This window comes from Crotalus tigris, unplaced genomic scaffold, assembly GCF_016545835.1.
Source record: "Crotalus tigris isolate CLP2741 ecotype Arizona unplaced genomic scaffold, ASM1654583v1 scf7180000023617.9722795, whole genome shotgun sequence".
NCBI lineage: Eukaryota > Metazoa > Chordata > Lepidosauria > Squamata > Viperidae > Crotalus > Crotalus tigris.
In genome coordinates, this window is record NW_024100081.1 from 2,775,255 (window position 1) to 2,919,433 (window position 144,179).

Consider the following 144,179-nt stretch of genomic DNA (forward strand, 5'->3'; position numbering starts at 1 on the left):
TCCACCTTAGGACTGTTTTGAACTGCAGATCTTAGCATATGAAAATTGGTTCTTTACCAACAGCAAAAGCACTTAGACATATACCACTTCACAGTGCTTTACAGCCCTCTCTAAGCCATTTATAACTTATATTTACCCCAACAATCTGGGTCCACATTACTGATCTTAGAAGGATGGAAGTCTGTATCAACCTTGAGCCCATCAGGATCGAACTGCTGGCAGTCAGCAGAATTAGCCTGCAATACTGCATTCTAACCACTGTGCCATGACAGTTCTAGCATTTCTTTAGACCAGACATGTCAAACACAAGATGCAGATGCAGATGCAGCCTGCAAAGTGGTTTCATGTGGCCCGCAAAGCCATCCTGGAAACAGCGAGGGAACGGCCCCCGCTGCCTTGTCCCTGGCCCACGCCGGCCAGGAGCCAATGTACAATTTTGTCGTGGCCATCTATGCTGAAATGCATTCAGTCTTAGCTCCACAAGGCCGTCTGGAAACAGTGAGGAACCAGCCCCTGCCGCATCAGCCCCACCCCCTGGGTGCATGCTGGGAAGGTGTCACCTTTATGTGGAATGAAGAAATGCACCATCGCCTGGAAGTGGCCAGCAAATGGCCCTTGCCTATTTCACATATCCAGCTTGATGGGCTCTGCCCTGGTCCCACCCATTTCTGCCAGAGACCCTCAGATATGTCCCACTCCTGCCCAGGCCCCCACAGGCACCCTTGATGTGAATGATGTAGAGCTGGCCATGCCCATTCAGTAGGCCACACCCACTCCATCCACGCCCACCCAGTAGGCTGCACCCCCACCCCCACCCCAAGGGCAACCGCAATGCTGATGCGGCCCTCAATGAAATTGAGTTTGACACCCCTGCTTTAGACAAAAACCTTTGAAGATTCCTGATTTATGCTGCAGTCCAATTTATGCCTTCAGATAGCTAAAGCTCCTTCAAACTGAGCCTGACTTATAATATCCATGTTGTCTTCCTAGCCACATGATAGAAGTGATTGATTTTTCTTCTTCCAGAGTATTTTTACTTCCTAGTCTACCTTACAGTTCCAATTTTTCCTAGTGGTCTTTCAGTCTAAGTGCTAAGCAGATCCACCCTGTTTATCTCTTTGAGATCTATTTGTAGTAAATTCTGAGTTGAAGCTATTCTAATAGTAATGAATACTATTACAGTTTCCATTATTTAGAAGATTACAGGTTATTAATGTGGAAAAGGAGCTAAGATGCAGAACAGGGATAGAGAAACTGCAGCCCCCACAGATAGAACTACACTACCCAGTAGCCAAAATGTCCATTAATTAGGAGTGCTAAGAGTTCAGTAACATCCGAATGGCCACAACTTCTTACGTGGGTTAAAAGCCAATTAAGAACCTCTCTCTCTCTCTCTGTTTGAATGAGGTAGCTATTATTATCCCAAAGAGGGAATGAATATACCATTGTGCAGAAAAGATACATTTTGTACTACCTAAAAAAACAAATGTAAAAAGAAACTTGTATTTGGTTGACAATTTAGAGATTTTGTTGTCCAAGGCTTCTGTTTAGATCTTTAGTATGTGGAATATTATTTTGCTTCCATTTATATTCTCTAACAATTGTATTTTTTTAAAAAATGTCATCATTCTCCAATGACTCCTTCTCCAAGAAAATCACACCCAGACAGCTGGAACTTTTCACCGTGTCAGGAAACAGAGAACCGTGTCAAGGAACTCCACCATCACATGCCTTAAATTAGAATGTATTCATGAAGACAATGATGATTGTATACATTTTAATTTTATTCAAATGGCAAACTATCTTGTGCATGTCAACTCAAAAGAAAATCCCAGTGATTTTCATTCTAGTATCAGAAAATGGCAATTGCAGCATAAATATAAAAATGTCTGGCGCAAAAGATCCCATGGCTAGCAAAAATGGTACTAACTATCTTCTCTTGGTCTGACCTGAGGTGAAAAAAATTATCACTTATTACACTTTTAAACTATCCCCATTTGTATTTAATTATATACATAAACACGGAAAACATCAACATAAGAAATATATTTCAAATGCAAGTTACAGCTTCTTGAATATGGAAAACATCCTTCCCCATAAATAATGTGTATATCAGCTATTCAGCACAAAAACTATTATTATCATTTTTAAGTTTATATGCCACCCCTCTACCCAATAAGGCTACTCTGGCAATTTATGCAGAGTAAGCTATGCAGGCACACCAAGATCAAAAGCATATGCTGGGTTATCTCACCTCTATCACCTTCATCTTTGTGTGTGTGTGTGTGTCACTCTCCAAATTAAATTAAATATCCAACAGTAATTCATACCGTATAATTTCCAAAAGTCCTATTTAATTCAAAAAGCCATTTTCAGCTGGAATCAAAGAAGTGCTACTATTTGTGTGAGTTTGTGACAAAGAGAATGTGTACTACGTGCATGCACACAGGCTTAATTCTTTCTTTGTCAGTTTTATTTATTATATTACTGCATTTATACTTCATCTTATATCTCATATATTTTTATCTTATGTACATAATAGAATTCCAGCAAATATGGAAGATCTCAAGAACACATTAACTAAGATCCAAACTGCATTACAATATAGGAACACATATGTATATCTTCAGTCCAGCCTCCCTAAATTTGATGCCTGTCACTTGTTTTAGACTTCAGCTTTCGTAGTCTCCCTCTGTGATTCTTTCTAATTCTCTGTCCTCTGCCAGCAGCCAGCATCTTGGGACAATTTTTCGTGGCCAAGTTAATCTTCTACCTAACAGTTTTTGAGCTGGCAGGAAACGATGGCCATGAAATTTGCTCTTGTCGTTGGCAATACCTACCCTAATACAAACTGGTTATTAGAAAATTGTGTTGTCCTTATTTATACCACATCAAGGACAATGATGGATGGATGACTCAGCCTTCTTACCCTCTTGTCTGCCCCCATTTCCAAAAGCTCTAGCAGAAAACCTCCACCAATCTCTCTCCTTAATATGGGGTGGCAAACAGAAGGAGGCAGAGATTCACAGGCAGCTAGGTTGGCTGGTTTAGCCATCTGCCCAAACCGACTTCTATACAAGTATTTTGTACTGGTGCTTCCACAAAAAAGGCAGAGTCCCTTGACTCTCCTTGTTACTTGACATGAAGGCAATGAGAAAATGACGCTTGCAAAAAAAAATTGCAAAATGTGAATATTTCAGTCTACTAACCCAGTACCGTATTTTCCGGCATATAGGACGACTCGGCGTATAAGACGACCCCCCGACTTCGGCGCCGATTTCCATGCGTAGCAAGTCGTCTTATACGCCGGAAACTACCGTAATTTCCGGCATATAAGACTCAGCGTCTTAGCTGATACTTCAGGAAAAACATTAAATTAGCTAAGCTATCTTATGATGGCGTAAAGGGCAAAGCTGACTTTCCCTGGAATGTTGTTTCCATCTTATTCAGTGCTTCACTGGATCTCTCCGTGGAATGTCTTGTGTCCAGTCTTCAGATGTTGCCTGGCAAGAGGGCTATTGGGATAAAGGTGGGTAAAACGAGCCAATGCAAAGATCAGGAAAGATGTTGCGGTAGGCTGAGTAATGGAGAGTGCCAGCTTTGTAGAATCCAGTAGCAATATCACCCTAAAAAGAGGTAAGAAAGGAATGCTTATGCTTTAATGCTTTCACATTAAAGATAAAAACCGAAACAGCATAGGATGTTTTTGAGCTGGCAGGAAACGATGGCCATGAAATTTGCTCTTGTCGTTGGCAATACCTACCCTAATACAAACTGGTTATTAGAAAATTGTGTTGTCCTTATTTATACCACATCAAGGACAATGATGGATGGATGACTCAGCCTTCTTACCCTCTTGTCTGCCCCCATTTCCAAAAGCTCTAGCAGAAAACCTCCACCAATCTCTCTCCTTAATATGGGGTGGCAAACAGAAGGAGGCAGAGATTCACAGGCAGCTAGGTTGGCTGGTTTAGCCATCTGCCCAAACCGACTTCTATACAAGTATTTTGTACTGGTGCTTCCACAAAAAAGGCAGAGTCCCTTGACTCTCCTTGTTACTTGACATGAAGGCAATGAGAAAATGACGCTTGCAAAAAAAAATTGCAAAATGTGAATATTTCAGTCTACTAACCCAGTACCGTATTTTCCGGCATATAGGACGACTCGGCGTATAAGACGACCCCCCGACTAGCCGATTTCCATGCGTAGCAAGTCGTCTTATACGCCGGAAACTACCGTAATTTCCGGCATATAAGACTCAGCGTCTTAGCTGATACTTCAGGAAAAACATTAAAAGCTAAGCATCTTATGATGGCGTAAAGGGCAAAGCTGACTTTCCCTGGAATGTTGTTTCATCTTATTCAGTGCTTCACTGTCTGGATCTCCGTGGAATGTCTTGGTCCAGTCTTCAGATGTTGCCTGGCAAGAGGGCTATTGGGATAAAGGTGGGTAAAACGAGCCAATGCAAAGATAGGAAAGATGTTGCGGTAGGCTGAGTAATGGAGAGTGCCAGCTTTGTAGAATCCAGTAGCAATATCACCCTAAAAAGAGGTAAGAAAGGAATGCTTATGCTTTAATGCTTTCACATTAAAGATAAAAACCGAAACAATAGGATGTGATAGTTACTCATACAAAGAACAAACCTCTTTCATAAATTGCCCAGAACTTAGTTGGTAAATAAGGTGGAAGAATCAGCTCTCTAACTCTTTAAAAGATAGTCTTCCTATTAGACTAGGTAGGATAATCTATGGCAGCAGAGAGCAAGAGACACCAGGGAGGTGTTGGGGGGAAAAAAACCTTTCTTAATCAGTACAGCTGATTTTTTTCCCCACAACAATAGTGCCAAAATTTATTTCCCCATGTTTTAGAACTGTAATATGTAACTCGGTCCTCTGAAAAATATTTTGGCATCTGAGAGCAAATATCCAAATTCTGTATGGCGAAACCAGATCTACCTGCCAAATCAAACCAATCCTTGTCTCAGGCTTACGTGTTGTGCTAAGAATGTGAATGTTTCCATGTTTTAATTTAGATGGGTATCTCCCAAGGAAGCTTTTGGGGAAATGGCTAGTCCAGTGCAAAGGAGAGAACAGCAAACATTTTGGCAGCTTTTTTCTTATGGTCATATTGGTGTCATTTTCGTGCATTACAGTAACAGTGGGGGAAACCAGCAATGGGGGAAACATTTTTCTAGCAGCAACTACATCGAAAAGAGAACATGTTAACTATCTCTATCTCCTAATACTTGTATCTGTATTTGGAGGACCTGATTGGATCCCGTCCTGTTCTTGTCAAAGACACTTTTTTTTAAGGTGCTTCCAGGTTGAAAGAATTAGCCAGTGACGTCACTATTGTCTAGGGGATGCCCGTGGGGGGCTCCTTTCATATCCCTGTCAAGGAGCTGGAGCAAATGATGGAAGCTCACCTAGCCATGCAGCCACACTTGGGTCTCTAATGTGGGCTTGGTAACCTCCAACCCAGTGTCCTAACCACATGAGCTACCATGCTCTACCTGATTGGATTAAAACAACAGCTATTCACACACCTGAGGCCAGTCTCCAATGGCTCTCTGTTTGTCAATCAAAACTTGGATCCCCCTTTCTAGAACACGAACATCGGGATACCTGCAAAACAAATGGAACAATGGTCATTAGTCAGAGACTCAGTCAGAAAGTCCTGTTTGGTTTTCTAGAACGAGAATGATTTGTATTTTTTACTAAGATAAGTTAGTAAGATCAGGATGAAAGTTATTTGTAACTCTGTTCTCCACTATGTATTGGAGACCAGAGATTATACAGAATTTCTAATGTGAGGCCAGTAACATTCCAGCACAAGAGAAAATGTGAAGATTTCATGTATTTTTTCAGAAATTGGTGGGCAAAGTTAAAACATTCAAAAGAATTATTGCCTAGAGTCAATTTGTGTTAATATATTAGCTTTTCCTCCAGATCAGGGTTTCCTGAAAGAAACATTGTTAGGTCTTTACACTTACCTAACAGCCATCAGCCCCAACAGAGCCCATGCAGTTTGGTGGATCTGGGAAATGGTGTGTTGAATATATTTGCGAAACTTGTAGGATTCAAATTCTTCTCCCCAGCCACCATCTTTCATTTGCCTGGAAACCAGGAATGCACAGCCCTTGGTCACCTCATTGCATGCCGCTCTGGAAAATATGACACATAATGGATTAATATTTTTTTAAAAAAGTGAGAATAGTTGATAATTGTCTTGGGCAGGGGTTGGATTAGAAGACCTTCAAAGTCCCTTCCAATCCTATGATGCTATGATTCTGTGATTTGGTCTGTTCCATTATGGGACTGGGCTGCATCCAAGTGAATTTCAAGCCACACAACATTTAGGATATGGATGAAAACCAGCAGGGGAAACTACCAATGAAAGGTCTTTTTTTTTAATTTATACATAACGAGAAAGAAAGTGGCTGGAAATCAGAAATATATAACACTCAGAAATAGCTTTATCTTTTACATGATTATTTCCTATCTCACTGTTTCATACTTTCAAACTTTTACAACATTCTCTCCAAATTCGGAAACTAAATGAAAGAATGTAATTATAGAATAACATGCTTTTAAAGGTGCTATTTCTTAAACAGTTCTTCCTCACCATACCAAAGTATTATACTGTTGTGTTTTTTTTTGTTGGTTTATTTATTTTGTATTTGCTGTCTGGTACAGTTATCTATATTAAAAAAACCATATATTTATAAAACTTATAAAAAATATGAAATATGGGAAGGGCCATGAGCTATCCCGGTTATTTTAGGGAGTTAACACTGAGTTTGCAATAAAGCAGAATAAAGTTATATCGCCTGTCTCTGAAAACCATTCCAAAGTAAAAAATTGAAGAGCTGTCAATCAATGGTGAAAAAAGTAAGGTTCTACATTTAGGCAAGAAAAACCAAATGCACAGATATAGTATAGGTGGGTATGTCTAGTCTAATGAAGAGAAGGACGAGGGGGGACATGATAGCAGTGTTCCAATATCTCAGAAGCTGCCACAAAGAAGAGGGAGTCAAGCTATTTTCCAAAGCGCCTGAAGGCAGGACAAGAAGCAACGGATGGAAACTAATCAAGGAGAGAAGCAACCTAGAACTAAGGAGAAATTCCTGACAGTTAAAACAATTCATCAATGGAACAACCTGCCTCCAGAAGCTATGAATGCTCCAACATTGGAAATTTTTAAGAAGAGACTGGACAGCCATTTGTCTGAAATGGTATAGGGTCTCCTGCCTGAGCAGGGGGTTGGACTAGATGACCTCCAAGATCCCTTCCAACTTTATTATTGTTATAATCATTGACTCCAATATTTTGCCAGAAAAGCAACTTACTTACCCATTATGGTAGGAGTATCCTAAACACGCAAATGCTTCCAGTGCAAACCAGGTGCCATACGTGAAACATACACCCCATCTCCTGCAAGGAAGAGAGACCCATGAACCATTGAAAAACAAGTATTGAACTATATTAAGATCAATGTGTGATGGGTACAACTCCCTCTCTGGAAGCTTTCATACCTTTAAACCCACCAACTCCTACAAAGTTTTCATCCAAAATGGGCCCTGGTCCCCTGCTGCAACCCTCTCCACTTGATTCAAGTTGCAGAGCACTATAATTGAACATAATCCATTGTGTCTTAATGTAGGATATTTTTAAAGGGTTGTGTCACTTGTGCAAAGCGCTGGATAAATACAAACTAAATAAAATGCCTTCTGTTGAATCCTTTGTTCGCATGCGAATGATGAAGACACATGGTAACTGTTAACTACTCTTTATTCTCCTTCTCCAACAACCAAGCAAAATACAAAAGGCACGCAGGCCTTTTTATATGGCCAGAAACCCGGACAGTGTCAACCAATAGGAACAGAGCGTTTTCGCGCCTTGCGCATGCACACAAGGCTGGCGCCGCTCTGTCTGGTCCCGGGCAGCTTTTGGAATGCCTGGGACCAATGCAACGTCCCGAGCCTGCTTTTGCAGGCTCAGGACACAACACCTTCCTTTTGTGAAAGTAATCTTTTCAAGTTTTATCAGCATGGTCCAGCTAAATTCACTGAGCAGCAATGAGAAACAACTCACCCTACCCAGGATCCATCTGCTTTCTGTGTATTACGACAATATTGCAAAGCCTTATGGATAGTATCACTGAAGAGAAAGAAACAAAAGGGTTTTTATTAAGACAGAACTGAAAAACTTCGGGATGGAATTTTAATCAAGGTGGATCAACAGAAAGAGTGACATTCAGTGACCAAGACTTCAAAACCTGGATACCCAGGTTAAAGGGGGGGGAGGGGGGAATTTGACATTCATTTGTTAATTATTTAAATGAATAGTGACAGAATTTGTGTAGTGGTGATTTATATCATAGCAGGTCAAGCTACCCACCTTGAAGGCACAGGAACTTGAATACTGTCCATCTCTTTTTAAGGCACTAAAAGTATTGACTTTGAAGGATGTGGAGGATGAGAGAGCCGGAGTTTATATGAACTTTCAAGTCCTAAATGCTATTATATTTATCCTCTTTTGGAGCATAATCTCTAAAGCAAACTATTTATGAAACTTTATCCTGGGTTGCTCAGAGGGAGGATAGAGTAAAAGAAATAGAAAACCTTGTAAATGTATCTGAAACCCTAGAAAATAAACCTAGATAAAGCATGAGTATACCTGAAGATTGTACCAAAATGTATGGGCATTTGAAGATTACAAATGAACATAAAATAATTGGAAGGTTGTGAAATTTGCTATCTAAACTAGACAGAGCTCCAGGTATATTCCAGAGTCACCTTGCAAAGTAAACAGCAAATTAATTAATTAAGCAAACAAATAAATGAAAGAATAAATAACTATTATAAAGAGAGAAATTGCATTTTCAAACTATGCTCTTAAAGTAACAGTTCCCTCTTTTCTCTTGAACCTACTCCAAAATAAGTAATAGAATGGCACCTTTGATCTTTTCAATAATGGGATTTCACTTTCCTATGTTAAATCATTAGTGAACTATCCAATCTCTAAATCTCTTTTCTGATGGGGAAAGTATTTGTATCTTAAATATTTAGGGAGATTTCACAATTACTAACTTTTGGGGCACTCTTGGGCAGTATTAAAGTGTAATCTACTAGTCTTTGAAATGGCAAAAAGGTATAGCAGAACACAATGTTTTGCCCTCTTTCCTCATTCCTTTTTACCTCTGTAATAAGAGGTTCTATCTTTGCTATTTTAATGAGTGACAAGTTAAGGAAAGTGATTGATGGATTCCTTGTTTGTCTCACTGAGAAGCACCTGCCAGGAGGGAAAGCAATTCTCCTAATGTCTGTTGGTGAAGTGAAAGTGTAGGCAAGTATTTGGAACAGCCGTTTTAGTCATTTTTTAAGTTGCCTGGGTGTCAGTCAACCTATTGGCTAATACAGGTCTAGTGTTCTTTTCTGAAAGAATGCTATCAAAGTATTAAAAAATAGCTAGGCTGAGACATCAAAGCCTTCAGAACAGTTCCTGGGATAATTATGGGTTGTGAAAATGAACCTTAATAAAATTCACATTGAAATTTGCCGGTGATTGCAGAATGTGAGGGCAGAGAGTTGCAAGATTCACCTAAAAAGTAGTATGGATCAGATTTAGAATTACTAAATTCTAAACTTTACTAAATTACTAAACTCTAAGCAAAGTCTATTTCAATTTACAACAGCGATTTCTTTCTCGGCTTCAGGGAATCTTCTCTGTTTCAGCTACCTGATTTCCTCTCTCCGGTGATCTGGGAATCTCTTCTGGAAATATTTCAGTCCTTGCATTACTGATGAGGTACATTCAATATAGGTGTGATCTACCATACAGTCAGCTGGAAAACATAAACAATGTGGTTTTTTAAATATAGGCATCCTATCATTTTTATTAATGTCTCTAGGTTACAATAGTAACACTAATTAACTAAAAAAATATCTACTGAAAAACAGGAAATCTAGTGATGAAAAGAAGGACAGAACAATAATTATCTTTTCCTCTTAAAGCACCACAAGTCTGCAGGAAGATAGACCATAGATTTTATGTATTCATTTATTTTGCAAGGAGCTACCAAGTAATATGCCCATGTAAAGGTTCTATTTCAGAAAAGACTCCACTTTTCTAGTTCAAAATCATAATATTTATGCATGAGATTAATATTCAGAGAGATGGTGCCAGGTGCAATAAATCAGAAAACAAGGCTGTTCAAATAACTACAGATTTATTGTGGGTGCAAAGAAATTCAAGACTGATGATGCATTTAACTCTTCCGTCGGGTTCAGTCTGGTCATCTCCTACTAGTATGTTCTGAAACCTGAATCTATAAACTCTAGTCTAGTCACTATATTGTGATCTCACTATAATTTCTGGACCATCTTCAAGGCAAGATTCACATGTGTAAGTAGCTGTAGGAAGCTAGCAAACTCAAACAGAACACTCTGGCAGCAATGTTCCAGTATAACAATTAGACTGCCAATATAACAACTAGATACTGTGATTCCTCAGCTCGATTATATTAAATGACATGAACATTTAAGAGCATGCAGGTAGCCCTCATTTAGTAACCACAACTTGGACCAGCAACTCATTAAGCAAAGTGGTCACTGAGTGAAACCACAATTGAACTTATGATCTTATTTCAACATTCCTTGGCTTTGCACACCTGCAATGATCATAAATGTGAGAACTGGTTAATTTTTATCACAATTGCAATTGTAAATGGTTGCTGCATGTATCAATTATTAAATGATGATTGCCTGTAGCTGATTTTAAATGCTGTTCGAGTCTTTGGTTTAAAGAACCTTTTTGCTCAATGCTAAGAGATTTCCTTACATCATCTCATCTTTAAATCAGTTACTATTTTGGACTAGATCAGGGTCTCCCAACCTCCAGTCTGTGGACCAGTACCGGGTCACGGCACGCCAGCAACCAGTCCGCACAAACAAGTAAAACCCCATTCGTGGGATACAGGCAACACATAAAAGCACACATCCAACCTCTCTCCACGGAACCAGTCCCTGGTGCACAAAAGATTGGGGACCTCTGGACTAGATAGTCTATTTAGTTCTTCAGACACAGTTCCTTTTTGTTTTGTTTTGTTTTGGTTGGCTTGTGCCTGTTAGTACACTACTGAGTACTGACAATCTCTCAATCCAGAAGGAAACTAGCAGGATTTGCTGAATTCCTGAACATGTACCTATGCCCTCAAAACTAGCTACATTCCAGTGATGGTCTCCATTCTGAATTTTGCACATAACACCTGATAATTTCTTCTTACCATAGGTTTCTGCACAGTTTATGTTCTCTAGTAGCCAGCTTCCACGTCTGGTTTCATAAGAGGAAAATCCACCATCGGAATTTCTCATGTTCAGTAACTGCATATTTATAGAAATAGATTAGGGGAAAAACAGGTGACATTAGAAGTCATCTTATTAGACTCCTCCCACAAAAATTAGGCACAAATTCATGCTGATCCTATCAATAGACAGCTGATTTGAACAGAAAATACACAAGGATAATAGCAAGTTTTTGGCAGGTCCAGTTGTGTGTACTGTAAATCAGATACAATGGTGGATGTTATTCCATTGTCAATATCAGGGTATCATTAAAGTTTGTTTTTGAAAGAAGGCACCATCTTCTCCTTTATATTAAGCAACAAAATATTTTGGCCAATCTTTGTACATGTAGATGTCCTAAAGCTCAGTGTATGTAGACCGCCATTCTTTTTGTTTATACATTGCCTATTTTTCCATTCAATATTTGTAGTTGCATATGGATATTTGCTGTGGAGGAAAGCAGAAGGCAGACTAGCACATAATCATGTAGTTCTAAATATTAAATCATTTGGCCTTCCCTTTATTTAAAAAAAAATCCTTTCATTTTATTAAGACTGACACCCATTATTCCATGCCAATCAGTTTTACAAACACCTGAAAAAACAAAGCCAGTATTTATACTGAACCTCTTGTACCACTAAAGATCTATCTCAATTGAAATGAATGCTATGTCCAATAGAAAAATAAGCTATGATATTCAGAAAACAATTCACACAAATATTGCATTCATGGCTACCAAATTTTATTTTTCACAGCACTTCTAATCTTAATAGTATGCCACAAGCACCAATTTAGTTCTGCTTTCCCTGCTATTTTTCCTCTATTCTCTATATTATGTGTTCTTGACCATTATTTCAATTGCTTTGCTTCAGGCAGAAAAGAACAATATACCATAATATATCCTAATCATACCCTCATTTTATCTCAAAACCATGTCAGATAAATGAAGATAGCAGTAGATGTTGAATTTCTGTTCTCCTGAAATAGTATCAGATTAATTGTTCTCTTGTTATTTACTAATGCCAATGGAGTTCAGAACAGAATCTGCTTCATTTTTATAAAGCATTATTTAATCACTAGTTTATTAAAATTTATCTTCACTATATAAATTAGCATATTGAGGATATAAAGCAATTGAATGAGATCAGAATCAGACTAAACTATTATTGACTGTACTTTTTATCAATACATATTCAACTTGTCTTCTTCTGGGAGATTAGAACTTTTTCAGACTGACTGTAGCTTTGATCCTTTAACTTTGAGACAACTGAACCTGTTGGATTTGGTTCATTTTCTCAGTTTTCCAAACCTCTATGTTTATATTTTTACACACTTTTTCACCTCTATATCCGTTTTTGTGCATGCTCTTTCAAAAGGCTGCATTTTTTTCCCAAGCAATTTTCTCTATAGACTCTTTGAATGCACTTTTATATGAGGTACATTTTAAGGCTTCAAGCCTGCTTTGCAAAATTTAGCAAACATGGAAAAAGCATTTTACAAATTGTGTACAAATTTAGGAAAATGTGTGGGGATTGGAATTGGTTAAGAACCAAACTTTTTTTCCCCATCCCTTCTTGGACAAAAAAACTCCTCAGACTTTAAAGTTATTATCAAAAGAGAAAGTTGCCACCAATTCTACAAAAGCAACACACCCCTAAGCACCGCCAACCAGCCCTCAGAAACCTCATCAACCCTAATCCCCATGTTCTCTCCTTGGTGTTCTCTGGACTCACCATATTGACAGCATCAAAGAGACGCTGTGGAGCTATGTGATCGTCTATAAAAGGACATTGCTCTTCAAGTAACATCAATGCCTTCAGTGCTTCAGCAGTGCAGTCGCTGACGATCCAGTCATTGTCCCGATTGCTGAAGGGGAATCCTCCCTGGTGATTTTAAAAAAGGCATTAAGAAAACTGTTTCTTTTTAGATTGCTTGCTCCATAAAATATTTCATTAAATTTATTATCATTTAATAAAATCCAATTATTCTTAATTTAGGCATCAGGGATCATTATTTTAATGTTTCTGAACCTTTTAAATGCTATATGCTTTACTGTATAGTTGCTTCTTAAACTCTCTCCGAATGCAGCTTAAAGGAAACCAATGAAAGCAAGCAAAACATTGGGACATGGTTTTGCTTCTTCCTCAAGAATATTGATAAAGTTGATAAAAATCACCAAAGAAATTAATTTTTCCCTTTCCACTAGCATTAATAAAGAAAGGTTGTTAGGAAGAGCATTTCTGGACCATAAATAATATCTATTTAAGGGACAATGTGAAAAGTTACTAAGTGTCAAATATTTCTTTTTCTCTTTTGTATAACTTTTATTAGTTGGAAATTAGCTTCCAACATAACCGTTAGAAAGGAGCTGCCTTACATAAGATCAGATTTTGAAAGTACCTTGTTCATTTGACGATAGTATCTCTGGTAGTTGGGTGGATTATCTACAATCTAAAGAAGACATTAATAGCATTTTAATCCAAGACAATTTCTAAAGACAAGAAACATATTTTTTGTCCATACATCATTTTTGTTCATATGTCATCATGTACAAGTAAACAAGTGAAGCCTGTTTACTCAGTGCCAATCCCCAATCCTACCCACAGGTTAGTGATGCATATTGCCTTAAGGACTACTTTTTTCTGCATTCAAGTCAGCCTTGATTCTCATTGAGTCAAGTTCTTGTGGTTTCCTTGGCAACATTTTTGGAAATGGTTTGCCACTGACTTCTTCCTAATTTGAGACTGACTAGACCCAAGTCACCTATCTGGTTTCATGCCTAAGGCAGGACTAGAACTCATGGTCTCCTGGTTTCTAGCCTGGTGCCTTAACTATAATACCACACTGACTTTCTAAGAGTTGCATATATAGCATATATAAATTTGCTTTGGTGATGTTCAAGTTAAGGTTTCTGAATTGTAAGGAAAGGATCTCTGGGTATAGAAATGTGTAGTTTCAATCAAGGAGAAAATGTTATGGATGGCACAAATACTGTATTTCCAATAGTACAGTTTTAATGTACCTAACAAAACTGTAAATTATGATCAGAAGCTATCAAGATAACTCAAAGGAGCAATTGGCCATTCATAAACAGTTTTAAAACTGGATCTGAGATTAGCAGATGTCTTACCTCAAAACATATTATGTATGACATGCTGCAATTACTAGACCCTGCCCTTGTGGAATCAAATTGATGGCACTCCTTTAAAATCAATATTAATGTCTAACATACGTTATTCCAACCCAGCTTCTTACCTGAGAACATTTCAAAAATGAATGGGCTTTTTTCAGACAAGTATGGTACTCAGGGTCATTTTGGATACCAGCCTAGAAAATGAAAAAAAAAAAAAGATTATAAAATAGATAAATGTCAATAGATTTTAAAAAATTCCAGGCGTTAATAATGCTTAAATAAAAAAACACTTGGGGCACCTGAATAGTAAATGAATATGTTATTATTTAATTTTAAGATTAAATATTTGCAAAATTAAGAAAGCATGATACAGGATCTTTGGGATGGATAATGAGTTTGTAAATTTTTATTGATTAATGAAATTTACATAGAGTGATATATTCAGTGAAAATCGGTTTTAGAAATGTTTTAATGAGCTTATAACAATATAAATAGATAGAGAATGTTAGGTTATTTTTAATTATATAACTTGGATGAAATGTTATATTAGTGAATGAATTGGTTTTAGAAAGATATTGACTTGATTATAATGTTTTTAAATCAATGGAGAGTTCTTTAAGCTTAAGTTTAAAGGTGTGAAGAAATATAGGTTTTTATAGATTAAAATTTTTTTATTGATTAATGCAGTTGATGGTTAGACATAGTAATGAATAAATTCATCTGAAAATGTATTAATCTGATTATAATATTCTATATAGATAGAGAGGTAATTTTTAAAGAAATATTTACTATGTTATTGTTTGTTTTTTTAAAAAATTGATCACCATGTTTCCACTTGGGTTCTTAAGCTGTGTTGGTGTAAAATGAAAAACTAATAAAAATTGTTTTTTTAAAAATAAAAAAATAAAAAAATTCCAGGCCTCTTTTTAAAAAGCAAAACTTTATACAGCTACTTAATGAAATGCATGTTTTTCAATAATAAGAGAAGTGAGTAGCAATCATGAATGGAACTTTTCTTTATTAATGGTCTATTTACTGAAAATGATGCTCAGAAATATTTCTACATCAATAAGATTCCTGTTTGTTAGATATTATGTGAAAGTGGTATGACTATCATGAATTGGGCCAATTCAAGGGTAGCTTGCAAATATTTGCACTGTATGTATCTCCCAACCAGGTGCCTCCAGATATTGTTTAGACTGCAACCCTCACAAAATCAATCCACTTGATCAATGATCAAAAATCTGAAAGTCCCAAATAGATGGAAGCCATCGGAGTATCTCTTCCTGGGGTAAAATAACCTTCCATTAATGCAATCTGGTCTATCCTTTTGACATTGTCTCCTAAGACCAGAAACTTTCAAATATCCTGTTAGTCTCTTTAAACACTTCTAACTTTGAAGATGAGATTGAGATATATTATTACATATGTTAATGGCAGAAACTTTGAAAAGCTGTCTTTTTAAAATCATGTTAAGTCTTCCTAGCACCACAATTAAACAAGATTATAATACAAAAACATACCTCTAGAAAACCCAGAATTGTAAATGTAGCATCCCAGGTTTGAGATCCCATCACCTTAGGTAAGAAAAATAGACCTAGTTTTATTTTTTAAATTTTTTTTAAAGGCAAATTTCTCTTTTTATCCATTGACATCATCAAGCCCAACCAGTCTATTCAATGCAAGAATCCATATTAAAGCATCACTTACAAATTCTATCTTCTGATTAAATACGTCCAGTGAAGAGTAGCCCACCATCTTTCTTAAATAATTAATGTACAGTCCTGCAGAAAATGTTCATAGCACTCAGCCAAATCTGCCCCCTAGGAGCTCATGTTTTAAATTAGGGCATATGTCAAAATTTACAGTGCTTCCACATTAATACTGAGTCAGACATCAATGTTATTCCCCACCCCCTCAAAAAAGTGACTGCAGATGTTTGAATCAACATGAGTTTTGTTCCTCCATCTTATCTTCCTAGTTAGGAAATGATCATAACATTGCATGGACAGTGATAGTTTTCTAACAAAGGAGAGAATAAAGGGAATAGCCATTCTTGCAGACAGCCCAACAAGCAAACCTAGCAAATGGCAGATGGAAATTTCTCTTCCAGAATGATTTGGAAAAAACAGTAAATACTGCAAATAGAGGAGATCTATGCCTAGACAGCCACAGAGTTTTAACATACAGATAGTTCTTGACAACCACAATTGAATCCAACATTTCAGTTGCTAAACAAGACAGTTGTTAAGTCAGTTTTGTCTCATTTTACAACCTTTCTTGTCATCGTTGCTAAGTTAGTAACACGGTTGTTAAGTGAATCTAGCTTCCCCATTGACTTTGCTTGTCAGAAGGCCACGAAAGGTGATCACATGACCCCGGGACACTGCAGCCATCGGACATATGAACCAGTTGTCAAGCATTTGAATTTTGATCACGGGACCATGGGGATACTATAACAGTTGTGTGAAAAACGGTCATAAGTCACTTTTTTCAATGCTGTTGTCACTTCAGTCACTAAACAAACTATTATAAGTTGAGGATGACCTATACACAATTAACACACTAAATCAGAGGAAGCCTGTTGCAGCCACTTAGCCCATCTAGCCTGAATCTTTGTGTAGGCAGGCAGCAACTTTCTTAAGCCTTGTCCTGGATTCTCATATGGAAACTAGAATTCTGTTTTGCCAGTACTTGAGCCTAAACTGCGGACGAGCCCAGATCAGTGGGGAAGTGAGACTTTTTCTAAATGAAGCTTTTCCCAGCTCTCTTGAGTGCTTCTAACATCACCACAGTAATTCAGATAAATGCAAATGACAAAAGAAAAGGCATAAGGAAAACAAATGTACCACTAGCCACTCTCTTGATCACATAACTTCGGGGATGCTGCAATGGTTGTCAGTGTGAAAAACAGTCATAAGTCATTTTTTCAGAGCTGAATGGTTGCTAAATGAATGGTTGTTACATCGAGGATTACCTGTACTCCCGTATTTTGACCTCTCTCTTTCCCCTGTTCTGCTGCTCCAGGTATCTACTGCAGGGCCTCAGACTGTTTCTTCCTTCCATTATCAGTAATAACTGCTATTGTAAACAGTCACTCTTCTTGCTTTACATAGACTTAGGCTTCTTTCCCCTCTCCCTCTCCTGATTCACACAATCTAACTAAAGCCGATGACAACATTTTACATGTTTAATGGAGTAGACTAGTGTTCACGGAAGCCACAATAAAGAGTTAGTCCTTCAGAGGCCTCAAGGTTATTTATACTTCCACCTGAAGCAAATTTACCTTCTGATCCAAAATCGGGGATCAGGCTATATATTGGTTGAGTTCTTAACAATACCCTAAAATAATTGCCTTGTTTTAACTATACCATGCAAATAAACCATTATGGCTGGGCTTATAGAACATCCTAGACCACATACAAATGATATTATGGTTTAGATCACTTATTAACATGATCATGGTAAAAGAGGTGTATGGGGGATCATCAAACAATCTCTCTCTTTTTGTTTTGTTGTCAAAAAAACATTGACTCCAGCCTGCAAAGCAATAAAAGGGCATAGGCTTTAACAATAACCAACCTCCTTTCCACAATCTTACCTTCATCATTATACCCTCATCTCCAAGCCTGCATAGAGATATACAAAAACACAGATTACAACATGTGCAATTAAGAGTAAGGTGCTACTCTTAATTTCAGAGCATAGTCTGAGAGTATGATGGCATGCAAAATAGGAAACAGAAGATAATATCTTTCTAAAGTCTCTTTTCCTGAATGAAAATTCCCTGGAATTAAGAAGTAGACATTGGCAATTATGGTCTCTTGGGAAAAGGGAAAGCAGATCTCTGCAGAACCTAAAATCTGGGCAGCTTTCCCTAATCTTATGTCTCTGTGATAGATTACAAATCCTAGATTTCCCATCAACCAAGGCTGTTCATAATGGTAAATGGGGTTCTCAAGTGTTGCAGCTAGAGGGCATTAAATAGGGGGAGGGTGGATTAGACAGGACAGGACACTGTCCTTTAATTGTCATCAGATCTTCCATTGTTCTTATGATCCACAAACACCACTACTATATTTCACATGTGGTGAGGAAGGGTTTTGAAAGGATTTGGCATGAGCAATATTACCAAAGGTAATCGTAGATTCTGGAGACGTGCTCTTGAAAGGCTGCAGAATTGGGACCATCCACATGCCATGAGATCAATACATGGAAAGGTTTACAAATCTACAGAATGAAAAAGTTCCGTCAGGCATTTTGCAACCCCCTCAGTCCCAGAGCAACCTTTAGGACACCAGCCACACCCAGATGTTCCTTCAGAGAACAGAACAAGTAAGTTCCAAGCAAAGCTCTCTGTTTGAAAGGAAACTAAGCCAAGGACTAACATGTGGAGACCACTGGCTCCATCCAAAGGAAGTTTATTCCAGAAACAGTCATTTCTGTGTGGTATTTTCAAAAGACCTACCGGGCTAGAATTAGTAGAGTTTGAGAATATATCATCTGCCTTGATTAGCTCATAGATCTCAGCTGTGGCTTTCTTTCTGAGACTGGTGAGGTGGTATCTGTCGTACAAATTGAAGAGGGCTGCAAAAAGGAGCAAAGAAGCAGAGCCATTAGGTTTACAATTCTGAGTTCATGATATTGGTTCAGGCTAGGTTTGATTGACTGATGATTGTGTGCCATCAAGTTTTGTCAACTCACCATCTGGGGCAATTGGCATTTACAAAGAGCACTAAGAATCCTACTGCAGCTGGTCTGTTTCTAACGAATCAAAGAAGTTTCAACTAGAAACACAAGCCCTTAGAAGTTGCTCCATTTACCAAAAAGAACATCCAAGACCAATGTATGTGGGGCCTGTAAATCAGCCTCAGAAATATATTTCTTCTGGGCTGGCCAATCAATGCTTGAATAATCCTCCACGTAAAGTTCCTAAAATAAAAGAATAAAAAGACATAAGTTCTTTAGTAAATAGGACACGAGACTGGTCCACTTGCTAAAAGATCTTTAACATGTGTGCGACTGTGTTCTACATACACACACACACACACACACACACACACACACACATGCACACACAAACACACACAATCAATGATAACCCTTCAAAAATGCTTAAGTGTGATTGAAACAACCTCGGGCTTTCCCCTACCAATTCTGATTCTCCAGCCCTGTAATTATTAATGTAATGTTTTAATGCAGTGGTTCTCAACCTTTTTAATGCCGCGAGCCCCAACCTGTCGTAAGTTGAGGACTACTCAACCGGTCGTAAGTCGAGGACTACTCAACTGGTGCAGCAACGTTTACAGAATGGGACTTTTGGCGGGCTCAGCAGGGCAGAGACAGCCTGGACAATTCCTATTGGCTTTTGAAAGCTAATAGAATTAGACTCTATTCAAGAGAGTCTATTCTATTGGCTTTCAAAAGCCAATAGAATAAAAGGGAGTAGTACAGCTAAGGAAAGGGGGGAAAAAATGGCGGACTGCGTTGTTTGGCGACCCCCGTGAAATGATTGTTCGACCCCAAATGGGGTCCCGACTCACAGGTTGATAACCACTGTTTTAATGTATCCTGTAATTATTACTTTGTTGTTCTACATCAGGCATGTCAAACTGCCGGCCCGCGGGCCAGATTCGACATGCCGAAACTGCACCCACCCCATTGCCAGCAATGGGGAAAAAATCCCGATAGGTCGCGAGTTTGACACGCCTGCTCTACATGCACACTGAGAACTTAAGCACCAGAGACGAATTCCTTGTGTGTCTAATCACACTTAGTCAAATAAAGTATTCTATTTTGTCCTGTCCTGTCCTGTCCTATCTCTAAAAAAATAATGACATTTGAATGCATAGTCATTTGGATGTGTTTGTTTCCACATATCAGATCCACTGAGGACCCAACTATTAGAACTACAATATCAAAACTACAATAGCTTTCGCTAAGAGGACGAAGGTTCATTCTCCGAACTTGTGGGTTGGTTTCCAAACGTTTCAATACTAGGCTAGATAACATCTTCAGCAGCGTTTAGGGGATGTCTGTGTGTCAGTGCTCTTCTGTTTATCAGCGTTTCAGGTGTGGGTATGTAAAGTGAGGGTCTTGTGATGGGTCAGGTGTGAGTCATTAGAAAGAGGTTTGTGATGGGCCTTGTGATGGGGAGGTTATTTCAAGTCAGGGTCACTCACACCTGACCCATCACAAGACCCTCACTTGAAACACCCACATCTAAAGCCCTTATAAGCAGAAGACCATGGACAGAGACATGCCGTAAACGCCACTGAAGATGTTACCTGCTAACGAAACGTTGGGAAACCAACCCACAAGCTCAGAGAATGAACTTCCACCCTCATCCTACAACTGAGCTACAGATATTTGCCATTATTGCAAGCTTTTGCTAAGGCCTAGGACAGGGGTAGGCAACCTTGACTCTTTTATGACTCGTGGACTTCAACTCCCAGAATTCCTGAGCCAACCATGCTGGCTCAGGAATTCTGGGAGTTGAAGTCCACGAGTCATAAAAGAGCCAAGATTGCCTACCCCTGGCCTAGGGTAACATTTGTATTAATGATCTGTTCTTTCTTTCACATGACAGTCCATGGAGGAAAGAATCAAGCATTTTTACCGCAAAAGGAAATAGCAGAGCAGCGACAAACTGGAAATGATGAGATTAACCAGATTATGTTTTCCTGCATGAAGCAGGTTATGATTTGTGAAAGCTCCAGTTTTAAAATGCCGTAAAACTGAAAAAAGAGATTTATTGGAATGTGCAAGAGGCAAAGAGAAATCTAAAGTTGTGGAGATTAGTGTCCTTTATAGGTTTACACAAATTAGAATATGCATTTAATTTGCAAGCTTCCAGAAACTGACATTCCAGCCCACTGAATTCAATTCTGCAGTTATTATACTGTTGCATAAAGCTATTTTCATATCCCTATAACCTGTTTGTAGACCTGAATGGTTATTGCTTCATTGCAAGCAATGAAGTCGAACAAGTCTTTAAGTGCGGTTGTATTCAAGTAACAAAATAAAACTTTTTGTCCCAGAAAGTAAGTGCTGCTTTTATTGGGATGGATGGAGACAACATCTCTTAGCTCCCCCTGCTGGTTGAAAGGTTATTTTTAGTTGAAGGGATTTTTTTTTTATAGGAATTCGGTAAGAAATTGACAAGGACGCATTGGCTGTGAATTTACTGTGGTAACAGCTTTCTTGGACTAGCAAATGTGGGGAAAACAAACAAACAGAAATAATCCATAAAGCAACATCTACCTAAGTTAATTATATCTAGCTAGCTCTGGAGGTTAAGAAAGCTCTCTCAAATTATGAGGTATGGGAAATATTTGCTTTTCTGGAAGTATAAAAGAGGAAAAGGAATCAAGATGCAATTCAAATTATATGTTTCATTTGTTGAAGAAACCAAGAGTTTCCTAGGACCACACAATATAGTGTCTTCACCGAAATCAAGTAGGCACGCAAAGAAGCAACCTTTGAAAAATCTTCTCACATCAAAAGACCTATTCTTGGAAATGCTAGCACACTGTGGAATAATATTTCCAATTTGCTTTTTCATGCCTTAGGAGTCTTCCATATAAAAATCTTCTTGCATTTGCTTAAACCAAAAGTCAGTATACTCTCATTAGGCCACCGATTATGCGGTATCTTAAGTAATGTTATGTCCTGTTTGGATACGGAGTAAGTGAGAGAATATGTGAATATTGTTCTTTTTTTACCTGCCTGAGACTCCTGATCAGTTCATCTTCTTCTGCACTCAGGCGGCTGAGCTGGCAGTAGGTCGTCGCAAGCAAGATATGACGGGCATGGCACCAATAAGTGGAGGGATGGCCTGGCACCCAGGTAGGTAACAGCCTGCCTCAGAATGAGGGAAGCAAGAGGATCATAAAGAGATAGGCAGAAATCTTAAACATAGTAGGTAAAACTGTTGCCTGGTTTGCATATCTCAGAACATTTGATTTCTCCTTGTAAGTCACTATAAAGATGTTCCAACAATTTTGAAAAACATTAAACTAAGGTGACCAACTTTTTTACAATGAAAAGGAGGACACAAATAAATTGAAGAAAAAAATATCATAAATAAAAGAAACATTTTATTCATTGCAACAATAATATAGACAACTTGCATGTGCAAAGTTTGCCAACCGGATGTTTCGGCGCGCTCAGCAGCAATTCCTATTGGCTTTCCAAAGCCAATAGCGGAAGTAGCACAGCTCAAGCAAAAGTTGAAAAAAACCCATCAAAAAAAGGTGCCGGAGACCGTTCTGAGCATTCTATGAGGGGAAAAAAGCTCTGCAGATTAGTATTCAAATATCGAAAAGGAGGACATGTAGGAGGACACTTTTCGAGGGAGGACAGAACCTACAAAAGGAGGACTCTCCCCCCTAAAGGAGGACGGTTGGTCACCTTAATTAAACAAGAGCAGTCTCTAAAACTAATTTGAAGGTTGGGCTTCATTCATCTATGGATATTGAGGCCTTTGCAGGCCTTCAACTTTGCTGAAGATGGAATCAGTAGGTTTAGAATTGTGTTGAATTCAGACCCTGATTCCCCCATCCATACAGTATTCTCGACAGAAGTATAGAATTCTTAGACAATATTTGTCTGAAATGGTATAAGTTTTCCTGTCTGGGCAGGCGGTTGGATTAGAAGACCTTCAAGGTCCCTTCCAACTCTGCTATTCTATTCTATTCTATTCTATTCTATTCTATTCTATTCTATTCTATTCTATTCTATTCTATTCTATTCTATTCTATTATTTTTTTAGCACGTATGCCTTAAACTATCCAAGTGAAATCTTGTTTAGCTTCTGATAGAAACTAAAGTCAGCTAGGTATTGCAGCCGCTGAGATGACAGATAATAAAAGTAGCCTAATAAGTTTCAGTCTCTTTCAGCAAGACCATCATAGCATATCAACTCTACAAATGGAAGATCCTGTGAAATATTCATATGTACAATGCAATACAATTTGAATTTAAAGATGACTAAATATTCATGTTATTAAAATCAAATCCCATTTCCATCCAATGGCTGAATTGACTTTTCTATTAATTCATTCGACTTCAGTTCTGGATAACTCCCTGAATTACTCATCTGTTAGTTTATAGTAATCTTTTGTAAAATAGTTCAAAATTGGGCATTTTACTTATCACTTCTCAATCTTATTGGCTAGCATTAGAGGACTATTTGCTGACACTAGGTGCCAGAACTCTGTTCTGGGCGTTCTATGAGAAAAAAAGCACTGGCTGTAAGTATGCTAAGTTCTTCTAAATGTATGCTAAGTTCTTCTAAATTTCTAAGTTCTTCTAAATTTCTAGTCTACTGCAGTTTGACTTCTGAATTTATTTATTTATTTATTCATTCATTCATTCATTTACATTTAATATTTCTGAACTGTTCTGAAATAAATTTATTTATTCATTCATTCATTCATTTATATTTAATATTTCTGAACTGTCCAATATTTTTGCATGCCCCTCAAAGAGGCGTGCAAAAAAGTTAACATTTATAAATTGAAAAACTTGTAAACATATCCCAGGATAATCAAAACTGAGTTAGAAGCCAATATAGCTGCAAATATAATTCAAATATCTGCATCTGCAATTTGGGAAAGATTGCAGCTGTGTAGAAAATAGGTCCGTGACTGTCCAGATAACAGTATTCCCATTGCTTTCAGGCAATTCCACTATAAAATCCATGGCTATTTCCCTCCAGGGGGCTGAGGGACTTGCCACTGGTTGTAACAGCCCTGGCGATTTCCCTTGCAACCTCTTTGCTGATGCACAGGTTGGGCAGCTGGCAACATAACTTTCTATGTCCTTTTTTATTGATGGCCACCAAAATTGCCGTTTAATTAAGTGTAAAGTTTTTACAAATCCAAAATGCCCTGCTGATTTTGTGTCATGGCAAAGTTGCATGAAAGTTAGTCTTTGAGTTGTTGGTATATATAACTTTTCCCCTACCCAAGGCAATCCGTCTCTCATTGTGCACACATGTTTGTTTTTCTGGAACCAATCATCTGTTTCCAAACTTTTTCTGAATTCAATCCCAGTTTGGCTGTCCAGTTGTGGTTTTATTTTGGCTTGGGTTCTTGTGGTTACTGGCGCTGCCAGTTGTGATTCTGCCATTATTGGTCTAGAGTCTGTGGTTCGTGCGCTGTTATATTGGGGCATGCGAGATAGTGCATCTGCCAGGAAGTTCTTTCTTCCTGGTAAATGTTTGAGCTTAAATTGGAATTGGTGAAAATGCTGGGACCAGCGGGCTTGTTTGGGATTGAGTTTCCTGGAAGTTTTCAGGGCTTCCCAGTCTGGAAGGGGATTTTGTTGCCTTCCAGGAACTGTCGCCACCCAACGTATCCCATAAGCCTCCTTCTCCCATACGGGCCAGCGCTGTTCTGTTTCCGTGAGTTTCTTAGATGTATATGCACAGGGTTGCAATACTGCATCATCATTTTCTTGTAATAGCACAGCCCCCACTGCCACATCACTTGCATCTGCCTGTATTATGAAGGGCTTGTCCATATCTGGGTGCCTTAGTACTGGTTCGGCAGAAAAAAGTCTCTTTAGTCTCTCAAACGCTGCTTGGCACTCCATTGTCCATGTTAGTGGCTGGCTAGGTTTTACTGAGGATGTTCCCTTCGTTTTTAGTAAGTTGGTGAGGGGCAAGGCTATCTGTGCAAATGAGGGGATGAATTGGCGGTAAAAATTTGCAAAGCCCAGGAAACTTTGCTTTCTTGTGCGGGGTGGTGCCCAGCTCTGACCTTCTCTGGGTCCATTTCAATGCCCTGTGGGGATATGCGATAGCCTAGGTAGTCTATCCTTTCCTGGTGGAATTCGCATTTTGAGAGTTTGGCATATAGAGCTTCTTTACCGCTCTGACAAGTTTGACGTGTTCTTCTTTTGTTTCACGTCCAAGTAAACAAGGACCCCCTTAAACAGGTGCTCCCTTAGAACGTCATTGATTAATTGCATAAAGACTGCAGGGCCCCCTTGTAATCCAAATGGCAAGACTTTGAATTGATAGCACCCCATGGGGCAGTTAAATGCAGTCTGATAGTAAGCTGCTAGTTTAGAAAAAATTTTCCCTTTCGATAGGTGTGACAGCATGTCTTTCATGAGGGGCAGCGGGTATAGGTTGCTTTCACTGATTGTTTCAGGGCCCTATAATCCACGCATAAACGTAAAGAGCCATCCTTCTTCTCTCTAAAAAGGACCGGGGCAGCCACTTTAAATGAAACCTCTCTCCAGGTTTTTTTTATAAATCTTTCCAGGGCTCATGGAGTATAATCTAGTTTTGCCCCAGGCTTGAATTCAATGGTACAGTCTGTGGGTCGGTACTCATTTCTCCTCACTGAAGACTTCAGCAAGGTGGTATTTCACCCTCTCCTATGGATGCTTTTTCTATTCTTGATTCTGGTAAAGTCCATAGGGTCAGATTTCTGTCGTCCTCCAATTTACTTTATGCATTCCATCCCTAGAATCATTGGGCATTCCATAGGGGTCAGTTAAGGGTTGCCCATGTATTGGCATGGCTAGGGTAGCTTATGGATCCATCTAGCTGGCCAAATGAGATTGGTTGTTCCAGTCTCCTGGATGGGATGCCCAGATTCCCCACTAGCTAATGAGGCAGCGGGTGCAGCCAGAGTCTATTAAGGCTTTCACCTTCACAGCTTCGGGCATGGGGGGGATTAATATAGTCACTGTTTTGAAGATGGGTGTGATGCGTCCACTTACCAGGGGTTCGCCTTCCGAAGAGGCATCCACCGTCCCTGTGGTGTAGGCTGGAGTTCTTTCCCCTTGGTGAGCAGAGGTGGGGTTTTCTGCAATTTCCATCATTTTCATGGCTGTTTCTTTTGGCTTAGCTGAATACCCTCTGGGTTTGTTGATTGGGGATCTGTCTGGGTTGTGCTGGGGGGCCTTTGAGCGGCATTCTACAGCTCGATGCCCTTCTCTTCCGCACTTGAAACACCCCATGCTTCTTGGCTGTATCCGATGATTTCACCGGTTGGTGTGTCAGCTCAGAAGCCTCTTCAATACGATCTCTGCTTCCTCTGCCAAGACGTACCATTCCTCAAGTCGATGTGGGTCTCCTCGGGGCAGGCAAGCATCATATAGATCATAGTTTAGTCCGTCTTTGAAACGGCCAAGGAGGATGTCTTCTGGCCATGTTTGCTGGCAGGCTCGGAATTCTTGTGTATACTCAGCCACTGGGCGTTTGCCCTGCCTCATCGTTGTTATTCTTTCACGGGCTTTGCGATCAGCCAGGGGGTCTTCAAATCGTCTTCTCAGGACATGAAACGGTTGAAGTTACTGAGTTCTGGGGCATTGGAGTCATGCATTCAGCAGCTGGTCCATCCACAGATTGCACGATCCGGATGCGGGCTTTAAATTCCTCCATGTAGCTGAGGACTTGGGTTAGGAAAAACCCCAAGCGTGTAATGGTGGACGTAATGGATCGGTGCCTCCATTGTGGGTGGTAGTGTCTTCCGTCCAGATTTCCAAGGGGGTGGGAGCTCCTGGATCTTGTCCCTGGGGTTGCAGGTTCCACGTCCCCCTCGGTGTCAAACTGGGGCGGGCGTAGGGCTCAGGAATCTCCTCTCCTAGGGAGCTCTCTTCATCAGGTCAATAGAGGATCCAGTCTGGAACAGCTTCCTCCCTCTTCACTTGCGTGCAGGGATTTCTCCATCTCCTGCTTCCATTCAGGGTCACTTTTCTTGATTCCTTTCCCCACTCGCTTTTCTTTCCAACGCCCATCGGCGAGGCTTGTGGTCCTGTGTCTCCACCACTTCTTCTTCTGATCTGGCCTCTCGGATCCCAACATCTGGCAAGGTTCCAACTGGGTCAGCGGCTCTGGGATTTTCTCCCTCTCTTGCTTCGTTGTCTGACATGGTAAATTTTTGCAAAATCCCCCGGCAAGGGTCTACCTTCCAGGTGGATTAATTTTGCAAGTCCTGTCTAATGTAAGGACCCACCCCACTTTGCAGAAGACAGAACTCTCTTCCAACAGGAATCCTTTATTAAGAGAAAATGGTTGCAGGCATGCTAGATTGGGGTTCAAGCTCTCCCATTCAAGGTTTTAAGGGGTTCCCCAGTAGTCCCACCCAATCAACCCCCCTTCCAGTGATAGTTTCAAGTATCACAATTCCATCCCCTTTCTTCTTCCGTCTGGATGGATTCAGATAACTACATGAAAGGCAATTACTCTTCTTTGATATGTTAAAGCTTAGAGGCCACAATAAACACACATTCAGTCCTTTGAAGTGTGCTGAAGGAAGTGAGGGCCATAAAGCCCCTTTGCTCTCCCCCTTTTCTCCCTCTTATGGCAGAATCCAGAGAAGGCAGAATTGGGAGTTTCTATGTTTGATAATTAAAGATGAAATATAATTGGATTCTGACACAGGGTTTTTCAGATTAGATAGTATAATACTGCATTGGTTAATTTTATTCAGTGGCTCCTTGAAAGCAAAAGAAAATGCAACACAACTTTAGAGTGCCTACCACAATTCAGGAAACGGTGCATTCATTCCCTCCCAGCTGTACACGTTCATAATAGCCAGCCAGACTTTTCCCAAATGTGGGGCTCCAAGAGCACCACCTGAAAAGAGAGTTGTCAGTGGAGGTGAGAGGGAAGCAGCACCCACTCTAAGTAGAAGCAACACAAGAACCACAAATCTTCACAAACCTACAGATCTATATAATGCTGGTATATTCCTTGATTTGCTTTGATAATTGTGCAGCTGGTTACTATCCTATGAATAATAAACCTTGATTTAGATTTTGATTATTAGACTAGTTTTGTACATTTAAAGACAATGCACCCTCTTTTAGACACTTAAAGACAGTTACTCTTTATGCTAGAGGAAAGAGAAGGATTAATAAGCTTATAATGACCAGCAGATTTAGCATTTAACTGGCCATGTCTCTACACCCAAGAAAATTATCTTTAGAAAAGTTGCTCAACTCCATGACCTGATTGGCCTGAAGCAAACTCAGTTACTCAGTGACTAACACATTGCCATGAGATAAAGGGGAAGCAAACATCTCAGGCTTCAGTCAGAATATAGGAACAGCAATCATGTTTAAAACTGCCGTTATGATAAAAAGTAAAAATGCTTACATGTTCAAAGGCATAAAAGTCACATAGACGGGAAGACTTTGACAACATGTGGGGAGGAATATTTCTGGATATCTCTGACTTGATTCTCACCTTTTTTATGGAGACAAATTCGAGCTCTCACTATATCTGGATGATCAGGTCCATATCCAAGGATTCGCATAGCTATATAGTTGAGGGCTGTGCCAAAGATGGTTGGTTGTTGCTCCCTGAGATGGCTACCACATAGAGATTTAGAAAAAAAAATATTAAAAAAAGATAAATGTCCTGGATAGCTAAGTCTCCTATCCACAAGCCAATTTACAAATTATCTTCTTTGGTCACTTCTTATCATTCTGAGAGTACCTGCTAGTATTATTTGATTAATGAACTACAATACTCTCTCTAGAATATGGATGGAATTGGAAATAAAACTTTAGAATTCAAGATGCTTTTAAAACTTTAACTGCTGTTTTATTTGACAGTGTAAAATAAAGTTTTACCGCATAAATCTCTAGTATGAAAACCACAAGGTCTCTCTCAGAATGTCTAAATAGCTAATAAATATTTAATTTTTTATGAAAATAATACAGCATGCAAGTTTGGAAAATGCTGGTCTATTTGGAAACATTTTAAAACTTTAAAGCCTTTTAGAGTATGTAGGTCACCACTGAAGCAACCTGTAAGTATAAGAAAAACAAAGAACTAAAATGGAAACTTGTAGGTGCTGAGATAAGTATGTCAGTAAGTAAGCAGAAAGGGGTATAGAAATGTGTGAGCTATTATTCCACAGCTAATGTTGTATTTAGGTTAATCTACCATTATCTTGATCTGGATTTTTAAAAACAAAACAAAATGAAATAATTCAAGAACTAACATGGAAAATTGTAGGTGCTGATGTAAGAAAGTAAGTACTTTGCATTGTATTGTAGGTGCTGCTGTAAGCAGTGCTTTTTTTCTAAAAAAAAAAAAAAAAAAAAAAGGTGCCGGAACTCACACACGTCATACAACCTGCCTTGCCTACCCTACAAGGTTCCAACCAAAAAAGGTGCCAGAACTCCATTCTGGGCGTTCTATGAGAAAAAAAGCCCTGGCTGTAAGTATAAGCAAGGGAGCAGAAAAGGGTATAGAAAGTTGTCAGCTAACCTTCTGCCATTATTTGGAATTTATCAGAAATTATCTTTAAAAAAATAAAAAAAATCAATCTTTCACTTCACTCACAGACCCCAGCCGCCATCTGGAAGTTGTCTTGAACGTATATATCGCCCTATTTCTTTCTTTACCTCTTCTGGGAGGGAAATCTTAGCAACATAGCATGCAATCAAAAGACCTGTTTGATGAAAAAGACTATTGAGTAACATCTGAGTTTGGATTATTTTTTTTTTTGTGCACCAAAAGTCACCTTGTTTGATAATCTAAGGGTAAATTTGTATGTTTGTTTCCCTTCTTAAAAGACCATTAAAAAAAAGAAATCAATATACCAAGACTGTATTTATCAAGATCAAGCAAAGAATCTCTGCGCTTTCTTAGTAGTAATTTCTCTGATATTTCTGGAATCTATGACTTTTAAATAAACACACAAAAGTCTAAAGATAAATAACCATTATTTCAGGAAGAAAAAAAACAGACTGCCTATCTAATTCTTCCTTAAATGTCTGGCAACCTGCCAGAGACTGGAAGGAAGAATATTTTCTGCTTCTCAGAAGCTATCAACAACCTCTTATTCTGGAATATCCTTTCCCTCTTCCCTTCATATATGAAAGAATCCAAATTCAAGATCCCAGTTCAACCTTTGGAATCTCCAGAATGAGTAAAATGAGAAAGGCTGAAAACCTTACGACAGCCTTTCTCAACAGGTAATCTCCAGGTGGGGATTGTAACTCTGTGCATAGACAGAAAATAATGTTATGCTGGGTGGAAATTATGGGGATGAATTCCAACACATCTGGAGAGTACCAAATTGGGAAAGAGGGTCAACACCAGGAGTCGTGGCCTATTTGGCCATATAAAGCTGAGGAGATTTTTCCCATTTTTCCAGTTCTTTGTGCCTATTTCACAGGTGAGAAGAGAGCTTAATTCACAGCACAGACATAATTTTAACTGGTTGATTTACACAGAGTGAATTTACTAGTGACCACCATACCTGGAGTAAGGGTGAGTACTCCAGAGCATTCTGCAGGCCAATGGCCATCTTCAGCTTGTACACCTGAAAAAAACTTAATTGCTTTCAGCACTGCTTCCTGGGCTGTGCTGGCTTTGGGCAACTCTGGGAAAAATTTACTCTGTAAATTGAAATAATGGAGATAAGATAAATATATTCCTGTAGGGTCACATTTTTCAATATATTCACTATATTTCTTTTGAGGACATTTTATCTAAGTTAACAGAGAAGGCAATGAGGTCAGGAAACTTGGTAATGAGGAAGAGAAAATTACCCTTTCCATTCTGGTTACATTCCCATTCAAAAACATTGGAGAAAAGTTTTTTACTCATTTTTCGGTTTAAAATTCTTTAGGGAAAATTTCTACAGCTAGATGGAAAATATTTACAGTGTCAGCAACACCAATACAGCCTCAAGTTGAAAGGAGTCTTCATGATCTAGCTTTTTTAAAAGTACGTCACTTCAGATGCAAACATTCTTTTAACCTCATCTATATCTATAAACATTAGACAGACTGACAGACAGACAGATAATATGAATTTACAACATAAAGGCAACATAAAATATTACTACTATTAATAATATAGTATGTCCCTAAGAATCGCTTTTCAAATTATGATTTATGGATCTGATTTGTGAATCTAATGAATCACACAATTATTTAGAAATTCAGTTGCTAGTTAAGAAACCTTCTGTCAGCAGATTATCTGCATGAACGACATATTTTATACCCATCAAAATGATTCCAGGCACGCATTGCTCATGAGTCACAGAAATGACTAGGGTTATCAGGAATGTTGCACCAGTAATAATTCTAGTTCATGTACAAGAATGTACAGATATTGGCGGGGTAGATACACAAGACCGTGTTCCAAGGGCCAGAAACCCCTTTCTCACCATAAGGAACCCTAAACTACATGTCAGAATGGAAACCACAAGGGGGGGAAAGACTATCAGTACTTGCTAAATTGCAGCAGAGACACCCTGCATTGGTAGCATTCGTGCTTTTCTCTGCCACTGTGGACCTTATTTCTGTACTTGCAATGATCATCAACTACTTACAGTGTTTAGCCCTAAACTATATGCCTCAAGTGCATTCTGTTCTCTGGCACATTCCTCATTTTCGGGCACATAATACCACTTCTGTCGCCCTTCCACTGTGCTCAGTCGCCAGCGAGTCAGGTCTGTCTCTGGTTCAATTTTATTTTCACATTCTCCTTTGTACAGTGGTCTGCCAGAAAGCCTGCTAGGACAGGAGAAGGTTTAAACAGTCACACCCTATCATCATGTTATTATTCAGATTCTAAACTTACTTAAGACAGCAAGATGCAAAATATATTAAACAGTAGAGCAAGTAAGGTGAAAAGCTTTTTGGGTGAAGAGGGTTAGGGAAACCTGGCTTCCAGGTTTAAATATTTCTAAAACTATATTTTATATATTTAATTAATTTACTTTAATTTATAGATTTATCAACCATCGTAATATTACAAAAGCTATCATAATTATCAATATAATAAAACTGTTCAATGATATGTACAGGATTATGCATAGTGGTGCAGTGGTTAGAATGAAGTATTACAGGCTAATACTGCCCATAGCCAGGACCCAGATTGAAGGGGGCAACAAGCTGATGCTGTAAATCATTTAGAGAGGGTTGTAAAGCACTATGGAGCTGTATATAAGTATAAGTGCTATTGCTATAGTTATTGCTATTTAGTATAAACATGTAAGAACAAAATGCATTACAATTAATATTGTATAATATTTATTTGTATTTAAATAATTAAAAAAATTATTTAATATGTACTATATCCAGCTCATTGGTTCTTTAAATATTCATAGCAAACTATCAAGAATAGTGTACAATTACATAACTACAGATATCTGATTTTCATGTTATGCTAAACCACTATTTGTTTAACTGTAATTTCATGACTAATCCACTATGTAACTTAGTTAATGTTATAAACAAAAGCAAAACAAAAGCAAACTAATCCCATCCAGGCTTAGGATGATATGTGAAGCCATTCACATAGCCCTCATTAGCACACGTATAAGAATTGGGATTTTAAGCACAATGTTTATATAGCCATTCATTTCCTAAAGAATTGCAAAGAATTGCCATCCATTCTTCCCAACTGTTACAATCTTCGACATCGAGAAATTGCTTCCTTTGCACTATTCCTCCTTTTTGAGAATACATTTATTCATTAGGGTTGATAGTTTTCAAAATACATTCTTTGATTAAGCTTGTTTAGTTCACCCTCTTGTATAACACTTAGGATCTTTTACATTTTAGCCACTCCGGAAACACCTGTGTTCTTCTAGTCATCATAAGCAGAGAAATTGCACTTACATGTTATCTGACATCTCTCTTGCTCGATGTCTGAAATCACCTGTTTTGAATGATCCAAAGATGTTTCTTTGCAGTGGTCAGGGTTGTCAAGCAAGGTGCTGGTGATTTCTAAAAGCTAAAGTTGAGATGATGTTTCTGAACCATCATACCTGCAGAGAAATATGGTGCACAAATGCTGGAATAAACCTGATATCCTTGGTATGCAGGAAGAGGGCGTTTAATGACAAATGTAAGGAACCAGTACAACACGATTTATGCAGAGCAGTCCCTTTACTGTTGTTTACCCATAGAAAGAATCTTGCCAGACTAAAGCACAATCTCCATAATTGTCAGATATACCCAGTGAACAGTTAGGGAGGATCTATTCTGGAGGTCTTCCTGCATACCACGGATTCCAGACTAATTTGCCTCTTAGCTCCTCCTGGAAGACTCTCCTCCCTCCAGCAACACTGCACCAGATTCCACTACAACAACCCCTAAAATAGTTAAGTTCTTTTCTATCAAAAAGAATTAACGTTCACTTGAGCAGATCTGTGGTACCAGACCAGTCACAACAAGAGCACCAATCAGGCTCGGTTAAGGGTAGGCTAGAATTAGGAATGGGTGGAGTTGCAGTTGTGCGCTATCATACTGTACAAGGAAACTGTAAACTTGCTTCTTTCACAGGGATTATCTTTTTCTGGAATCCACCATGAATTTCCTCCTCTGATCAACCTGAACATGTTTTTATTGTGGTGGTCTCCCATGGAGAATGAGACACGCACGCAGGTATCTCGGGATGGGAGCCCAGAGCTGACTCCAACACCCTATTTTATTGTTACTATAGTTTTTACATCACACAGCGTAATCAAAAGGCGTATTTAGGGGTGGTTACAATGTATCACATAACAGACGCTCTCCAGATGCAAGGCTATGCAGGTGGGTGATGATTCATGCATCCTGTTTCCCGTGTTCTTATCAGAGCCTGTCCAAATGGCTGATGAATGTGTTCCGTGTCTGGAGCAGTCCCTTTTGGTATGTCAAGGACTTTGTGGGAGCATGTCTATAGGCATATTTATGCAATTAATCCCACAATTTATCTGTCATTCCACCAAAATTTACATTGTAGGAAGTGTCCAAGGTCAAAAAAAAAACACAACCCCAACCTGATAAAACCAGCCCAGCAGCACATGCTAATAACAGGTTATGTGGCCCTGTTTGACCTGTGCAGATCAGCTTTCCAGGAAATGCAAAAAGACAAGCAAAATTGCCCAAGAACCGGGTTCCTCTTAATTGCACAAATTATTTAATTATTTAGTGTTTCTCCCCTATCTCCTACCCAAAAGCCTGCTTACACACTGAAAAATATGCAGCGTAGAAAAAAAGGGGGGTCACAATGGGAAAAGGAAAACAAAGTAACTCCAGCACCAGTTCTTCAGTTTTTATGAAGCTTAATAATGGGCAGCTGTAGGCTGTCTGAGGAATTCTAGAAGTTATCATTATCTCAGAACCAACTAGAGCAGTGGTTCTCAACCTTTTTAATGCTGCGACCTCCCAACCGGTCGTAAGTTGAGGACTACTCAACCGGTCGTAAGTCGAGGACTACTCAACTGGTGCAGCATCGTTTGCAGAATGGGACTTTTGGCGGGTTCAGCAGGGCAGAGACAGCCTGGACAATTCCTATTGGCTTTTGAAAGGCAATAGAATTAGACACTATTCAAGAGAGTCTATTCTATTGGCTTTCAAAAGCCAATAGAATAAAAGGAAGTAGCACAGCTAAGGAAAAGGGGGGGAAAATGGCAGACTGCGTTGTTTGGCGACCCCCATGAAATGGTCGTTCGACCCCAAATGGGGTCCCGACCCACAGGTTGAGAACCACTGAACTAGAACTAAGGAGAAATTGCCTAACAGTGAGAACAATTAATCAGTGGAACAACCTGTCTCCAGAAGTTGTGAATGCTCCAACACTGGAGGTTTTTAAGAAGAGACTGGACAACCATTTGTCTGAAATGGTATACTATAGGGTTTCCTGCCTGAACAGGGTTTGGATTAGAAGATCTCCAAGATCCCTCCCAACTCTGTTATTCTGTTATTCAGGGAAGGTGGCCCTTTTGTTATTCCTCACAGGTAATAGTGGTAGCAAGCAACTGTCAACCCGAACTTGGACTTAGACCAAACTTGGAAACCAAAGACATGCAAGCTAATACAACTTGTATTATAAGAATCTTGCAAGTATGTGAATATACTTCCCCCCTTCCTTCCTTTTTGTAATGAAAACTAGGGAGGGTCATGTTTGAGACACTCTCTCATGTGGGAAGAAGTATAATAATTGTAAAAAGAATTTTTCATTCAAAATTAAATTTATTCTTTGGAACCTACCTCCTTTTAATCATTAACAAGACCCACCAGTAGCCCAAACCTGAAAACCATGTTGCAAAAATAACCAATCCATTACTCCTGTAGTAGCTAGTGACCAGGCTAAACTAATTAACCATCACAATTAATAACAAACAGGGAAAATCCTTTACATATATTGCCTTCAAAAGTTAATTAAAATATTTTTCCCACCAGAGTTGCATGTGCATCAAGTTAAACATCACCGGAGGCACATATATACTCATGCCCTACACCCCCTCACAAAGACTAGTTTCCCTATTAAATTACCTGATCTTTTATACCCCATTTTGTAGCTACCTTCAAGTTCTGTTTATGCTTTCAAATAAACCTACCTGTCTCCTTTCCAACTGTGTGTCCATTATCATTCTTATGCAACCAAGCTTGAAACTGGACCAGAACATTCTTTGGACACTCAAATTATAGATAGTCCTCGACTTACAACAGTTCATTTAGTGACTGTTCAAAGTTACAACGGCACTGAAAAACGTGACTTATGACTGTTTTTCACATTTACATCAGTTGCAGCATCTTCAAGTTCACATAATCAAAATTCAGATGCCTAGCAACTGGTTCATATTTATGACGGTTCAGTGTTTCGGGATCATGTGATCGCCTTTTGTGACCTTCTGACACGCAAAGTCAATCGGGAAGCCAGATTCACTTAACAACTGTGTTGCTAAGTTAAAAATTGCAGTGATTCACTTAACAACTGTGGCAAGAAAGCTTGTAAAATGGGGCAAAACTCACTTAACAAATGTCCCACTTAGCAACAGGAATTTTGGCTCAATTGTGGTTGTAAGCCGAGGATCTACCTGTACATTTCTGTCCCAGAGTCTGATTTCTGTTATTTCACCTTTGCCTTGGTTATGGCATTTTCACTGATTACAATCCAGTCGAATTTCCATCTGAACTTATGGCATTAAAAAGACGATCTCTTGACGCTATTTATTAATCTTATTTTTTAAGAACAACATTTAAAGATTTTACAATTCACTGGAAAACAAATCCCAGAGCAGGAAAAAAAACCCATTAGAATCCCCATATCATATGCTACATAAATCAATTACAGAACTTTGAATGCAATTTAAAAAGGCCGACTCTGAATCTGAAAGCACCCATGACAAGCTATGTTAAACTGGAGGAGCCAAATCCAGACCTGCCTTTATGCAGAATTGACTTGGGTGTGCATGTATAAGGAATGAGGGGATAAGTGATGGAAAGAGTTGTTGTTGTTGTTAATTGCGAAGTCGTGTCCGACCCATCGCGACCCCATGGACAATGTTCCTCCAGGTCTTCCTGTCCTCTACCATCTTCTGGAGTCCATTTAAGTTCACACCTACTGCTTCAGTGACTCCATCCAGCCATCTCATTCTCTGTTGTCCCCTTCTTCTATTGCCCTCAATCTTTCCCAGCATTAGGCCCTTCTCCAGTGAGTCCTTCCTTCTCATTAGGTGGCCAAAGTATTTGAGTTTCAACTTCAGTGGAAAGAGTAGCAATCTGTATTTTCATGATACGTGGACAGACTTAACAGTAGTTTCATCTAGAAAAACTGTGAGCAACTAGACTACAAGGGAGATGGGCAGTTAAGAAGTTAGATAAATAAATAAATCCAAAAATGCTAGGAAATTCCTGGAAGTCTGGCACTCAGACAAATTGGCCATCAACAGGCACACACAGATAAAAGCATTTACACACTAGAAGCAGTAAAGAAACAATCAAAAGAAACAAATAGAAGAAACAATAAAAGCAATGAAAAAGCTAAAAGGGAAACAAAAAGATCAAAACACCTCCTTTCCAGCAATCAACTGCTAGATAAGCAAGGATTAATATCAGGAGAAGACCAAACAACATCCTAATTAAAAAAAAAACTACCAAGGAAAAAATAGCATGTCCACCAATACTGGTAGAACAAGTTACTGTATATAGAGAGCAAACCCCACTCCCTTCTGGCATTGAAGATGTCATCTAATTTGGTAATGAAGTGTGTGCAAGAAAACAACCAAGTTCAGAAAGCACTACGGACTCCACAGAGTAGCAATCTCCTAAATTTTTCCTACACCCCCAACCATTTCTCTATGTCAGATGTAGGGCTGTGGATGTCATGGATTTGCCCTCCACTGGAAAAGATTTCCATGAGGATAATTTAAAATTACATATTTAAAGCAGACCATACATCACTCTTTCTCTCACCCAGTTTAGATGTGCATTCATTCCCCTATTTCAACGCACTTGCTCTTGTCACTACAGGTAGGTTGAGATAATTCAACATATTCTTCTTTAATGTAACTTTTATAACAGTCTTCAGACAGACATCATAAACCCTTTTTTACTAAGGGACCCTGGGAGAACAATTTTTATACCCATTTTTAACTTTCAGATTCATACTAAAACAACTACACAATAGCCAAATTTACTGTTGTATTAACACTTGACATCAAACATCAATCTATTCTCTTTCCTTTTCTTTTAACTGATTGATTTTATTTGGTTTTTTTCTATTGCTGACCTCTGAGAGTAAATAAAATAATTTGAATTAGATGAATATTTATGTTTTTAGACTAGATTCTCACAACTTGCAGTTATTATTACTTAAACTATAGTTAGCAGAACTAATCATTGCTAAGACATGATTCTCACAACTTGCAGTTATTATTACTTAAACTACAATTAGCAGGACTAATCATTGTTAAGACATAACACCTTTTACAAAATACATTGGCTTACCGTTATATCAGAAATCTAATATTCAGTACTATCTTTGATAACTGAAGCATTATTAGAGGCACAGATTTTATTCCACTTACACAGTTTAAACAAAATTGCCTAAAACAGAAAACAAGAAGGAAATATACCAATCCCATATTACTTAACTTTATGGTATCCTATTGCTGCAGGCTTCTGTAACTTGAAAAAAAATCTCTAAAATAGATATCTAACTTTGTTGATCAGGTTCTAAAAACTGAATATTATGCAAATAATAGCAAAGCAGGATTTACAAGAAAATTAATAACCTATAGGATAAATGTCAGTTATCTATGTAATAGTTCAAAATCAGAAAATTTAACTGAGAAAGTCCTTGATAACAAAAATTAGAGATAAAGACTCACTCAAGTTGTGCTCAGCATCTAGTAGCTATCTAAATATCTCCACATGTTCATATGGAGATGGATGGATGGATGGATAGACAGACAGACACTATAGATATAGTTTGCCTACATCCAGGATGTTTTTTTCTCTCTCTCCTTGGTCTAATGTATAGCTCTGAGATCTTCCAGTGGTCTTCCATTCTGCACCAATTGAAGTTTCTGGACACTCTTCAAGGGCAGCCCCATATAAAGCACATTGCAATAGTCCAATGCGGAGGTGACTAGGACATAAGTGACTGAGCAGATGCTCCCAATCCAGTTGAACTGGCACCTAAGACAAAGCTGTGCAAAGACCCTCCTAGACACAACTGCCACTTATTTGTTGAGCAGGAGTTGTGAATGCAAGAAGACCTCCATATTGCACACCAGATCTGTTTGAGGTAATATCACCCCATCCAGGATCAAAGGTGGCATAGTTCTACAGCCAATAGGTCCCAAAACCCAAAGCTATTCAGTGTTGCCAGAGTTCAGCTGAAGCCTGGTTCCCCCTATCCAGATCTGCACAGACTACAGACCCTAGGATAAAATATGCATCATCATCTGAGAAAGACAAACAAAACTTTTTTAAAAATAGAGATTCCTTTTGCTTTTCTCTGTCAGCTCTGCTGTAGCTGGCATAAAATTTCCTGCCACAAGCAGGCATCTACCCAATAGCACAGCACAACATCCTTCATGATGAAAGCAATAGCCAGGCAATAAAGCTAAGTCTATCAAAATAACACTGCAGCACAGAATTTGTTCAGCGTAACTGCTTTAATTCGTACCAGTTTTATTGCAAGATTGAAATAGTAAGAATGTAATGACAGGACCAATCCTGATCTCTGTTACCTCCTAAACCTAAAGGGAGGGGACATTGAAGAATTTGAACGTCAGCTCTTGGTGCCTGTATAACGGAAAATATGGGGAGAGAAGTTCTAAATACTGAACGTGATTCTTTTCTCTTCAATCTCTCTCTTTTTTTTTTTTTTTTTTGCTATCCTCTGTCCCAGTTAGCAGGAATGGGGCAGAGGATAAGGGGCGCAAGGAGTCTAGAAATGGATGGACACAGCCTTGCAGTTAGACCTGCCCCATTTCTGATGTGATCTGACAGGGAATTTTTTTTTTTTCTTCCCACCAGCTGGAAAAGTAGGGAAGAGGAAAATCAGCAAAGCCAAAATAATCAGCTATTCTCTTTGCCCATTACGTCCATATGTCATCTGGACGGCACTGTTAACGATCCAGTTCGATATAGGCTGGATACTTACTGGCAACGTGGTTAGGAAATTTCACGCTGCAATATTTTTCTGCTGATTCATAGTTGAGTGCTTGCCCTTCAATAATAGTTGTTAAAATTAAAGAACATTAGAATTTGCCACCTAACAGGCATAAAAACGAAGCACCTTATAACCCTGAAACATGGGCACGGGTATAACTGAATGTCGTGCTTATAGCCAGTGCTTTGACCACGCATATCGAGCATTGTCTCTCCAATAAAATTAAAAACCAGGCGAATGTGCGTATGCTTGTTGACAAAATGTTTTTTAAAAAAAGTTTTCCACTGATTCCTTGTATGTCACATGACGGAATTTGGACCAGAAGCATTTGCTTATTCCTCCACGCGTCTTAGACGCGGGAGAAAATAAACCCCCCTTGCTAAACTGCCTAGGCCCGGAAGCGTTTCGAAATAAAAAGGAAAGTATGTCTGCGCACGCGCGTAGATGCAATCGAAGTTCTCGCAGGTCTTGCACAAGAGCTGGAAGGAAGGTCACGCTCCGGATTGAATGGCATCGGTGAGTTTTGCAACGAGGAAAGTGATTCTAGCGATGGTGCCGTAAGTGAACGCAAGAGGGAAGTGGGAGGGATGGTTCTCGAGCTGTTCGTGGCGAGTTTGCTCACGGAACTGTTGTTTTGTAGACACCGAGCCGTATATCTGCAACTGGGGCAGCGCTGCAGTTTTAAATACGTTGATTTTCCCTGCCCGTTGCGTGCTGTGCGTCTTATTTCCCAGAATTTCTCCCTTTGGACGCTTGTCGGTGATAGATCTTCACAAAAACGTCAGGAAGCATTTTATTTAACAAAATACGCATTGGACTAGCCCTCTGTACATGTACTGCGCTCCCATACTTTTCCAGAAAACTGGAAGGCGCCGGCTTGGGAACGGCTGTAATAAAGCAAAGGTAGAAAATTTGCATTATTCCAGATATAGCTAAAGTAAAGTTCTCATTAGTCGTCACCACTGGCCATGTGGGCCGTGAGTTACAATTGGTCAACAAGACTGCAGTGCTTCATATTCAATGCCCAAAAAAGTGCTTGAAATACATAGGAGCATGAATGTAATATCTGCCTGTGACTCTTTAAAGCTGCCCTGTCTTTTCCCTTGAATCATGCAACAGCTGTGGGAAGATTGGGTTGTTCTGAGATAAAATGTAACTGCTTTAAAAAGTTACAGACAGGGATTACATCCATGATGTCATTATTCCAAGCACTTTGGGGGCATTGAATTCCTTGTTCAGCAAATCAATCTGTCTGTCTATATTTAAAATGCCAATCTCACTCTGAAAAATAACTCTGGGTGGTATGGCTGAATGGAGAGCCTTTATTCCCCATTTGCATTTTATACAGATGATTGATTCATTATGTTCCATCAAGTCACTGTTGATTCTTAGCGACTACATAAACCAATGCTTCTCAACTTCAGCAATTTTAACATGTGTGGACATAGTGGATGGAAAATTTTGAGAGTTGAAGTGCGCTTATTTTACAGTATATTTACTGAGGTTGAAAGACACTAATGTAGACTTCTCTGGGATATCTGTCACCAGTTGACTCTTCAGGTCTTCCAAAAGTGTACCCATCATCACTGTAATCAAGTCCATCCATATTGCTACTGGTTGTCCTCCTACCTTTTCCCCCATTATGGTCTTCCAAATGGAGCTGGGTCTTTGCCCAAAATATGATAATCTTTGCCTTGAGTTAGAATTCTGAATTCTTGTACACAATTATCTCATCATTAATAATGCTTATTTGTTTCCTTTGTTGTCCTATAGGATAACACGGTAAACAGAATGAGTGGTATTAAATAACTCATTGTTTCTTTCTGCATCAAAATTCTGCAAGATCTATGTTATAAGAAATTTGTGCAATGTAGCAACAATGTCTATACAAAGCAGTAAGGTAATGAAAACTTAGCCAACTTTTAGGTACATTGAATGGAGTAATGTTTAAATAGGAGTTAGGATGTTTAATATTAAATGTATTCTATTTGGGTGCTTACTAAGGAAAGGGTTGCTTTTTTTTTAGAAGAAATTAAAAATAAAGCAATAGTGAAAGAGAAAGCAAAAGAGAAAAGGAAGCAACATATCAACCCAGAAATATACACAATGAATGCATACATTGTTTTGTCCAGTTCTAATGAAGGATTGTCATATTTTATTATGCCCTTCAAAGTATAATCTATATTTGTTCTAGCTGCAAGTAATATCAATCCACTGAGTAATTTGGGTCATTAATGCTCTTTCTAATTTTGAAGGATTCTTGGCAATGAGAAAGACAGACATAATCCATGTCTGTTGTCCAGCCATCAATTTTCATGTAATAGTTATGCAGTTTAAAAAATGGATATCCAAAAATATTAAAACTTTACTCAAAGTCAAATTGATGTATGTAATTTCTCGGATCCTTTTGAAGTTATTTTTTTTTTCTGCTCACTTCAGCAGCTACAAAGCGGTTGATTCTTACATTATATTTCCTTGTAATTGTTACGCAATTTACAACAGCAAAGTGTGTTTTAAGAGATTTCTGTCTGTGTGCTCAATTGGAATTCAGAATGGATCCAGTTAAATTGCCAGCTACGTTTTTTAAAGACCAAACTACAATTTAGCTAAATACTGTAAGCAGAAGTTGTTGTAACAAGTTTATAACATAAAATACAAAAGGAAAATTCCACTCCTCTTTACCCACTTTCTTTCATGTCCCTGAAGAGATTTAGAAAAGAAAAATGTTTAAGATTTTTTTTGTTTGTTTAGCTAAGAAGAAGGTTAAGGATATACTTGGATTTCTTTCCATTCTTCCTATTCTGACACCAATTGCCTGGGGGTCTGGAGAAAATTAACATTTATAAATATACTGTATTTTCCGGCGTATAAGACGACTTTCTAAACCATGCAAATCTTCTCCGAAGTCGGGGGGATTGTCTTATACACCAGAAAATACCGTATTTTCCGGCATATAAGACAACTTTCTAACCATGCAAATCTTCTCCGAAGTCGGGGGTTTTCTTATACGCCGAGTCGTCTTATACGCCGGAAAATACGGTATTTAAATTTATATGAAGATTTAAGATGTCTATTTTGTTTATCGTACATGTATTTAGAAGCTGGTGGGACACCTTTTAATGGCTCTTTGGGACAGTCTCTGCAAACAAGCTTTTCAAGTTTTTGTTTTCTAGAAATGCCTTATTTTCATACTGTTTTACATCCAAAATAGTTCTTATTTACTTGTCAATCAATGCAGTGTGGATTGTTTTGTCATACAAGCTACAGCACAGTGTAGCTTATAAGCTTAATTATGTGAAATTGGTTTTTGTTATTTTCTCTTTTCCTGCAGATTTGGAACTGAAGCTTCCTCTATGAATATTAAAATGAATCTTAAAGTGGATCAACTTTTTAAAACAGGAAAAATGGCACTGCCTTGTTTGGCTAATTGGGTCCTATGGTGTCAAAGACAGAATTACAGGTCTTACTGTAATTTTCATAAAAAACAAAAACTTTTTCCACAAATGAACCTGCGGGATGACACTGAAACATTCCAGGAGAGCAAATCCGGAGAACCAATGTGTAAAAGCCAAACGTTGATGTTACAAACTGGATTGATTTGTCCTGCCAACCCTGGATGCTATTACTATATGCCTTATACTGTCCGAGCGATGGAGAAGCTTATCAAAGTTTTAGACGAAGAAATGCAAGCCATAGGTGGCCAAAAGTTGAACATGCCCACATTATGCTCAGGAAAGCTCTGGAAAGCCAGTGGAAGATGGGAACTGATGGGCAAAGAGCTTCTGCGAGTGACAGACAGGCATAGTCAAGAATATTGTTTAGGGCCTACCCATGAAGAGGCCATCACAGACCTAGTAGCTTCTCAAGGCTCCTTGTCCTACAAACAGCTTCCTCTTCTGTTGTATCAGGTGACACGGAAGTTTCGAGATGAGCCGAGACCTCGTTTTGGGTTACTCCGTGGCCGAGAGTTCTACATGAAGGATATGTATAGTTTTGATGTCTCAGAGGAGGCCGCTCTCCAGACCTATTCCCTTGTGTGTAAGGCTTACAGCAACATATTTAGCCGGTTGGGGCTTCGGTTTCTGAAAGTCCAAGGAGCAACTGGAAGCATCGGAGGGACATTGTCTCATGAATTCCAGCTTCCTTCTGATGTCGGTGAGGACCGATTGGCGATGTGTACCAATTGTGACTTTTCAGCCAATCTAGAGATAGTAAAGTCAGATGAGATGCGTTGCCCTGTTTGCAAAGGAGGACTGGTTGAGAAGAAAGGGATTGAAGTGGGCCACACATTCTTCTTGGGAACTAAATATTCTTCTGTTTTTAAAGCTACTGTCCAAACTGCTGACAATGTGCCCGTTCTAGCTGAAATGGGATGCTATGGGTTGGGTGTCACCCGCATCCTTGCGGCCTCCATTGAGTTGCTTTCAACAGAGAATGCCATTCGTTGGCCAAACCTCATAGCACCGTATCAAGTTTGCCTTATTCCTCCCAAAAGTGGCAGTAAGGCACACAAAACAACAGAACTTATTGAGGATTTACACAGGTGTGTTGCTGAAGCCATACCCCAACTTAAAGAAGAACTTGTGCTGGATGACCGGACTCAGTTCACCATTGGAAAAAGGTTAAAAGATGCTGACAAACTTGGCTATCCCTTTGTTATAGTATGTGGGAAGAAGGCTTTAGATGACCCTCCTCTCTTTGAAGTTTGCAACCAAAACACGGGTGAAACCCTATACCTTACCAAAGAGGCCACAATTGACTTGTTACGTAAAATCCAAACTCCCTGAAAACTAGATTGGGATGGTGGTGATTCTAAAATATTAAAACTTTGTCATATCAAAACACACAATAATTTTGGCATATTGGATTTTTTTGTTATTTTAATTTCTAGTCTGTAACCCAAGCATTACAATGAAGCAGAATGATGATGCCTCTCTTTCTGTAGCTCTGTGTCTGTTACCCTTACTAGGTAGGCCAGCTAGGAAACATGTCAGATAAGCTATTGTGAGGTTTTATGAACAGTGTCCTGCAAGTCTGGGCACTTCTCCCCACATCTCCTTTACAGCCCCAAAACTAAGGGGTGGGGGTCTCTTCTGAGCCTCTTGCCCCGCCTACATTCTTATGAGCTAAGCTGCTTTTTTATTTACTGATTATTTTATATCCCACCTTTATTATTTTTAGAAATAAGGCAGCGAACATATCCAATACACCTTCCTCCTTCTATTTTTCCCAAAACAACAACCCTGCGAGGTGAGAGTGACTGGCCCCAAATCACCCAGCCAGTTTTCATGGCCAAGGCAGGATTTGAACTCATGGTCTCCTGCTTTCTAGCTTGGTGCCCTAATCACTAGACCAGTGATAGGCAACCTTGGCTCTTTTATGACTTGTGGACTTCAATACCCAGAATTCCTGAACCAGCCATGCTGACTCAGGAATTCTGGGAGTTGAAATCCACAAGTCATAAAAGAGCCAAGGTTGCTTACTCTTGCACTAGACCAAACTGGCTATCTCTTTGAAGCTAGGTGTACATTTCAGGTACAGAAACAGCAGGCCAACCTACACAGATTCTTTTACCAGTTTTTTTTTCCCTACAATGAGTAAATTCACTATAAAAAAGGGCTTCCATAGCATTCCTAAGTATTTTTTTTAAAAAAGCTACTCCCTTTCTTGAATGAGTAGATTACCTGTTTGCGTAGGCTACCACATTGCTTTGAGTTCCATTTTTATTTTGGGAATTTAAACCAGTATTTCTCAGCCTCAGCATCTTTTAAGAAATGTGGACCTGAACACCTTATGATAATTGGGGAATTCTGGAACTTAAAGTTCACATTTCTTAAGATTACTGAAATCAAGGAATACTTATTTAAAACATCAAAAGGCACAAACCTGTAAAAGGGATGCTAGGCTACTATCTGCGGAGTGTGCAAGTCCCTAAAAGTCTTTTGTGGTTCAAATTGCATATTTGATCAAACTTTCTATGAGAGCTTTGGCCTTGTATCTTTGATCATCAGGTTCTGCCTGCTTCAGAATTTATCTTAGGCTGACTTCATCAGGCAGTGGGCCTTATTTTAAGTTATTGTAAATGGCTTATGCTATTAGTAGTTAAAATAAGGGTGGGAAAGAGCCTCCAAATATCTGGAACTGTCCATTCTTTTCTATCCACTCTGATTTAGCTTTATTCCACTTTCTCCTCTTTTCTTCCTTCTCATACGATCTATGGACTTCAACCCCCAGAATTGACTAGCTCAGGAATTCTGGGAGTTGAAGTCCACAGGTTGTAAAGTTGCCACAGTTGCTCCACCCCTGTCATATAGAAAGCAGGAACTATTTGATCATTCCATAAATCCAGACTAGCCATTTCTAGAAAATTTGTCTGGAGGCCAAGGGAAATTAGTTTGAAGTCTTTGTGGCACTAAGACTATCTTTTACTAGAACATTCCTATTCTAGAATGATGTCAAGATTCTCAGTCATCCAGGTCATGGTTGTCTCAAAAGTGTTTTTTCAAGAGGAAACTGGACTTTCTTTGAAAGTCCAGTTGCCTCTTGAAAAAGCATCTTTGTGAAAACCTATTCTAGAACCTGCCCATAAAGTTGCAGTCTTAAATATGCACCCTTCAAAATGCCACCAAACTCATTAGGCCTATTTTCCAAAACATACTCTTAGATGTACTCTGAGAGTAAAGTTGCAGAGGCCCTTCAGTATATTCATACTATATATTAAGTTCAGTTATCTTTGAGGTTGAGTCTTTTTGTGGCTTCAGGCTCAGGTGCAAACCTAGACCTTTTTCGTGAGCTGATAATTCAATGTATTCTAGGAATTCAGATAATAAACTTAGTAATAGAGCCGAATGTGTTCTGCATATCCTGTACTTCTATCTGGATAAGTGTTGCTGGAGAGAGCGCGAAAAATCTCCTTTGAGTTAAATTCAATGGCTGGTAACTATGGGCATACCAGTGGTGTCTTCTGGGACATTGTTTGGTATTGTCATCTGTGATTTTTAAATTTTAATTTCATCTACAGTCCTGGGGTTTTCTGCTAATGGCCCATCCTAGCACTAGCCAAAGTGATCCTGCTTAGTTTTATGAAGTTAGCCAAGGTCAAGGCTGCCACCATGCTGTGGAGCAGAGTGAAAGCAGTCAACACTGAAAAAAATCTCCCAGCCTTTGAACAGATTCAGGATTTTAAACTTTCAAGAGTATGAACAGTGAGGCTGGCCAGAGTTGTAATCTACGACTACCAGCAATTCTGCAGTTTGATTCTCACTGGCTGAAGGTTGACTCAGCCTTCCATCTTTCCGAGGTCGGTAAAATGAGGACCCAGATTGTTGGAGGCACTATGCCGACTGTGTAAACTGCTTAGAGGACTGTAAAGCGCTATGAAGCGGTATGTAACTACGTGCTATTGCTAAATGGCAGTCATTGGGTTGATGGACAAATGTGAACACATTTAAGCGGGGGGGGGGTAGTTATAATTGTTTTCTCTAGCCAAGTTTTCTAACTAGAGCAGGGATGGGCAAGCAGGGCAACTTTATACCCCATGGACTTCAACTCCCAGAATTCCTGAGCCACCCCCCCCCCCCGTACTGAGCATCCCTACTAAGCATCCAAATAAGGATAAAGGGAGTTGTAGTCCAGCGGCCCTTGTTAGCCACAGACAGAAAAGGCGGGGAGTGAAATCACGGTCTTGCATGACCATCTTCATTGCAAGCCCCGCTCGCCTTTCTCACCGCTTTCGGCTGCAAGAGCCGCCTCCGGAAGGGCGGAGCGGCGCGACGCTTTCACACATGGCGGAAAACGAAGAGGGGGATTGGGATGCCTTCCTCGACAAATTTCAGGGCCCGCAGCGGTACGAGGGGGCCTTCAATCCCACGACATGGGAGCAGGTGCGGCTGCGGAGCTGGGGGGCAACTGCCAGGCGGGAGGCTCTGCTTTTCTCCGGGGAGGCGCGTTTCGGGTTTGGGTTGGAAGGAGCGGGAGAGGCGAAGCAAAGCTGCAGGGTTGATCCAGGGACGAGATCGTCTCTCTTTCTTAGAGATTTTTATACAGTTCTTCCTCCAGAGGTCCCGAGGGATTCTTTGGATTCTTCCGAACAGCCCTGTAAGGTGGGCTGAGAGACGTGGAAGGGGATGACCCCGGTAAGGGCACCACGACGGGATGCAGTTCTCCAGCGATCCTTCCTGGCAATACAGATAATCCTGGACTTGCAACCATTTGTTTAGTGACTTTTCAAAGCTACAACTGCATTGCAAAAGTGACTTATGACGGTTGCAGCATCCGTGTGATCAAGGAATCACAATTTGGATACTTGGCAATAGGCATGTATTTCTGAGGGTTGTCAATGAGGAAACCAGATTCGTGTAACAGCTGTGTTGCTAACTAAATGATCCACTTAACAACTGTGGCAAGAAAAGTTGTAATATGGGATAAAATTCAACTGTCTTGCTTAGCAATGGAAATGTTGGGCTCAATTGTGGTCATAAGTCAAGGACTACCAGTACTGCAAATTGAACCTGTGAACGGCCTGTGCTCTGCTGTGCCAGTCAACAGGAAGCCTAAGTAGGGATTTAAATCCCTCTTTCCAGGGATTACATCCTTTTGCATACAGTGTCAGACTAGTCTGATCACAGATCTGCTTCTTTTGATGGTTTACTGATTATCTGCCCTCTAACCAGTGTTGACACTTAACAACCACGTAGATAGCTTTTCTTAGTGACAGTTGTTTTAGGGAAGGTTAAATGCTGTATTTCTTAACAATAGCTACTAATTTAGAAAGTTGACAGCTGAAAACTTAAGGCTTCTTTAAAAAAATTAAAAGCACAATTAAATTTTCAGGCCAGGTGTAAAGAACATATTCTCCAAATGTGCTTAATTGAAATTCACAGTATTGGCCCTGCTGGCGAAATGAATTGCAACATCTGGAGGCTCCTAAATTTTCAGCATAAGCAGAATTTTCTTTCTTCTAGATATTTCAAATATCAGGTATTTTCAAAGTCAAAAGTTTTGAATTATTTTCTTCCGTTCCTGCTATCTTAAATTACCTGTATGTGTTCATAGGAATTTGATCAGATTCCAATGTTCATGAAGAATCCTCCCTCTGAAATAAATCCAAAGCAAAATCCTGATCTGGCATGTCTTCAGTCTATCGTTTTTGATGAAGAGCAGAGTTCTGAAGGTACCCTTTTATACTATGTATAATATTTTAATATTATACGTGTTCTAATATCTCTCTTTGGAACCATATTGGTGGCTGAAACAATTCATATCAGACGCTTTCTAAAAATGGTGATGTCTGCTGTGTTTACTTTCCTCACCAGAGCAAGCTAAGACTTATAAGAACGAAGGTAATGATTATTTCAAAGAAAAGGATTATAAGAAGTCTGTGATATCTTATACAGAAGGACTGAAAAAAAAATGTAGCGACCTGGAATTGAATACAGTACTTCATACAAACAGAGCGGCAGCCCACTTTTATCTGGGTAATGTGATGCATTCAAAGTTATACATTAGAGTCTGTATTTTTTTTTAAAATATCTTTCATTTGTTCTAATACTCGTTTATCTCTTCAGAGGATTCATTTTAATACAGTTAGCTTTGGTAAAGTAGTTCATAGTGTTAAGAGTGGAAAATCAAAGCGTCAGAAACTGCCCTGTACTACAGAATCAAAGCTACAGTTACAAAAAAATATAATTCTCACAACATTAACATTAGGGAGGAGAGGTTGCATCATATTTTGCTCTTCCAGTGTTTTTCAACCTTGACAATTTTAAGGCATGTGGACTTCAGCTCCCAGAATTCCACAGCCAGCATTGCTGGCTGTGGAATTCTGGGAATTGAAGTCCACATGCTTTAAAATTGTCAAGGTTGAGAAACACTGCATCTAATCCATTCAGCATTCCAATACTGAATCAGTCTTATAGCAGAATGCTTCGATTTTTCCTAATGAAGATCTCATCATAGAGACTTTGCATAGGTGTAACTTTTAAATTCAGGTTATATTTGTTTAGGCAACTATCGCTCAGCTCTAAATGATGCTGTTGCAGCAAGAAAACTGAAACCCAGCCACCTCAAAGCAATAATAAGGGGTAAGAAACTCCACTCTTGTTTTTATATCCAATTCTCTCTTATGAAATATGTAGGGATATTTAGACTGAAGATTTTGTACCCATTATCAGTTTTTAATGAATATTAGCTTCCATGTAATTAAGGAAGCTCTGTTTATCAAAATAAAAGATACAGAGCAATACATTCGTAAGTATTGCAAAATGTTATTTTGTGGAGAGTTAGAAACATTCCGATATTAATAATGTAGTTTTAAGGGTTGCTTGCATTTTTTCATCAGCAAGAGACAAAATAAAAGTAGCTGAATAGAAGTACCTGAAATGATAATCTCTGATAGGTTAATGATGAAAAATAGTCTCTCTGGCTTGGATAAATTGTTCAGTCCTTCAATCATTGAGGGTTTACATCCCATCATTTCTTTTTCTAGTACTTTTCTGCACTTTTGGTATTAAAAAAACGCAACCAACATTACTACATTGGCCTGCTGAAAGTATACTGTTTGCTATGGAATACAAGTATAAAAAAAAATGTTGTACTTTTATAGGAGCACTGTGCCATATGGAACTCAAGCATTTCTCTGAAGCTATGGCATGGTGTGAGGAGGGTCTGAAATTAGATCCGCAGGAAAAAAAACTTCTGGAAATAAGAACAAAAGCAGACAGACTTAAGGTTAGAAAGGATTAAAAATAAAAACATGGAGTCCCTCTGATACAGAGTTTGGTGAAGGCTTGGCTGCTCTTACGCTATCGTTACATAACTTTACTTGTCTTGCAGCGAACTGAAGAGCGAGATTTGAGAAAAGCAAGGTTTCAGGAGAAGAAGGAACAATGTCAGAAAGAGGCCTTACTTAAAGCTATTAAGGTAGCTGTGAAAAGAAGGCAACACTTGAAATGTGAACTTATCAATATGTGCTTTAGATCAATGCCTCAAGCTGGGTTGTTTTACTTTTCTGACTTAGGATCGAAACATCAAATTATCTCCGGTGCCCTCAGCAGATGAGATGGCCATATCAAAAGACCTCGGGGAGATATCTTTAGATGGACTCAGCTCTGAAAATGGCACCGGGGCCAAAGTCTGCCTGGAAGACAATGGCAGCCTTACTTGGCCAGTGCTCTTCCTGTACCCTGAGCATGGACAAACTGACTTCATTTCTGCTTTTCATGAAGAATCCAGGTTAATGTTTCTCAAAGCACAAAATAGCATATTAAATTGCAGGTCTAGTTTGTATGATTTATTCACGGTATTTTCCAGTCCAATGCTTGAAGGGTTTATGCCAAGTGATGTATGAGGAATGAGTTTATGCCTGCTGGCTTGACCTGTTGTATATGTTGAAGTGAAATACCAAATGTATCCTGTTCTACGTATTTCACCCACAATACTGTAGAAATAAGAGAGGCTCTGATGAGCAGAGCACCCCTGTCATTCTTGAGGAACTGTGCTGTTCTCTCTTCTCTTGTTGAAAGGGAAAATGGAATGTTTTCTTGGATTGTTTTCAGCCAGACTTTGTTTTGGTTGGTTGTTTTGTCTTTTTATAGTTGCATTTAGAGCAAGATAAAATCATACCACTTGAGGCACTTGTTGTTATTAGTTGCAAACGTCCATCACGACCCCATGGACAACGTTCCTCCCTCTACCATCTTCTGGAGGTACTAGGAAGGGAAAAACTCTAGGGCTGGTTTTTATCTTACATTCTGGGGAATATCAGGGAAGCTGTTTTAAACCTGTAAGTCTCTCTTGTTCTACCCCAAGAATATTTTAAGGCCCTTTTCTATCAGATAATACCAAAACAGGAGCTTTTCCACCATACAGCATAAGCTAGCAAGGTGAAACCTCATTTCCATGGTGAAGCAGGGTTCTGCTATTTCTTTGATACATAAGACACTTTTGACTTTAGAAACACAGCCTTAAATCAAAGACAATGAGATTCTGATCTTTCTTTGAAATAACAGAGTTGGGATATAAGATTTTGTTACCCATTATCAGCTTTTAATGAAACCACGTTGCTTTGAAATAACAAAGCAAAACACTGCTCAAGTTGAACTGGAGAACACTGGGTGGCAAAAACACTATTTTCATTTAATTCATTTTGTGTTTCAGATTTTCTGACCATTTAATTGTCATGTTTGAAGAATCACCTGCCTGGGATACAGAAAGAAAATATGTTCCTAAAAAACTAGAGGTACAAAAGCACAGTCAGTACTTGAACTTCTTTTTTAAAAAGGATACATATATTCTAATAATAGTCTTCTTTAAATATTAATTGGGTTAGGATATTTTTTTTATTAATTTACCATGGTGTTAGAATTGCTTTGCATATGTATGTATGTATGCATGTATTACATTGGATTCCTTGCTTAGTATTGTTTGAGCTTTTTGGAGATGGGATATTTTAAATTCTAGATTTATATTGCATAATAGATCCTAAGGAGCAATTTAAAAAAAAAAAAAAAAACGATAAGATGGTATCTTAATTAAGTTTGCACATCTAGGCCAGTTTCATAATATGATCAGTTATTAAATCTTAGACAAACCAATATGGTGGATAGAATCTTTCTAAAAGAATTCCTTCTTGCTTGTCAATAAAATATCTTTTATTTCCCCAAAAAAAAGATTAAGCTTAGAACAGTGGTTCTCAACCTGTGGGTCGGGACCCCATTTGGGGTCAAATGACCATTTCACGGGGGTCACCAAACCATGCTGTCCGCCATTTTTTTCCCTTTTCCCTAGCTGTCCTACTCCCTCTTATTGGTGGCCACACCCACTTGGGGGTCACCACAACATGGGGAACTGTATTATGGGGTCACGGCATTAGAAAGGTTGAGCATTACTGGCTTAGAACAAATAACTGATTTTGAATCTGATGCATTTCAGTAGTAAAAGTTCCAGGAAATAAAATGAGTGGGTGGAATTGTCAGCCCTCAGATGTATGATTGCTACAAATTTAAAGGGAGTCTGGACAACTTTGTGGAAAAATGAACTTTCAAAGGCTCTTTTTGTGGCTGTGTCTTACCTCCTAACTCATTGGTGATCTATCCTCAATACCAGCTATTAGGGACCAACAACAGTGAAAAGGATCTGTTACCCACTATCCCTGTTTCCGAGTTTCCTAAAAACATCTCACTGATCACATGTGGCACAATGCTAGACTAGATAGTCCCTTGATCTTGTCCAATAAAGTTTTTCTTCAATTCATTCTCTTTAGTAGATCTCAAATTACTAAAAGCTTCAGACTCCTCACCCTCCTCTAAGTAACCAAAACAAAATATTTAAGTCTTCTGTTTCTCATCAGCTAATTAATTGCTTGTTAGCTTTTTAAGTAAGATCTGCCTCATCTGTATAATATGTTAATCATTTTGTTCATGTGTTAATTTTTTTTTTTTTTTGGTTTCTCCTATTGCAATGCACAGCTTTATTTTGAGGATGAAGAAAGAGGAGATATATACCAGATAAACCGAGAAACCACATTGTTAGAGGTGCTGCAGCACGAAAGGTGAGATGTTGACTTGGGTGTTGGGTGGTGTTGCTGCTATTTTTATTTATTTTTTAAAATGTATTGGCCACCCAACTCCAATGGGCTCTGGGCAACATACAAAACTAGAAACACACATAAAAACAGCTAAAAACGTGTTATTAATCCTGACTCTCAAAGTGCAAGGTACTGGTATTGAATGAATAAGGTCATTACTTCAAAAGAAAAATAATCAAAATTTATCCAGGTAAGAGAACTTGCTTATTTTTTTGATTACAGAAAAGACATTACCTGTATTTATTGGTGATTAGAAGCTTCGAATGGACTTTGTGCATGAAAATTAAACTGAACTTTTGATTCATGGTTGTGTTGATTAGACAAGATAGCTTATGGAATGAAGTGATATATCTGATGTAACTTTATAGAGATAGGTTGAAACACATCTGTACTTGTAACTGTTTTAAAGAGTATCAGAAGCCACTTCCTTGTATCCTTTTTATTTATTTTCTATTTCTCTTTTTTCTTGTCTTTTTTTAATAAAAATTATATACAAAAATAACACCCTACTGTTGAGAAGCATAGGATTATCAACAATATGTTATTAAAAAAAAAGAAGTGGTACAGAACTTAGCCTGTGTTGTCCACTTAGAATAGACACTATCTACCAGCTCCAGTTAGCTAATGTATTTCATTGAAGTTTTCTGGACATAGTTTTAATATTTCCGGACATTGGTTTAATGGTTCCGTACCACAGCTCTATAATGGCTGGCTGGTCTCCCAACAAGCCTTTAGTTGCAAAACAGTTGCATACGTTTTAAAAAAAAAGATGGAGAGAGTCCTATAGTTTTGTCTACGTATATTTCTGTAGGTAGACCTTGCCACACAAGGAATGGCATTGTGATGTCTAATACAGCTCTGTAGTGAAATTTAGCTAAAGGGCTATACATGCAAATGCTTCCCCATGATCTTCATTTTTACTGAAGACATTTATGCTGTATTTATGGATGACTGATATGCCAATGTGGCTTGTCAGGGGTAATCTCTTCACTCTTTACATCTCTACCTGAGTGAAGCTGTTGGGCCCCCCAGTTACACTGGACTACAACTCCCATCATTCTGCTCGCTGAGGATTATAAGATATGCAAACCTATAATTCACCCACTAGATGACTTGTCTATAGAGAATCTCTGTAGTTGAAACATCTCTATATACTGGGATAGCGTATAGGTTTCCTTCAAAAATTGGAGTCCCTTGCTTATATTCTGAACTAGTTTTTCCCATGCTAAATCACCTCAGAAGTGTTGTAATTAGGATCCCATTATCCTGAACTCAAACAAGCATGTATTTTTGGGATGGGAGTTTATGGCAGCTGAAATTCTACATTATCTGGAGACCATATCCTTTGGGAAAAGTTGACCTAATCTGTGGGATCGTAGTAGTAGCTACCAATTTTGGAATTATAGAAGCAGTCATATAAAGCAAACATTTTCAAACACCAATCTAGATTATTCTTAAATATAGTTAAATATATGGTAGCTAAGACCAGAACATGACTTTCTAAATAATATTTTTCAGGTACTTTGTAAAAGGTGGAACTCCTGCCTTTTTAGTCCTGGCAAAAGATGCTGCTTTCTCCAAGAACTATTTATCTGGGAAGACAGTTCATCAATTAAAGTGAATTGAGATGACCTCAGCAAGAAAGCAAAGATCAGCAATGACTCTCTTTCTACCATTTATGCAACATCCTAGATTGGAATGTTTCTGGAGTATATATTTTATGATTAAGAGAAGATACGCATATATCAGGCTACTATACTTTTAACTTCCCCTCTGTATTTGAATATCTAAGCTCCCTTAGTCCTCCCTCTCTTTTCAATAAATAAAAACAGTGAAACAAAATAAATATGGTGTTTAAACACCCATGGTGTTTAAAGTATCAGACTGTTTTGCAAGAGAGAAGCGGCTTTTTGGATATTAACTAACCTGTTAAAAATTCTCAGTATCCAAATATCCATTTGGGTTTGGGTGAGCATTTTTCATACTTATGTTCAGTCTGCATCACTGGATTTAATAGATCCAGAAAAGTTTTCAGCTTTTCACCTGTTACTATCTAGCAGATTCATGCTGATCAACAAATAGTTCAAGAAATAGTTTCTTGGGACAATAGAGATTAAGGTACAATTTATCCATGTCTGTCTTTTAAAAAGAAAACAAAGGAATGCAGAGCTGAGAAGTCTACAATTTTATTGGATTTTTGCTCCGCTAAGAATGAATGAATATACTGGGGAAAATACAGGTTAAAAAAAAAAAAAAAACAGGATGGAGCATGATAATTTATATGTAGCCTGGCCCTTCTTGTGATTTTAGGTGGACTCAGAAATAATAATAAAATTCAAAGGAACAAATTACTAACGTTTGTCCGAGAAACTTAAACTGTAAAGATTAAAGAGTTTTTTAAATCTCCTCCTAAACTGCAAGAAGGAAGGTAAGTCTCAGTTCCAAAAGCAAACTATTCCATAACCTTGGAATTTTGTATTCTGCAGGAAGTCTTGTTAGAGGATGTGCTCCTGAACATTATACTGAAAGAATCCCAAGTGAACAAACAGTAGAACCTCATATTGAAAAAGTAAAATAATATAGTTGTCTTGGATACAGATTATTGGTTTGACTCAGCCATTGAAATATGCTAACAAATATTCATTATATCTGAAAGAAAGGATTAAGCCTTGTTATAAAGAAGGGACTAAGAGAGGAAGGCCCAGAAGTTTTTGTTGTCTCTTAAACCCCAAGATTTATTTAATTATCAGGCCAAATGTTGGTCCATCAGGATAGACCAAACTCAGAAACCAATGTTGTATAGGTCAGGACTAGTTTTTATGGTCTATATACTGTATTAACAGAGTCTTGCAAGTCTGTATTATTTACTCATTTGTATCCCACCTTTATTATTTTTACTGAACATATCCAATGCACTTCCTCCTATTTTTCCCATTTTGTGAGGAGGGTTGGGCTGAGAACGACTGGCCCAAAGTCACCTAGCTGGCTTTCATAGCTAAAGTGGGATTTGAACTCACAATCTCCCACGTTCTAATCTGGTACCTTAAACACTAGACCAAACTTGCGCTTTGGATGTTCTTCGTTTTCCCTTTATATTTGTGTGAGAATTAGGGAGAGATTCTGGCATTAGATGCTATGATGTCCTAAACCAGTGTTTCCCAAACTTGACAATTTTAAGGCATGTGGACTTCAACTCCCAGAATTCCACAGCCAGCGTTGCTGGCTGTGGAATTCTGGGAGTTGAAGTCCTCATGCCTTAAAATTGTCAAGTTTGGGAAACACTGTCCTAAACTGACATGAGTGTGTGTGTGGGGGGGGAATTGTCTTCCTGTAAGTGTAGCTTTTCAACACACACCTCAATTGCAAGCAGTGTGTGAGAGAAAAATATATTAGAATTTGCATTTTCTAGAAAGCTAAAGGGAAAAATAGGCTGGGGCATTTTTCTTAAGAAAGAGGAATCTTATCTGTAGGAATTGTGCTTCAGTGTGCATAACCATGTGCAGTACCCTTTAGTCTGCCTTCATCCTAGGAAACTCCTTCAACTGTTCAGAGCCGTCAGTAAGAAAGACTTTACCTGATATATTCTGTGCGCTGAAGCAACGTTCTCCAGAATTCAGGTGACTGCTGGAAAAAAAAACATATTAATGGCAACATATTCTTTGAGGTACATGTTCTTTAAGAATCTGCAAATCCCTTGCTGGATGCTGAGCAGGAATCAAATTCAAATGAATCAGCTAATGGTGCCTAAGAAGGTTCAAGCACACAGCTCCCAAGAGAAGCCCATTCTGAGCCAGCTGTGGACAGCCACACCAACCTCTTCTCCCGAGTGAATTGATACAAAGATGGTTACAGCAACTCGCCATATGCCACCATTAAGACAAGTTCCAAGTTTTAGTGGTGGCGGGCAACATCTGGAGCGATTAACCTCAATGAAAATTTAACCACCGGTTGCAACAGGATAAGAATTGTACTCTTAGAACTTACAATATGAATTGTACTCTTAGAACTTACAAAATGGGGGGGGGTTCCTTGTGGTATGTATCCTATAGCATTTAAATTTACAATAAATGGACAACTATTATATCTCCCCACTACCTCCCTCTACTTCTACCATCATCCAGTTCTTATCCTTAAGGGAAAACAGGATTATATCTATCCATAATTCAAATAGCTATTACCCCATTTTATGTATCACCAACTTCCAACAAGCATCAAATGAACTGTGCAGCCTTTTGGCTTGTGGGGGTATTAATGTAGCACCAGACTCCTTAAAACAGCTGTGACTTTTCCTGGGATAAGGGGAAAATGTGACTTTCATGCAGGGGAATGGATGGGAAATGTGTAGTTCTTGAGATGCCATTGAACTATAATTCCCATTCTCATCATGACTGACTGGAGCTCCTGGGAATGTCAATTCAGCAATATCTGGACAGTCATAGATTCTCTATCCCTTCCAAGGAAAATTGATCAAGCAGGGTCAAATGTTCTGCTATGACTTTTAATTTTGGATGAGAAGCTGGAAATGATAAGCAGAAACCCTGTCCCTGCCAGGCATGTACAGGAATGAAACAAACATTCCAGAATTGCACTGCAAACAACAGTAGCTTTTACAGTCTCTACCTCATCCACTTCCAAACAGTTAAAAAAAGAATATTTACACAATTGACAAACTCGCAGACAATCCGAAGTTACCTTTTCCCTCTTTCTTTCTCTCTCTCCCTCTCTCTCAATCTCTTTCATTCTCTCTCTGTCTCTTTCTCTCTCTCTTTATAGACACACACATCACATGGTTAGAATTTACGTTTCCATTAAGGTTACCATTCCTGGCCTGCAGATATTTGGACAATCACCAGCAAAAAAATTGTATCACTAATAAGTCTCTTATAACGTGGTTAGAAGATGCGTGGATTTTTGCACTCCCAGACTTAGATCCTGTGTCCCATGAACCCAGGAAACTGAATTAACAGGATGCTTTAACTATGGGTAAAGCCATCATACAAACACAGCTTTTTATAGTTTTTCTAATTGAAAATCTCATGTCCTTTCCACATCTGGCAATAATAATTTCAACCTATTGCAAAGGTGGATGATCTTTCAGTGGCCAGGGGCCCCTCAATTTTTCCGAACACAGACTACAACTTCATGTATCTTCCATTCAAATCGCTTCATTGGATTTCTATTAGCTATCCTGATAAGAGTACAATTTATATCCTATTGCAACCAGTGGTTAAATTTTCATTGATGTTAATCGCTCCAGATGTTGCCTGGTGCCACTAAAACTTGATAGATAGCTCATTGGCTACAAAAAGGGCCTTGGGGAGCAAGGTGCCCACTACCTACCAATTGCAGGAAAGAAGAATAGGGTGCAATTACAGCCTTACAAAAGGAAATGCTTCTGGTCCTCAAAACCTATTGGGAAAATATTTCTACCAAGGATACTGTGATCCTTGGAGGTTTCAAAAAATGCAACATCCTGATCTGAAGAGAACTCAGTCAATTGGAATGTAGGCTGGAAGCATCTTTCCAAGTTTTAACATCAGAATGCCCCCCACCCCCACCCCCAGGGATATTTTGTCTTTACCCTGGAACACAAAGTAAGCTCTGATGCAATTTCATATCCACTTTCCTGTCAGTCCTGCACAGGATTGTACTCTGAGAGATGAGCAAGAGAAGATAGACAGAGCCTCCCTAAGGATTTTTCAGAAAATAAGCACATCCTGTTTGACAATTAGGAGGACATGAACACTGCTGTGGTTTTTTCTTTTTCTTTTTTCTGGAAAAGTTAATTCAGAAGGACTGTAGTTCCTGTTCTGATAATAATAAAAAAAAGTGAAACATTCTAGTTTAATAAAAATGAACAGAGAGAAATAAGACCATGTCCAAAACCATTAATCTTTTTTTACGACAAATGCTCAAAGTAGGAATGGAATCCAGCAGTGCACCCAAATAGGTTTAAAAATAAAAAGACTTCAGGGACTGACAAGGAAGTAGTCTAGCTTCACAGCATTTCACCATTACCAGGGGGAAAAAAGGTTGTACAGGTCGTCCTCGACTTACGACCACAATTGCGCCTAAAAGGTTTGTTATTGAGACATTTGTTAAGTGAATTTTGCCCCATTTTATGACCTTTCTTGCCACAATTGTTAAGTGAAACATTGCAGTGGTTAAGTTAGTAAGGCAGTTGTTAAGAGAATCTGGCTTCCCCATTGCCTTTGTTTGTCAGAAGGTCACAAAAAGTGATCACATGACCTTGAGATACTGCAACCGTCATAAATATGAACCAGTTGCCAAGCATCTGAATTTTGATCACGTGACCATGAGGATGCTGCAAAGGTCGCAACTTTGAAAAATGGTCATAAGTCACATTTTTCAGTGCCGTTGTAACTTTGAACAGTCACTAAACAAACTGTTCTAAGTCAAGGACTACCTGTATAGTACATTTAACATACATGTATTTTTCAGGGTGTAACTCAAAAACTTTCCAACTCAATACTGTATTATAATTTGGAAAACCATAAAAATGCCAACAATATGCTTGTAATTATAAAATTATAAAATTTAATGTCCAAATAAGGATAAGCTGCACTGTATTCACTAAGTAAGTACATTCAAAGAATTTATTCAAGAAATACACATTCAAGTAGCCAAATATATATGTTAATCCAGGGCTTTTCAAAGGGCTTGGCAACTTGAAGATGTGTGAGCTTTAACTCTCAGAATCCCCTAGCATGTTTGCAGGGGAAGTCTGGGAGTTGCCAAGTTTGAAAATTTACAGTATATCATTAGCCGTACAGAAGAAAAATAGAGAAAAACACACTGGGTCCCAATTACTCCGTCCATGCTGGGTGGAAAATGCAAGCTTTTCTCCAATGCATTGAAAAGTTGCTTGCTTGAGGAACAACCCCTATGCTAGCCTGCTTTAACTGATTCAAATGAGATCCTTTGGGATCTCATGTGCATCTCTCTTAAGTAGCCAGTTTCCTATAGAATAGGTACTTTTGGGGCAATGGAATTTACAGAGGCAAATATTAACCCAACTTTGGCCTATGAATTGAATGGGAAGTGCGCGCGCGCACACACACACACACACACACACACACCAACCTACAGGAGAAAAGACCAGATATAAAGGTAAACAGTAAGAGTAATACTGTACATAAGAATATTGGGGAGTTAACCTTCAGAAACGCTACCAATCAAAATGATTATGCAGAGATTCCATCTTGCTCTTCTTCATAATTTTGTTTCTGGTTAAAAAAAGGATATGCTGCGAAAACTCAAGAGGGTTGCAAATGGATGAGGATACCTGGGCCATCTCTAAAATTCCATGAAAGTTGGAAACCGTGTCTAGAAGCATCATTAAACCCATAAATGCTGAGTCTGTGCCCTGGTAAGTAGCTATGCTGTAGTAGTAGCACATTAGTATGCTATGGCACACTGGCAAAGATTATATTACGCAAGTCCCCTTCAGCAGTAAATGGAAAGCTATAGGTTAACCATGTTTGGAGGGCGTTGCGGTTTTCTCCAGATCTGGAGAACAAGATGGCCACAAAGCAGTTTTCTGTACAGGTAATCCTTGACTTACAATTATTTGTTTAGTGACCATTCAAAGTTACAATGGCACTGAAAAAGTGACTTATGGCTGTTTTCACACAACCATTACAGCCACCCCGTGATCACATGATCAAAATTCAAATGCTTGGCAACTGGCTTATATTGATGATGGTTGTAGTGTTCCGGGGTCATGTGATCACCTTTTACAACCTTCTGACAAGCAAAGTCAATGGGGAAGCCAGATTCACTTAAACCAGGGGTCCCTAACACCCGGTCCGTGGCTGCGGCCTGCCAGCAACCAGTCTGCACAAACAAGTAAAATCTCATCCGGGGGATGCAGGCAGCACACAAAACCATGCACTCTCCGGTCCGCGGAAAAACCTCTCTCCACATAACTGGTCCCTGGTGCCCAAAAGGTTGGGGACCGATGACTTAAACAACTGTGTTACTAACTGCAGTGATTCACTTCACAACTGTGGCAATGAAAGACATAAAATGGAGCAAAACTCAGTTAACAATTGTCCTTCTTAGTAACAGAAATTTTGGGCTTGGCTGTAATCATAAGTCAAGGACTATCTGTATGTTTGCAGCACTGCTGATGGGGGTCATTCATAAGAGGCAGGTCACATGGTAGGAACCCAGTCCAATAATGTTAATATTTCTCAGTTACTAGGAACGTTCATGTTTCAAATACGATTTGAAGGAAATGCTCCAACCTTATGTGAAAGAAAACATCTTTCTTCTATTTGTCAAGGAGGCCCAATTTTTTTTCAGATGCTTTAATCAGGGGTCTTCAAACTTGGCAACTTTAAGACTTGTGGACTTCAACTCAGCAAGCTAGCTGAGGAATTCTGGGAGTTGAAGTCCACAAGTCTTAAAGTTGCCAAGTTTGAAGACCCCTGCTTTAAATCATTGCAGCTAGTTCAAGGGCAGGATTCTTTGGAGAGCTTCCAAGAACAGAATCTGGAAACTTCTGCCTGGAGAACTTTATCGCAGACCTGTGACCATTTGCAGTCATTCTTTTCTGGAAATTAGGAAGAAATGCAACCAAGTTTAACCCTTTGGCAGAACTCTTTGCTTCGAAGCTTGAAAAGAAACTGATCTGAAGGATTTTTCGAAAGAACAAAATGCAGTAGAGCTTGTCCCAATATGATAGCCAGAAGATGGCAGCATAAGGGAGCTTTTGAATGCCTGGCAGTGTTGATGCATGGAGGTCTAAGGAAATAAATTAAAACCAACCTGCTCAGGAGCTACCCCTGCAGCCCATCAATCATGGATCAAGCTTTTTTTTTCCCCCATTCCGTTTGATTGGGTGAAATGATGTCATTCCTCACCAGATGCAGATACTGTACAGTTCTGGTATAAATTAAGGGACTAGGTGACAGCACAGGAAAAAATGTGTTGCAGTTTGCACCTCCCTCCTTTAGCTTGTGTGCATTAGCAAAACTCTCAATTCCTGGAATAACAGCAATATTAGAAGAGCAAAGAAGACTGGGTCAATCAAGCAGAAGACTAATTATTGGATTGGTAATGGATATTAATATGGTCTCCAACAATGAGCTGCTATTTGTATTTAGACCCTAGTTCTATTGGCGTGAAAATAATCAACTCGTTCTTTGTTCAAAAGCCCTGCTTGATACCTACATTCACAAATTAGCTCTGATAGAGTAGAGGGAGGAAATGGAAGCAATGAAAGCTATTTCATCTTCCTTGCTGGGAGATGAAGGGTTATCAAGTAAAAGCTCTGTTTTTTAGGCTTATTTACATTATTGTTTTTTATAAATAACTCAAGATGGCGAACATGTTTCTCTGAAAATAAGACCTGGTCTTATTATTATTATTATTTTGCCTCCAAAAGAGGCAGCAGGTCTTACTTTCAGAGGATGTCTTAATTTTTTCCCCAACATTTGCCTTGCCTCGCCTCGCCACAACGGCACTGACAGCCCCATCCAGCAGGAACCTGCATGTCCACTGGCCCACTTCTGTGGCTGCTCGCAGCCGCTCACAGCAGGAGGCCAAGTAGCCCGCTGCACTGTGCCACTGCCATGAAGTCAGGCAGGTGGGGGAGGGGGTGCAGCTGCCCCAAGTGCCCCATGGACACCAAGACACTTTTTGCCCGGATGGAGAAATGACGGAGACTGGAAGCTTCATCTGCTTTAAAATGGGGTGATTGAAAACAGAACTGCCCCATTTGCAATCAGACAAAAGTTCCAGTCCCCCTCTGGGTGAAAAGTGTGCAGTGCATCTGGATTGCCTGCCTCCCCCTTGCCTCTGACCTTTGCGCTGGACTTATTTGCGCTGCTCCAAGGGACCGGCGGGTTGCGGCTGCTACGGGACATTGTCGGCCGCCACGCACTTGCCACTTTATGCTGGCCATGCCCACCCCCAGGGTTATTTTGGGGGTAGGTCTTATATTAGGCCCACCCGAAAAAATCAGGCTAGGGCTTATTTTCGGGGTGGGTCTTATTTTCGGGAAAACATGGTAATATTCTTTCCTCCTCCTATTTTCCCCTTAACAACAACCCTAGGGGGGGGGGTTGGGCTGAGAGAGATTTGTCCAAAATCATCCAGCCGGCTTTCCTGCCTAACACAGCACTAAAACTTAAGTCTCCTGGCACTTTAACCAAGACTAGACCAAACTGGCTCCTTCTGAATTGTTTCTCCTAACAAGACCTTCTGAGTTTTAAGAGGGGAGCCAGGATTGGCATTTAATAGTCTTTTCCCCTATTTTTTCTCTCATTGTGAGTCATATTTGTCATGTTACAGGCTTAAGAGAAGGGTTTGCTAGGCTATACACTTGCTCTGGAATCCTCTGACTAAAGAAAGGATGAGATGATGATGATGACGATGATAGCCACATGGAAAATCTATTATCTTAGGATAAAATTGTGTCAGGAAAAACAGTGCACTGTAAATTGAAAACAAATCTAGTTAACAGAAGTGTGGTCAGATCTGGAGAACAGTGCAGAAATGTTCAGGAAGTACAAAATAAGATACTTAATGAGAAATTAGAGATGGACAAGCTGATCACACCAAGCATGAACTGAATCATATTCCATGGCTCTCCGTTCATTTTGGAGTCCAGTTCAAGTGCCTCTTTTACATTTCTACCCAAGTCTTGTGGTCATCAATAAAAACCCAACTTAAATGTCGAAGTGGGCCATGAGTGGATCTTTTCAGTTCTGACTCAATGGCTGTGCTGTCATCCAAAATTTGGTTCAGCCTGGCACAGAAGCCAATCAGAGTCAGACATGAGAGACGGACTTTTGCAAAAGTATTATTTAAGCGCTTCAGCAAAAGGGTCCTGGTCCAATTTGGGAGCTGAGACCCTGAACAACAGCATAGCACGATCTTTTATACCAGTGGTTCTCAACCTGTGGGTCGGGACCCCATTTGGGGTCGAATGAACATTTCACGGGGGTCGCCAAACAACGCAGTCTGCCATTTTTTCCCCCTTTTCCTTAGCTGTTCTACTCCCTTTTATTCTATTGGCTTTTGAAAGCCAATAGAATAGACTCTCTTGAATAGAGTCTAATTCTATTGGCTTTCAAAAGCCAATAGGCATTGTCCAGGCTGTCTCTGCCCTGCTGAGCCCGCCAAAAGTCCCATTCTGCAAACGGTGCTGCACCAGTTGAGTAGTCCTCGACTTACGACCGGTTGAGTAGTCCTCGACTTACGACCAGTTGGGGGTCACGGCATTAAAAAGATTGAGAACCACTGTTTTATACAGTTGATTTCCAGAAGTAAGGAAGTAACATTTCACAAAGCTAAAAACCAAAAAAGGTTTTTTTGGAAGTTCTACCTTGCTTTTAGTCTACATGTCCATTTGTCTATGGAGTTGCACCTCGCCTGAGCTTATATGTCATTTTGCCCGTATAGAGTTATATCTTGCTTAAACTTTACGTGTCCTTCATCCCTACTTGGGCTTCTGCAGCTTATGTTCTTGTTGCCAAGTCTTGTAACTACCTATCTATTTCTAAGTACGTGTTGTTATGTTTCCTTCATCTCTAACTGACACATTGGACAGTTGCATTCTTCTAAATTTTTATTCCTTCCTGAGATGGAGGTGTATGGTTTCTTAATGAGTGATCCATCAATGCAAGGCATACTCATTCGCCAGCCCTTACATACCCTGACCTTGCGCTGCATGTGCTGTTTTAAGTCAGTTTACTGTTTTAGCTGCTCTTGTATTCACAATTTTGCTGTTTTTTATTATTTGCTTTTGCAGCATCACACCCTGACAACAATTCTTATACAGCGGCTAACACATTTTGGGGAGGGGACAATAAAATAATTACAGAATCTACTTCACAGAACATAATGTGTATCCATAGCAGAGCAAAACCTGTTCTGATCTTCTTGGATATAACTGTAGTGCCATGGGTTTAATAATGGATCGTGTTAGTTTTCAGACCAGTTCAAAATAAATATCATAGAATTCAGCTCCCCCTGACTGAAAGGGAAGCAGCCAGGAACGTATGGAAGGGGAAACTGAGGAAACTTTGTGATCTTTAAGAGTTGACACCAACTTGATGGCAACTAGTCAATGCAGCAAATGAAATTTGTGGAATCTCTCAAGATGCTCCTTTTTTCTTGCAACCCCTCTTTGTGCCTGCAGCCTAATAGCTGGGCTACAGATTTAGTGCTTTTATTTATTTATTTATTTATTTATTTATTTATTTATTTATGAGACTTATATACCGCTTTAAGTACAAGCACTCTCTAAGCGGTGTACACCAGTAAGCAATGTATATATATATTTACATTGCCCCCCACAATCTGGGTCCTCATTTTACCTATCCCAGAAGGATGGAAGGCTGAGTCAACCTTGAGCCGGTGAGATTTGAATCGCTTATTAGAATGCTAGACCTGATTTCAAAAACAGCTAATAGGTCATAGGCATGGAGCACTTCTGTGCCAGCAAAGTAGCTTAACCCATCTTTTATAAGGACATAACCACACACTAGATATTAAGAAAAGGGGTGTTTTCTTCTGCTGGCATGTGAGGCTTGGTGGAAGGAGTAATGCCAAAGGGAGCCACCAGCTGCTTAACTTGTTCCATATTAACTTTATAAAGATAGGCACCAGTCACTGGCCTCATTTCTGTGTCAGAATAGGGATTAGCAGCAATAAGGGCAGCACAGTTTATGCTGGCATACTTTTCTGCCAACTCATTGATTGGAGGATAGCAATTTAATATTGTCACCTGGCTGTGCTCTAAAACACTTCCTTCTCCATGACGCTCTTGTACGATCGCAATCTGGATCAGCTTGAGCTGGTTGCCATGGTTCTAACTTAACAAAAATGAGAGTAGATTCAGGAGTTAGTCCTGTATATCAATTGTAAGCCCATTTTCACCTTGGGATATGCAAAGCCAGACAGATTCTTAAAGGCTTTATAGAGATTTGCTAGGGTTTGTCTCCAGTCTCCCGTATGTACAGTGGGATAAGTTCAGTCGTTATGAGATCTTCAACCTCTGCATCTCCCAGGATACATATAGCTGTAGATTAATATGTTTTTTTTTAAAAAAGAAATCTGGCAAGGATAAGAAAAATGAAGATGTGATCGTATCAGCGTGATTTCTACCCTGCTAATTTAAAACTGGCAAGATTTTCTTTCTGCAAGATGTTTTGAAAAGCTTTCTGAAGAAAACTCTCAACCCTAACTTTCACATCCATGGCTCCAGTGCCACAAATATCTGACAGGAAAAATCTTCTTTCCATTTGCAGTTGTTGGAAAAATGGACTTTAAACTCAAAGTGCTGTTGTGCTGATCGACACGGAACGAAGGAGGGACACAAATTCCATCTATAATAGGCATAACCCGAGAGACTTTTTGTGGAGTTCTTCATGAGCTCAACAAATCATTTTTGTTTGGAGTTTCCTTATGAGAACCTGTTCTGTGGTGATGCCTTCATTTTTAATTCCAGCATGACAGCCTTTAATTATTAGGAAGCACATTCTGCAAGGAACGGAGTATCTGTTAAAAAGGTTTTTTGCTTTGTGTTTTTTTTTTTTGTGACAGTACCAGATGATCAGAAGTTTTTCAGCCATGTTATAATTCTTCAAGAAAGAATAGAAAAACGGATTGCATAGTGAAGTCGTATGCCAATAGTAGGACAGTACAGGAAATTTGTTCAAGAGAAAGCTCTGCCATTCGCATTGCTCAGATAACTAAGAAAAAAACTGTAGATTTTAAAGAAGAGTTTCTATCAAGAAAATACTTGGATGTGTACCCTGTTCAATTTGTTTTGAATCCTGGTTTCATCAACCAGGGCTTCTTGCTGGAATGAAATTCTTCAGAATTTGTTTCAACTTCCTTTGATTTTCTTGCCTTCCACTGCAAAAGAAGGTGTCATTGTTGAAACACAGACGCCAGGAAACTTTTGCACATCAAAAATACGATGATTTCCAGGATGGGCTGTTCTTCTGGAAGAAAAGGAAGAGTTGTTGCTTTGATCAGTGCTGGGGCAGTGATTTCTGGTTGCATAGCTCTCTTAGTGTGGCTCGCAGTCAGAAAACAATTTCTGGAAGGTACAAACGCCAAGCCAAACAAAGCGCTTTTGAATTGGGAGCCAGTGTTTTCCGCGAGGGTGCAATTGCAGGGTTAGGATTTCATATTATTATTCATATTTGGATTATATTGGTAATTGACAGCTGTGCTGGAGTTTGGTTTATTTTAAACATTACCTGACTTTTACTTTAATTCTTTAGGTTCTTTACAGTATTACTGTATGCACGGTGTTTTTTGTTATTGCAAATTGCCAGAGTCAAACCCGTTTTTTCAGCAGGTTATAAAAGACATTTTTAAAAATTACATTTTTTTTAACATGTCAACCCTACAAAAACAATGTCAGGGAACCATTCCAAGTTTTTTCCTGACAAAATCTTGGCACATAAGAATCAGTTGTGCCAATAAAGAGCAATGAAATACATACCTGTAATAATTTTTACATTCTTCATTCTGTAACAAATTATGTATAGATAGGAATACAGATAAAATAACTGTACAATGTTAACTTTGTGAAGATTTGTTTTCAAAGACTCAGTTCGGGTGTTGGGGATTCTCCCCCCCCCCCACCCCCATTTACTCTCTTACGCATTTCATTTATTTTTTTTCTAATGCTGGTATTAGAGATTTATACTTTTACTTTGAATCCCACCATTTTTATTAACTGTTGAATTGTTTTAATTTGCATCTTGTTCAGAGCCTGTGTGTCAAGTTTTCTATTTCACAAAACATTTTGGTTAGCAGATGATTCTAAGAAAGAATTCTGTATGCTATGAATGCTTGCCCATTGTGTACTGGACTGAGCTATTGCTATAATGAAAGATGCCATTTAACTTTAGATCTGTCGTAAAATATTCCTACAAGGTATCGTTTAAAAGTATGTCCCACTGTGAAAGGAGGCTTATTTCAGTTTAATGGTAAAGCCTCATAGAGTTTCTCCTGGAGCTGAATTCATGAAGAAAATAACCTATAACTGTAGAAAGTGCTTGTTGGTAGGATATACAGACAGACTCAGATATCAGCCATGGAGAACGATACACAATGAAAGTGATTCCAGATGGAGGGGTCCCCTCAGAAAATATGTGAACAATTCCATCTTTTCCTCCTTAAAATATTTTATCTGGAAACCAAAATAAGGGGGGGGGGGAGAAACTGTAGGTAAAGATTGGAGGATTTCACATGAAGGACATAACCATCTGGATCTGATAACATTTGGCAAATATAGCAAAGTGATTGCATGCAAACATCATACTAACTTACAATGCTCCATCTGAGTTCCTTCTTTTCTTTCTCAGTCAGTTCAGTTTGCATTGCACTTTGGGCAATCTTTGCAGTCTGAGTATAGAAGAAACTAAACCCAAGCTAACATTAGAATTCAAACATAAGTCCACTTAAGCCAGGTAATATTTCCGTTGTTAGTCCAGCTTTGTAATTTCTTCATGCATTTGAAATACATAAGACTAAATGTAGGCTTGTTTCCAGAAATATATCTTACATGGGAAGAAAAAGTGTCTTCTTACCTGACTGAAGAGAACTAAATGTGTTCCTATAACAAAGATAAGAAACTTCAGGTAGTCCTCAACTTACAATTGAGCCCAAAATTTATGTTGTTAAGTGAGACAGTTGTTAAGTGAGTTTTTCCCCATTTTATGACCTTTCTTGCCACAGTTATTAAGTGAATCACTGCCGTTGTTAAGTTAGTGACACAGTTGTTTAAGTGAATCTGGCTTTCCCTTTGACTTTACTTGTTAGAAGATCACAAAAGGTGATCACATGACCCCAGAACACTGCAACTGTCATAAATACCAAGAGTCCAAATTTTGATCATGGGACCACGGGGATACTGCAATGGTCATAAGTGTGGAAAATGGTCATAAGTCACTTTTTTCAGAATTGTTATAACTTTGAATGGTCACTAAACAATAGGTTGTAAATCAAGGACTATCTGTATGTGTTAATAGATCCCAAATATTGATGATACCCCAGAGATGGTAGTATTCCTTAAATCTTCCTCATCTTGGTCTAGACATTAGTATGAATTGCACATATTTATTTCTTGTACAATGTCCTGATTGAATCTTTCAGACACGGAACCAAGGCCATCCTTTCATTCAGGTGGAGATGTATTAGATTATTTGCTTAATCTGAAGAGAATAGATAAAAAAGATGGATTGTTGGTCACCTGGTATCATGCTGCAAATAGTAAGAAAGACATGGAAGAGGCCTTAAAAGGTAAGATCTGTGTTTTCTTTCTAGATTGGACATACATAGCAAAGAGCATCATGATCAAAAGTAAATCCCACTTAACGAAATACATACTCTATGGGTACAAATTTGCAGCCTAGATGTATTAGAGTAAGATGTATTAGAATAACCTTGAATTTCTTTTAAAAACAAGGACCACCACACAAAAAAGTCTCAGTACAGAAAAATAAATCTTGTGACCAGAAAAAAAAATCCTGTAAAGTTTGTTCATTTTTTTTTTCATTTTACATTATAATTGGCCAAGTTTTGTTCATGGGTGTATTGGTTGTTTTCACTGCATTTAAAGTGATTGCTATCCCAACAATGCTGCCAGAGTTGAGCAGACAAGATGCCACAATTAGAAACTCCTTGTTGGCCCCCCAATTTCTATCTCTAGTTTGCTGTCTGTCTGTTTCCCAGTCACTCCACTCCCAGTTCTTCCCCAAATACAATGATCTTCCCAGTCTTCCCATTAATTCTACCCACCCAACATTTTCCTAGCAATTCCACTTTTTCCCATAGCCACCTACTCCAGTTCTTGTTTTTGTTTCCTTTATTCTTAACTACTCTTTTCCCAGCCACTCCCGATGTAACATTTCCCTTTGCCTAGCAAGCAATCTAACATTTGGTGTCTCCTCTCTTAATCTGTTCTTTGCTGGGTTCTAATGGAAGTGGTGAGGAGACCCATATGTACACAGCAACTGGAATATATTCCAGGATGTAGTGTACTGTAGCGATTAAGGTGTTAGGAGCTGGAAATCTAGGTTCTAGTCTTCTCTTAGATACACAAAACAGATAGGTGACCTTGAGTGATTTTTTTTTAGCCCTAATCAGTGTTGGGCTCTATGCCAAGTGCCAAGCCATAAGATAAACAAACCTTCTTATTATATCATTCATTACATTTCATTGTAAGAATTAATGAGGGCGGTACAAAAATAAGTATCGTAGACCCTCAACCATTGAGTTAAATGCTAAGAAAAACAATAGTAGCAACAACTTATTGTAAATCAAAGGGTAGACTGAGCTGGCAATCTTGCTTGTTCCACCCCTCCTTTAAGCAAGCTGTCCAATTTTGTTTCTCTCCTAAAAGTGAAGTGATACATGGTCCAATTATTTCTGTGTAATAAATTTTTTGCAAAATTGTTCCAGGGATGAGAAGAAGACTAGCAAGTGAGGTCACTTATACTTGAACATTTCCAAAAGTTACAACATTTTTTTATAGAAGGGTAGGCGCACAATTAGGATTGTGAAGATGTTGCCAAACCTGTATCACTGCTCTGCAGTTAGATTTGTCTTTGTCCTTCCTGATTTACAGAGCTGTTGAATGTAGCTGAAACCACCACTTCTATACTGAATCTTTGCTTTTAAACTTAGATTAAGGAATCAAAATGAAGAAGCCCACACAAAGTGTAAAGAGACATTGTACTGAAGCCTCTAAACATTAGTATGAAAGAGTAATAGCAGAATAGCTATAATTGCTTCCAATTGTAGTGGAAATAGATTATAAAAGAACGGAGAGTGCCTTCCTCACCATCAGGTAATCACAACTGGGTGAACAGGTTAGTACAGTGGTTCTCAACCTGTGGGTCGGGACCCCATTTGGGGTCGAATGATCATTTCACGGGGGTCGCCAAACAACGCAGTCTGTTTTGGTCTAATTTTAGTTTTAAAGATAAAGACAAAACATTTCTTTAAATAACCAAGAAGTGGATTATAAATTTTAAATTCAGGTAAACTTTAACACATGAATCACATCATTCTTTATGGTGAGATACAAATATCTAGCATGTAAAACACCATCTTTTACATGGATTAGTCTGAAATGACTTACCACCTTGTCATAGTTATAGTTGGGGAGATGATGGTAGAATGTGATGAATTATTGGACAAAATTGTAACTTAAGTAAGTACAGAATTATCAGACATCATCTATGAGAATTTTACTGAGATTTTTCTCCTCCTTTGGAAAAAAAAAATCTCAGAGCAAATGCTCTTTCAGGGAATCCCATAGAGCAGTGGTTCTCAACCTTTTTAATGCTGCGACCCCCCAACCGGTCGTAAGTCGAGGACTACTCAACCGGTTGTAAGTCGAGGACTACTCAACTGGTGCAGCACCGTTTGCAGAATGGGACTTTTGGCAGGCTCAGCAGGGCAGAGACAGCCTGGACAATTCCTATTGGCTTTTGAAAGCCAATAGAATTAGACTCTATTCAAGAGAGTCTATTCTATTGGCTTTCAAAAGCCAATAGAATAAAAGGGAGTAGCACAGCTAAGGAAAAGGGGAGAAAAAATAGCAGACTGCGTTGTTTGGCGACCCCCGTGAAATGGTCGTTCGACCCCAAATGGGGTCCTGACCCACAGGTTGAGAACCACTGCCATAGAAGTTCTGAGCTGTATGTTAACAAAAATTACAGATGATTTTCTGAATAGCATGACTTTAATCTTTCTTCCCATTCTTTCCCAGTTCCTCAAATCTGAAATAAATCCTTGGTAAATTTTTATGCATATAAGTTGCTCCGGTGGGCCTACGGCGCTTCATTGACAGGCCTCCCGCCATTTTCAATGTTCTCTCTTTCTCCTTCTCTCTGAGGGCAGCTGATGTCATGGCACTGGAATCTGATGTCACCCTTGAAGGATACAATACGCCCAATGAGACGGAGAAACCCATTATGGCCCACCCCCCTGACGTCTACAGTGACAATACGCTTCAGAATTGGCTGGCGACAGTGCTCAGGTTATCCGATAAAGGCATAATAATTACAAAAGAGACATCCATTGTAATGAATGGGGAAGAGAAATAAAGCTTTCTCAAGAATTTCTTGTTCTTCCCAATAGTGATCAAGCTGGATTTCAAAAACATCAAGACAGTGGGACCATCTCTGGATATCTTAGTAAACACATCTTCTGGGTTGAATATCGACCGACCTATTTGGCTAAATGCAGATATTCTGAAAGGCCCAAATGTTCCTATTGATATTGCAGTTAAATGAACTTCTCTTATATTTGTGTAAAAGTATATTTTACATATTTATTTCCAAGGACCACAGAAAACTGCTTGAAGCCAAGACAAACTACTGGTTCATAGACCTCAGTTCTGTCTATAGTAGCCTTTTTCAATCTGGTGCCTTTTAGAATCTTTAGCTGGGGATAATAAAAGGCATAATCCAAATATCTGGCACCATGTTAAAAAAAAAAGGATTGCTAGTATAGCTTTGAATGGCAATAACTTCTTCAGTATATCATTATATAATGGGATTGAATCTAGGGTTCCTTATCCCTGAGCTATGACGCCTCCTTTCCTGGCACTATATATTAAAGAAAATATTCTTTTATAGAAGGCATTTACTTTTATTGTTGTAGTCCTTGTTAAGATAAGAAACAGAATATTGTGTTTACAGCTGATGAGTAACAAGATAACAAACCTAATCTATGATGAGGTTGTACTAAAGAGCTGAGGAGATTAGCAGATTTAATTAGAAGTTTACATGTGCCAGCATGTACCAGATACTTGGCTGCAACTATCAGAAAGTCACATGAAATTCTCATAAAGCATATGCCAAGTCTGTCTTCCCCAAGTGAAGTGAAGTGTCCCTGCATACTGATAGACTTTTCTATAGTGCTTTCTAGATTTTGGCTAGGAAGATGTCACTTCAAGTCTACACCTTGCCAATAGAAAGTCACTTGGAGCCAAACTGAGTCTCTGGGTATCAATTTCTATTTCAACGGACATATATCAAATTATATCTAGTTCGATATGGAGAAGACTTGTAATGTCTTCTTTTAATGTGTATGGAACTGTGACTATATGGTTGTTACTGATTGCTCCTTAGATTCCTGACTCTCATTCAGGAGAAGTTTCCAAACTGCACTCTTTCCCCGGGATGGACAACCCTCTATTTATCTCACTTTCCAAACAAGACTTATACGCAGAGTATGGTGGAAGAAATGCATTCTCTTGTGGGAAACCTATCTCAGCAAGTCACCTTCCCTGTAAGAGCTGTCATGGTTAAACCAGCCTGGACTCATCTGAGTTGGCTTCTGAGTCAATCGAAAAGGTGAGAGGTTGACAGTACACCCCTATCTTGATGTACTCAAACCAGCCTCCCTCAATCATACGTCATGGGTGTCAAACTCGATTGTGTCACGTAACATATCGTGATGTAATGCAACATTTTTTGCCTTTGCGGAGCTGGAGTAGGCATGTCCTGTGCATGATGCATCCGGCCCATGGGGTGTCAGTTTGACACCCCTGATGTATGTGCTTTATGAGTTATGAAAGAACGGTTCCAAGAATTCTTAGCCAAGGGACCAGGCTGGCTGAGAGTTTTGGAATTGGTGATTCCATCACATCTGGTTTGATAAGTCTCATTCAGAATTGGTTTCTCCCGGATACTTGGAGAAGAATAAAGAATAAATCAGAATTGGCAGAACAAGTCATTATTGCTTTCTCATCTGACTGTAGTTTCCTCATTAAATTATGAGAGAGAGAGAGAGAGAGAGAGAGAGAGAGAGAGAGAGAGAGAGAGAGAGAGAGAGAGAGAGAGAGAGAGAGAGAGAGAGAGATAGAGATAACTATGTAAATTCTGTCTTTGATATCACAGTGTGAGAATCTGTCAAGGCCCAAATACAGTATCTTCTTTTCTAGATATAGTTTGACTTTGTGGCAAGGGAAGACTGATCCAGTCACAGTGGAAGATCTCCTGTTTATTCGAAACAACAGCAAACCTGAACAAATCTATTATGACCTTTATGAACCTATTTTGTCTCAATTCAAAAAATTGGCATGTGAGTATAACAATTGCACTTTATGTGTGTGTGTACATATATATATATATATATATATATATATATATATATATATATATATATATATGCTGGAAAATTTGCATAAAATACGACTCCTGGGCATGTCTATGATACAAATAAAATACGAACACCAGGAGAGTATAAATATAAAAATATACTTTACTAAAAGCTGCCAAGCTTTCGTTTGGAAACTCCAAACATCATCAGGGCTAAGGAGCCAGTAAACAATGATGACTTAAATGGGTTTTGCCTGCATCTGCACCCGGCTCATGGACCGCGTCACCGTCCCGGCCGGTTAATTAGTTTCCAGATGTTTCTTTATTACTCTCCTTACGCTTCCTTCTATGGTTCTTCCGGATCATTCCTTCCACTATCTCATTACTGGTATTCATCTCCTCCACCACCCCTTTATCCTTATTTCCTTCCATAGCACTGACCCTCCTCCCCTTTTTGTTTTCATTCTCCACCCTGGGGGCATCTGTTTCTCCTCTATCAGTGTTACAAGCTTCCCTGGGCTCACCGACGCTCCCCCACACACACGCTTTTCCCAATCCCTGCTCCAGACCCTGTCTTCTCACTCTTCCACTGTCATGAGTAACTTTCATACGGGTGTTACATATTTGGGGGTCTATGCCCTCCTCCTCCGTCCTGGCAATCTTCGTGTCAACAGTTCTCCACCGTTCCATTGTTTGCTGCGTGATCGGGTGCTTACCCCGTCTCTCAATTCATCCCTCCTCCCTATCGCACGCTCTTCCCCATTGCTGATAAGAACGGTATTCAGGCGGACACCAGGTCTCCAGATCTCTGCATTCTGAGTCCCCGCATTCTCACTCCCCTCTTCTGTGCTCGTCTTTGGGGGGACTTCAAAGTGTTCGTCCCGGGAGGGGGAACGCTGCAAGCGTTTAAGATCTCGCTTGCATGAACATCAGTTAGCTATAAGAAGGGGCGAGCAGCATTCTCAATTGTGGATGCATATGGCACAACATGGCCACCAGTTTGACTTTGTGAATGTTTGCATTATGACTGAGGATGCCACTAAGGGAGGCCGGCTATTGAAAGAGGCGTGGTATTCCAACAAAGATGCGGTTAATCGTCACATTGACTTACATCCAGCTCAACAAGCATTGAGGAAATGGGATTTTAAACACCATGCCAATTATTATAAGCGGCCTGAACAATGCTTGCACAGCTGTAAACGTGACGGGATACCTGGCCTCCATCCTGAACAGATAGATGGAACTTTGGCCAACCCTCTACACTCCAGGGACACCCCCGTTTTGCCCGATCAACACCAATACCACTCTAATGAACATCTGAGGAGGCTACCACTGTCAAACACACGTAATCATCCACCGATGGAAGACCTCCCCCTTCCCCAATATCATCATGATAGACCCCCACCCCCAGAACTTAACAACAACTGTGGAGAGTGTGGAAGATCCAGCATGAGGAGCCTGCAGCCTGACGCTGTGGGTAGGGGGGAGAAGAAGAACGAAAGCATGGCTCGAGTGCCTAGGCATACGGTGAAAGGGAGAGACACGGAATTCTGCCTGGATTCCCTGCAGACAAGGAATACCCCCACCAACAATACAGCCCCCTCCCGGGACGAACACTTGAAGTCCCCCCAAAGACGAGCACAGAAGAGGGGAGTGAGAACGCAGGGAATCAGAATGCAGAGATCTGGAGACCTGGTGTCCGCCTGAATACCGTTCCTATCAGCAATGGGGAAGAGCGTGCGATAGGGAGGAGGGATGAATTGAGAGACGGGGTAAGCACCTGATCACGCAGCAAACAAATGGAACGGTGGAGAACTGTTGACACGAAGATTGCCAGGACAGAGGAGGAGGGCATAGACCCCCAAATATGTAACACCCGTATGAAAGTTACTCATGACAGTGGAAGAGTGAGAAGAAAGGGTGTGGAGCAGGGATTGAGAAAAGCGTGTGTGGGGGGGAGCGTCTGTGAGCCCAGGGAAGCTTGTAACACTGATAGAGGAGAAACAGATGCCCCCAGGGTGGAGAATGAAAACAAAAAGGGGAGGAGGGTCAGTGCTATGGAAGGAAATAAGGATAAAGGGGTGGTGGAGGAGATGAATACCAGTAATGAGATAGTGGAAGGAATGATCCGGAAGAACCATAGAAGGAAGCGTAAGGAGAGTAATAAAGAAACATCTGGAACACTAATTAACCGGCCGGGACCGGTGACGCGGTCCATGAGCCGGGTGCAGATGACGGCAAAACCCATTTAAGTCATCATTGTTTACTGGCTCCTTAGCCCTGATGATGTTTGGAGTTTCCAAACGAAAGCTTGGCAGCTTTTAGTAAAGTATAGTTTTATATTTATAGTCTCCTGGTGTTCGTATTTTATTTGTACCATAGACATGCCCAGGAGTCGTATTTTTATGCAAATTTATATATATGAAGCACCAGCCTGAAGATGACGAATGAGACTTCGTCGAAACGTCGCCAAGACACTTCCAATTTTACGTGGGGGAAAACCCGAATAACCAAAGACCTACATACAAACACCTGCAAAAACCTCAGAAAACATATATATATATATATATATATATATATATATATATATATATATATATATATATATATATATATATATATCTGTGTGTGTGTGTGTGTGTGTGTGTATTTCCAGGAATCAAATAAGTGTTTCAAAATATTATTTTTTTACTTTAAGTAATAAGTGATGAAATCAGAATATTTGGGATGACTTCCATGGGCTAATGATTCAGTTACAGAGAAATCGCTTTAACAGGTATGGTTAATTTATTTTGATTTATTTTGGTGTGGTTGGTTTATTTTTCTTTTCTTTTTCTTTTTTACTATAACCTTAAAAGTCTCTCAAACAGAGTCAAGTGCAAAAAGAGGATGGAGAAGCTAAATGAAAAACGTTGGGGGAAAAAATGGAGCCAATTATTAATGTACTGCCAATTTACAACACAGGGAATATTTGACAATTTAAAGTGGACTTTTCAGATTTTGGAAGATCCGGACTGTGTAGAGAACTTTATTATATGGATTCAATTGATACATATCTCACAAATTGTACAAATAAATATGAAGCCTTTGTGAAAAACAGAAAACAGAAACACAGAAAGGAATGAGTCACTTTTTGCATAATTATTCATTCTGGCTCTTGACATTTTCAATACAGCCAAAAGGCAAGATGACAAAATTGTTGGAGTGAAAGTTAAAAAAAAAAAAAAAGGATTTTATAAATTAAAGACATTTGCTGAAAACTTGGCTTTTGAAGAACCCCTTAAAAGGGATTGATGTATTAATGAAAAAATCTTGGATTTTGATGCATTGACTGGACTTAAAGTTAATAAGGAAAAAATAAAGAATATAAAGATGGAAGAGCAAAAAGAATTATCTGTAAAAGCTAGATTTCAGATTCGGGGGAAAAGTGAAGTATTTGGCTATTACTATTACTACCATGACTTTATTTCAAAATAATTATCTTAAGGTATGGAATGAAATTAAATAGAATTTATTAATGTGAGGAAAATGACAATTATTACTGTTGGGAAGAACTTCTGAGGTAAAAATGAACGTGTTAGCTAGAATGTTATTCTTATTTCATACAATTCCTGTTTGAGAACTGATGTGCCATTTGAACAGTGCAAAAGACATATCCAGATTTAGAAGGCAGGATAAAAAACCCAAAGGTTAAATATAAGTTTCTTCAACATACAAAGAAAAGAGGACTAGATTACCGGATTTAAATGGTATTTTCCTGCCTGCAGTTTGGTTTGTATGAAGAGGCTGTTGTTAAGAAAAAAAGAGATTCAGATTTAGAAGATCATGGTCTGAAGTTTGGGTGGCATTATTACTTATGGTGTTGTTGTTATTAATGTAGATTTTAAAAAATCATTATATTAGGGATATAATATTAGGAATATGGAATAGATACAAACCTGGGCTATTCCAGAAAATATCTTTATTGGCCTCAACTCAATAAGTGTTTTATAGATAAGAAACACCTGGCAAAGATAAATGGTTAACATATAAAGACTTCCTAGGACAGGAGAATAGGGAGCTTAAGTTGGAACCAAGAAAACAACTGACTGCACAAGAATTTAGTTTTCAATGGTTCTTATATGCAAATTAAGAGAAAGCTTTAACATAGATAAAAAGACTACCAGTAATATGATGTGATGCAATGGAATTTGAAAATGAATTACATACAAAGGATGAACATGTGATTACTAAAATGTATGCACTTTTGTTGAGATTTGAAAAAGAAGAACAGTAAATTAAAAGAATGTATGTTATAAATGGGCCAAGAATTTTGGTGATAATATTCAGATGGATCAATGGGATAAAGTGTGGTTAAAAGACCTGAAGTTCACATTGTCTTACAACTCGGAACAACACTTTTTAAAAATGGTATATTGTAGGTGCATGATATCAGAGAAATTGTCTAACATGCATAAAAGTGCATCTAATTATTGTTGGAAATGTGAAAAACATAAGGAGCATTTTTATCATACATGATGGACTTGTGAAAAAGCAAAAACTTGATATCCCAAACGGTGCTTTTTTCACGAGGCAATTGGACTTTCTTGTTTTTCTTTGAAGACGTTTCCCTTCTCATCCAAAAAGCTGCTTCAGCTCTGTCTGGATGGTGTCAGAGCTGAAGAAGCTTCTTGGATGAGAAGTGAAACATCTTCAAAGAAAAACAAGAAAATCCAGTTGCCTTGTGAAAAAAGCGCCTTTGGGACAGCTGTGTCTTAGATGACTAAGAATCTCCACAGACAAAAACTTGGTGCAAATATATAAGATAATGCAGAAAGTTCTCAAAATTAACTTTCAGATAAAAGCAGAACTTTTCTGACTAAGATTTATGGACAATCAACTAAAAAAGCTCATGAACAATTGGTTTCATATATAACTGCAATGAGGTTATTATAGGTACAAAGATGGAAGTCTATGGAAACACCAGCAGAGGAGGAATGGAAGGCTGAGTTTGCAGAAATGGCTAAATTGATTTATTTTGATTAAAGAGGGAACTAGAACTACTTTTATAAAAATAATTGGAAAACCTGTATGGATTTTTGGCTGAAGTTGAATAAAAATCTAGTGGTGATTTTGGGATTTATTGATTAAAAAGTATTAAAAAGATTTGTGTTTATAACTGCTAAAAAAAAGATCATAAGTCACTTCTTTAAATGCCTTTTTCTTTCCTTCTCGTTTTCATTCACTTTTTCCTATTACCCTTTCCTTTTTTCTTTTTCTACCTCATCTTTTATGTTTCTGCAGTTTTTAAAATCTTTATAAGATATTCTTTCAATAAAAATAGTTTTGCAGATGATTTGGTATTCATTCTAGAGGAACCTTTAGAGACGATTCCTAAACTGCTAGAAAAGATAGAACAATTTGGAGAGATAGCAGGATTAAAGATAAATAGAGAAAAAACTAAAGTGATAGTTAAAAATTTTACAGATAACCCCAAAAAAAAATTATCAGAAAAAATAGAATTGCAAATAGTCAAAAAGATCAAATATTTGGGAATATATTTGACAGCAAGATGTTCAACAGTAAAAGAAGATAATTACATTAAATTGTTAAACCAAATAAAGCTTAATTTGGAAAAATGGAAGAATCTTCAACTGTCAGTGTTAGGAAGAATTGCTATGGTGAAAATGAATATATTACCAAAAATATTATTTTTATTTCAAGCAATATCTATACAACTGGAGAAAAAATTCTTTGAAGATTTAAACTCTCTAATTCAAAAATTTATCTGGCAAGGAAAGAAGGCTAGAATTAAATTGAAAATGATACAAGAAGCCAAGGGAAATGGAGGCTTTGGCTTGCCAGATTGGGTTTTATATTACCAAGCATCAGTGTTAACATGAATAAAAGAATGAATAACTTTTAAAAATAAAAGATTGCTGTATCTGGAGGGTCATGACCTGCAACTTGGTTGGCATGCTTTTCTATGGTACAGAAAAAATAAAATACATAAATACTTCCAAAACCACTACATTAGAAATGCATTATTATTAACTTGGGAAAAAATAAAATATAAAATTTATTTGAAAATTCCAGGATGGCTTTCAACAAACATTCGTACATCCAAATCTAGTCAGTCTTGATAAAATATAGACATACAAAGATATTCTAAATTCTGAAGGGAACTTAAAATCCAGGCAAGAGATGGAAAATCAGGGCATCGATTTAACATGGTGGTCACATTTACAAATGCAAGTTAGATATGATAAAGTAAAAATATTAAACAGTATGGATTTTACAAAGAACAGACTATGTTTGATCAGACATTATTAACTTCTGATGAAAAGTTAATCAAAAAAATGTACAATTTCTTATTAAATTTCAAAATGAAAGATGAACAAGTAAAAGAGACAATGATAGTATGGGCAAAGAATTTTGGATATAATATAGACTTAGAAAAGTGGCAAAGTTTGTGGGAAAGAAACTATAAACTGACAATGTCAGCTTCATATAAAGAAAACTTATATAAAATGTTTTATAGATGGCATTTGCAAAAATGTTTAAAAACATGTCAGAGAAATGTTGGAAATGTAAACATAAACCAGGTACTTATTATCATATGTGGTGAACATGTGTTAAAGCAAGGAGATATTGGACAATAATCCACATTTGGTTAGAAAAAATGTTAGAGAAACACATAGATTATAAACCTGATTTTTTTTTACTACATATAATGCCAGAAAAACTTGATAAGCAAAGTACATATTTGATCCTACATGTGATAACAGTAGCAAGAATTATATTTGCACAATATTGGAAGAATGAAGAAATACCACCAGAAGAAGAAATAATCAAAAAAATATTAGACTGTACAGAAATGGACACACTTACTTTAAGGTTGAAAGAAAAAGAAGAAACAGAATATTTTCAAACTTGGGACCTATTTTATCAATGGTTAGAGAAAAGATTTAGGGATTAGGAATTTACCATGTATTCCGGTGTATAGGGCGACACGCCGTATAAGATGAGCCCCAACTTCGACGCTGAGTCGCAAGACGATCAACGCCGAGTCGCATGCCTAGAAAGTCGTCTTATACACCGGAAACTACTGTTATTTCCGGCGTATAAGACAACTCGGCATATAAGACGACCCCCGAGTTCGGCTCCTATTTCAACGCTCTCAAAAGTTGTCTTATACGCCGGAAAGTACGGTAATTTGTATTAGTGAATAAGATACTCAGATAACACATTTTGGTTGAATAATTATTATTGAACTTTGTTAAAATAATAATAATAAAACTTAAATATATATATAAAAGGGTGGGGAAAAAACCTCACATGGAATGGGAAATTGTAGAGATTTTTAGTATTTTAGTTACCAAAGATTAGAAGACCATGCCACACTTTAAACCTGGTTACACAAAGACCCGGTGAAAGGTAATACACTTCTAAGTAGCAGCTTTGCCATTTCGGTAGTGTAGTGCAAATCTATCAGCAGACTGCAATTTATTTTCTGACTACAAGTTTTACATAAGCATTCTGTTAGTTTCCAATTGTTAAGTAGGATAACACTACACGTAAAGAGGACATAAAGAACTTAAGCAGTGCTGGTGAATGTTTAAACTTCCCATTAAGAGTTCTTAAGAGTAATTTTTAGGAGAGTAGATTTGTTCACCCAGTCAACATCAGAACAAAAAGCCCATCTGACTTTTGTTTAGAAACTCATTCATACCCCTAGTGACTCTAGAAACATCCAGATCTGTTTAAAATTACACAGGATGATGTAATCTGATAGTTAAGAGCAACAGCCCAAAAAATCCACTTCAAGACATGACTTAGCTATGACCTTATTATACAGCCATAAGCCAAAGAGTCATAAGATCAGTATTCATTTACAAGATGGGAAAAATACCAGCACTATTTCTGAGTCTCCCTAACGTCACCTATGCAACCACTGTGATGGGTTTTATAAAAAGTACTAACAGTGCATCTTGGAACTGGGCAGATAATTTTGGGCATGCCGATTCAGATTTTTCAAGACTATTGAACCGAACGGCATCAAGGCTGAGTCATCCAACCGACTAGAGAGGTGGAAATGAAGTTCAGATTCTAAAGCCTCAGAGACTGTTTCTTATTTTCAAGCTCTTGTAATATCAGAGCAAGTGAGCTAATGGCAAGCAAAGGGATTTGGAAGCATTTTGAAAGCTTGGGCATTCTCAAACACAAGTGGATGTTCGGAGCCCACTCCTATCCAATTTGCCGTATGTTTAAGAAAACTTTGGAGATTCACAAGAAACCCATCCTGCAAGCAGTTGGGTTGTGTATACATATATGTAAATATGAGTTGATACAGAAGGCAGCAGATCATCTGAGCTGCTTCACCCAATTGCACTGGTTGGTGGTAGGCTTCACAGTGCAGAGAGAAGTGCTGCTATTAATCTTTACAGTCATATGTGGAATAAGTCCAGGAAACTCTCTTTGAGGGAGACGGAAAATCCAGAAATGTGAAAAACAAACAAACAAATAAACACACACACACACATACATACATACATACACACACACACATACTTCCTCTAAAGAGACAAGCACCATCTTGTTTGTGCAGCTTTGGAGGGGATGTCATAGGTCTCTCATCTTTGAAAGTTTAAGAAAATGAAAAGTCAGAAGCAGAATAGCCATAGCAATAGCACTTAGAGTTATATACTGCTGCAGTGCTTTACAGCACTCTCTGAGCAGTTTAAAATGTCAGCATATTGACCCCAATGGGTCCCCATTTTACCGACCTCAAAAGGAGGGAAGGCTGAATCGCTCAGAATTGAACTCCTGACTGTGGGCAGAGTTTTTTTGCAATACTGCATTCTAACCAATGTCCCACCTTAAAGGATGGTCCTAGTCCTCTGGAATAATTGTACTCACAAGATGGCCCCTGCTGTTAGCATTTCAGAATGTGGTGAAGCATTGACCAGCTTTTATAGCTTGAACTATCTGGAGTATAAAGTTATTTTAAAACTAAGTTTTAAACTATGATTTATGTTTTTAGACAGTAATGTAAGAGGCAGAGCTTGTTGTAAGTGATAGAAATGAATAAATAAAAATTTAAAATAATTGCTAGATTTTAGTTAAATTTAATAAAAGCCAGCCAATTATCTGCACAAATTATCTATAATAAATTTTTATATCACTTTACAGCTCCAAAGATGTAGAAAAAAGCAGAGAAAATAGGGTCTGTCTTTGCAACACAGCCCTAATAGTGGTAATTTTTCTTGTCTATTACCCAAATCTCAATGACTCTGTGGACGGTCCAGAATAATTAGCCACTTTATTGATTACCCAGTTCATTAATCAAATCACTCCATAAATTAAATGTAAAAATAAAGTGTAAAATTCCATTGTTTTGAGGAAGACCATGATTCTTCCCCCTCGCTTCTACACACACACACACACACACACACACACACACACACAGAGTAGGTTTGTTAAACACTATCTCTAAAAGATGCTTTAAAGCACACAGAAGCATGAAGGTAACACCTCTTTGTAACACCTTCATCACATCATTTTTTCATACTTTCCATTAGAGTAACTCCACACCTCCCTGTGGCTGTCTGCAACATGATTCTTCTCACTGTATTTCAAAATGCCTCCATATCTTCTTTCTTTACATCCACTTTGCATTAATTATCTTGGAGGATTAATTTATCTTGCAGTAGTTTTTCATACACGGCTTCTATTTCCATTTTAGTTTCTCTCACATATTTCTTTTTCTTACCTACTCATTTTTCCCCACAAAACTATCCTGGATTCCTGGAACTATCCGATTATAACTTCTCCCACATTCAGAGCTTATCATACTTTTAAACCTTCACTGATTCTTTTACTATTTCATTATAGATAAGTTATCAATTCTGCCTTTTGATTAATTTCTTCTTCAGGTGCACATATGAAAAGAGTGTACCTAGGCTTAAGCCATGTTTTAGAAATGTCAAAAATAGTCACCATTCACATTCATCCATCTCCAAATAACTGAACTGTTTCTTCTGTGCTTTCTCAACAAGTTCCTCTTTATTCCCCCTAACACAGTGATGGCGAACCTTTTAGAGACCGAGTGCCCCAAAAGTGGCCCCACCCCTGCCCCTGCCCCACCCTGCCTGCCTGCCCGCAGGGCCACTCACCGCCTCCAAGGCCCGCTGCAGATTGCCCAGGCAGCCCAGCAGTGCCACAGCGGCCACGTCCTCTGCCAACGCCCTGCAGCATCAACTATGCCCGTTGCGGCGTGAGGGCAGAGTCTTGTCTACGCTGCCTGGTTGCCATGTCCTTGGCTGCGCTGCTCCACGTGGGCCACCCTCAGGGGCGACTCTCCTCCAGGGAGGCTGCTGGTGAGGAGGGGGTCGCAGTGGAGGCAAGGCTGGGGCAACAGCATGTATGCCCACAGAGAGGGCTCCGAGTGCCACCTCTGGCACCCGTGCCCTAGGTTCACCACTGCCCTAACAGAATGATGTTCCCTTGAGCATGTTAATTCAGAATGTTGCATTTTTCCAACGTTCATCCTTAATTCTTCCATTATGTTCTCTGTGCAGCAAAGCACAACTTTTACCAATCTGTGGATTCGTATTTTCATACGTGCTCCGAAGCACCTAAATGATACAATTTCATACCTTACATACATTTAAGTCCTTGCTTTTAAAATTAAACCTTCACTTCTTTACATGTATTCACTTTATAAGGTTAGGCTAGCTTCATTTACGTCTATAAACTTTCTCCTCTCACTTAGTGTCAGACACTAATACCCTTTTGTCATGCCATTTATTCCTCTTATATTTGAAATTGCAGTCTTCCATATGCCATGGTCATTTTGTTTTTATTTAATACAATAAGGTACAAAGCACAAAGGAACCCACTTTTTTCCCCAGCATGCTCATATTATTCTACACAAGCTAAAATCTCTAACTTGGCAATTACTTGCAAGACAACTACCATTGTCCATTTCCCACTAATTAGGCAGAGCATGCAGTATACAAACACGGACTTGGGATGCATTGATTTATTATAGTAACTTTTGAATCATTTTAATTTAAAGTCACCTTAGATACCTTTCTCTGTTGTTGGCTGACTTAAAATTAATTATATAAAGAAAGAAAATTAGGAATAAGTTTAGCCATTTAGCTTCCTGACTTATATGGACACCAATCTTTGGTTTTTATCTCTTGATTGATACTTATTATAACCTAGCCTGAATCTAGTCTTCAGTAGTTGTTCTCCACCAATTTATGCTTTCAGACTGAGTCTTTAAAATGCCAATCTGTTTCTTTGAAACTCTGAAGATAAAACCTTGATATATGGAATACATAGCATAGCAAAAAAAAAAAAAAAAAGTTGGCAAAGGAGCCAGAATTCACTTTCAGTCCTCATCCACTCTGGCTGGATTTACAAATAGCACTAAACAATAATTTAGCACAGGGGTCCCCAACCCCCGGTCTGTGGACCAGTACTGGTCCATGGCATGCCAGCAACTGGTCTGCATAAACAAGCAAACCCCCATCCGTGGGATGCAGGCAGCACAGAAAACCACATACTCTCCAGTCTGTAGGAAAACCTTTCTCCACAGAATCGGTCCCTGGTGCCCGAAAGGTTGAGGACCTCTGTTTTAGCAAATCATAGTGGTGGATTTGCACATAATGTTAAGCCTTAATACTAAGTAAAAACAACCTACATGGTAACCCTAGTTTAATACTAGAGCTAAGTCAATAGGTTATATGAATACCATAGATCCAGCCAATAGATCTTCCATTGGAATTTATTCTATTAATAGGTATGTCCCTATCAAAATTATTAGCTAGTTTCATTGATATACCACTGTTAATGGGACTAGAATACAATAATATGTGCATGAATATAAGCCAGGGATGAGGAACTTACATTCTTGAGAGGTTGTTGAACTTTGACAGGCTAAAAAGTCAAGATCCATTGTCCTTTTTGATTAATCTGTATTTATTCTAGTGTTTCTTAATCTGGGAACTTTAAGATGTGTGGACTTCAACTCCCAGAATTCCCTAGCCAGTCATGCTGGCTGGAGAATTCTGGGAGTTGTAGTCCATGCATCTTAAAAGTTTCCAAGGTTAAGAAACACTGATTTATACTAAAAAAGGGAAATGAATACTTGCTATATTTTCCAGAACAAAAATAGGAGATAACAAGATTCTTCTTCCTTTCACATAACTTTTATTGTCATTAATTTCAATAACCTTCCACCGCCTTAGAAGCCTTTAAAAAATTTGGGAAGCTTGGCATGGCAAAAATTTGCGCAAAACCTTAGGGGAAAAGAACCATCTACCAAAATAGATAATGAGGTATTCTGTTATCAAAGAATAAAATTTCTTCCAAAATACCAAAAATAAAACTGAGGAATAATTTCTTGGTGGTAAAATAATCAAACCTTGATAAAACATATCAGCAATTTCCTAACATTCAGGAGAAACTATGCATAAGGAATGTTTAAATTTTTTGTTTACATGTGACATGATTTCAGTAATTTGCTGTGTTTGTACAATATGCTTTGAAGTTTCATACATATTTAGTGGTATGATAACCCACCACCATCCCCAACATTACGTTGTAGATTCTCCTGTTAAAAAAAAATCTTCCCATGACTTTTCACTTTCGAATCTTATTCCCTTGATTAAAAGGTACTTTAAAATACATTTCAATTTGACAGCTTGCTTAAGTTGAATTTAATACAAAATTGCAATCTGTGCTTTAATTCCTAGTGTCCTGAACAAGGCAAAAATGGTGATAGAAGACCCTCACCAAAAAGTATCAAGTTTGAAGTTCTACTCTTCATCAGATTTTTCTGATCATCATATAGGACTTCAACAGAAGCCAACAAGGAGGCAAGTAAGGACTTGCAAAATCCTGGAAGAATCTTCCCATTTTGCTCACTTATACCCTGTTTACTAAAGCTCTGATCATTAAGTTGACCTGGATAGAAAATTTTGATTTAGCTCAGAAGTCTCCCTAAATGGGGTTTCCCCTAAGACTGGCTATATAAATTGATGCATTTGAACAGGTCTGTTTCCTCTCTTCTTCACATACTCAGTGGAGTGATTTCTAATTGTATTTACAACAAAGTTCATCATGGGACAGATGGAAAAATCTTTGTGCAGCTAAAGATTCTGAAGCCCAATGGAGACATTGTCTTTGTTCTTCAGGAGGAATTGCTCGCAGTCTTGAAAAGTGCGATAGAAACTTGAAGACAGGCCAGTTACATTTGTTGTGATATAGGAGAGCACACCTGATGTAGCCTGATGATAATATGACACCTAGAAACAAACAAACCTTATCAGCTGATTCTTTGGAACTCCTGGGACCATATAAAGTCTATCAATTTCCTCTTCTAACATAAGCATCAAATGGAATGTCAGATCGCTCATTTTCAGGCTTAAACACAAGAACATGCTTGGCTGTCTCTGGAAATTGCAAATGTACTGAAATGCATGAGCTCAAGAGTGAGCCATTATATGGCAATGTGATGGTGATCAAGAAAACAACCCATGTAAGCATCCTGTTATGTATGAAACTCAGCTTGTAATCTATTTTAACTATATATCCTAAATGCATAAATTAACTCTTGCAGTTAAGGATTTCATAGTGGGTGTTAAGTCATAATTAGGCTGAAATGTTTTTGACTGGATATAATATCAAGCAATATGAGACCAATGAATAAATCATGGCATGTTTAAGACAATAAAAGTTTGTTGTTGGCTTCTCCATCTCTTAACAGTGTCACTACAGCTTACTAATAGTCATTATTGTTGGTTTAAAATATTTGTAAAGCCTCATGTTGCTCATCTGTAACTTGGAATGATATATACCCATACCAAATGAAGGCTGATTTATTGATATTATATATTTTCTACATTAGCTTACAGAGAAAAACATGAATTAATAGCATATAGATAACAATAGATCCTAACAATGTCCACATTAAGAATTCATCCCATTAAGAGTGCTGAGAAAGTGTCATGGAATCTGAACAGAATATTTTTTTTACTAAAGAAATATGGAAGGACTACAATGTCTAGCCAATCCTATACTGGATAGCAGAAGAATAAAAATAAAAATTGGAAGAGGTAAAACACACAAATAGAAAGGAAATCCCAAAGTAGTTCATTATTTAAGAGAATTCACTCTATGAAAAAATATGCTAGGGAGTTGAACAGAAATTCTTACACAAGTTGCAATTCAGAGCAGAGACATGAGTTCAGAGATTTGTTGGCTCAGAGCCTCCATCAACTCCTCACCAAAAATTTCACGTCCAGATACCTTACAACTCCCGCTATAAATAATAAAAAAATTATGATTTCCAAACAGCAATTTGGAGGTTAGCACAAACTGTAGTTGGTGTGAATTTGATGTTGTAGAAAGCCAGAATTAGACCAACTGGGAGTGTGAAAGGGAACTCTTTTGCAAGTATGAATAATTTCACAATGTTTGTCTGCTTCTAAGGCAAATGTTTACCTTGGTAAGTTCGTCTATTTCTTGCCAAAAACAGAAGCCAGAACATAAAGTCTCCGCACGGGTATACTCTGGCTTTGCAGGGTGTGTTGGCAATGTGACTGATCTGAATGCTAAAACATAGGGATCTCTGAAAAAAAGAAAAAAGAAAAGAAAATGTGGTCAGAGCAAGCAAGGACTATTAATGCAACCTTATTCCACTTATCAAGTACTCTGGAACCTGACACTTAAAAAAAAGGTTTCTAGCAGGTATTAAAACTTTAGCTTGGAACTAGCGTAACTTCTATAGGTGTGTGGGCACAAAATTTGATTTGGAGAATTCCTGGCAATTCAACTGAATCTCAGAATTGAAAAAAATATTTGGCAATGTAGACTAAACTATTGAGCAGAATAAAACTTGGGATGGAATTTTGCACATGAGTGACAGTCTTTGTTTTCCCGCTACTAAAAGTGAAAGGGACCATTCAAACTGCAATGTCCAGGAATCCAATTGCTTCTCCATTGATTTTTAAAAATTCAAATCAAATTGGAGCTAATTCATAGACTTCAATATGTATGATATTGAAGCAAAAGGTAATTCCAGCCTTCCCAGCCTGGTGCCCCCAGATGAATTTGGGACAATACCCAATTGCAAATTCTGAAAGCTTTCGTCCAAATTCGTTTTAAAAAATGCCATTAAAAACTGGACTTTTGAGGAATGCCTAGCTAACATACCCTGTGCTGCAAGGTTTTCTCTGCGATACCAGGACAACAAAGTCCAAAGGTTTGTTTTCCTCACTGACAGTATGACTAATTACATGATAAATCATGTCATCCTTGTCAACTTGCTGGACAAGTTCACAGCTCCTGCAAAAACAATGCAGACATATGAAATGTACATATTAACTCCAGGTACAATGTTTCTACTTTTTGTTCCTTTGAAGGTTGAAAAATATGGGTGTTTATTAAGCTGTAACCACTATCAGGAAGACAGTAATAATTTTTATTCTTGCCTTCTAATGACTAAAAACTACTAGTCTAACCCCAAAGGGGGAAAAAAAAGTTGCCCATCTCTGTTTTAGAATTACTGGTGCAATAATCATCAACTTAAGACCTGATTTTTGGACTGGCACAAAACATTAAGTCAGAAATTAATTAAATGGCCTGTGTTCACACAACATGCCCATTCACAACAAAGCAATATTTCAGCTAAACAAACTTGACACGCTGCATAAATGCAACCAGTAGGTTTGTAATTGGCTTCATTTAGTATGTGGTATAAATACAGCTGGTATGAATGGGATGTGACCTGTGTTAGGATTCTGCCAAATGCAAAAAACTACTAGAACTAATCAAGATTTTTGCTGCTATTATTAATTGTCATTTCTATGCATCTGTGCAGAAATTTCCAAAATAAAAAAATGAAGTCATAATCTCTAATTTAAAAAAAAGAAAGAAAGATTTTCCAAAGTACTTACGCACAATGTCTGTCCCACTCGGGTCTATTTCGTAGATTGGACAGCAACAAGAAGGCTTGCAGCACATTAAAGCGGATGGTCATCTCAATTCGGACAGAGAGAAACTTGTCCTCTTCTAGAACGTACATCTTGAACTTAAAACGACCGAGTTCAACATGTTACCACAGAGTGTATTGCGAGTGTGAAAATATGCAATCATTGTTTTATGAAATGGATAAAATAAGTGACAAAAACAAAAGCATCATATGAATTTAATGAAGACCAGCATTATTTCTCAAATAATGTCCCCTTCAAGGAATTCATCTCATCAGTATAAGATGCATTAGAGGAAGAACATTTGGGAATCATTAGAATATCCTCAACAGCTACATATTGTCATGATGATTATTTAAAATACTCAGCCTCAAAGCACTGCTGCCTGGCCAGTTGCTGTCAGTGCACCTCCATAATATCACCCCCATCCACCACTATTTGTCCTTTTTCTCTGTCACTATTTAAATCAAGATATACACCTATAGGGATTTGAATCATTGCCTGAACACAGTCCTGAAGTGGAATGCAGTTAGAAATGTTAGCAACTACTGCTAGAAATGTGCAGCTGATATTTCTCTACCTTATTGAAAATTAATGGTTTGCATTGTTAAGGACATCACTTCTACTCAACATGAATTTGGTTTTTAAAAATAAAAAGAGGATTGGCTGTAGATACCCTGAGGCATCTTACACACGCAAGCACCACTCAGAACCTTTTAGAGTCAAGGATGTCCTTGTGTCTCTGGAAAGGAAAGTTCATTTGGGGCCTTTCCTTGTAGCTGTGCTGATGTGCGATCCACCCATCCGTCACTTGGCAGAGAAGTGTTATACAGCTAAGATGGGGAACAATCTCAAAGGAGTGGTCAAAGCACTAAAAAGAGTAAAGTTCTTCTATCTCCTCTTCTGCCATTCAGCAATCCCTAGGCGTTAGCGTCATGAAATGGTATCCCCAACAATAAAAGGGGATGACGATGATCTTACTGATGAAAATAATCCTACGTTCTGATCGATTATTGGGAGATACTAAAGCAAAGCTAACTGCTATATGTAGTAGTGGGATATGAGCATCAAAAATCAGCCTGAAATACCAAAACAATAAACAGAAAAACTGCAATACTAGAATGTTTCATAATGTTATCCAGGAGGATCAGTAATGTTAACATTCTATTATTTTCAGCTACTCAAAGATCACAGTATACCAGTTAATTCAATTTAGCAATCAAAATTTTTAGAAGGCATTATCTCCCACAATGGTGTTGTCATCTGGGCAATGGTCAACTAGGGTGGGAGGGGGACAAGGAACCCGCTGCTTTATAGGTGTTTTGATTTTAATTCCAATCAGGTTTTGCCAATACAGTCCATAGCAAGAGTGGGCAGAAGTGGTGATCCAAACAATCTAGAGCAGGGGTGCCAACCTCCGATCCATGGACTGGCACCTGGCCCCAGCCTGCCAAAAACCGGGCCGTGCAAACAAGTGAAACCCCATCCACGGGATATAGGCAGTATGCGAAACCACGCCCCCTCCGGTCCATGGAAAAAACTTTCTCCATGGAACCGGTCCCTGGTGCCCAAAAGGTTGGGGGCCACTGATCTAGAGGGATCAGATTGCCTTTCCTTAAAGGTGGATAACTTTCCTCAGCCTGATATCTTCAATCCTCAAAATACAATCAAAATGAGAATTTGGGTGGCTGTAATTTCAAGACACCTGAAAGACACCCAATTGGGGAAAGGTGATCCATGATGATATTCTGTGCAGGGGAAGTACTGCTTGGACCTGGACACTTGGTCATAAATTGGGCCACTTGGGCTGGAGATGCGTTAGTTACCTTGTCTCTTTCAGATGCAAGTACCCAGTTGGCTTTAGCTACCAATGTCTTCAGTGCAGTAACGTTGTTATAACTCAGATAAACCTGCATTGGGTATATATATTTAAAAAAATACAATGAAGTCGAGTTTTCTGCTGGCTTTTCTTTAATATATTGAGCAATGCTATAACCTTCTCCAATGTCTTCCACTCATCAGTGCTTTGACCTGTATGAAATCAGTGGACCATGGGCGTAACTATGCAGCTTAATGAAAGCACTAAATACCTGTCAAGTGCTCTAGAAATAAGATATGACTGCATTTTTTTGGAACAGCTGCCTGGGAGTTTTGCGGTTCTAAAAATCACAGAAAGCATCAGTGGAAATTTGCCAGTGTCCTAAGTTTCTAAAAGCAAGGTGTAAAACTAAAGTTATCTCTGCAATAATAAACTAGTGGAAAATAAGTAAACTCTTTACTTCTGAATGTTTGGTTTTTCAGACATACAAACAAAGTTGGGCCTGAAGAGATGCTCCATTCAGTTTCATTCTGCATACCGTAATGCCATTTCTGAGATAGCAGAAAAGACATTTATTTATCTTGGTTGATAAATAACAATATCTATGCCAGATAACTGTTGAATGGAGCTTATTCTTCTGGACTTGAACATTTTATTGTCCATAGTGCAAGAGTTATCTTGAGACCCCCTACAAAAACATGCTGTCTCAAGAGTGTTTTGAAGAGGTCATCCCATCAGCTCCAAGTCCCATCAGCTTTGCACACAAAAGAGGCTAAGCAACAAAATATCCAGAAGAATTTGAAGTTGAGGCTTCAAAGGGAGAAGAAGAGATGTTTGGATCACTGTAGTGTTTGAAAGGAATGGATTGGAATCCCCGAGTCTAAAACTTTTAAAAACATTTGGCAGGTCAGAGAAGCAGATGGAAACTTACCTTATTACTCTGGTCCCAAGGCACAGATAAAGGTACTTCAGTATATTTGCAGGACACAACATATTTTCTGTAGAAAGCAAATGTAACGTATTAATCTAACATGAGTAGGACAAAACATATTAAGAACAGTTTCTCTTACACATGGAAAACAGCAAACATGTTTTGAATATCACTTTCCCCAAAACAATATGTAAGAAATGACGTATTTCTTTTAGGGAACATGGCAAGTTAAGCAAGCCACACTGGTATACTGGTTAAAGAAACCAAGCTAGAAACTGGCAGACCATGAGTTCTAGTTTCGCCTTAGGAACAAAGGTGACTGTGGGCCAGTCACTTTCTCTCAGCCCTAGAAAGGAGGCAACTGCAAACCACTTCTGAAAACCTTGCCAAGAAAACTGAAGGACATATCTAGGTAGTCTATAGGAGTCAAGACTGACTCAAAGAAACACAAACACATCCATCCACACACATACATACACACACAGAGACAAGTTAAGACCTCGTATGGCAAAAAGACACCCACTTTTAACTCTAACACAGAGGTCCAATGCAGAAGGGAAATATTGTATTGTCTAATTAAATATACTCCTTCACTGTGCTAGAATGTACATGGTCTATAAAGTTTTTGGTAGATTCTTCAAAGCAGTTAGATATAGGCAGAGACCTAGGCAGAACCACAGGTCACTCTGGTTCAGCTTACTCTAGCCTACTGCCATAAATTCTACTGCCTTTTCTCATGAATTATCAAAAGACCCACCACACTTGCACGAGAGATTATAGATTCTGTCATCTCTCCCGTCTATTGCATATTTTGGCACTAAAGATACATCACTCTAGAATCCTCCCCAAGAAGCAATCTTGCAGTTTATACACTGGTTTCCAAAGAAAGCTGACACCAGTTTAAACTCAACTCTGTCAGCTGGGAAAGCAATCCTGGAGATTTTCCAGCCTTCTGAGCAACTGTGCTCATAGATATATGCAAATATATGCATCAGCCAGAGGCCAGGTGCCAGACAAATCTGAGGCCAGGAGAAAAAGTTAAATTAGTAAATGATGATTATTGATTAAATACAATGACACCCATTCGTAGAATTCATATCCATCTGTGTACATGTACACAAACTATTAGCTAACAGACAAATGCATAAGTACAAACATATTCACGGAGAGAAAGAGAAACTGGAAATCTAGACTCAGAAAGCATAAACGTATGAATGCTTATTTGATAGAAAGTCCCCTAATATTTAATTACTCTTATGCTCAATTAAGAACACACGATTGCTTCTATGCTGCAAATGGATCTCTTTACCTCAGTTTACTTTATGTACATTTGGGAAGGTGGAGTGCCAAACTGGTAAGAGATCTTTAGCATATCAAGCTGTGTTTTCTTTTTGTTTGCAGAAAGAAAATAAATACCGTATATTCCGGCGTTTAAGGCGACCGGTGTATAAGACGACCCCCGTCTTTCGCGCCGATTTTTACGCTTGCAGAAGTCGCCTTATATGCTGGCATATACGGTAAATGCCTTTATACAGGTAGGCCTTGACTTACAACCACCACTGAGCCCAAAAGTTCTGTTGTTAAGTGGGACATTTGTTCAATGAGTTTTGCCCCATTTTACAACTTTTCTTGACCCGTTTCTTAAATAAACCACTGCGGTTGTTAAGTTACTAATACTGTTGCTAAGTGAATCTGGCATCCCCATTGACTTTGCATGTCAAAATGACACAAAAGGTAATCACATGACATTGAGGCACAGCAATGGTCATAAGTATGAACCAGTTACCAAGCATCTGAATTTTGATCACATGATCATGGGATGGCTACAAAAGATGGTAACTGTGAAAAATGGTCATAAGTCATTTTTTTCAGTCCTTTGTAACTCTGAACGGTCACTAAATGAACTGCTGTAAGTTGAGGACTACCTCAAGCAAAAGTAAGCAAAAGGATGCTTACTCTGCAACAAGTCCCACTTCTAGATGCTTAGAAGTCCTCTCAGCAAGTATGCTTGTCCTATCAAACTTTTGAGGATCCAGGTTTTCTACAATCTTCACGGCAGTAACTCTACCCCAAAAGTAGATTCTCTCTTGGAAGCTCACACTTTCTGTGCATGGAGGATGGCAAGAGAAATGCAAAAGTCAAACTGCAAAGACAGCAACTCCCGTCTTTCTTTTAGTCACTGACTGCACCTCACAATTTCCAATCTTCTTCCAAATATCCTCCTCTATTGCCAAATTCTCAGCAAATATAAGATAAACCCCCTCCCCCCAACACTTACAGATTTGAATGAAATGTTTCATTTTCCTTTCGGATAAATGAAAGTCTTCATTTGGGGTTACTTCCAGGAAAGGTTTGTGGCATGCAAATACTAACGAAAGTCCATTTTGGGAATTAGAAGCAAAAGGAAAGAGGCTGCCTGCTGTGTGACTCAGTGCAGGTCTCCAGGAATACAAAGTCACAACAACCTTGGACTCCAGGAACATAAAGTCACAACAGGTTCCTATGAACTGCTCAACTATCAAGCCTTTACAATCTCGTTCTCAGGGTCTTAGATAAAGAAATGTGGATAAGGAGAAATCTGGCAGATAACAGGTATTTATCACCTTCAAAAAGAGCAATGGTAAATAACCAAGTTCAACTTTGCAAAGCACATCAACTAGAATAGATACTTTTTAAACTAAAGATGTTAAGAAAACAGGAAAAGACATGAAATATAATGTTAGACAACCCAAATGTTGGAGATGTGGTAATATGGATGCGACATATTTTCATGTTTGGTGGAATTGTAAAAAGGAAAAGGCTTTTTGGATTATGATTTGGTGGAACATTCAAAAGATTTTTAAAAGGAAGATAAAGTTCACCCCTCAATTATTCCTATTGGGTATCTTTGTGGATTTAAATGACAAAGAAACTACTTTAATGTTGAATTTATTAACTGCAGCAAGGTTATTAGTAGGCTCGTATTGGAAGAAGGACTCGTTGCCTACTTTAGAAGAATGGATATTTAAAGTTTCTAACTTTGCAGAAATGGCAAAAATTTCTGCTTATTTGAAGGATCATACACAAGAAAGATATATTATTGTATGGAGAAGATGGATAGATTATATTCAGAAAAAATATGGGACTATAAAGTTTCATTTATTTTATGAGTAAATTTTATAGTAACTGTTGTAGAGATTTGTTTATATGACTTAATTTAAGGGGAGTTAAAGGTTAAGTATGATGTTTTTTTTTCTTTTTTTTTCTTTTTTCTTTTTTTTTCTTTTCTTTTTCTTTTTCTTATTATTGTTAACCTTCTTATTAAGAACCCTGTACTCTGCTCTGGGAAGCGAGGGGGGGAGGGTTGAGAGTGGGTGGGTAATGATAATATAGTCATGGTAAATGCTTGGGCATTTCCCCTATGCTGCGTTCATGTGTGTGAGAGGAATGAGAGGGGAGGAAGGAGTAGGGAGGAAGTAGGATGGTTAGAGGAGAAGGGGAGGGGAAGAGAGTAGGAGGGGAGGAGAGAAAGAGGAGGGAAGTAGGGAAGGTTTAGAGAGGGTGGACGCAGCCTGGGGGGAATGGGCAGGCGGTACCAATGGTTAATTGTATTTTGTATGAATAAATGGAAAATAAAAACTTTTTAATAATAATAATAAAAAAAAGAAAACAGGAAGAGACAGGACAAAGTTCACAGGCAAATTAAACAAAAAGATTGAGGTATGTGTGTAAGCTGCATGCATCCCTCCAGAGATAACTGGTTCTTAAGAAATAATTATATATTAATTTCTGTTCCAATAGAGAGAGTGTTATTTATGAATAAGATCTCAAAGTTATAGAAAATGCCTATGTGTATGTGTTCTATAGCAGGTAGAAGTATGAATGACACAGTTCAGGCATTAATACACTGCCACTCACACAGCAAACACACACTGTATCTCTCACAAGGGCTATATATTTCATTTATAAAGCACTATTGTCTTCTTTCCCACATAGTGGCTATAGGAGAAAGACTAGGAGAGCCTTCATAAAGATCACATATCTACGTCCATTTACTGAATACTTTTTAAGGCTTCTTATGGTGATTTACTTTATCAGGGAAACCCCTTTGGGGAATGAAGTTCACACACTTGAAAGTTGTCATGGTTGAGAAATCCTGCTCTAGAGTATGGTAGTTTGCCTCTGGAAAATGGGTTTGGGGGACTAGTCATTGAAGCCATAGAGTTGGCCAGTGTCCCCAAGGCTGTGATGTAACAGTGAAGACACTGAACTTAGGAGATCCAAGTTCTAGGTCACCCTCCATTATGGAAGCCCACTGAGTGACTTTAGGTCAGTCACCCTTTCTCAATCCAAAATATTACATGGATTTTTTTTCTTGTGGAAGAAAAGGTGAGGAGGAAAACCTATGTATGTCCATTTATACTCCTGAAGGAAAGCAGAATTTACCTCCATAAACAATAAATAAATCTCACGAGAATGCCCACGATATTATCTCAGGATTCTGTCTGTAGATCCTTAGCAACTTCCAAAGACAGCAGATCCTCTGACTTCCTACATTTAAATTTTGCCTATCTAGACCTCTGACTCCTTCTAACAAATACTGATTTCGGTCTAAGTGAAATATTAACAGCCTCCTTCCTTATCCAGACACTCCAGATATTCAGGCAAACAATTAAGATAAAGGATGCTTTAGATTATTTTTACGGTTCATCCTGCAGCAGTTTCCCCCATAGGCTGAATATCTGGAATTCACAAGCTGGCGAGTGACAGAGACAAATGATTAAGCCAGAGAGATGTCAAAAGAGAGAGAATTCTCAAGCTGAAGAAGGCTGTGAACCCTTAACTTAGAGCATCCTATTTAATATAGCAGTGCCTGTTATGTTCTCTCTGTGTATATGTTCTCTAACTCTTCCTAGCCTGCCTTTTCTCACTGCTCACGTGAAGATGTCACTAATCAGGTATTAAAGCCTCAAGAACAATGGCCTCCAGGATAATGCAGGCTGTCTCCATCCATGTTCCCGGATAAATTATATATGAGAGATAACAAACAGAAAGGCTATAAATACACCGTGAAAGCTTTGTGACATAACAAGAGGCAAATGGGAGGGGGCTGTAACCATAAAGCAGAACTGGAAGCAGGCAGAAATAAAGAGCTTAGGAAGAGGAATCTGTTTTATAAGTAATGTTGCAGCAGAATAAAAATCTAAAACAGAGAGATGAGCAAAGAGGAGGAAAACACTGATCATCTGTGTTCTTCCTATTGGAATAATATACGTTAGAGAAATTCCAATACATATATATTGAAATCTTTGCCTGCAATTCTCTTCCTGCTTTTCTGGTTCAGTGGTTTTTTTTTTTTTTTCTACTGAAACATAGTAGTGTAATCAATGCTCAATATAGCTTCTTAGGTGTTTTACATATAAATACGTTTACATGTCTGTTTACAGAAAACATGTGTCTAGACCTTATTCCTTATAAAAATATATTTGCAGGTACACAAACTGTGTTCACAAAAAAGCTGCAGCAGCACAAAATCTGAAGCATGCTTTGACAGGGGCAACAGACTGGCCCCTTCCAAGGAAGTAGGGAAGAAAAATCCTCAATTTAACAGACATTTGCTTTTCCTGCTCACCATTCAAACGATTGAAGCCACAGTAGCAGCAGGGAAGCCAACCCACTAACAAGTGGAAAAAGCAATATGCTAAGAATACCAAGGTAAGTGCAGAAGACAGAGCTCTATTGCATGCACGGAAGAAATAATATTAATAACATACAACAAAGCAAAAACTGTCCGGACTATTTCTGGGAATAAGAAGCCAACATTAATTGCAGGCAGCATCCAAATGAAATATCCAACCAATCCACCCAAAGTCCACTAAATCGAAGTGTAAGCAGAAAAAGCAAAACCACAAAAATCTCTGTCTCCTGTGGAATACTCACAGAGTGAGGCTGCTACTCATTAAAGCAGCCCCAATTATTTTCAGGAGTATGGGTGAGCATGTAAAAAAACAAAAAACCTGCCCTTGTTTTAAAGAATCCACTCAGATGACCCTTAAAGCCGCAACCCCTTTTTGTCAGGCTCGGCCAAAATCTGAAAAAAAACAGTCTCCTTGAAGGAAGAGCAGCCAAATCCTGTTTGTACTAGGTCTCAAGCACTTCTTCCAAATCATTTGCACAGCTCTAAGATTCAGCCTCCACTTCCCTGGATGGGGGTGAGGGGTGTTAACCCACTGGCAAGTCTGAGTATAAAACCTATAGATCAGTGATGGCGAACCTATGGCACAGGTGCCAGAGGCGGCACTCAGAGACCTCTCTGTGAGGACACCGGCCGTCGCCCCAGTCCTAGGCCTTCAGCTGGGTTTTATAAAACCTTTTCACTTTAGGCCTCCACCACCGTGTACAATAAAAAAAAAGGTTCAATCAATCAGTCAATTTCAACTTCTCGCGGAAAAAAAAAAGATCTTGCAAAGTTGGAATTGATTGATTGAACTTTTTAGTCCCATCCAGTCTGCCGTTACTGCAGCCACGCCCACCCAATGGGCCACACCCAGCCAATGGGCCATGCCCACCCGGCACCCGACGATGCATAAGTGGATTTTGGGTTGCAGTTTGGGCACTCGGTCTCTAAAAGATTCGCCATCACTGCTATAGATAGATTTAGTTATGCACAAACCATTTTGTCCTCCTAAATATGGTCATAATTCTATCCTATAAATGCGCAACAGGGGAAAAAAAAACATACATGCAGTAATTAAAATTCTACACTCTCTCTTTCACTTAACAGCCGTAGAGCTGTAGGGAAGGAAAAGAGTGCTGAAAGAGTAAGAAAACGTTTTACCAACCTGTCTAGTCTAATTTTTTGCCTCGCGCTAGCTTCTTTAAACCGTCTTTCTCCATCCTGTTAAAAGGAAATAAAACGAACAGATTACATTATGCACACTGCCTCTTCAGGTCCCCCTTTTGCCTCTGTAATCAAGTCCCTCCACCTTACCACTGGTTGTCTCTTCTTTCTTTTCTTCCCGTTCACCTTTCCCAGCATTATTGATTTTGCAAGGAAGCTGGATCTATGCACAGTACACCCTCTCACTTGACTTTTCTATTTAATTAAAGCCTGACTATGTTCTTGTCTATTCAAAACCACAGCAATAGTCAGGTGAGAGAATCTAGAGAGGGTTTGTGGATGGCTGTTCTACGTTACTCACTGAGATTGGCACTGTTTTACTAAGGACCCAATTCAGTAAATATTGGTTGGGATCTGTAATCAAACATATTCAGTGTCAGCGGGTCCCTCTTTTAAAATACTTTATTCTCTTTCCCTTTCAGACTGTGGGATCCTTGGTTCTCTCTGAGCTTGGTGGTTTCCTTGCAGATGTTCCATTACTGAACTAGGTAACATCATCAACATGCATGACCCCACTGTTCAATCCTGAGCTATAAAATATTCTCTTCTATTGGTCCCTTTCAGTCTGTTTATCTTTTTTTTTTTTGAGTAAATTCTTCACAATTGGTCTTCCCAATTCTGCAAATACCTTTCTACTATGCAACATTGCTCCCAAGTGAACATTGCAGATACAGCTATCCTACTGGAGGCAGACTAGAGCATGCTAGCCTTGGGGAAGACAATTCCTGACAGATAACAAATACAGCCAACAATGGAAGACTCCAAAGGAAAAAACACAGCCATACATAAAAAAATATCCTACTAGCTAATCGAGGCTGCTTCTACATGGGACATTTATTGCTATATTTTCCACATTGGTTTAGTTAGATTCATCTCACTATGTCCCACCTACAGCATCAACTCTCTCTATATATTCACTTTTGTGCAAAGGAAAATAATAACAAAGGAAAAACATATGACATATAGGCTGTGATTCAGCTTAATTTAGCTATGGGTTCTCGAATTAACTCAATTGCTTGGATTTGCACACTGAGTGAGCAAAAGTACCAGCTAACCACATTTAGGACTAACATGTTGAAATAACAGCTTGTTTTAAATGTAAATCTAGAAATAGAAGATCTAGGATTGTGTGTCTACTATGCAACTGAAACTTTAGCTTAGTAATATTTAAATCTTCTTAGGGCACAAGCTACTCGTAGTCTTCAAGTACCGTGGCAAGAACTACATTTCACCAAACGAGTGCAACAAAAATAATTAAATATAGTTAATTACTTCATATATACAGGTATTTCCACTACAATTCAGCCCAAAATTTCTGTGGCTAAGTGAGACATTTATTATGTGAGTTTTGCCCCACTTTACAACTTTTCTTGCCACAGTTGTTAAGTGAATCACTGTTCTTGTTAAGTTAGTAACATGGTTGTTAAGTGAATCCGGCTTTCCCATCGACTTACTTGGCAGAAGGTTGCAAAAATGATCACATGACCCCAGGACACTGCAACCATCATAAATATGATTCAGTTGCCAAACCTCTGAATTGACCCCAGGAATACTGAAATGGTCATAAGTGTGAAAAATACTCATAAGTCACATTTTTTTTCAGTGCTTTAACTTTGAACAGTCACTAAATGAACTGCTGCAAGTTGAGGACTACCTGTGTCGAATAGTTTTCTTTTCTATCATATTAAGTCACAGTTCAATGACATCTTTTACTTTAAGAGAGTTCCGTGGCCCCACCCAAAACTTGTGGTAGAGAATGTGAGGTTTCAAATGTGCATTCCTACTTTAAGTCACAATTCTCATTCCTTTTTCTCCATATGCATCATGTTTTTTAAGGTGGTTCCCAAGCTGGAAATTGGATTTGCACTGCAAATGTCCTTCAGTCATATACCATTCTGGTTCATTTCCTTACCCCTGGTTCTGGCTTCAGCATTGGAAGTGTACGTGGCTGACCATCTTCATTGAAGACCACAAAAATCATGAAAGCACTATTTATATGTCTTCGGCTGACTTCCATTTCATGTCGATAGGCCTCGACACACACCCCAACCTCCATGCTGTAATCAAGAACAACATTTTAAAATGAGCAAACAAGTAAATGAATGCACAAATCTGCCGTGATCACACTGGGAACGACATTATGACCAGTTGGAATGAATTCTAGCCCATTTTGATTAACCATTTCTTTGAATTAATTTCAAAACACTTTCTAAAGAAGACATGATGTCTTATTATATCTTTTATGTGCTTATTTATGTGCTTTTATTTATTTTAATGAAGTCAAGTCAGCAGATTTTAGACGTTATCCATTAATGAAATAAAATGGCTTGTGGCTTTCCGGATATTGGCAAACTACAATGTTCTATATTGGGATTGCCTGGAGTTGTAGCTAATAAGAGTAAGCGGGGGGGGGGGGGAATAAATGCCCCATTTCTTACAACCCTCTTTCAACCTTCCTCTTCATTGTTTTTTCATTCATTAGAGTAGATCATGAAATGGTTTAATTTATACGACTCCATAAAAATTTCTACTGACTTCCGGACCAAATCCACTTAGCTCTAGAAGGATGGCAGGAAGACATACCTGTACTTAAATGCATTGTTAACAATGGCTTTGAACAGAAGGCGGTCTCCAATTTGGGATGGTCCCCTGAAATGGAACATTTCAATGGTCTTCAGGGTGGGATAGGCATTGCACAATCGGCTAGAAGAACATAGAAAAACAGAATCTAGTTTGATCACATTAAAAAACACCATTCGTTACCTGTAATGCATGTACTGTTTGCCAATCAGCTACAGATCAGATAGAAGTTACGAAATGACCCAAGTTTACTGTTATACTACAAGTGTCAAACTATGCCCGAACTGGATTTCCACTGGCCTGTTGACAGAACGGCTATTTGCCAGTTCAAGAGGACCTCCGGGTGTCCCAGCAATAAGAGAACATGGGAAAGCAGCAAAGGACAGACTGAATTTCCCTTTTCCTTCTTTTCCACATAATGATCATCCAAATTCCCAGAATTAATGGAGACACAGTGCCACCTAAAGGAAAACAGCTAGCTCGTCACTAATAAAAAATGAAAGACAATCTGGCAGCTTCAGGAAAAAGGGAATAAAGAAAAATGCATGCTAAGAGGTAAGTTAGTCAGTGTGGAAGGGAGTGAATTTCTATAGCAGCTGGGCTGTGGTAGCTTCTACTTTCAATCACTAGAAGGACAAAATTTAGCTTTGGAAGTAGAAGAATCAGCATATCTTGAGAGGGGATGTTTCCTGCTGTCCCAATAAAATTCCAATGTATCTCTAGTTAGCAGGATCACACTTAAAAATATCTCTGCCTTGATCTGATAACAACTAAGGAAAATCTAATAGCCAAATCACAAAGGTGCATCGCCATTATCCTTGGGAATTAATCTCTTGCCTTCATTAGCTTCAAAGAAACTGCAAAAATAGAAGAGAGCAGAACTGCAATTCCAGGTGCATGGTTAAGCACCAAACAAAAGGAGGGGAGGTGAAAACCAAACAAATACATTCAAGTTACACTATGGATTAGAGCATACTACTATTGTTACCTCCACAGTTAAATTAAATCAGTTGTAGGAAAATGCTGAACAACTCCACCAGATCCACTGTCGGTACACCTAAGGTAACTTTCAAATGTGACCTTAAATGTGGACTTATTTGAATGGTATAAGGAATTACATCTGCAAACCTTAGAAAGGAGTTAACATGTTTAAAATATTGATATCCGAAACATAAGAGTAGGTAGACAAATCAGTATAGCAGCTCAGGCAACTGGACCATATCATCCCCTTTTCAAACTTGCACAGAGGCTGGTTTTGCCTTGCCTCCTACCTTTTTTCCAATGACTGGCCAGTAAGTTCCCTTCATGATTGCAGTTTTTATTTTTCAAATTGCAGACAAATATACACTTCCTCCCAATTCTTGTTTTTATCCAGTTAGGAAAAAGAATCCCTATTACTACTGAAGCAAAAATAGAGGATGTATAGGATCAAAAAACCCAATAACAAAATAACAGCAGCAACAGCAACGACAACAATAATAATAAAACAACAACAACTGGCCAATCAAGAGTTGATTTAGGTCCAATACTTTCCCCCCATTTTCATGCTTCCTGACAAATCTAGAAATTGAGAAAAAATATTCTAATACTACCTATCGATTTTAGAAAATCTTTACAACATTAAGTCAGAGTCCAAAAATCCAATGATATCATTTATTATCTCAACAATCAGACTGTGGAGAGATTATTTCCAAGCAAAAGTTATGTGTCATGGCCCTGAAATCTGTCCCAGATTTCTATCATGGCTCATGGGCCTCTCTGGGATGAGAATAACTTAATCTCATCCAGATTATAGTTCCATCTGCCTTCTTAAACCCTGTGCTGATTCTCTTATTTCTGTTTACACATTCACTCAACTTGGCAGTCAGCAGGACATCAAATCTAGCAAACTGATACCATGTTTCCTCAAAAATAAGACCCCTCAACAAGATGCAAGCACCCACCTTGCCGCTATTGTGGCCACGTTTTCCATCCACGCCATGATCTGCCCACCAAACGTGTTTCCCTGATGGTTGGCATGTGGGGGTAAAATGAGTTCCACGCTTTCCACTCTGGTCTTTTCAGCAGGTACGGTCACGTTGCATTCTCTGTTCTCAAGATCTATTAGGGGAAAAAGATATGTTCCATCTGAGGTGTATCTGCACAGGAACAACCTTCTCAGGGTTAAACTACCAGGTAGGCACTTGAAGTAATGTCCAGGTCTCTTCCTTTATCCTCCACCTCCATTGTGTGTAAGCTTTACCTGGCAGAGAGGAAGAAAGAAATTTCTGTCGACCTGCTATCATATATAGCAAGTGGTCAGTAGTATCTAAAGCTGCAGGATCCAATCTGGCTGGAGAGAAATTCCTTGAAGATGGACTCAGCGCAAGTCTGAATGCACGGAAGACTAAATCTCTGGTCCCAGTGACCGACCCACATTGGATCCTGCAGTATTATCCTGGGACATGTATATTCACCTTCATTAGTGAATATCTAAAGCATCCAACTTAGAGGTTGTGTACTTTCTACTCACTTAAGGATTCACTGAAGCATACAGTTGGATTAGTGATACCTACACTTTTGCATGTGACTATATTTAAGCATATCTTCCTATTCTCAGTTTTAAATTACAATCTGGATTCAACTTGTTGTGAAATTCCGAGGCTGCATGTTGTGTCAAGCTGCATATCCCTGAACTAAATGAAGCAAGCAAGAAGCAAGAAACTACCCAAAATATAAAAGGGAGCTATGACTATTGCTTCTTCTAATCTATACCATGCTTTTCAAGCAGCCTCTCTCTTGCATGTCAATTGTTACATCAATTTCTCTTTTGGGCAATGGATGGGCTAGAAATCATGTCTGCTTCTTATTGCTGTTTAGTGCTTTATGATTATACTCGTTCCATTAATTCCACCCCTTGCAACACAACAGGTGGAATTAATGGAACCAATAACCTCTTGTACTGGGGGCTTCCTGAATTAAAGCTACTGGCAATTAAGATCAGCTTTGCAGCTCAGCTGATCCAAGGTATCTAGCAGGGCTGTTGGCATTATTGCTCACTTTCCTGAAATAGCATGTCAACATCAGTGAATGGATTCCAGGCCAGAGATGAACATCCTGTCCATTGTAAGTGTGACCCTTTCTGGATTCAATAACTATAGGCCAGAGGTAGTTTTTTAATAGCACTTTCCACTATAACAACCACATGGATGAGCTGTATGGAATCCTTAACTACCATGTTTACTAGGAGATGACACCAGAAATACTGCTCTTTGATTGTAAACAAGAAGCAATAAGGTCAAAAGATTATCTCTGCAATGCAATTCAACCATTTTCTTCTTTCTAGCAGCAAACATACAATCATAGTTTCATGTAATTACTACCATAGGAAAACTTGGCGCACACCATGCACATATCATAATTTGAAAAACAGGTGGTAGCAAGCATGCATTTTGTAAAAATGCATGTTTTGAAATGAAGTAGCTGCCCTTTCTTATAAACCCAAAGTTTCAAACATCAAATGATGTTTATTTATTTAAGAAAAATCCCCACCCCCAACTCATTCTCAGTGACTCTAAAATCCCAATACAAAAACAATACCCACCCCCCTTTTGGTGACAGTGATCAAATAAGCCATTTGATAGGCTTCATATCACACTGGTGTTCCCAGGACCCTTGGCTGAACTATACCTTCAGGGCCTTGCAAAAGAGTGTCAAAATGAGGGGCAATTTTATCTCTGCAGGGGTGATGCTCCACAGGGAGGGAGCCACTACAGAGAAGGCCCTTCTTAGTCCTGTCAGATGGACCGCTTTAGGAGAGGGGACCTGTAGGAGTCCCTGCCTTCCTGCTCTGGTGAAGCAGGTAAATTTGATTGGGGAAAGATGGTCCTTCAAATAACCTGGTCCCAAGCCACATAGTTTTGAAGGTGACAACCAGCACTTTGAATTGGACTTGGAAGCAAATGAGCAGCCAATGCAGCTCCTCTGCAGGAGAGGTGACACATGTACAAATTTAAGCTTGCACAAAAACGTGCGGACCACCACATTTTGAACCAATTAAAGCTTCTGGATACTTTTCAAGGGCATCTAAAAGCTATGCTGTTTTCAAAGGACAAGTGCCTTTGAGTCATTATTGGCTCCTGACAATCGCCTGGACTAATTCCTGAAATTTTCTTGGCAAGATTTTCAGAAGTGGCTTGCCACTGCCTGCTTCCTAGAGCTGAGAGAGAGATCGACTGGTCCAAAGTCACCCAGCCCAAGGCAGGACTAGAACTCTCGGCCTCCCAGTTTCTAGCCAATGCCTTGACCACTACACCAAACTGGCTGACTATAATTACCACCAGTACAAACAAGGAAGACTAGTTTAATATACTGAAATGAACTTGCATAAACACTGAATCCCCCATGTATCTATGGGTGCTCCAAATGATCAGTGAACGCCATGCTTTCCAAATGTCCAACAGTGGTAATCTCATCTTTCTGCATTTTGAATTGTTTGAGTTCTATTTCCTGAACCAGAGCACACCTTGCCAATTCAAATATTGACCAGACTGGCTCCCCACATAGGGATTTATTCATAGCAATGAAATGTTTTAAAATGATAAGAGATAATGTAAAATGAAACAAAGCCAAGCTAACCCATGCCATGCAGCCAAAGCCCTAGAAAGAATGCTAGAATATACTCTACCAGCCTGCACAGGGCCCTTAGTAAGCAGGTCTTTTATTGTATCCGTGTGCACTAGTCGCATACGGCGACGTTCAGCAGCAATGCTGTATTCAGTTTTCTCCTCTTCTGTTTTAGGATCCAGGGGCTTCAACTTTATCTAAGAGAAAGAGAATACATAACATTCCACTTACTCTAGACCAGGGGTGTCAAACTCGCAATGTCACATGACATATCGCGACTTTTTCTCCATTGTCAGCAATGGGATAGGCGCAGTTTCGGCCTGTGGGCCGGCAGTTTGATGCCCCTGCTCTAGACCATTTGCTTGTCTTAAGTATCACAGCCCAAATCTGCCTCACACTCATGTAGACGAATAACTGCCTTGCAAATTAGTTGAGCTTAGAACTTTAAAGCTTACACACACAGCCTCTCAATGTACTTCCCACATTCTTTGGTTGTTCCCCTGTATAGGTTCTGTACTTCGATTTCCCCCACCTGCAAAAGCTTTAATAAGGAGGTTGGGCTAGAAGACCTCCAAGGTCCCTTCCAACTCTGTTATTCCTGTTTTTCTGTTAAGATTCAGGGAATTTTAGAACCGGGCCATGATCAGTGATCTGGATTTAAAATGGAAGAGGTGACTTGGAACATACATGGATATGTACCTAGCACTGGCCAGGAGTACCTACTTAAATCAATTGTATCATTTTCTGGGATGAGACAGCTCCTACTGTATGAGCCCAGAAAAAGCTACAGCTGACAGGTATTATCTGAGCATTCACCATTGTTCCAAATGGAGATATTCAACCTAGAAATAAGGAGAAATTTCCTGACTGTGAGAACAATTAATCAACAGAACGACTTGCCTTCAGAAATTGTAGGTGCTCCAACAGTGGAGGTTTTTAAGAAGAGACTGGACAGCCTTTTGTCTGGGATGCTATAGGGCAATGATGGCAAATCTTTTTAGAGACTGAGTGCCCCAAAACTCTGTAATTCTGTATTCTATAAACCACTTTTCTATTTTTGAATTGGGATCAATGCATAATCCTAATAAATATTCTATTCTGTTGAATGGAGTAAAAGATTGGAAATAATTTTCAAAAATCACTTTTGTGAGATGAAGGGGTTTTTTAGTGGGTAAATACCTGGAAAAATTAAATCCTCTTCCTGTACAATTGCTTTTTGTTATAAAAAGGACATGCCTTATCCTGAGCACAATATTAAAACTTGCTGCTAACATAATATGTAGTTTGGCTTTGGTATGCCCAGATATGTTACTTAATGCAACTTCAAAAAGAATTATTGATTTGGCTGCATATGAAAGTACACATTAGTAATGATGGGATGACAGAAACACATCCAAGCAATTTGTGGACAGAAAAATCTGCCCCTGTAGAAGAGATATGGCTTACTTAAATCTTGAGAGGTCTACTTTGTATGGCTCCCCATGGTCTGCCAGTGTGCTTTAAATTCAAAAATCAAGTTTATAACAGTGATGATGCTTGAATTATAAAAAGGTCCTGGTTACAGAAACTATATATATAAGGCACTATCAATGTTTGTAAGTTATGCTAGGTAAAGTAAACTGAAGTATCTTTTGAGTTAGGCCCACTTTATGATTACTTCATGGGATATTCATGTAGTTCCCTTGGTCAAATTAAGACAATAAACTGCCACTTCCTTCTGAAATTCTTTTTGCTTCCAAGTGTAACCTTTGTGTGTAGTATTTCTAACGATCTTCCAACTTTTAATCAGATTTATCCTCTCAAGATCAATTAAGGTACTTCCATCTAGCTGGGCAAAGATTTGGGTTCGGCTTGATTCTGGATGTTCATATAGTTTGACTCAAAATTTGCAAGTAAATTGCCACTGCTTTCTTTGGGATTTTTTTTTTCAACTTCCTGGTTATAACTCTAAGCTTTGCTGATAGCCTCCATTGAAATAATAAACAGATCTAACTCAGCTTTTTTTTTTTCAAGATCCAAGACCTTCTTTATCTTGTAAATATCTTTCTGGAAACAAGGTGCTCAGAAACTTATGCTGTACTCCAGGTATAGTCTCACCAATGCCAAGTAGAAAGGACTTCATGTTTCTTTGATACTCTAATGCAGGGGTCTTTAAACTTGGCCCTTTTATGATCTGTGGACTTCAACTCCCAGAATTCCTCAACCAGCATGCCTGGCTGAGGAATTCTGGGAGTTGAAGTCCACAAGTCATAAAAGGGCCAAGTTTGAATACCCCTGCTCTAATGCATTTGATTCTCTACTTCACCCAGTACTATGTTAGCCTTTCTAGTAGCTGTCTCACAGTGCTTGTTCAATTTTCAGTGACCATACCTAAATCCTTCTCAGATGCAATGTTTCCAAACCATGGATCCCCCTTCTTGCGTGTGAATCCTACATTTTCTCTCCCTAAATATAAGACCTTAATGGACAAACTGATCCTCTCAGTCTTCCAACCTGCCCAGATTACACTTCAATCTTTTTTTTTTTTGTCTTGGGTGTTGGCCAATCCTTCCAATTTTATATCATTCACAAATTTCATAAGTACTGATAAAGGAGAAGCTTTGTAGCTCAGGGTTGAAATGAGCAGTTGTTGCTGCTCTCTGAGCTTGGTTGTTTTCTTGCAGACCTTTCATTAGTCAAACTAGGTAACATTATCAATGCTAAATTGCTGGTGCTAGTACTGATGAGTTACCTAGTTTGGGTAATGAAACATCTGAAAGAAAACAACCAAGCTCAAAGAGCACCCAGCGCCCCCAAATTTCATAAGTTGCCTATCATTCAGATAATTTTTTAAAAAATGTTAGATAATGTTGGCCCCAAGACAGACCCCAGTGGAACTCTACTTGTCATTGCTCTCCAAGCTGTTGTAGAGCAGTGGTCTTCAAACCTGGCCCTTTTATGACTTGTGGACTTCAACTCCCAGAATTCCTCAGCCAGCGTGCCTGGCTGAGGAATTCTGGGAGTTTAAGTCCACATCATAAAAGAGCCAAGTTTGAAGACCCGTGATGTAGAGTCATTCATGCTGATTGTTTAGTTTGGTTCCAAGAAGGATTTTGCTTTGTTTTTACTTACTACAAAATGGGAGGGGGGGAATCAAAAGGAAAAAAGAAGCAATGCAGCAACAGCAATATATGTGCACACACACACAGTCGTCACTTAGCTATACACTACACAGGAAAGAATTTCAAGATGTTATTTGTATATAGCTATATTATTTTCAGTGTAACCTTATACATACTTATTTTCAAACAATTTTCATCATAGCCAGATTTCCTGCTTCATAAAGATGCAAGGAGTTGCAATCTTGGCATAGTTTACAAGTACTGTGCAATCAACTTTCATTTGCTATCACCCCATCAATCAAATCACACCGCCAATATGTTTGTCACTCTGCACCAACCTACACATCCTGAAAATAAATGAGCAACATTTTTCAGAAATGTAGAAACTAACAAAGCACCAAGCTCACCTCAGCTGATCTCAAAAAAGTCTGCAGGATTAGTACTGATTAATAAATGGATGGGAGGCCACAGAGAGATATACTCAGCTGGAAAATCAAAAGTTATCTTGGGTCAAGTCAGTGGCAAAGCATTCTGGTATACAGCCAAGAGAACTGTAGGTCTGGGTCCATGGAGTCACTATAATCAAATCATAACTTGATTCGAGGATGTGTTTAATTTTTTTAACTTGATGAGCTTATAAACCACAGAGGAGTTAAAATGTCTTGATGCTCCCTGCATTACCCAGCAGTGAATAAATCAGGGTTTTAAGAAGGCCCTGAAGACCCGGTTCATCACTCAGGAACAGAGCCAGAAAGTTTGATGATTTTTGCTGTCTGTTTGAGTTGTGCTCTGTGGTGTTATCCGATTTTATCACTTTACCATTTTCTTTTGTCAATATTGTTAATTGTTTTAAACCTTGACAGCGACCCAGAGAAGTGGGCAGTTGTATGAACTGAGTGAATAAATAAAATGAAAACAGATACTGTGAAACTCTGCCGAAAGAATAAAAACTAAGGTTATTTCCTGTAAATAAATGTTAAGGATCACAATGTAATCAACTTCCCCGTACTTTCTTCCAAAGAAGAGAGAGAGGGAGAGAAAGAAAGCGGTGAGAGAAATTAAGTACTTCTTTGGTTCCACACCTACCTTAGCAGTTGGCTTGCTTTGAGCGACAAATGTTGCATATGCCTTGCACACACTCCATTGCTCACCATTGCAGAGATCCTCACAGCTGACTAGCACCCCAACCTGAAAATCATGGCCAGAAGAAAAAATGAAAATCCTCTGTGAGAGAGGCTGATTCTTAAAAAGAAAAAGGCCCTGTATCTATTACCAATCAATCAATTAGGAAAGTATTACAGTTTTCTTCCTCAAAGGACTACTTTGTACCACCTGAAGGGACTGCACTGCTCACTATCTTTGTTTTGTTCCAGTGTTTAACCCAGTTTGGGCAATTCATACTTCTGAATATTTAGAAGACAATAGGCAGTGCAATAATTGTGTTCTATCTACTACCATTTTCTACACCGATGAATTACCAAAGTTCGTTCCCTGAGGCAGCAAAACAAAACAAAACCTGACATCCCTTAGTTCAAGCTGTTCCTTTCGCCTACAAAGGAAGCCAAATTGCAAATAAAAGGAGTGGAAATGTCCCCCTTGAGCCTGCAGAGACACTTGTGTATTATTACAAAAAAGCAATCAAAATTAGAAGGGAAAATTAACGTTAGGAGAGGGTTATGCAAGTTCTGTACATGGCATAGCACAATCCTTGTCATTCAGGGAAGTGTTGTTCTTCTGCTTTACACATTTTCAATGAACATTCTCAAAGTTCTAGTTCATATAGAGGATAATATCATGACTCAAAGACTGTATTCCATGGAGGACACTGAGCTTTTACAAAGGACATGAACACATGTAAGAAGAAACATGCTGGCAGTTCCAGGGTTCCTGATTTTTCCACCATGATTAGTGCATTAATAGTGCACTAATAATACCTGCACTGGCAGGGAATTGGGTAAGATGCTTATTGTGGTCATAAGTTGAGGACTACCTGTGTAAGCTGAAATCTCTTTCCAGTCTCCGTGTTGGATGAGAGTAAGAAAAGGCCCTGGAGGTTGAGCCAACATGTTCAACCTTATGTCTCTCTGTGTTTGGGTGTCCTATTCAATTTGAAAAGCACAAAGAGAAACAATTTCCTGCCAAAGTGTGGACACTGTCCCTAAGAGCCTCAGATCTTCTCCCAATCCACCTGAGCAAACAGGTTGTTTGTATTTGTTATGTTAGCGATTCTTAAATATTCCACAAAATAGTAACCTAGCGATTTTGTTGTTAAAATTGCAGGACTTACAGAAGCAAATCCAAAAGGCCAAGTAGATGAGTTAAATAGAGTTTTGATTAAATACAATGCTGCTGCGTGAATCTCAACAACTGGTTATGGAGTGAGAAATGCACAAACTATATTTCAACTGCACTGAAGTTACACACCAAGAAAAATGGGACAAATCTGACCTGCTTTCTGGCAAAACTTTTTTTCCATTGACAGGATGCTGGATATGGAATATATACACTTGTACCACTCTTTACAACTCTAAAGATACCTATGAACCAGCTGGATACAGTGGAGTCTTAACTTTTTCTACAAATTTGTCCCAATGTTCTGTTTCCTTCCCGAGAAACATTTCCATGATCCTCTAAAATCAAGTTGGCAATAGGGTGAATTGATTATATTATTTTAGTTATTCCGCCCCTATTTGCCATTTTATTTGCAACCATTCTGAGGTGTACAAATCTGGATTTCTTTTTCATTCTCCTGTTTGTTAGCAGTGCTACTTATTAATGTTGTTAATGCCAGCTTTTGATTTCATATGGACTTGGTTTTACAAGTGTCTCAATCTTTTTGACTTATATTGGGGAAGAGTAATTAATCAAATCAAATCAAGTCAATGACATGCAAGCAAACTAAGCTCATCCTTTGGACTGCAATGAGTTTCACTCTGAACCAACGTATGGGCCAATCATTTGACAGAAGTGTCCTAGGAACAAGTGGAATTCAAATGTACTTCCATAAGAAAATGTAGACATAGTGTAGCCAATATCTCATTTCTGCAAAAGAGAAAAAAAAACCCACTGAACATCAGCAGCTTAGTGGCATCACATCGATGAGTACCTTGGGGTTGCAAAAATGAGAGAGCATGGTCAGTTGTCTATGTTTGGCTTGAAGATGCAACCTCTGTATAATCTAAGTGGACAATTCAGAAGCATGTAGGGAAGAGTTTGGACAGTTACTGGGGCAAAAGATGCAAAATATATCTGAAGCACAGCTTCCAAAAGCCAAGGCAAACAGTCATCCAAGACAGTGTTGAAGCATACATACCTCCATGCTAGAATTAAATGCTCGGTTCACTTTAGCTTTGATGTTGACAACTTGCCCCACGCTAGGAATGGGGGGAAAAAAATAAAAAGTAAGATAAAATTCTCCAAAATGCCATTGATAGAAAATATATTGTAGTTCTAATATGTAATTGATCCAAGTGGGAGATACTATTTTACAAACATGTTGCCAAGCTTCGTTTGTTAAAAAAAAAAAAGGCTGTGAATCTGAACACTTCCCAATGGTTGTCTAAAACCCACACACTTAAAGTAATTCTTGCAGACATCTAGACAGCAGGATTAAAATACTGTTCTGGACAGACAGGAGACTTGTGAATAAATATAATTTTATTTATCCTTTCTCCCAAATGGAAGACTTTGGCAGCCAAGAGTTCAAGGGCTTTTGGGTTCATCGGTTAGGATATAGAGATAAGATTTCACATGTCACTAAATATACACTTAGTCATGTCTGATACTCAGTAAATGAAACAGAACATGCAGTCCCTCGATTGTGTTCCTAGACTCACAGATGTTCAGGTTTCATTCAACTCTCCTAACCAGTATTGGCTTTCCTTCAACTTTCAGTTGCCTAGTGTAGAATCAAATGGTAAAGACATTAGCACTTTCATTAAAAGGATTCTTCAAATGATATTTCATTCCAACACATTTTGTTACATGAGTTAAGGTGAGACCACAAAGATTCACTGGGTGACTTTGGGTCAATCATGCTTGAACTACCCACCACCCTGTACAGTGATGGAATGAAGGGAAATAGGAGGAGGGCATGCTACCTTGAGCTAAATTAAAAGATGGGATAAAAATTGAGCCAACAAATAGTAAAAATAAAAAAACCCTGAATCAATTCATAACGTTCACTAAACTCACCACAACAATTAATACCGGAGAGTAAAGACTGCAAGCTACCTCTTGTTCCCTAATCATTGAAGAACATAAAACCCATCTTAGCATGTCCTCAAGTGAAGGTTAAGTACAGGCAATCCTCAACTTACAACCATTCATTCAGTGAGCATCTGAAGTTACAACAGCACTGAAAAAAAAATGACTTATGACAGATTTTCACATTTACAACTGTTGCAGCATTCCCATGGTCGTGTAGTCGAAATTTGGATGCTTGGCAACTGACATGTATTTATGACGGTTGTGAGTCATGTGGTCATGCAATGCCATTTGTAACCTTCCCAGATGGCTTCCAGCCAGCAAAGTCAGCAGCACAACTCACTTAACAACTGCCTCACTTAGCAATGGAAATGTTGGGCTCAAAGATGATTGTAAGTTGAGGGCTACCTGTACCATTTTAAGAAGGATGAAACATAAATGGAGCGTATATGGAAGATTCAACAATAAAGTAAGTATGATTTAAAAAGATTAAACAAAAGTGAAGTGATCTGGATTATAATTCCCCTAGTAAGTGACTTCTTTCTGTGCTAGTTGGGGTGTCTAAGAAACTTAGTCCAAAATGGTAGCCGAACAGCAGTTCACCCATCCAGATTCTACCCAGAGTAAACCCAACAATTTGTTATTTCTTATGGCTTAATTTGCTGTGCAACTGAGCCATAGTTTGTATAAAGAAGCATGGTTAGCATGGGATGTTAATGCAGTTGTAGTTCACTTAAGTAGAACTTACTGCCAGAAAAATGCACACCAAAAAAACCCAGTCATTATCTTTCCTTCTATGCTCCTTCCTATTTCCCAGAAAAAATATAATACATGTTACATACAAGCTGTAGGACATAATAACTGAGTTATGTGTCTATCAACTGACATCAGGGAATGCACTGATATGACAAACAGGTAGAAAATGTAATACTCCATAATTGCATTTCAGCTGAGCAACGTACTTTGCATGATTTGATCATTAAAAAAACATTCCAAAGAAGCTTGACTCTTCTCTAGAGTTTAGATAAAAATGAACAACCATTGTGGGCCAACTGACTCATCTTTTTCATGTTTTAGTTATACCCTAGAAAAAGGAAACCACTTCTATTTTAGAGCGTCAGAAGGAAGAAGGAAGTCAAACACATCCATAAAATGAGCTCTTCATTTGGTGATTGCATGATTTCTAGGAGCTAAAATAATAGGTGAATAAACAATCTTTAATTTTTCAATACTCGGCTTAAGACTGTAATGGAGCCTGTTCATTAGAGTCATAAGTCCTGATGGTCATAAAATTGGTTATTCACATGATCGACACAAGTTTATGACCTTTTTTGTGATGGTTCGCTAGGAATTGGTTTTGCCAAAAACAGGAAATAAATGTTGGTTTTCGGAAAACCATCATAAAATGTGGTTACATGATTGTAAGATACTGCAAACAGCCATAAATGTGGACTAGTTCTGAGAGCCCAACATGTGGTCACATGAGGAACCTGACCAATAGAATTGGATTATAAGTACTACCAGGAGGTCAATTCTAACCTCTAATGGTCACTAATTGACCATGAGTTTCACAGTCACCTATGTGCCCACAATTAGTCAGTTTCTTTTGAAGTCTAGACTCAAGGAACATCGACAAGATGCAGAAAATGAGTAGGGACATTTACCTATGCCAGAGCAGTAGTGGGTTAGGAGACCAGCAGCCTATTCTACTGTATAAATGTGTACTGCAAAGGTTCATACCAAACTTCATTCTTTCCATATGAGTACCAAGAATCTATAAGCATCTATCTGACATAAAAGTGGGAAACCAAAAGTGTGAAAAAGAAGTCACATATCACAATAAAAAGATGCTCTCCATAAAACAGTTTCAGTAGGATCCAAGGGATGTTAAAATTTCATCAAGGAATAACAGAATTCCATCCATAGTTCTGAGAACATTATTGGGGCTATGATCTGAAGGTTCCACACATCGGGTAAATTTACTGAGTGACACCCTATCATCCATTGTCCACTGTCTCTTCCTTTAAAATTCTGCCCAATGATTACTTTGTCAGTGTTTTACTTTCTTCAGGTGCCGTACCTTGTTTCATTTTAGTGCCAGATCATGAATCAATAAGAATGCATTGATGGGAACTACATATTTTAAACTTGGAATAGCTTTTTCCCCCAATTTACATTATTCAAAAAAATATTTTCAAACATTTGATGCTTTTAATATTCATTTTCTGCTATGCAAACAGGGATTCATGTGCATTATACTTTATGGCTATCTATTTTTGGATGTTACTCAAGAGAGCTGTGGCATAGGGTAACAAATAAAAGGAAAGGAAAAGAAAGTATCAATTAAAAGAAATAATTCATTCCTACAAGAGTATTATGTTAGGCTGCTCTTAAAGCTGTATTAGATTATTTCTGTAGGAAAAAAAGATGAAGAAGATATTAAAAATATGCAGAGAAAATGGTAGGAATGCCCATTTCAATTTTGCTTATGTTCAACCATATATCTATTCAAATATCTACATCTTTTCATTGTTCAGTGGTAAAGAACTGACTTTACATGTAGTCCTTGACTTACAACAATTCATTTAATAACTGTTCAAAGTTACAACGGCACTGAAAAATGATTTTTTTTCACAGTTACGACTGCATACAGAACGTTGCTGGTACAAGCCCTGGGTTTTTCAAAAATACCAGTACATAATTCCATGCCAGATAAGTAAACAGTCTGACCAAGAAGAAATAGTTTCCTATGTCTCCTTTATGCTGGAATTATTACAATTGCTTAATTGAAGGAAAAACGGACTCTTGTTAAAATGTATAATTACTCTCAGTATCACCAAAACACATCGGAACTCCATATATGGGTGTTGTTTCCTTCTCAATGAGAAAAATACTAAAGCTGTATCCTATGTTCCAAAAATCATCCTTTTCTAGATATATGGTGCACTACAGCAAAGACAGCATGCTTTCATTTTTCTGGAGAAATAATTTAAAACCTTTACAAAATGGATCCCTGCAGTTCAAACAACCCTGTGGTTCTCCTGTTCTTGGGAGAAACCTACACAAATGCCTTTCAACATTAAGAAGAGCCAAAGACTATCAATGTTTGCTCAGTATTCTCAGTGAAGAACATAAAATGCCACCACAGTTGAAATCCTGTCCCACCCTCCTGCTTAACTAATAGGTCACATGCACATTTTTATTCATTGGCTCCATGACTGAGAACTGGCAAAGTTATTCAGACTGTAAAAAGCTAATTAATGTGATACAATTTCTTCTAGTTTTGCAAAGCACCAGGAAACATCTATTCAAAAGCCAGTTGAACAGCAAAAGGCAAGGAAGTGAGGCAGTTACCTAATTGTGTGCTCAAAATAGATATCATCCACTGAAGCTGTGACGCAGGGGCAGCCTGCATGCCTCTCAGCTGAAAAGATAAACAAACCACATTAGTTATGTACATCATTGCACCAAAAAGAGCATGGGCGGGGAGGGGGGGAAATCCTAGCTGCTAGAGCACAATCTACCCCATGGTATACATTGTAAGAACTATGGGGTCCAATACACAAGGCTTCTCCAGAAAAGAGGATTTATGGGACCGGGAAAAATTCCAAGCATGTGAATACTCTGTTGTCCAGAAAGCTTATTGATGAAAGGCCACTGAATCTGAAAAGAGGGTTCAGCTTTTTTGCAATGCCAACTCCAGAAAATGCATAGCTAGCTTTCCAGCATTTCCTTTACTAAAAGATTGCCCACCTCTTCTAAAACAGTGATTATTTCTACAATTTTATGGGCAGGTCTAACTTGCAAGTCCTAATTTCATTTCACAGGGAGTTATCTAAGAACTGTACAAGAAACTGTATAAGAACAGTCTCTATCAACAGATGTGTTAGATCCCATTTAATGAGAGAACAGTCAAAAGATATATAACTATTTTAACTGCCATGTTAAGGTTTAACTGAGGAAACTGTAAGGGACAATTTTAATTAACGATGCTTGGTGGGAGTAAAGAGGAGCTTCTGCATATACAGCATACCCTGCTCTTCAGAAGATTGTTAAATATGGCAGAACAGTAGGAACCTAGTCTCACTTCTTCTTTCCGACATAATTATTCACCTGACAAGATTCAGGAGCCAGGCCAAAGATGCAAACTTGCTTTTATTCTCTGTTGTAATCCAAATGCCAGTTGACAGTTTCAGAATTCTTGTTGCTCAAGATTTTAGTGGCAAGTAAATGGCTGAGATTTGTATCTTTGGTTAGAGTCCATAGCCTGCTAATCGTATCAACTGGATCAATCAATTCTAACCCTTTGGAGACAAGAGGTGTGCCCAGGCTCTGATTAGAGATGGAAATTGGCAAAAGTATTTGGGTTATAGAAAACTGCAATTAATGGGAAAATGTAACAGAAAGCCTATTCCGACCAGATTTAATTTGAAAAAGGAAGTAATTAATAGCAACAACGATGAAAATGTTGGTTTAGATCAGTGGTTCTCAACCTTTTTAATGCCACGACCCTCAACCGGTCATAAGTCTAGGACTAATCACCCGGTCGTAAGTCGAGGATTACTCAACTGGTGCAGCACCGTTTGCAGAATGGGACTTTTGGCGGGCTCAGCAGGGCAGAGACAGCCTGGACAATTCCTATTGGCTTTGAAAGCCAATAGAATTAGACTCTATTCAAGAGAGTCTATTCTATTGGCTTTCAAAAGCCAATAGAATAAAAGGGAATAGCACAGCTAAGGAAAAGGGGAAAAAAATGGCGGACTGCATTATTTGGCGACCCCCGGGAAATGGTCATTCGACCCCAAATGGGGTCCCGACCCACAGGTTGAGAACCACTGGTTTAGATGAAATTGAAAGCAAAGAATGTTCTCTCAGGAAGCTTGGAGGCTTATTGTCTCAATTATATACACTATATGTGTCTGTTTAATCACTGCTTAGAGAGTGCCCCAAAATCAACATGGTTAAATAGTAATATGAAAGAAACTCAAGAGTCCAAAGCTGCTCAAATGTTTTCTTCCCAGAAGTTTCTCTGGATCCTCATCCTATACAACTTTCTTCTACTACATCATAGAAGACTGCTAATAACTGACTTCCGGTTTGCCATTGGGGCGCTGCGGCCGCTGGAAGGCGAGCTCCGTGTTCAGTTTCGCGTTCGGTTTTGCTCTGCTGGGGGACCCTGGATAGGGTTGAGAGTCGCCCTCTGGGGGCAACAAGCAAGGAGGGGACCCCCGCTTGATCACAGGAGGGCGGTAGCCCTTCCGCTCGATCTGGGGCAGCCCTCCAAACCGGCTGATGAAAGACCGGCCATAGAAATATGGCTCATCACTAGGCTACAGACAGCCGAAGTCAAATTTACCACCAGGCACTTCTAAAGCAGCGCAGATGAGACTGGGTGAGATCTGAACCTCTCTTCAATCCTAAGTATTTTCTTTTCCTGTAAAAGCTGCCCAAAGCATCTTCTCCCCTGTGAGAGGGAAGGGAACTTCTATCCCACCCTCTAAGAATAGCGGCGACTGACTATCCAGGGGAGTTAAAACACTGAAAGAATAAACTTAATCTAACTGGATTTAAATGCTTTTAAAATTTGGGAACCAAAAGATTTCTTATCTTTACAGAAGACTTTGGTTTTTATTTACAAAAAAGAAATAAAATTGGAAAAAAAGGATTATAAAAATTTTGGACTTAAAAAACCTTAAATGGCATTGGTAACATCTTGTGGCCAAGTTTGATATTACAACTTGTTATTGTCTAAAGGAGACTTGGCTTGAAGCCCAGACTATAGATAAGACTTTTTCAACCTTGACAAATACCAGCTGTGAGAAGCTCAGCTGTGTCCTATACCCAGTTATAAAATTATTTTTATTTTCTGACTTTAAAGCCCTCAACTTAACACACCATCGAGAGAATATGGATGAAGACCAGGAACAGATTCTTTTTATGGTTGAAAGCAATACATGAAGCCATTCTTTCAGTTTGTGATGAAATACGATACTACAGAAAAGAACAAAATATCAGTCTAGATATACGAACCCAAATTTTGATCACAATTAAAGAATCAACTACGCAGAAGATAACAGAAGAAGTAGAACAATTAAATACTATGATAGAGGATTCAACTGACAAATACAGTCAATGGAAAATCCAGAAAAGGGACTGACAACAATGAAAATGGAAAAGAATTTCTATATAAATTAGAAGAAATTTGAGGAGCAAGAAAAAGAACAGACCGAAGGGAAGACAAACATATCAGGACAACTATGGGGATTTGGAATAATAGAGAGACGATTCGTTAACCCTTCCAAAAAAATGGCGACTGGATGGTCTCTCTTATTTCAAATAATATATATACCAACAGAGGGAGATCTATTTGATGACTTAAAAGCACTAACATGGAAGGCGAGCCGGCAAAGGAAGAAAGCTACAATAAGGCTGAAGAAAATTGGGGTTTTGATTTATTAGAGAGGATTTTATATTTCTAAGTAAAATAGAACATACTCAAATAGACAAGATGTGTATTTTGAATACTAGATTTTGTATGAATTTAGATTAAAAAAATTGGTCACTTAACTTGGAAGTATAAATATTAAAAGTTAATTTTAAATATTGATGGGAAACTAAAAATTGGGAAAAACTAATAACAGGACATTGATTGTCTTTAAAGATTGACTGTAAAAGCAACTAGGATATGTATAAGCTAAAAATTTATTGACAAATGTAATAATGCTATTTTTACTCAATTGACATAATAAGAACTGTATTAGTTCAAATATGAGACAATAGGTATTAAGAGAAAAAGAGAGGAAATATTTGATGTGGTACCTTGAGATTTGTACTAAAAAATTTTATATGCTATTGAATTATCGATTAACCCAGCCACCATGTTTAAACATGCTTTTTAAACACGTAAATGTAGAAAATTAATAAAATACTAGAAGACTGCTAATAACTATAAGGAAAAAAGGGGGAGGGCTTAAAAAACAGCTAACAGGGCTTAACAGTTCCATTGATGGCACTGACTATACTAATGTGCTGTAATAAAATATAAGATGATTTTGTTTATTTCGTTGTTCATTTATTTCTCCCGCCGTTATTATTTTTTATAAGTAACTCAAGGTTTGAGCATTTCCAACATATCTTATTTCTCCTATTTTTTTCCTACAACAGCCTTGTGAGGTGGGTTGGGCTGAGGGAGAATGACTAGGCCCAAAGTCACCCAGCCAGCTTTTTCAACTCCCTAAGTATTTGAACAATTTATATTTTAGTAAATACACAGTAGTCTTTCAAAAGCCAGATTAAATATGTTGCCATCAAATACTGTGATAGATTTTTTAAAAATCCAATTTCTCAATGATTTTGTCCCTATAATTGTATTGATCCTGAAACAATAAAATACAATATTTTATTGTATTGTGAATTTTACTAGAAACTATATCTGAACTATTGTTCTGGATAGAACATCCAAGTAATCATATCAAAAATTGAAATAGATGCACTATTAATTTCATACAATAATTCCTTTTAAAATTGTGTGAAATTGATTAATTACCTATATTTTATTTATCGCCTTTTAAAAGGAACCTCTTTGCAAGTTTTCAAATCCAGACAGCAATGAAGAAATTAGTTATTCTTAACTTCTACCTCAGACACTCTAATAAAAAGTGTTTTTTTAAAAAATAATGTTAGCATTTTTAAATATATAAACAAAAAGCCCTCACTGAGGAACAAATTAGTATGGCTTCCTGCCCAGGGAATTTCTAAAAGTGATATCAAATTGCCTAGCATGAAAATTATGAGAAATGGAGTATTTGCAGAAGGCTTTTTAACTGAAAAACCTTTGCAACCACTTTTATTCATCTCATTCATAAGTGAACAGAACTGAGACAGCTAAATAAATAGAAGGCATTTCAAATGGAGCTGTCTAAGCTGTTTGAACAGGCAAAAAATGGCAATTATGATTTCCTACATATGGGGGTAACACACTGTACCTTGAAGAGTGATATAATAATCAAACAAAAAACTGAGATCTTGTCATGGTCACTCACTGAATGAACACCTTGGAGCAGATAGCAAAAGAAATAAAAGGAGGGACAGAGACCCAGGTTAAGTCTATCCTCAGATATGAACACTTGTTGGGTGACATTTAAGTAGCCATTCTTTCTCCTCTCAGCAAATCTCCCAGGGCTGATGTTGAGGGAAACAACTAGATAGACAATATGTTATATGAAGAATATATCTGACATTCATACTTGATATACCTTAATACTTTTTATTAACCAGTGATGCATTGCATTTAAAAGGTGTCCCACCAAAGTGTCAGTAGATTTTTTTTTTGCTCAGCCGGAGAAATGATTAAAAGTATAAAATGACAGAGGTATTTATAATGATGATGCAGATAAAATGAATACATTTCTATTCAGGAAATCAAATGTCAGTAAGTTCAGGGCAAAGAAATATACTGATACCTAATTAATTTATGGAAGACACTGCTATAGTGTCTGGTAATAAGCACTAGTTTAGGGCACTTTTTAAAAAAGTAATAAACAGCTTCAAGAAAGAGAAGTCTACTACCCATCATTACCATGAACAGCTAGGAAACCTCTCTAGTTAAAAACAATTTGCCTGGATATCAGGAAAGCTAGGTGTTGTAGCCTTCATATCCCTAGCTGCAAGGATGTCTCCAATCAATCTATGGTTTAAAAAATAGGGTAAATCCTATTATTTTCTTACAAATTAATCTGAGTTAGACAAACTTTCTATGCAGCTTAAGTTGTGACATGATAATATTCAAGCATTCACAACCATAGGATTATTTAAAAAGTTGAGCTGGACTAGCAGAACTTGAATTAATTGTTGTCAATCTCTGAATTAATCGCCTTACAAATGAAGAAGCAGGAAAGTTTTATGAAGCTAAAAGAGTCAACAAGAGTTGAGATCCTTTGCAGGAAATCTGTGATCTTCAAGAGTTCATCCAATTATAACTTTCCATAATTTCTAAGTATGCTGGTTAGTGGGAGTAACTTAAAAGCAAAAGTTCTGCAAAAGCGAGTACTTGCATGCTACAATCAGTGACCATCTTTTTTCAGTTGTTTCTGTGCGGCCCACTAGATCTGGCAGAGTAGCATACTCTGGTTTCTGTCTATTAAGCAGTATCACTTGGCAGGACCCAGAAAGTGGGCCTGCTCTGTTGAAGCGCCCACCCTTTTAAACAACATGCACCCTGAGCTTTGTTTAACCCCAGTTCTGCTACCATTTCGTAAGTTCTTGAAGACTGGATGTTCCTCCAGATATGGAGCCTGTAGTTTGGGTGAGCCTGTTGTTGTGGTTTTCTTTGGTATGAGATGGGGAGGTGGCTGAGCTGATTGGCTTGAGGCATCACTATGTTATTATTATGTTTTTAGTCATCATTTTTGTTTTGTTGGTTTTTACTTCTGTTCCCCATCCAGAGTTAAGATGGCAAAATGGGTGGCTATATAAAATTAAGAAAATAAAGGTTCCCTCCAAGTATTTTGGACCAGAAGCCCTTTCAAACCCTTCCAGTAAAATCCAAGGATTATAAATAATGTTCCAATAATATTTGGAGAAAACCAGATTCCTATTTCTCCACCCACTGACTAGGCTGTTTTCTGCTTCTAACCTGGTGATGGTCAGCAAGAAATTAATGGGAGGTCAAAGAACAGAGGTAGATCGGCCATATTCTCTACTCACTCCTTCCAAATCTAGTTATAGTTCCTATATTCATCCATCACCGCACTTGGTCTACTCTAAGTAGACCTTTGAATGTTAAACCCTAAGCTTGCTTTCAGAATAACAGAATAATAAAGTTGGAAGGGACCTTAGAGGTCTTCCAGTCCAACCCCCTGCTCATGCAGGAGACTATACCATTTCAAACAAATGGTTGTCCAATCTCTTCTTAAAAACTTCCAGAGTTGGAGCATTCACAACTTGTTCCACTGATTAATTATTCTAACAGTCAGGAAATTTCTCCTTACTTCTAGGTTAGTTCTCTCCTTGACTAGTTTCCATTCATTGCTTCTTGTCTGCCTTCAGGTGCTTTGGAGAATAGCTTGGCTCCCTCTTCTTTGTGACAGCCCCTCAAATATAGGTAATCCTCGACTTACAACAGTTAGTTTAGTGACTGTTAAAAGTTACAATGGCAGTGAAAAAACAGACTTATGACCATTTTTCATTTACGACCACTGCAGCATCCTGATGGTCATGTGATCAAAACTCAGATGCTTGGCAACTGACTCATATTTATGACAGCTGCAGTGTCCCAGGGTCATGAGGCCACCTTTTGTAACCTTCTGACAAGCAAAACCAATGGGCAAGCCGTGTTACTAACTTAATTGCAGTGATTCACTTAACAAGTGTGGCAAGAAAGGTCGTAAAACGGGGCAAAATTCACTTGAACAAATTTCTCGTTAAGCAGCATAAATTTTGGGCTCAATTGTTAAGTCGAGAACTACCTGGTATAGCAAGGCTGCTGTCATATCAACCCTAGTGCTTCTCAAACTTGAACTCTTCCAATGCCCGAATTATGATTTCTCAAATCCGGATTCAGGGCCCCGATGATCGGGCACGCCGTCCCTTGCAAAGCACTCTTGCCGGGCGATGGACCCCGGCAGCACGAATCCCAGCAGCCTAATCGACAACGGTTGCCGCTTCGAAGAGGCTCTAATTCCCTAATTCACCCGGTCCACCTTAAGAGCGACGCGCGGCCGCGCTAGCCCACCCGCAGGCTCACCCCCCCCCCCACTCTGATTCAACCCAGGGCGGGTTGCCAAGAAACGCGTCCCCGCCCCTCCGTCTGCCAGAGGCCGGGAGAGCAAGCGCAGCTTACCCGAAAGACAGGCGGCCGTGTCGATCCACTTCAGCAGCTGCCCGATGCTGAGCTCCTGGCGGTAGTTGGTGTGGCAGGGCTGCACCATCTGACTCATTTGTACCTCGGTGGCGTTCCGGTAGCACTCCATGGCGCGCTGCGGAGGGTCCTCCTGGGGAAGCGCCGAGTTTCCCTGAAGGAGGGCGGCGCGAGTGGGAAGGCAGAGCCGGTATCGGGAGAAAGAGAACAAAGCGAGTCACTCCCGATGAAAAATCAACCGCAAAACCAGAGCCTCGCAGCCGCTGGAACCCCGCTCGCTCATTCGCGAGTCCCGGCGATCTCCGGATCCAAGCCGGTCCGCGAATAAAAGCCCAAGGCGCGCACACCCGCCTTCGCAAAGACGGCTGCTCTCGCCTCGGCTGGATCCGAGTCGAACGAAAGTTCAGACTTCGGGACTTGCCTTCTCCCAGTCCGGCTGGGGCAATAATTCGGCCAAGCCAGGAGAAGGGCCGGCAATTCTGGAAGTGACATTCCAATCCAAGAAATCGTCCATTAGGAGTGCCCCTCCCCCCGCTTTACTTTTCCATGGGAAACCCTCTCTCCTTTTTTTGAGTTAACTAAAGACGGCAGGTAAAATTACCTGAAGGACAGGTCTGCAGCCCTTTGCATAAATGGCAAAAGCCACTCGCCCCGCACTGGATCCCCTTCCGGAGAGTGAATTTGCCAAACAGGGCAACCTGAGCTTTCGCGGAAGTTGGGCTGGGTGCGTGCAAAGAATAGAGCAGAGCGGAAAAAGTGAGCAACCGAGGCTTTGCCATCCAACGTTTTCCTCCCGCCTCAAGAATTCTTCTGCGGAAGGGAAACCCTGGTGCAATACTGGTCAAACGATTGATCCCGCATTAAGCCCGAGAGTTTTAGGAAGGCTACTCCTTATGCCCCTCCCACGACGAAACCCATTATTTTGATTATACAGTACTTGGAACTATGTCCACTTTTTCTAAGGAGGGACTCTGGTGCTCTCCGAGCTTGGTTTTTTTTACAGACGTTTTGTTAGCCAATCATATATGATCATCCTCAGTGCGTGTTGATGATGTTACCTAGTTAGGTAATGAAATGTCTGCAACAAAACCATGAAGCTCAAAGTGCACAAAGGACTCCACACTTCAACCCTGAGCTACAAATGTTCTCTTCTACAGGTAGTCCTCGATTTACAACAGTTCAGTTAGTGACTGTTCAAAGTTACAATGGCCTTGAAAAAAGTGACTTATGACCATTTTTCACACTTGCGACCACTGCAGCATCCCCATGGTCACGTTATCAAAATGTGTACGCTTGGCAACTGGTTCATATTTATGACAGTTGTTGTGTCCCAGGGTCATGTGATCACCTTTTGTGACCTGATAAGCAAAATCAATGGGGAAGCCAACTTCATTTAACAACCGTGTTACTAACTTAACCACGGTGATTCACTTAACAGCTGTGGCAAGAAAAGTCATAAAATGGGGCAAAGTTCACCTAAATGTCTCCCTTAGCAACATAAATTTTGGGCTCAATTGTGGTGGTATTGGTTTCTTTTCAAGTGCCTGCATTTTTACACTGGGCGCTGACAAAGTTTTGTTAGATCCTTAGATCCATCTAAGCAATACTGCATCATTAAAAATGATCATACTCTCTTCCCCAAGAAATATATGTTGATGGTGTTTGACTGTGATTCATACCATATCTAATGTTTCTTCATGGTCATAAGACCAATGTGGAAAACATGATGGATGAGAATGGGAAATTCTTCCTCCTCACTTTTTATTGGTTAATGATGTTTGATACAGAACATACAGTTTCAGGAGTATGAACAGTTCTCTCCCAGAAGACAGGTTTAGCAATAGCACAACAATATTAAGAGCTTTTCTCACACTCCAGGGCACAACACATTTTCTATTTTGTGTCACAGAAGTGTGCAACCTATGGCCAACAACCTTGAGAGTAAATTTCCAGAGTTGTTAACTGATTGTAATGTAACAGGAATGGGCCAAATTAAGTACCTGACAGTCCCTCAGCACATTTATCTTTGTAGTAGTAGCAAGAGTGTACAAAACATAGGGTTATAAAGATATTCCCTGACCTTACATTCTCCAATACATTGCAAGGAATAAGTTGAAGAATACAGATAATAAAGTAACAATAATGTCTTAAATGTATTTAATTTGGGTATATACAATTTTCTGACTTTACTATTCCATTCCATATTTTCAGGGTTTTTATAGGTCCCCAAAGTTTCATAAGCGCTGGGCCCTCCATATGTTGTGCCTGATGGATAACACAGGCATGAGTAAAAGAGGGAAATGGCAAGACTATGGAAACCAATTTTTAAAATGTGTAAAATATGCCTTCAAAACCTCTTTACAAAATGTGCCTCCATGTCCTAAAAGTGAAGTGAAGGAGCTGCAGTGCTTTGCTGTAAAACGGGTCCCTAAACCCCGGTCCGTGGTCTGGTACAAGGCCGAGGCACGCCAGCAACCGGTCCACACAAACAAGCAAAGCCCCATCCACAGGATGCAGGCAGCATACAAAACCACGCACTCTCCACGGAAAAACCTCTCTCCATGGATCTGATCCCTGATGCCCAACAGGTTGAGGATCTCTGCTCTAAAATATCTGCACAGTCTGGGGGTCTTAATAACTTGAAGAGGTTTCAGTTCTTGCAACAGCCAAATAAAGCCTAACAACAGTAACACAATGTGACTTGATAAAGAAACTATGTTGCCTCCCTGGTGTAAATTGCATAGTTGGAATTAAACGTAGCTTTCATTGGGGATAATTCTACATTTACAATTCTTAAATTTATACCTAAATTAAATACTGATAGTCCTCAACATGCAATAGAAGAATAGTCTGTCCTTCACTAGTGGTTTGCTATGGGTGCAATTTTGCCCAAAACTGGAAGGGTTGGTTTTTATCAAAACCATTGTAAAAGAGAATGCAACACCTCCTTTTTTATAAAGGGCTCACAATCACACGGTCAAATTAGCTGTGCACATAGTTTGGCACTTCCACAAAAGAACTGAAATTACAAGTCGAGCTATTCTAGCTTCTAATATCTATAGGTAGTACTCAACTTACAAGAGTTCATTTAATGACCATTCAATATTACAAAGGCACTGAAAAAAATGATTTATAACAGTTTTTCACGCTTATGATTCATTTAACAATTGTGGCAACAAAGGTCATAAAATGGGGCAAAATTCACTTAATCGTCTTGCTTAGCCAGCAGAAATTTTGGGCTCAACTGTGGTCATAAGTCAAGGACTACCTGTATACTGACCAGGTACAGTAAGCACAAGCACTCTGATTCCCAAACTGGGCCGGATTAGTGTAGAGCAGGGGTAGTCAACCTCAGCTCTTTTATGACTCGTGGACTTCAACTCCCAGAATTCCTGAGCCAACTAAGCTGGCTCAGGAATTCTGGGAGTTGAAGTCCACGAGTCATAAAAGAGCCAAGGTTGACTACCCCTGGTGTAGAGAGTACTGTAAGAACACCAAGCAGCTCACAGATTGGTCTAGGTTGGAATCAGACCAAAGGACATGGCTGGGATACCTATTGTGTAATCCTGTTCAAGGGAGCAATAACAGTCTACAAGAATTGTGCTATCTAAAGGAAGAGATGTCACCTTTGCTCTAACTATTTCCAAATGAGATAGCTTTGAAACAGTCCCATTCTTTCTCAGAAAATTTGTTGCCCAGGTGCGATATGACTAGAGTGCTTTTAGTAGAGTTGTGAAAATGACTTAATTTGCTAAAAAGGGGGAAGTGAGAAAACTAAAGGGGCTTCATACACTACATTTTATTGCATTTGCATTCCTATTGTTCAGAACCAATAAAGGTAGAGAAAAGAAGTATTTTCATGATTAAGGTGGCTTAATAAGTTACTTTTTCTCACTACCAGACTTCAAAAAAAAGGGTGTGTCTTTTGGCGCAAACATTGGTTTCTGATATATATTAACAAGTTAGGTGTGCATATCAGACTAAGCCCATAATATAGCTTCTGTCATTTGGGCATAGCATATTGTATTAACTCATTAATCAGGAAACTAATTCAACATAAATGAATCCAACCAGTTGCCTCCTTTTAAATGTTCCAGAATAATAATTTAAAATCCTTGTTGCAGTATTGTGTGTGAGGTTTGATACAATCAACAATCTTAGGCTTTCTATCTAATTTTTTTTAAAGTAGATTTTAAAAAACAAACTTGGATCCCATGCCCTTCCTAAACAAAAACAATCCCATTGAAACAGACAAGGTTCCATATAGGTGAGGGCATGAAAAACAAGCAATTATTTGCTTAGTTGAAAACACAAAAGCTGGGATTTTCAGAGAGGTTTAGGTCCTCAACAACCACTGATATTCAGTGACCCTCATAAGCCATAGACACACAAAAAGGGCCGTTCTGGCTTAAGTGTAATTCCAAGGCATGGCCTAACTCAGCATTTCTATATGACCTTGATTTTTAGAAGTATTCTACAAAATGTGAATGAGCCCCATCAAATTAGGACCAGAACTACGCTATTTTAGAAAAACCCTTATTTTTCACTTTGCTTTTGCCTATCTGAATAAAATGCTGGATCTTGGTTCGTGAAATAAATGCTCCCTTAATATTTCTTTTCTAGACATCACATGAAGGTGAGCCTTTAAAGATGGCTAATGGTTTTTGAAAGAACTATTAGATTATTGGGAGTTGAGGTATACTAACAATAAAATCTTTACTCAATTCTAAGCCTAGGTTTAGAGGACTCATCATCTCCAACTCTAGTTTTAAATATTTGAATAAATAATCTGGATATCTACCTGTTGATAATCATAATGGTGGCATATAAATTTAATAAATAATAATAAAAGGTTATGGTTATCACAAATCATGCGTATTTCTATGTTGCTACTGAAGTACCTTAAAGGGTCCATGTGATGAAAAAAATGCAATGAGTCCAAGACATCTGGGATGATACATTATAAATGTTTGTTAAAACTATATGCAAAACACCTTTAAGAGATAACTTGAGCAAAGGAGCAAATGACTCATTTACTGTTCAGAATAGATCAGACTGCTTGTCTAAAATCTTATTTCTTCTCTCCTTCTGTATAAATCCCCATACCCTTTGAACAACTAATATGAAATTATTTTTTTTAAAGGACAATTTCTTCCCCCAAATTAAGACAAGCTCTTGTCAGAAATAAGGCTCCATAAAATCAACAAGATTTAGTCCTATAAAACTGCAGCCACAATGGTTTAAAATTTGGCCACTAATCTTTTAGTAAACAGCCCTGTGAAAATGATGTCACTTAACCACAGAGGATATGAGCTGTCATTTAAAATATTTTGGGTTCAAACACCATGGAAATGTCTACTTCTTAAGATGGTAATGACTTACGTACAATACAAAAACTTCACCTCCTCCTAGGCCAGTTATTAACCCATAGAAAAATTAACAGCTTACCTATTTTCACCTTTTATTCCATGAGATCACATCCATGAGATGCTTAATCTTAAAAAAATCTCACTATTCTGGCCCACTGAAATAGTCACAAGTGTTCTACCTTCAGACAACCAGGAAGAGCCTTTAGAAGAACATCAAGAGAGAGTCAAGGATTTTCTGTCTTCTTTGACAAGGACATCTGTCCTCCCACTCTCTTTAACAACCCACAAAGGTCCCATGCCATCAACTGCAGCATCAGGGGTGAAGCCGTGTAAAGCTGCTGCCTGGGGTTTTGCCACACAAGTTCCCATAAGAGCAGTGAATCAGAGCAAATTTCTGCTGTGCTCAGTTCAAATGAAAGGCGTAGCTAAGTGTCCCTGCAATCACAAATTGTGATCATCAAAGGCATTGTTGTTTCTACAATGAAAAACGTGGGAGAGCCTTTTAAAATACAAGAGAGATCAGGAACAATGCTTAAATCTGAAGCCCATCTTTCTGCTTCCAAATGATTCAGAATCAGACATTTTCCTCAACTTGCTTTCCTCAGGCTGTGCTTTTGAAAAGGGACTGAGAATGCCAGAGGCAAAAATGTTAGCAATACATTAAAAGAAGGAGAGTCCATGTTTATTTTCTGATCAGGCTCTCTCCTGAGTCCAAATGTCTCCTGGTTTCTTGCTAAATTCAATTTACCTTTGGAAAAACAGGAGTCTTTCAACTAGGCAGTATTACTGGTAGTCCTTGACTTAAAGACCGTAATTGAGCCGGGAATGGCAGTCATTAAATGGGTCACCTCATGATCATGCCCAATTTTATGACATTTTTTTGCAGTGGTGTTAAGCCAAATATGACAGTCATTAAACAAACCCATTACATCCAATGGGCTTTTTTTTTTTTTTTTTTTTTTTTTGCTGGAAACCAGAAATAAATACTATTTTCTGGCAGAAAAAAAATAATGGCAAAAATCACACGATCACTGGAGAGTGCAAACAGCCATGAATGTGAGCCAGTTGCCAAGCATCCAAAATGCAATAATTTGTCCATGGGGGGGGGGGGAGGGTGAGATTGACAGAATTTCAAAATTGGGTTTTAACTTAAGTAGCTCTGGGCAGGTTCATCGTAACTTCAAATGATGGCTAAGTAACTGGTCAGAAGTAACAAAGCAACAAAGCAAGATGTCAAAGTAGAGATAGGAGAGATACTTGGGAAACTGTCTGGAAAGCAATTATATCCCAACTTAGATAGTCAACCACTACCCAACACTATTGTAGGCAACATAATTGGAGTCAACAATAAAATGCGATCATAAAGTCAACTGTAATGGCATTCCACAAACAGCAACATGCTTGTCTTTCATTCTGCTACAGATCCAATCCAACAGTTGTGGATGATAGAGTAGCAATAACACTTAGCACTTAGACTTATATACTGCTTCATATGGCTTTACAGCACATTGCCCCAAGCAATCTGGATCCTCAATTTACCGACCTGGGAAGGATGGAAGGCTGAGTCAACCTTGGGCCCCAGATCGAACTCCAGGCTATGGGCAGAGTTAGCCAGCAATACTGCATTCTAACCACTGCACCACTTGCATTCTTCATCTACTTTTTTCTAAGGTTTTGGCAGCCCACAGCCTCTTGGGTTCTAGCCTGGTGCCTTAACTATTGGGCCATTTTTTATCTAACATCCATCTCCCTGCTCCTTATTTAACTTCTGACCATTATACTGTGATCAGTTTCATGCTGATCCTCTTTCTGCATCTCAGCAATACCAGGATACAGCATATGTATTAACATGATTCATTTGCAAGTATTTCCCAGATCAAAGATTGGTAGCATAGTGCCCAGAGGTATCAATGTAATATGATATCTGCAAAAGACCCTTCATATAAAATTTAATATAGATGTTTTAAAAAGTTGTAGATTTCAGGAAACCTTGTATGAAAAGTAAGAGGCTTTCAAACTGAGATCACATGAAAGCTTGGCAATCTTATGTAGGACATCTATAAGACACCTGCAAGACACCTCAGGATCTCATGAGACCCAGCAATCTTGCAGAATCTCCGCCATTTTAAAAAAATCTCTTTTAGATTTTAGTGGCCAAAAAAGCCACCGAGCACTTTAAGCACTTTAGCCAAGAATCCTCTATGAGTTTTGCCTAAATGGCAAAGTCTGCACACCCAAAGAAGCAACATCAATGACTTTTTAAATTACTTCCTTGAAATGTTGTTATTATTGTTGTTATTATTATTGGTTAACCTTCAATTTGATTCACAGTCTGGGACTGGTAAAAACTTACCAGTTCAAGTCCCAACCATGGACCTAAGAGCTGTTATGGTAACATCTGAGTATATAGACAGTTCTGAGTAAGGTGTTTTTTTGCAAAGTCAGAATATTCAGGTCTAATAAGTTCAAAATTTCCATGTATTTAGGCAACCCTTTGGGTATTGCTCCAAGGGCTCCTATTACTATTGGTACAACCATTGATTTCTTCCTCCACAATCACTTTATTAATGTATGTTCAACTACATTAATGAAGAACACATACAGATAAACTACTAATGGATAAAATTTTCAGTATGGACCAGAATTTTATCAAAGTTCAGCCAATATCTTTTCTTGGACAGGGTCGTAGGAAAAGATATTTTTGAGAGTTAGACTTATCAGATGGCACGATTATATGTGAATCTCTTGGTTCCCTATGCTTATATTTTTGAGTCAAAATACCAAAGAAGTATATAATTCCATATTGCGGTTACCAAAATTATTCCTAAAAATTCATGCTGGGGTCTGTGTAGGGAAGAGTATTTGAGTGACAAATAGATAGACCGTTTGATAGGTCTTATGCAGCCCCTGAAAATCAGTTCCAAAAGAGAAATGCCCACCTACCAATAAAAATGGAAGAGATACACAATGCTAATTTTCCTATCCAGGAATGAATTCTAACAGAGGTTTTGATCAGTGCTTGGAAGAGAAGCTTTTGTTTACTTGCCCTTCAGGAAAGGAAAGCTAATGATACTAATAAATGACTATTCAATACACGAACAATGAGGCAGAGGAAAAGTGACAAGCTGTTAACTAGACAAGCTGTATAATTAAGGTGAAGCTGGTGGTGGAGGCTGATTCCCCCCCCCCTTTCAGGAAAGAAGGAATTTGGAGCTACAGGAAAATGTCTCTGTTCTAACAATGAGGCTATAAAATGAAGAACATTTACTGTAATGAAGACAAACTTGACATCATCTTTGTTGTCATATTGAATTGCCGGTCTCAATGTATTCAACTACATAAAAAAGGAATTAAGGGATAGGTTCTAATTGCTTCAGCCTCCTACAAGAGATTTCTTTTTCTTCAGTTTTAACGGTAATTATGTCGGACAAGATCTCTGCCATTAATCAGTTATCTTCTCTTGAAGTTAACAAATCCTGCTTGGAGAATGGTTCTGGTGTTAACATGGGGGGGGGTGATTAGAAGGGATGCTAAACCTTTGATAAGTCATTCGAAATTTGGTCTAGCCAAGCAGGAGTCAATCAGCTTTTTTCTTTCCATTTTTCCCCCCAAATAGTCACTTCATGTATGTCTCTGCAGAGAAGACATTAAAAACCAGCCTACAGAATGCTGGAGAAGAAACTGCAGGGGAGAACTTGGTACTAAGAATCAGATATCTGAATGGATCATTTTTCGATCATTTGGTTTCAATCACAGGACAACAGACTCCCAATGTGCAGGAATGCAATTTAATATTCATGGTGTAGGGTTCATAAGGAGTCGCAGCACGTCTGTGTTACCAGACAGGTCAGATATTTATGTATGGTCCTCTAAGTCATGTCGAGGAGGGGTGGACTTCTATGCTCATGGCTACTTTCAATTCTTCCCTGCTTAGAGGAGAGATAGCATGCAGATGCTGGCATTTGGAGAGAAGAAAATGAAAGAAAATAAATGAGAATATGAAGAGCAATGTTGGAAAAACCAACTCACACTATCCAAAAAAGCCAGAAATCCAATCCAGACACACAGCTTGAAGAAAAGGATAAAGAACTATAATGATATATGAAAAATAGACAGATGTACACACTATTGTTACCTGTAAATATCAGATTACAGCAAGCACCTTTATATTGTGGCTCCCAATATAGCCATTGTGCCATAATTTGTGTAAATAGGATTAGTCTATACCAGGAAACAGGGATGTAATTTACCTTTAAATGTCTTTGGATGACCTTGAAACAATCACATTGCTTTGGCTAAATTACCTTTGTAGAATTATTGGTGAGGTTAAAGTTGGAGAGAGCCAGTTTGGTGCAATGGTAAAGGCATCAGTTAGGAGACCTTGAACTTTAGTCCTGTGTTAGGCACAAAATCAGATGAATGACTTTGGGCCATTCCCATGGCCCTAAGAAGAAAGCAGTAAAAAACCATTTTTGAAAATTTTACCAAGAAAACTGCAGACACTTGTCCAGGCAACCTCCAGGAGTCTATAAATAAATAAAATTAAGTCTAGCAGATTGGTGCTGCAAAAAATCAAGGAGCAAGGCCTAGTTGATCCATGGTTCGAGGAATGCAAATAAAGGTCCTTTTGATTCAAAGCAGATGATGACCAGATAAGTAGACTAGAAGGAATTTAAGGAATGATACAATAAAAAGGACTAGGATACAACAGCTCTAGAAGCCTTGATAATGCTGGTAGATTACACCTTCTGAAGGAGAACATCCCAGATGTCTGGTCCCTGTAGGGAATCCTGGGATCTTCCTCTCTAAATCAGTTTGCACCAAGGCTTGGCTAAGAGTTAGATGACTTTAGGATGTATATGGCTGTGAAGTGAATGGTTGTTTCCCAATAAAGGAGAATGTTTGTAGCTCAGAGTTGAAATGAGGGGGTCCTTGGTGCTCTCAGAACTTGGTTATTTGCTTGCAGACATTTCATTACCCAAACTAGGTAACATCTTCAGCGATAGCAGTTTGGGTAATAAAACGTCTGCAAGGAAACAACCAAGCTCAGAGAGCACCATGGTTGCTTTCATTACGATAATTAAGGTAACTGATGACAGATTGAAACAGTTGAAGTAACCTGCAAGATAGCCCAAGGTTACCTGGGACAGAACATCTGGGGAACGGGTGGAACGCATAAACACACACTCAGGATTGAGTATAGAAAGCTGGACCATGAAAAATTAAGGCACATCTGCTTGCAAAAACTAATGTTAAGTTAATGATAGGCTTTATCCTCCCACCCCTACATCTCCATCACAGGAGAAACCTCCCGCCTCTTTTTGAGAAGATTCTGAGAGAAGGCTTTCACAATGCTGAGAGGAAGGAAAACAGGAAAGGAAAACAGGACTCACAGCTGCTGAAGGCTTTCCCTTTTTCTCCTTTCGTAGCTGCTGGCTGGCAAATTTTGGCACAGATTGCAAAATAAACAGCAGTTGTGCTTCAAGGAACATACATAAGTAATTGCACAAAACCCAGCATTTCCATTTTGCCGACTTGTTGAACAGTCTGCTTTGTGTGTGAGCAGCTTGCTGACAGAATAGTCTAAGCATTTGGGGGGGGGGGTGTCTATTCCTGTGAGCAGGCACATACCACATACAGATGCTCAGATCAAGCTAGATCCATTTTACTTTTGAAAGCTTTCTTAATGCAGGTTTCATTCAATCCTTCTCCCTGGTATCTCTCATTAAAGCTTTTAAAGGTTTGCCTTCCCTCAGCACGGAATAAATACAGTATGCGGTTATGCAGTGCTTCTTTATGCAAAATTTTTCTTTTCAGACAAAAAGGGAACCACATTCCTAACTTTACAACACCTTCCAAAAAGTATTTGTTTGCATATCCTTGTCACACTTTTAGTATGAAAAGGAAAGTAGAAATAACATAAGGTAGAGGTAATCCTTGATTTGCGCACACAACTGAGCCCAAAATCTCTGTTGCTAAGTGAGACAGTTGTTACATGAGTTTTGTTCCCATTTTACGACCTTTCTTACCGCAGTTGTTAAGTGAATCACTGCAGTTGTTAAAATCATGCAGTCGTTAAGAAAACCTGTCTTCCTCTATTGACTTTCCTTGTCAGAAGGTCGCAAAAGGCATTCACATGATTCCAGACACTGCAATTGTCATAAATATGAGCCAGTTGCCAAGTGTCTGAATGGGGATGCTGCAATAGTCGTGTGAAAAACAATCATGTCAGTGCCATATCTTTGAACAGTCACTAAACAAATGGTTGTAAATCAAGGACTACTTGTATGATCATTATGATAATATGAGGGTGGAAATTGGGTGAATGAGTTCTATCAATTTCTCAGGAAAAAGAGAAATTCTCTAGCCGTTCTTCAAAAACAGGAATCTGCTCGAGAGTGACAGTAACCCTGCTACTGAAAAGTAACCCTGCTACTGAAAAGCCCAACAGGAGATATACCAGGTGCCTTCTAGTGGGTTTTACCAGGAAAGTGTCATAGTTCCGACTAATGAAACACTTCAAAGAACTTCCAGGCATGTTTATCCTAAAGCCTTTATTAACAGTGTTACAAATTGATGGCACTTCATGGAGGTTTATGCCAGAATCTGAATTCCTCTTGCTGGCATCTAACTTTTCTTGCTAACCCCTCCCTTATCTTGCAGTCAAAAGTCTCATTTTCCAATTAGCCCAGAGGGCAGAGATTCACTTCCGTTCCTTTTCCCGGGCTTTTGTTATTTCCCCTCCCTTTTCTCTGTCATCTGAATTAACTCTAAAAATACCAGACAGTTCTGCATATTTTGTCAAAGCGAGAATATTCAATATTAGCAGCATTGACAGAAAGCAGATCACCAAAGAGAAGATTGTATGGTGAAAGACTAGACCAGGAGTCTTCAAACCTGCTGACTTTAAGATTTGTGGACTTCAACTCTCAGAATTCTCCGGGCAGACTGGGGAATTCTGGGAATTGAAGACCAGAAATTTTAAAGTTGCCAAGTTTCAAGACGCCTGGACTAGAGAAGCATACATAGACAGATACCAAATGCAAGAATATCACTCCACTTGTGAAAGTTTCATTGAAAGTTCCTTCTCTGGTAGAATTTATGGAGTCAAATTTCTTTCATTATAGAAATTTTAAAAAAAGCAGAACTTTTCCTGCCCAGTACAGTTTCAGGTCCTCCAACTGCGTGTAGAAATCTATAAGAAGAAACTTCAGTGCAAACAACCAGGCTTACCTTAGAGATGACAGAACTATGAGGCACTCTAGGCAGTGCCATAAAAGTGAGCTTACTATTTTTGGTCTCCCAAGTGATTCTTACTAAGAATGCATGAAAGATCAATTTAATAGAGCAGGGGTCCACAACTCCAGGGCCACGGCCCAGTATTGGGCAGAACTGGGCCACACAAGTAGCAGGTGAGCACACGAGGCTTGTTTGACTGGATCAATTGATCCTTTCTTACTATTCTCACATTACATGAATCCCCTTTAAGTGCAGTTAAGGATGTTGTAGGAACCTGGTCAATGATAAATACCTACAAAAATCCCTGATAAATGAAAACTGGAACTAAGAAGTTCATTAAAACGGATTATTTTAGCTGTAATGAATGTTAAATGAGCTTTAAATCCCAACAGCTCCTAATGAAAAAAGCATCCAGTGGCAATTCCATTGCTGAAACTGATTTCGCCACATCTCTCAGATTTGCCCAGGCCATAGGTTTAAACAATCTATGTTTTGTTTGATTTAATTAGAAAATGGAAAGTATTGCTAACTTAATTAAATAGCCTCAAAAGAATTAATGGCATTGGGATATTACAGCATTGCTTTGGCCAATTAAAATAAGGCAGTGAAATGAATTGGTTTAATTGGTCAACAATCGTCTTTAATAGCTACAGTTGCTCTTCGGAGGGGGCAGTAGGCCATCCAAGTTTACAGATGAGGTCCAAAATACAAAAATGTGAGAAAACACGGCTTAGTGGGTGCTATAATGCACTAACAATTAATATGAAGGCCCAGAATAGTAAATGAGAGAAAATAAAACCTGCCATTAAAAACAACAATGTGGAACTAATTACATTACCTGCTCTGCTAATGTAACAAAATATATCTACATTATCTCCAAAAGTAATGAAAAGGTAGGGCTCTTCCTGTACAAATGATAGTTATTCTGGGAAAGAAACAAAAAGGACTAATAAAACACTATCTTATGATTTCCACAGCTTCATAACCAGAAGAAACTAATAAACAGTACAAAACTACGTTGCTTAAATAATGCTGCTGCTGCTTTAGGTACCGAAACGGCAGAGAGGACACCTCCATAATTAATTTATATTCTGGAAACATTCATAAAGTTGAAGAATATTTTCCAAAAAACTGATCATTGAAACTAACTGTCCGTCCTCATTAAAATCTTCAATCTCAGCCAGCTGTCAAAGTGTTGAAAGCTGATGCAGCCTTTAGGGACACCATGGCAACAAGATCCATTACCTAGGCGATAGCGCTCTTATTCTAGCAACCCTTGAGTGACCTAGTTCTAGCCCCCCCCCACTAAAAAAGTTTACATAATAGTTTGCACATAAGCCTACTCCAAACCAACATATTAGTTTTTCGTTGTGATTAGAGAGGTAATCCAATCCCAAATCCCTACAACGAGGAACAAAATATTTTTTAAAAAAGTCGTTTAATTTTTCATACCAGCTTGAGGGGAATTTTTCAATCCTCCTCGCTATCTATTTGTTACTATGTACATGTCTGATGAGCAAGCAACAACTTCAAGTTCTTTAAAACAAACTTCCTTATTGTGGCTCTCCAAATTTCTTAGCAAATTTCTCTCATCTTCTATTTTCTTCCCAAGTTGGCAGGTCAAGCTGATTATACCAGCTACTCCGCAATAAACAGAAATCATCCTTTACAAGATATAATCCGAGTTTACAGATCGTACTAAGCTATCAATGATTTCACTGTAACTGCTGAATAAGCCACAAGGGACTGGGTTTATACAACAAACTAAGTCAAAATCAAATAATTTATTATTTATTGTGATGCACGACTCTTTTAGCGTCATCTCTGAATGCGTTGAGCAAATTTGTCTCAACTGGTATCTGTTGGGACTGCTATTTCTAGAATTATCAGAGTGGGTGTATTCTGGAATTCAGTGAAGAAGAGGCAAACTACTTCCATACTGCTTCCAAGAAAACATAATGGATGCATGCTTGTACCACACATTCAGCAACCATTTGAAGTTATGATTGTGCTGGAAAAGGAGATTTAGGACCGGTCCTTGAAGTTGCAGTTGTCACAGCATCCCCATGATCACTTAATGACAATTGGGGTGCTTGGCAACTGATACACATTTACGACCGTCACAGTGCCCCGCAGTCTCATAATCACCATTTGCTACCTTTACAGTTGGTTTCCAAAAAGCAAAGTCAACGGGGAATGCAGAGGAAGTCACAAGTTGCAGTCATGTGATGTCACACCTAATCACCACCGGTGATTCATGTAGCGGCAATGTGGAAGACCATTGTAGTTTGAGGAGTTTAGTAACATATTCTGATTTCTCCTTCACAGTAAGAAAACTCTAGAGCCAATGAGTTTGGAACTAACCTGCTTGTTTTTTTACACTTCTTTGCCGAATAAAGGAGAAGGGGAGGGAATTTCACATTGCTTCAAACCTGGGAAGTCTCAGACTTTCACTTCCATTCCAGACTCAGGTGCTATCCAGTCAATGTCAAGTCTTGTCTCATGACCACAGAAGCAGGACCATGAAGTCTTGGTGCCAGGTTTTAATAAAAACCTTAGTATTGGCCTTTAAACAGGGAGCTCCTGCACAAAACTAAGCACTGAGTACTGTGGAAACCTGCCAGCCTTGGAATATCTCTGATATCATTTTTAAGGACTCCTGATAGCTTGTAAGAGATTTGGGTATCATCTTGCTTGGTATGTATGCTTTTTATGTTAACAATAAAGCTTAAATTCCCTTTATTCACTGGTGTGCTTATTGTTTCTGGATCTAAAAGAACCAATTGTCTGGGCACCTGACACTTGGCAAAACAATCTACTAATAACCGCAGCCAGAACTGTCCCTCTAAGTCAGGGGTGTCAAACTCAATTTCATTGAGGGCTGCATCAGCATTGCGGTTGCCCTCGGGGGGGGGCGGGGGGGCAGGGTGGGTGCAGCCTACTGGGTGGGCGTGGATGGAGTGGGTGTGGCCTACTCAGTGGGCATGGCCAGCTCTACATCGTTCACGTCAAGGGTGCCTGTGGGGGCCTGGGCAGAAGTGGGACAGATCTGAGAGTCTCTGGCAGAAGGAGGTGGGACCAGGGCAAGCGCCAAGGCATGGTCCATTTCTAAATTCCTCACAAGGATAACACCTCCCCAGCATGCACCCAGGGGGCAGGGCCGACACGGCAGGGGCTGGTTCCTCGCTGTTTCTAGACGGCCTTGTGGAGCTAAGACTGAATGCGTTTCAGCATAGATGGCCACCACAAAATTGTACATTGGCTCCCAGCCGGCCTGGGCCAGGGCCAGGGCCAAGGCAGCGGGGGCCGTTCCCTCACTGTTTCCAGGATGGCTTCGTGGGCCACATGAAACCACTTCGCGGGCCGCATCAGGCCCCCGGGCCTTGTGTTTGACATGTCTGCTCTAAGTTGAGCATGGTCACGTGATGTTTTATTTTACAACAATTTATATTTACATGAAGTTACTCTTTATAGATTTCCAGTTCAAACTGCAGTTGGTAAGTGAGGACTACCTATAATCACCAGGAACTGAGTTGGATTTGAGGGAATCTTTACTTTGACCATTACTCTGGAGAAAAGGGTGGCTGCCAGACTGAGCTAAACAAGAAATGAACAAAAATATCCTATAACTCTATTCATCCAGGTTCTCCATCTCAAGTGGCAGTCATTTTCAGACTCTTTAGGAAACTCGTTAGCAGCACAGGGCCATCTAAAACATTCCAGATGGCAGACACTAATTCATTTCCCACTCTCTAAAATATATGGATTCTCTACTCCAGAGAGGAGTCTAGCAATCTGTTTTGGAGAACAAATTCCACCAGTCATAGCTACTATCACAAATAGTAAAGATTGTGAGAACAGTAGCCCTCCCAAAGTAGAAGAGGCTGGTTTGGCTACCTTAATTCTACACACACAGGGGGACCATCATTGTCTTTCCACAGTGTTCTGGAATGATGTCTTGTCAAAGTTATGTATAAAATATTAAAATGGCAACTATATTAGAGTAAAGTAGCTCCTCCTTCCTCCTTCTTTTCCTCCTCCTCCTCCTCCTTCACTACTACTACTACCACTACCACCACCACCACCACTACCAAAGTCAATAGTTGGGAAAAGTTATAAAGGCTGACATAAGGGACCAAAGCTTTCACAAACTGCCACACATATTTTGTCCTATTTTAACAGTGTGTATCTAATCAAGTTATCTTGAAGGTCATATCTCCTTGAGATGTTACTTTAGGATATTAAGCAACCTTCCCGTATGGCTTTGTAAATACTTCTGGTTATAAAGTGCTTTCCCAAATAGCTGTAAAAGATCAAGCCACTGTGGAATGTATCAGGAACAAGGCTAGATCTGTTGGGGGGGGGAGTTCTAGACTTCCAATCTCTTTTGCTTGAGATCATTGAATGTTGCATCCATTCTCTTGAAAAAGGAGAAAGCAGCAATCTCAAAAAAGTGGATACTGCGGAAAAATTCAGTTCACCAGCATTTATACTTTAAATGGAAAGAACTTGTATATTAAGTAGGTCAAATCTTGGGACAAGAAGATTGGTCACTGAATGTACATAGCAAGCTAATCCACATAAACACTGTGATGGGAAACTTTTAACCCCACATTGGTTGGGAGACAAACTCAGCTAAGCATGATCCTACCAGGAAATTCCAGATTTGTCTTGCTGACAAATTTGTTTTTCAGAAGATGGAGAAATGAACACAGAAGACATAATTGAGGAAACAGAAGTAGCAAGCACACTGAATGAAAGTGACTTTGTAATACTGAGGTTTTGGAGTTTACACCAACAATGTAGTTAGTCAAAACACATATCTTTAGACTTCAAAAATGTGGGGTTTAATGAATCCAGAACAATGATAAGATCCTGGAGAGGAATCCTAGCAGAACTGCAAATTATTCCAATGAAGAGAAAAAATGAAGGACCCAAAAGAAACCAAAGTAGCTATGCAAAAAGATGTGAGAATAAGAAAAGGATGCAAACAGGAGGTAGATAGTTGAGAGAGGATGCAGAAGATTATTGGATAGATGACTCCAGATTATAGGCCAATTGACCTGAATCATCTCTTGAGACTGGCCCAGAGGTATGATTTCCATCACCCTTTCTGACAGAACAAAAATAAAAAAAAAATTGGGAGGTTTAAAATAGCTTAAGCAACACTATTTGCCACCACCTGGGAGACTTTTGCTTTTCCAACTTGTATCTTAACCTAGATTCTTCTATGCTTCTTCTAATATATTCCCAATTTATACTTACTGGGAATATTTAAAAACAGAAAAATGAGCAGCAATTGTGATATTCTCATGAGGGGATTATTGGTGTATAATTAAGAAATATCCATAGTAACAAGTAAATCTGCATTAGCCTGACCTACTTTAAAAAAATTCCATCAGCTTTTAGGCCCATGACATACAAACTGATTGAGTCTCCCCTATTCTTCACAAGAAGGGCAGAGTGTAGAAATATTAGGAGGCATCAAAACACAAGATCTTAAGGACCCACTGATATACAAATTACAGATTTGGTAGCTTTGTATTCACCTTTACAGAGATAAAATGTTGACCTATGATGAAAGGAAATCCCACAGAGAGGTACAGAAGCAAATGGATAAAGATTGTTAAATACATATCATGTTAAATGATCAGAAAAGATGTGATGGACAAATATATATTGCAAACCTGCAACAGTTTGCAGTTTTCTACATTTGTTGTTTCATAGGTAAGATCACTGCACATTCAAAAGGTTGAACTACTCTGCTAAAAATGTAATCACCAACAAACTTTCCAATAAATCTATCAAAACTCATCAGCACATCCTAGATGCAGATCTCCATTTTACTTCATCCTTTTTCTTCCTCTTCCCCACAGATCAGAATGCCCTTAATAACCTAGGAAGCACAGGGCAATAATGTTCTTGAGAAAGTAAACATAAAAGTCATTCTGCTAAAAACGGTTCAAAATCCTAATTGTGTAAATGAGGACTAGTATGATGCAGAGACAAGAGTTTCCTTGTAATAATGTTTAAAGAGTTTGGGCAA

The 144,179-nt window shown here is 38.8% G+C and overlaps 5 protein-coding genes across 15 annotated transcripts in view; 3 read left to right on the top strand and 2 right to left on the bottom strand.

Annotated features, from left to right (window-relative positions):
* Positions 1 to 3,708: 3,708 nt before the first annotated feature.
* LOC120297402 (lanosterol synthase-like) lies at positions 3,709 to 33,509 on the bottom strand. Of its 2 annotated transcripts, XM_039320002.1 has the most exons (23): positions 33,432 to 33,509; positions 33,093 to 33,241; positions 31,799 to 31,979; positions 30,719 to 30,857; positions 29,797 to 29,905; positions 28,690 to 28,814; positions 27,981 to 28,077; positions 22,202 to 22,337; positions 19,301 to 19,409; positions 18,946 to 19,064; positions 18,610 to 18,707; positions 18,079 to 18,106; positions 16,001 to 16,054; positions 14,600 to 14,671; positions 13,745 to 13,795; positions 13,078 to 13,227; positions 11,287 to 11,383; positions 9,741 to 9,846; positions 8,094 to 8,159; positions 7,353 to 7,433; positions 5,993 to 6,163; positions 5,546 to 5,624; positions 3,709 to 4,541 (listed from the first exon to the last, which is right to left on the bottom strand). In XM_039320002.1, exons 2-23 carry the CDS (start codon positions 33,104 to 33,106, stop codon positions 4,362 to 4,364), a joined length of 2,262 nt encoding a protein of 753 aa, XP_039175936.1. In that variant the 5' UTR covers positions 33,107 to 33,241; positions 33,432 to 33,509; the 3' UTR covers positions 3,709 to 4,361. The 2 variants fall into 2 exon arrangements, with proteins under 2 accessions (XP_039175936.1, XP_039175937.1); XM_039320003.1 differs by having other exon boundaries at positions 33,093 to 33,459.
* Positions 33,510 to 40,180: 6,671 nt separating this feature from the next.
* PARS2 (prolyl-tRNA synthetase 2, mitochondrial) lies at positions 40,181 to 44,719 on the top strand. 3 transcript variants are annotated; one of them, XM_039319977.1, is made up of 2 exons: positions 40,181 to 40,383; positions 43,199 to 44,719. In XM_039319977.1, the coding sequence occupies exons 1-2, from the start codon at positions 40,292 to 40,294 to the stop codon at positions 44,652 to 44,654; spliced, it is 1,548 nt and encodes a 515-aa protein (XP_039175911.1). In that variant the 5' UTR covers positions 40,181 to 40,291; the 3' UTR covers positions 44,655 to 44,719. The 3 variants fall into 3 exon arrangements, with proteins under 3 accessions (XP_039175911.1, XP_039175912.1, XP_039175913.1); XM_039319978.1 differs by having other exon boundaries at positions 40,357 to 40,424; XM_039319979.1 differs by lacking the exon at positions 40,181 to 40,383 and adding an exon at positions 40,441 to 40,770.
* A 2,883-nt stretch (positions 44,720 to 47,602) lies between these two features.
* On the top strand, positions 47,603 to 55,315 carry TTC4 (tetratricopeptide repeat domain 4). 3 transcript variants are annotated; one of them, XM_039319946.1, is made up of 10 exons: positions 47,603 to 47,750; positions 48,922 to 49,039; positions 49,182 to 49,343; positions 49,872 to 49,949; positions 50,471 to 50,595; positions 50,701 to 50,787; positions 50,885 to 51,099; positions 52,024 to 52,105; positions 53,334 to 53,416; positions 54,971 to 55,315. In XM_039319946.1, exons 1-10 carry the CDS (start codon positions 47,652 to 47,654, stop codon positions 55,071 to 55,073), a joined length of 1,152 nt encoding a protein of 383 aa, XP_039175880.1. In that variant the 5' UTR covers positions 47,603 to 47,651; the 3' UTR covers positions 55,074 to 55,315. The 3 variants fall into 3 exon arrangements, with proteins under 3 accessions (XP_039175880.1, XP_039175882.1, XP_039175881.1); XM_039319948.1 differs by having other exon boundaries at positions 49,182 to 49,208; XM_039319947.1 differs by lacking the exon at positions 49,872 to 49,949.
* Positions 55,316 to 65,769: 10,454 nt separating this feature from the next.
* FAM151A (family with sequence similarity 151 member A) lies at positions 65,770 to 80,032 on the top strand. 4 transcript variants are annotated; one of them, XM_039319982.1, is made up of 6 exons: positions 65,777 to 67,611; positions 69,602 to 69,748; positions 72,356 to 72,494; positions 73,591 to 73,815; positions 74,406 to 74,545; positions 77,421 to 80,032. In XM_039319982.1, exons 1-6 carry the CDS (start codon positions 67,410 to 67,412, stop codon positions 77,462 to 77,464), a joined length of 897 nt encoding a protein of 298 aa, XP_039175916.1. In that variant the 5' UTR covers positions 65,777 to 67,409; the 3' UTR covers positions 77,465 to 80,032. The 4 variants fall into 4 exon arrangements, with proteins under 4 accessions (XP_039175918.1, XP_039175916.1, XP_039175917.1 ...); XM_039319983.1 differs by having other exon boundaries at positions 65,777 to 67,539; XM_039319985.1 differs by having other exon boundaries at positions 65,781 to 66,996.
* Positions 80,033 to 86,743: 6,711 nt separating this feature from the next.
* ACOT11 (acyl-CoA thioesterase 11) overlaps positions 86,744 to 144,179 on the bottom strand; it is a 60,535-nt gene continuing 3,099 nt past the window's right edge. For 2 of the 3 annotated variants that reach the window (XM_039319816.1, XM_039319814.1), the window contains exons 2-16: positions 125,508 to 125,679; positions 118,022 to 118,091; positions 113,775 to 113,835; positions 111,548 to 111,649; positions 107,422 to 107,557; positions 104,699 to 104,855; positions 102,759 to 102,878; positions 102,088 to 102,232; positions 100,117 to 100,172; positions 93,296 to 93,362; positions 92,372 to 92,455; positions 90,513 to 90,646; positions 89,770 to 89,901; positions 89,059 to 89,185; positions 86,744 to 87,860 (exon numbers count right to left, since the gene is read on the bottom strand). In XM_039319816.1, the coding sequence (XP_039175750.1) occupies positions 87,705 to 87,860; positions 89,059 to 89,185; positions 89,770 to 89,901; positions 90,513 to 90,646; positions 92,372 to 92,455; positions 93,296 to 93,362; positions 100,117 to 100,172; positions 102,088 to 102,232; positions 102,759 to 102,878; positions 104,699 to 104,855; positions 107,422 to 107,557; positions 111,548 to 111,649; positions 113,775 to 113,835; positions 118,022 to 118,091; positions 125,508 to 125,637 (1,677 nt within the window). In that variant the 5' untranslated portion in view covers positions 125,638 to 125,679 and the 3' untranslated portion in view covers positions 86,744 to 87,704. Of the gene's footprint in view, positions 87,861 to 89,058; positions 89,186 to 89,769; positions 89,902 to 90,512; positions 90,647 to 92,371; positions 92,456 to 93,295; positions 93,363 to 100,116; positions 100,173 to 102,087; positions 102,233 to 102,758; positions 102,879 to 104,698; positions 104,856 to 107,421; positions 107,558 to 111,547; positions 111,650 to 113,774; positions 113,836 to 118,021; positions 118,092 to 125,507; positions 125,680 to 126,126; positions 126,403 to 144,179 lie in introns of those variants that run through there. The other variant, XM_039319815.1, reaches the window with a different exon arrangement.

Coding starts and splice junctions, on each gene's coding strand:
- LOC120297402 (XM_039320002.1), bottom strand. Junction 14,672..16,000: donor CAATTCTGGGTTTTCTAGAG/GTATGTTTTTGT, acceptor TTCATTTTCTAG/GCTGGTATCCAAAATGACCC. Junction 13,796..14,599: donor CATTTTTGAAATGTTCTCAG/GTAAGAAGCTGG, acceptor TGTCTTCTTTAG/ATTGTAGATAATCCACCCAA.
- PARS2 (XM_039319977.1), top strand. CDS start 40,292: ATGTCTGCGCACGCGCGTAGATGCAATCGAAGTTCTCGCAGGTCTTGC. Junction 40,384..43,198: donor CTCCGGATTGAATGGCATCG/GTGAGTTTTGCA, acceptor CTTTTCCTGCAG/ATTTGGAACTGAAGCTTCCT.
- TTC4 (XM_039319946.1), top strand. CDS start 47,652: ATGGCGGAAAACGAAGAGGGGGATTGGGATGCCTTCCTCGACAAATTT. Junction 49,040..49,181: donor TGAAGAGCAGAGTTCTGAAG/GTACCCTTTTAT, acceptor TTTCCTCACCAG/AGCAAGCTAAGACTTATAAG. Junction 51,100..52,023: donor GCTTTTCATGAAGAATCCAG/GTTAATGTTTCT, acceptor TTTGTGTTTCAG/ATTTTCTGACCATTTAATTG.
- FAM151A (XM_039319982.1), top strand. CDS start 67,410: ATGATTTCCAGGATGGGCTGTTCTTCTGGAAGAAAAGGAAGAGTTGTT. Junction 67,612..69,601: donor CGCGAGGGTGCAATTGCAGG/GTTAGGATTTCA, acceptor TGAATCTTTCAG/ACACGGAACCAAGGCCATCC. Junction 73,816..74,405: donor CTTCTGAGTCAATCGAAAAG/GTGAGAGGTTGA, acceptor CTTCTTTTCTAG/ATATAGTTTGACTTTGTGGC.